This window comes from Motacilla alba, chromosome 2, assembly GCF_015832195.1.
Source record: "Motacilla alba alba isolate MOTALB_02 chromosome 2, Motacilla_alba_V1.0_pri, whole genome shotgun sequence".
In the NCBI taxonomy this organism is placed as follows: Eukaryota; Metazoa; Chordata; class Aves; order Passeriformes; family Motacillidae; genus Motacilla; species Motacilla alba.
The window spans coordinates 133,980,768-134,124,946 of NC_052017.1; the positions used below are offsets into that span (position 1 = coordinate 133,980,768).

Sequence of the window (144,179 nt, forward strand, 5' to 3'; positions counted from 1 at the left end):
TCTTGTGAATCTACCCAGTAACACAACAGTAAAAACTGGTCTTAGTTTTAAGGCTGAACATCACTAAACTGTTTCTCCTTTTTCAGGTAACATGTAATTCCAGACAATAAGCAGGAGTGTTAGCAAGTTGAAACAACTATACAAGCAGAGATGAATCCCAGAACTTAAAGAGTTAAGAGGACAACAGGCACACAGCTGAAAGAAGTCGAAGATGAGTCATTGGTGTTTCCCTCACCTTTCCAACATCTACACTCACCTCAGTGATCAGTCATTATACTTCACAGAACTCAGAAAAAGGATCTGTGATTTTTTTCTTAAAGATACTGACGCCTATTCTGCAGTGCAAAGGTGCTAAGGAAATCTAGGCAAGTGTGAAACAGTAGTTGAAAACCCCAGAAACTTACAAACTCCTTCCAAAATCCAACAGCTGAACTAGAGTTTTGCTGTCTTATACTTGCATCATTCATCATAAGAACTTCAAATTTCAGAATGAAAGTTTTAAACCATATGCAGCTCACTTGTCAGGCCAGGTAATCCTCCCTCCCAACCATAAATACTCCAGAAAGTTTACAACACAGGGAGAGATTAAAAATGTGATTTCAGACAGGAAAATTTCTGAAGCATGAACACAAGAAGTCTACTCAAATTATTCTACATGTAGACTATGTTAGGTTTCACAGAAGAAAACTGGCTGCAAGTGCCTTCACTCTTCCATACTTCTCCTGTAACAAACAATAATATGGAAGCACACAAGATGATTTTGGCTTGACCACATGTTTAAACATGGTCTATTTGTTTGTTCCACACACTTCTAATATTTTTTAACATACAACATTTGCAAAAGCTAATAAAAATCTATAAATCCCTGCTTCCAAACTCAGTGCCTCAGACAGCCCTGAGAGCAAAAGCATCCTTTGGTACAAACAGACCTAACACAACTGACATCCTAAATTTTGCAAAATGTGATCAAAAATGCTGTAGAATACTAGGATGTTAAGAAGTCCTTATAAAACATAATAATCTATTTAAATCAAACACACACAGACTGATAAAAGTAGCCAATTTTATTCAAATAACATAAGCTCTAACACATAATTACTTTTCTCAAAAAAGGTTACACACTTATGTGGTTTTTAGTCAAATAAACAGATTTGTCCCCACTGTAGAAGTGTTTCAATAGAATCCAGAGTCTTGAGTAGCCCAGTTGGGTGCCTAAAAAATGAAAAAAGATTAGAAGAAATTACTATGTTACCTAATACTTACTGAAATTTATAACACATTAATTTAAAGAGTGGGAATGTTGCTAATAATGAAGGATACCCTAAAAAGATTAAAGCCAAGTGTTCATATACCAGACACACATTCTGTAATTGAGTTGTACAGCTAGAGTCCTCCAAGCTAGTAGTTTCAAAAAGGAGAAGTTCTAGAAGATCCCAATATAAATATAGGAATAATTTTTCAGCTATATTATTAAAAGAAAGTAATGACACACAAGTTTCATACAACTTCCCATTAACAGAATAAAATAATGCACCACTGCCTGTCCAACTTCCACCAGAATTTCAGCCAAGAACCAAAGAAGCACAGTAAAATTTATCATGTTTAAGCTCTTTTACTGTGTGGTTTGTTCTGGTTTTTTGTTTGTTTTAAAGATGTATGGCTGGGCCTCAGAGCCATCCCCATTACAGGGCTGCTCTGCTACACAGAGCTTCTCATATTGTAATGTGGAGGGAAGCTAAACCAGATGATATAGCCAACTTTCTAATTTTCACTGGTTCTACTTAAACCTTTCAATGACTTAAAATACATTCTCTAGAATTTCACTTAACAGATTTAACAGGGTTTTGCAAAATTCTTCCTCCATATTCCAATCTTAAGCACCATTCATTCTCCTTTTAATACCACATATGCACCTACAATACTTTTGAGTACAACTCACTTGGAAAAGTATTATAGCTACTTTCGTAAGTGTCACACTTCATAATCTGCCCTTTCCTGGTGGTGAAGGAGACCATTTCAAAGAAGCAGAGCAGCAAATGACAGAAACAGTTATGCAACGGAATAAAATCTAATGATGAAGAGAAAGGCTAAAAGAAAGCAAGAACCACTATCTTTGCGGTCACTACATCTTTTCCAACATAATTCCTAGTATTAGAACTAGGAATAGGCACAACTGGTGAATTAAGGCATAGGTTAAGAATTATACTAAAATTTATCTCTCTTAAAAAAAGACAGCAAGAATTCAGAAAAACAAAACTTATACTGACCTCAGATCTACCACTCTGATTCAGTTTCTTCTCAATGTTCATAGCCAACATTTGACTACGAAAAGACAAGCTTTTGGTCTTTTCAATCACTTGTTGATAAGGTGAGACTGCATTGTTGCCCATGACTACATGGCCCTAAAACCCAGCAAAGACAGAACAAATTTAACAATTGCTCAGCATGCAAAGATCTTTGTTGTACTCTGCTTTCAGGACTTTCACAAATCTTACAGACAAGCACAAAACACAATAAATGAGATCCACTACAGTTTATCCAGGAACAGAAAATTTTGATTTCTACTGTTTTTCTTTGCTGATGAAGTAAAAGAAATTTAATGAAAAACTCAACAAATTCACTTGGATCCATCTGGCTTTAAAATGAAAGAGAGCAGGTTTAGATTCGATTACCATGAGGGTGGAACAGGTTGTCCAGAAAAACCGTAGGTGCTGCATCCCTGAAGTGCTCAAGGATGAGGCCCTGAGCAACCTGGTATTGTGGGAGGTGCCCCTGCCGGGGGGTTGTAACTAGACAGTCTTCAGGGTCCTTCAGCTTAGCTGAAGGATTCATAATTCTATGTACAGTCTTACCAGTTTTGAATCCAATTTGGCATCCAATCGCGCATTTCGGATCAGATTGACAATCCATCTTTCTGCTTCTTCAGGAGTCATATTCAGTTTATCTGCCAACATACTAAAAGATAAACAACTTATTAAATGGCAAAACAGAATCTCTGATGCTAGTAAACATAACAAGGGACTATGGAATACAAGTCAAACCAACACAAAATATGGCACAGTCCAAGATTCAATAAATACTGCATAGCTGGGAAGCTTACTTTAAATGGACTGAAATGACTTAAAAATTACATACATGCTCTCCTGCACAACTCCCACCCCCAATGCAAACAAGAAATTCGTATCTCGAAGTGTATACTTACTCATTCTGAACTACACCATACTGCTTTTAAATCTTAACCTGCACAATTTTCTTATTTTTCTATTAAGCCTTGTCTACACAAACATTCTTGGAAAAGCTGTCATTGAAGTAATTTCACTATTAACATAAAACCACCACCAGTATTATTGAAAAGAAAGACCAAACATCAACCAAACTGCTTTTATTCTTACTTCAATGCAATCAGCAGTCATGAAAGTATAGATTACCTAGTGAAAAAAATGTTTAACAAGAAAACTTCACTCCAAAGTTCAGGAACAAGACCCATGAGACAGAGCTTGGTATAGAAGATATGAGAGATACACTATGTTAAAACTTCTTGCAACTTCAAGGAATGAAGGTGGGGGAGAACAGAGAAAGGAAAATTCTTAATCAAACAAGCACTCTTGTCCAGGAATAATTCCTCCTAATAGTGCTTCCCGTGGCTTTCCAGCTAACTCCTTCAGCTTCCTGCTGGCAGTTGGCTCATACAGGGCATTAGTAACGCTCATTCTTCCATCAGCTTGCAGACTAAGGTAACAAACATGAGGTAAAGGCTACAGGCATGACTAAAAAGCCAGCTGGCTAGACTAAGTTGCACAAGAGGTCAATTTCTCACATTTTACAGAATCTTGCCTAAACATCTTTTTCTCCACCTGAAAAAGTGATTTTTTTTTTTCTTGATGATTATTTGCATCAAATCAATACTTTATAAACTATCAACTGTTAGCTCATCTACCTGACTGGACTTCTGCATAAACTTCTTATACAGTTGTCTCTCCTATATGGTCTTGATCTCTTACCTTTCTCCCAACTATAAAGGCAAATTCCATTTTTTCCACAGAAAAACATGAAGTGAATAGAAAAAAAAACCCAAAGTAACTTAAAATACTGGATTTACACTGAGTCACTTAAGCGAAATAAGACAACAAATGGGTAACAAGTGTTTGAACTTGGCAAAGTAAGGGGAAGCAAAACCCAACCCCAGTTGCTACTGTTCCAGTAGACCTTTTAATCTGAGTTTGAATGAGCAAATGTAAAAGCAGAAGAGAGCAGAAGACACCAGGGATGGACATTTTTGTGGAATTATCAGTCACCTGGACAGAACATGAGATACTTTAATACAAAAAAAGTACAATAATTTTATTACCCCAAATCAGTGATGTTAAGCATTTGACTTGAAACTAAAGAAACTTTAAACTGAAAGTACATGGGAGTGAGTATAATTCTCACATTTCTCTTTTAGAAACCTTAGTAAGATTTAGATAAAGTAAATTCCCTTCCAGATGACCACAAGAAAGGCTACTGCCACTACACTGGGGATTAAGCAACCCAGCTTTGGCATTACATTGGGGAACCTCTATTCATGGAGATAGGAGGATTTACTTGTGGATTCCTGACTAAGCAGCATAATGGAATACTGCTGTAGGACCTGCTCAGAGCTGCAACTGCGCTCACAGGATTAAACCAGATGACTTCCAATCTACAACACCTACACTTTCCTTCTTCCTTAAAAAAGTCCTCATGTAATTAGAGGGGAAGAGGGCACAGATTTCTAGAGAATCATTCCAAGCCAGAAACTATGAAGTACTTTGCATTTTTTACTAGCAAATAATTTTACCTTTTTCTATTATATCTACATTTTACTACTAGCTCAGCTGCTTCAGAAGTGGCTTTTTTCCCCCACTTTTTTCCAATTAAAAAGTGTTTTTTGAACAAGCATACAATATATATCTGGCAACACAAGAGAAGTAACACTACGCAAGTATTATTTTCCTGCACATGTGTCTGGAAAACTTAAAAATCAGAGAAGGAAAATGACAAGAGTAAAAAGGATGTAAAATCTGTTTTATCTCACCTTGTAGCTTTGAGACTTAAACAATTTTTAAATTTTAGTGTTAAACAACTGACATTATCAGGTAGCAAGTATCTTTTGGTGAATAAAGAATAAATATGTTAAAAAATCTAGAACTTTAACACATCTTTGACACAAGAGATGACCCTTCCTCCAGCAATTGTGGCAACTGGATTCCCTCTTAGAGTCTCCTTGCAGCCTACACTGAAGCAGCCAGGACCACCCAAAGTGCATGGATTTATAACATAGAGGTATTTTTCTGGTAAAGTAACACAAATGGCCAAAAAAGTATTCTCTATCCTTCCAGAGCAAATGCACAGAAGATCTACTCTGATTATAATTCTGCAACAAACAAACTATTCTCCTATCACAGTTAGAACATGTATTTAAAACTCTTGAGATATAAAATATAGCTTAGTCTCAATGAAGTTTGACAGCCAAAGTTACAGTGCCACGTTTAGATTTACAAATACATATTAACATTATTAATATTAGAGAAAGGATGCAACAGAATTTGTATTATAGGTTACCACTATTTATAAAGATTCTTGATATAATTCAATAAAAATTAAATAAATTATAATGAAATATAATTAAAATTTAAAGAATGGTCTATCATTTCAAGTTACAGTTAATTTCAAATGGCAGATTTTAAAATAACTTCTGTCCTCTAGTTTTATAAGGAAATTCACTTATTTGGGTCATGCTAGGGCTAGTGTTAATCAAGTTTTCATTTACTTAAAAGGCAAGCTAACTGAATTCCCCACACGGTCATATACGAACAAGCCCATCTTATATAGTTTTCTTGTATGTGCAGTACAAAAGAAGAATAAAGCATATTCAGCTCTCCAATTAAATAGAGGCACATCAAACTAACTAAAACAGAATTAGCTTCATCTATTACTTCCTATTAAACATGATATTTTAAACAGCAAACCAATCACAGGGTGATTTAGGATGTGCAAACTTTAAGTTACAACTGATAAAGCAAATATAAGGAAGTTTCCTACTGTTTTCAAATTCACTCTGAATAGCTATGCAGTACTCATCTAAGCACTGTGTTACAACCATCTAGTTTTTTTGCTCCAGGATTAGCAGCGGAAATCTCTTGTGAACAAAAAAATGCAAGAAGTATGTCTCAGCCAAACATTCATTTCAACTGGCTAATTTCTTCAAAAGCAACTCTGAAATACACTAAGAGATACTTACGTACCTAATTTAATCAGCTCAAATATAATGATTGTTACAGCTTGCAAAGAAATCAAAGGCTGATATCCATCATTAAAACCACAATGACCTACTGAGAACCACCTCACTACTGATGATTGACTCCATGTGCAATTAACTTAGGGATATGTGGTAGAAATATCAACGTCACTCTGAGATAAATGTCTCAACTCAAAATCTATCACACTATTGCCTCAGAACACACAATAATGCTTCTAAAGAAAGGACACCGCTACCTATATTTAGAAATTACTCACAGATAACAAGGACAGCCAACTACAATACTTTTTACCATATCTAAAGTTGAAGTATCACACACCGCACAAAAAATATGAACTATTACTGTAAGTAATAAAAACCAAATAAATGGCAATTGCCTACCACAGAATTTGACAGAGCTTGTACTTTTTGCCATAATGAATCATTGGTATGTTGCCCACAGTTTATCAATATCTTTTGACACAAGGCTGGAAAAATTCTTAACATACACATTGCGGAGTCTTTGCTCATTGACTGGAGTCAGGTAAGAGGAGACTTCTTAGAAAGATATCTAATCTCTATTTAAAAAAGCTTAAACATCTAGTTTCATTGAAAACTTGTGCTTGAATATGTGCAGTATTCACACCACAAAAAAGATTTCTAAGAAAGAACAAGATACTATTGGGCTTTATATTGCCCAGAAACTCATCTTTAAGAGCACTAAATGTAAGGGGTTTTTTCTTTCTTTCCAAATACTTGTTCAAACCTCCTTTATGCCTAAGCATGCAGTACTTCTGCTTGAAGTGATTTTAGACAAAGCATCAGCTCTCTTATAAAAACAAATATTAAAGTATGGAAAAGCTCTGCTCACAGAATGTAGTTCCATTTCCTATTAGGACTATATGCTTAAACCCAATACACCACAGCTGACTAAAATGCTCAAATTCACTGTTTCCCTTTTACATCAAAGCCACTGACTACTTTAAGCTGATACAAAGCATAAAACATTTTCCAAAGGCAAGGAAGACAAACGTCACCCAGTGACTAAAGATTAAAAGTAGTAAGAATCAGTCCTTTTTCCAACTATACCTATTCATAAAAAAAACAATCCTTCCAAGAAGTTTGCAATATTAAGACAATTTTCTCTCAAAGCCTTTCCTTTGAAATTGGGCAGTGTTAAATCCTTTCCTCAAAGGACTAGATGCCCTCATTTGCTCCAGATACAAGCAAGTAACATGACTCCATTGAACTTGATCGATTCAACAGTCTTCATTTCTCCTGTCTCAAGGATTCCTGCGCTGTTCTCCATCAGTGAGATTCAGAGTTTTTCACTTCTTTCTTTTTAATTTAAGGATGTGGAAATATGGGAAACATGGACAAAGGCCAAGTGGAAAGAGATCTTAAGCATACAATATCTTCCCATTTAGTTTTGGGTTTTTTTTAAATATATATACACAAGAGGCATCAGAGCTGATCCATTTGAAAAGCCTGCATTTATAAAATAAATCTGAATAATCAACAGACATATTTGCTAACAACAATTCTTACAGCTGAATCACTCTGTGTCACAAGGAATAAAATCCATTGTTTTCTATTTAATTAATGAAAAAGGCAATGTGATTCAATAAATTTCAAAGAACATACTTATAAGACAGACATGGGAATCTGTATCTACCAAATAAACATAAATTTAAGAAATTATTGTATTCACAGTTTGTATTTACTTAATATTAACACTCTACCTCAGCATGTGGAATTGAGGCCCAAATGAGGCCCAACTGAGGTACTGTCACCAGGACTTTGGTGACACTAGGTATGAAAGTTCCCATTAAATCCAGCAAAGATCTCACTTAAAACCACAGCAGTTTTAGTTTTTTGTCTGGGACGGCTAGAGGTGGTAGAGAAAGGTTGTTTTGAAGTTAAACAATAATTAAACTCTGAAATATAATTCAAGCACATCACATCAGAGTTATAAAACTAGAAAGAATATTATGCAATTGAGATTTCAGTTAGGATTTTACCCGACAACTGAATACTTCCTGAAGTTTGCATCATTTGTGAAACTGCCCTCCATGACTGATTTTCTGAACTGAGGAATGAAGACATTCTCTTACCCAATGCTGATGCACTGATGGATGCGACAGAAAGTCTCAAATATAAAGAGACGGGCATTCTCAATGAAGTCCTCAAGGCATGCCACTAAGAAGAAATCATTCACAAGCACCTGCAAGTGTCAGCAGAAAGGGAACATGAGAGCAAATGTGTGAGTAGAAATGTACTGGTAGACACTGCCAGTAAAAAATGCCAATAACTAAGAGCAGCCCACAGAATACCTAAAAACATTACTGCTATGTTCAAAGATGTGGTAAAAAAGATATAGATGAACAATATTTTTCCTTGTTTCATTTTTCAGCATCTTACTAAATTTAAATTACAAGCTAACATGATCACTGAGGTCTGACTCAAGAAGAGAGTATGGTTCTAATTCTACGGAAGGTCAAACTCTACTGCTGCCCTAACTATTGAAGATCCCTTTGACACAAAATTTGAGTCCCCACTCATCTTTCAGAATAAAAGGCAAATCTGAGCTTTTCTTCAAGCATTTCTCAGACTTTAATGGAACACCTGAAGCTCAGCCAAATGCATGATTACCTATTTGCTTCTTCTAGAACTTCTTAAACATAACATTATATATTCTTAACAGTAAGTCATGTGTTATTACAAAATGAGTTGTCATAAAACCCAACACCACCCAATCATGAATTTAAGTTTATCAGAAAACACTGGCAATGTAATCAAACACCACTTCAAACAAATTAGCAGTCCACTGTGAATTTTAGAGGTCTTTACTTAAAGGAAAAGGAGTCTTATAAATATTTTAAGTCTTACTGTTTCACACTCTCTCAGCTTCTTCTGGGCTCCATCAAAATCAAAGTTAACGTACAAGCATTCCACAAACTCTGTGATAGGGTCCCTGTATGTGTAAGACTCCTATAAAAAAGAAATCAAGGTCATGTGGTCACTCACGTATTCCTTCTAGTCTTAAAAAAAATTAATAGCGGAAACAAGCACACATGTCACCTTAAAAAGGTGAACTTCCAAATTCCTCTTATAAAAGCTACATAAATGTGCTTCCTCCCAATAGTCTGGTAAAACAATGAGAGGTGTAGTTTCACCTTCAGCATTTAATGCTGCAATCTTTGGGCTAGGAAACTGTCAAAGAGATTAGAGCTGTCTCTATATCAAACCTCCAAATTTAATAAAATAAGATAGACTAGTCTTCCTAAATTCTGATTTCAAAGATGACTCCAACACAAAATCCTTCACACTTGAAACTGAATGATTATTTGATTTTCATAGACAACATAGCTAACAAAAATGCTACTTTCTATACACTAACTACTTCAATTTATTTTGGCATTACAGAAGCTACTCAACATTCTCAATTACCAGGCAGAGACAACACTACATCTATATACAATTGTGTAAATTCAAGTATAACAAACATCCCCTTAAGTGTTTCTAATGGATATTATAAGACAGCTTGAATCAGTATGTATCAGTATCTGCTTTAGCATATGCAGTAAAATCAACAGATTAAGGCAATTCCTAAGAGATATTTTTCTTTATGGATCAGTTATTTTTTCTTCCCCAAAGAACTGTACTTACAATCTCATTATTTAGGTTTAAAATTCAGTTCTACACATGTTTTTTACATCAGAATTGCACTTGTTAACCATTATGTGCAAAATGGTCTTAGAAGAGCATCTCTCAATTTCAATAAACAGACTGCCTACCTATCAGTTCAATATTTGCAAAGATGTATCAAGTATAAACAAATCTTTTACTGCTACTAAAGCAGCACCACAAGTTATTTCAATTCTACAAAACCTCTACCACATCATCATTTAATATCATGAATCATACAGAGTTAGAAGAGTAGTAAGAAATCTGATAGGCGATTTCAAAACCAAAGCCCAACCTGGTATTTTCAAAAGGAATATCCTAAGGATATGCATGATTAAACAAAAGGAAGACGTTGTAACATGTTACTTACTTCAAGTATTAGAAATTCATATTATACTAGAAGCTCAACATTACAATCAGATTTCAGATAAAGATAAAAGCTGAGTCACAACTCTTACCACTGATTTATTGCTTATGCTACCTTTTGTGAACACTAATGCTTAAAAACAGATTAAGTTATAGCTAAAATGTGATCATTCCATTGACTGTGCTTTGCACAGTCTCCCAAATGCTTGAAGTGGTTATAACTGACTGCTAGCCTATAATAACTGTACTGTCCTATTTATATATATACACACAGAGATACAGTGTTTATTACTCACAACATTATAAAGTATTTCAAGTGCATTGGTTTGTATACAAGTTGTTTGGTGATTGCAGATAAAAACCTGGGCCTTAAACCCCTGTTGATCACCAAGAAACTCTTTTATTGCTCTTCTCTAAATCTCCATCCTCATGTCACTGTGACAACAGAACCATTCTCAAGAGAATGCATGTGAATTCAAATCAACACATACAATTCAGTGGTTTTGAAATGTAAGAAAGAACCCTTATTCATACAACAATTTACTGTACAGATAGTTGAAAAGGAAGAATCAGATCCAAAGCCATTTCATATCTCACTGAATTTTCAGCATTTAATAATACAGAAAGAACATGCACACTCCACTGCATGTATGTGTACATGCATTAGATATGTACATGAAAGCAGAAAAAAATTATCCCAACCTCCCACTGACTGATATGCATTTTACTTCAGAAAAACTTTCACTGACAAAAAACGAGAATCAAAATACCTCAAATCCTAACCCAGATATATTTATTACTCGAAGAAGGTTATAATGGAGACTTCTTAAAAAAAAGAGGCAAAAAATAGCAGATACTGCAGTCCTTACCTGCTGAATAACCTTGACTAGATCTTTCAGCACTTGTCTACGTTTACGAACATCCTTATTTGTTATGACTGCAGTAGTCAAATATCTGAGGATATGTGGGCACATTGTCTGAATTGCATTGAGATACCTAGAAAGAAAAAGACATAGGTAAGATTCAGAACTCAACGGTATGCTGAAATTTGCTGAGGACACTAAAATGGGAGGAGCTCTTAACTCCACAAAGGCAGAGAGGCCCTGCAGAGAGATCCTCACAAAAATCAGAGGGCTGGACAATCACAATACTAAGCATAACAAAGGCAAGTGTCAGATTCTGCATCTGGAACAGGGCAACACTGGATCTATGTACAGACAGGGGAATCAGAGGCTGGAGAGCAGAAAGGGATCTTGGGCTCCTGGTCAACAACAAGCTCAATGCGAGTCACAGTGTGTCCTGGCAGGCAGGACAGCCAACTGTGTCTTGGTGGACATCAGGCACAGAATCACCAGCTGGGCAAGGGAGGGGATTGTCCTGTTCTGCTCTGCACTGGGGCAGCCTCACCCTGGTATTGGGTGCAGTTTTGGGTGCTGCAACGTAAGAAAAGTATCAAGCTATCAGACAGCATTCAAAGGAGAGCAACAAAGACTGCTAGATCTACATATAAGTCACTCCTTCTCACAAATACACTGTTTCAATTTTCATTTTTAGTCTGGGATTTCCCAAGAAACTTTTGAAATAGCTTTCTACAATCAGAACAGAACAATACCTTCACCCTGCAGCCCTAAGCTCAGCAAGCTTGCATATTTATCATTTGCCTTCAATCAGATTTAAAGACCACACCCCCCCGAGATGGTACAACAGAACTTACTGTGGCTGATAGAGAAAAAGGTCAATGATGTTGTCTCTCCCTTTAGGATGATTAAAAAACACGAACAAAGACCAGTGGATGAGCCATGTTCTTTGCTGAAGAGATTGCAGTGGAGAGCTGACAGACTAGGAGAAAATGTAACATTGGTTCAAGTCAAACACAATACAAAGTTTGCTTGAATACTAAACCATGGAAACCTGGTTTTGCCCAAATTTTTTTGATTTTGCATCAGCTCTTTATAACTGTCATCACTGTCACGCTGAGTTTGACCTCCAGCTTTTTTGTCAGCTCAATGATAAATCTACTGAAAGTTACAAGCAAGATAAATTTTCCAATATTATATTCCAAACTGTTTCCTGAAATTTGCATTTTTTATGGTAAGAGCAGAGATTTTAGCTCTCCAAGACCATCATACCAACCTAAGTTACTTCCCTTCTTAATTCTGAATTCCTTGTATTCCCTCTTCACATGTGATCTGAGTAACTACTTGGCTTTTTCACCTTTTCTGTTTTACTTCCTTTCTAAATCCTCACAAGAACGTTTTTTTGCCATAGACCCTCAGACAATGATGAATGCTATAATCACTTTCAGCAAAAAAAAAAAAAAAAGTCATTATCTTTATTTAAACCTGCTGATAATGGACAAACAAGGGATCAGTCCCAAGTACCTGTATTAGCTCCAAATTTCAACAGCACTTCAAACAAACTGCGTAACAACACACTGAGGAGGGAGTGATATGGAAAGTAATCCTCCCTCTGAAGAGCATGACAACAAACTGCTCTGATTCAACCCTAAAAAATCTTGGGAGTTTAAGAAACAAGTCAAATAGTCTATTATAACCATACAGAATCACAAAGACAACTACAGAAGAAAATTTGTTAACACTAATTATCTGCCACATAGACAAAGAATGACTGGGGGACAGAAAAAAACCTTTTTTTCTCAAGACTCTGGTTCAGGAGAGTGAAACTTTCACATCTCTGACATGGCCAGTGAAGCTTCACAAGCAAAGAGGAAGACTGAGAGGTCCCTAATCTCATCAGGTGTTCTGAATTAGTACTGCAGCCCCACTCCTTAAGTTCTTGGTACTCATCTGAACTCAGGACAGTTTTGTCAAGAAAGCTGAATTAGCTGAAAACTGTTTTCAAATATAAGCTGATTGCAATTTCTGTCAAAAAGCACTGTCTTCATCAGATAATATGGTTTATTTACATGCATTTTCTTCTTTACAGAAAATGAACAGTACAAGTATCTGAAATTAAACAGCAGTTTCACACAATGATACCTTGCCCTCAAACACATCCTTAAGATTTTTTTTGTTTATTGGAAATATATTTGAAAATATAGATGAGAACATAAGGTGTTAAGAGGCAAACAATTTGAAAAAGAACGTTTCATCATTTCTTTCTAGCATCCTTTGACTTTCCCACTGCCAATAAGAAAGTATCTAGTGAAAAGGTGGTAATCTAGTCCTAAATAAGACTGCAAGTGATTTATAATAAAACTTGAGTACTAACACCTCTAACCCCTCACCTTGCTAAGATGCCCAAGATTTTACTTACATTATTATCTATTGTCTCCTTTAGTCTTGTGAGATCTTCCATGGCTGCATCCCAATTCTGCATCAGGATTTCAGATGCCAGTTTTCCCCAAAGAGAACTCAAAGCATTTCTGTCTGTTGCTGGAACCTATGTTCAACAATAGCAACAAAGTCGCACTCTTAGTATTTTGCTAAAATTTATTATTTACTTTTAAAATTACAAACGGTATTTTCTGGCCGTATTTTTGATTTACAAGATATCAATTTTGCATCGTCCTACCTCTCCAAATTAAGTGGAGATTTTTATTTTTTTTCAGAAAAACAGTTTAGACACAGAAAAAAAAAAGCAGTAAAATTTCTTAAACAGTAACTAGGAAATCCTGCCAAAGAAAGACTAAGATCCATGCTGCTGCAGTTTAAGTTAAAAAAAAAAAAAAAAAAAAAGGCTGAGCACCAAATGACACACCGGTTCCAAATTTATTTTGGGTTTTCTTCTTCTGCTCCACCATACAAAAAAATGCTTCTAAACTAGTAAAACAAGGTTACCACAAGGAGGGTTCCTAAAGAACTCACAATAGTAGGTAACCACCTTCAAACTACTAGCATTTCTAAGCCTTCCTGCTAATGCCTTGCCCAGAAGTGTACTTGCTACAGCAATGTCCAGCAGAACTGCAACCTGGCAGCACTGAACCTGCTCCCTGGAAGGGTAGTCCTGAGGTCAAGCTGTGTTAGTTTTACACAGGACTAAGTTGCACTATGCCACTCACAATGTCAAATTCTGTTCTCAGACTAGTTACAATAGTTCTTTCACAGACTATATTTCATTACACAGGGCTTTTAAACAAATCTTCTTCCATCAGAATTAATAACAAAAGTTTTATACTAAGCAATTACCAGCAAAAAATCAGTACTTAATTTTTTGAGGTTACTGGACATGCAAGAACAAAATGCTATGCTCAGAAAAAAGGCATGAAGAATTAAGGACAGTTACCCACAAACCTACATATGTAACCTTCACTTCCCCTGCTGGCACATATAAAGAACCTGTAACACTGAAGTCAGCTTTAGCATCAAAATTTAGACTAATAATTCAACTCATTCATACTTTAAGCCCTGTTCTTCTGATTAAAGATACATTTCCCAATTTTTATTCTTTAATAACAGCCAATTACAGAAATTTTTGTGGTTTACTCCAGCAGTATTTCAGAGAGTTAAGATTACTTTTAGATGGGAATACAAACTAGCAAGGAAAAAGCACCAAGATATGAACCACTACACGTTTTCAACAATCACTGCACAAATCTATGAGATACTGACTTATGAGCAGTGTATCTTCCAGGCAGCCCAGATGCCAGTTTAGTGGATACTGAGTTGAGAAGGTTCACATGCTCTGTGCTGGTTCCAAATCCCTTAATTAGAGGTAGCTGTTCACAATAACTGCTTTTAGGTACTGCAGCTGTTCCAGCTACATTATTTGGACTTTCAAGCAGTTACCTTAAATTTCCATTTGTCAGTAAAGCAGCACATTCACTGACCACCAGCAATAAATTTACTGTGCTGAGATTCTTACAAGACATCAAATCTTTATTCTCAAAATTCACTCCTACCAGTAACAAATGATATGAATTACAACAAGATGAAAAGAGTTGCTTCAGAGACGATGGATCTGATTCTACACTTATCATCTGAGCTTTCTACATTTCATAGGGAGATGACTTATACTCTTAAATCCATCGCAGAATTCAAGAGGACAGATCAGAGTTCAGATAAGAAGCTAGCAGTTCACCATTACCACTAATTACATTCAACCCACCAGCAAGCTTTTCACTGCTGTTGACTACATCTGTGCACAAAATCAAGTATTATTAAAAACAAGTATTCCCTTCATTGCAATGTAATTACAAGACATACAAATTCAAAGAACAATTCTGAGTTCTACTTGAAAATAATGGAATTGCTGAACCATAGTGATGATTATTCACCATTACTGTAAACTTTGGCATATAGTTAACTGCCTCAAAAAGCTATACAGCATTATATGCTAAGAATGAATATAGACAAGTATTTCACTGAAAATAACACCAAATAAACCAAAAAACTAAACCCCAAAGCAACAACCAACCAAAACTTACCAGAACCCTAAAGAAGTAGAGATATTCTGCAGCTCCTGAGTAGTTACCACATTCATACTGGAATTTTGCATACCTGTAGAGTGTATCTAGATACTCCTGCCTAAACTGAAAAGGAACACAATAAAAGCTTTTATTCCCTAGGGAAAAAAAAACATGCTGTCACAAGCTGATTTTAATGGTAGAGTAAGATTTGAAATCTGTAGCTTTTCAAAAGACATTGAACATAGGAAAAGACAATAGAAAACTATTGTATTTTCAATCCATGCCATGGAATGAAAGTTTATATCAACACCAGAAAAAGGTGAAATCTTGCATTACAAAGTAAAGCACACCTAAGTCACACAGGTGCAGCCAGCATTAATTTTCAGCTTTTTCTTTGTTATAAAAATTAGAAGTTCAAAGGCTTAAATATGTTAGTACTAGGAATTCTACCTATTAGCTACATTGACAGGAGACAGGACAAAATGCTAGGCCATACTTGGTCACATACTGTCAGCTGTGAGGGAGGTTGGGTGGACATACTTAGAACTGAATTCCAGCAGCTACACCACTTACCCCATGCTTCTCAGCTAAATAGTCAAACAGCATCCGACCATCTCTATAATAAAAGGATAGAAAGCACTGGTTTTACAAAATAAATTGGTAGCCACCATGCAACACTACACAATGAAACACAATTTTAAAGGTAAAACACAAAAAACTGAGCATGAATTTGAAGCAAAATTCTTCCACTTGTTCAAAAGCAGCTGCAGTCATCTATTACTGTGTCATGTAGTTTCAAAATCTTAAAATTACTCTAATTTTAAGTAATTAATGCGACCTGCAACAATAACTACAGTTAAGAAAGAGTGGAAAGTGGTTTTAAACTTGATAGCATCCTTAGCTTTCAGTATGAAAGTTAAATTCTGAATTAGAGCTCTTCCCACTCTCATGTTCCAATTTCAGAGCAGTTGCTCTAGACAACCTTGATTTTAACAGGAGATGGGAAAAAAATGGCAAAGACTAAAGCAAACAGAAGTAGAAAGGAAACTTATCCTACTCTTAGCACTGAGAGTGGGTCACAAGAATATCTCTACCTCAGCCAGAACACAGAACCACAAAACAATCATACTGCTAAGTTTTTAACTTCTATGATCATGCGATCACATATCTGAAGACTGTTTTTATTTAACCTTAATACTAAAAGAACAAGCATTATTACCGACATCAAAGAGAAGTTTAAGCCTCCAGGAGGCAAGCTGTAAATTCCCTGAGACAAAGATGCAGTAAAAATGGTATGAAAGAGAATATTTTCCCATTTACTCGGAAATGAACTGACTAGAAAGATATGAGGTTGTTTAATTAGAACTTATAGTACAAGATTCTACAGGGAAATGGCAAATTGCCAAGCAAGCCAAGAATGCCAATCCTCAGTCATACCTCTGAAAGCAATTAAATAATCTCATGGATTTGTTCCAGGAAAACATACTTTGAGGATGAGGAATACTGACCATCACTCTTTAATTTTAAAGTCAATGTCCTCCAACAGTTGCTTAGAGAAGTGAAATGTTTTGGTTTATTCTTGAAAGAAATTCTACCTGCAAAATCTCCTTTACTCATTATCTCCCAGAGCTGGATATTCCAAACAGTGCCATCATGGATCAAAAGTCATGATCTAAAGTCCCAATAATATGCAACTATCTGAATTTGATATAGATTTTATTTCGCCAGCAGAAATTCCCAAAAGAATCAAAACTTGTTTCTACTGTCTACAGCACACTACTCAGGTCCAGACAGACGGGACATATTTCAGCCCAATTCTACCTATTGCTGGCTAACACAAATAATCTGGATTAGAACTACTCCTGAGCCAACAACCAAAACCAGAACTTCTGAGCTGGGCAGTTTCCAGGTATTTTACAAACACAAATCACATACCAGTTCTAAACCAAAACCTGCTGCAGATGAGTAGTAGGGCTAATACTCTACAGCATTAGGCAAGTTATATTCCACGCATTTATTGAATGTATTGTTTCTCTTGCTCCCAAACAAGGCATTTCCAATTTGAAGTACATACTATTGGCCAACTTTTGTGAATCAAAAGTCAAGTAGCAGAGCATATTCCCCAAGAAATGCTGGTATTTTAGTAACATTTTTCTAGGCTAATAATTATTAAAAAAACTTGCTAAAGGCAAAGCAAGAATTGGACAAGACCTCTGTATGTTCAATTAGATTTGAATAGTTTTAAGAGAGGCTCAATTGCCATAGTAACTGAGACTTTCACTTTCAAAGCTATATCTATAAAAGCAAGTGACTCCTGGCTTTGCATAGTCACAGGTCATAAACAAATGCAATTCATTTTTCTTTATGTAATTATATGACATGAACGTCCATTCTTAAATCAGATGCAAAGGGAGTTTACTTAGTTAAAAATGGTTTTACAGCAGGAGCTTAAGTATATTCTAGCAGTATCAGGATAGAAAACAAACTTCTCCTGACGTGCTGTGAAGCTAACAGACTTCCATGATTCCTACTGACATCTTGTTTCATGTATGCATTGAGACACAATACACTGCAGCTCAATTTCTGCACAGACCAAGATCTAAATTGACCTACAACAAATTATGAAAACAATGCAAAGAGTGGAACAAAGAACAGAGGCAAGAAAAAAAGGATGATAATGCATATTTGAAACAGAGTAAATTTTAATCAAGTTCTTCTCCCTTGAAGAATATGGGTTCTTCAAGGAGTTTGGTCACAAAGAAAGGTATACAGAAGATTTCTGCAGACTAGAAAGAAGAGTCTGTACATTCAACACTTTTCTAAGAAATTCCAGAAGCAATGATACAACCTTCCTAATGTTACAGTATCAGTGGATGCACAAAGCTTGCCAACAACAAACCCAAGTACAGGCTTCACCTTAAATTCAAGTTAAGCCATAGGTTCTCTGTCTGATATAGTATGCTCTATTTAAAATTTTAGGGCAGCTAAGGCTGAAGAAGGGATCCAATTTTCATTCCAGTTTGCCACACACACTCACAACAGCAGTAACAGTGATTCCTATCTACAAGAAACAAGGAGTAATTTATGCCAAACAAATACCTGCTCACTTCTCTGCTGAAGGTGGAGTTACTCCTCAATGACTACAGCTGAACTCTTTCCTATAGAGCCCAATTCAAGCTTAACCATGGTAAAATTTTGATAGATCTTAGATACAATGTGCAGACAAACTCATTCTACTTTAAGTACTCCCATAAGAAAATTTAAAAGAAATTGGGTGCATGTTAAAAGACTATTACGAGCACAACCTTCCACCAACAAGCTGGAACAGTTTAGGGGGGGAAAGAGTAACTGGGAAAAGGACAGAATATCCTGAAGAAAAATATGTACTCTGAGGATGAAAGGACGCTCATCCACCAGGCCTCCCAGACTAATATGACACTCTGTAACCTTTTCTGGAAGGCAGAAAAAACATTAACTGTTTCAGCCTGTATTTTCCCTCAAAAAACCCTAAACCAAATCAAAGCCAAACAAAAACACGCCTGTGATTGGACTGCACTGGAACATGATTGTCACTTGTACCAAGTTGATTCACAAACATTAAAAACAACAGATGTCTTTTGCACAACAGGGAAAAGCACTGAAAGAGCAAACCGTGTCCAGCAATTTAAATTACCTGAACACAAGCACTACTTAAATACTGTATGAAAATAAAAACGTCTTTCTCGCAGTTACTACAGAGAAAGCATTCCCAGCACCAACACTTGAGAGGTACCAATAAGCCATCCTGACAAAGTATGTTAGAAATTACCTAGTGGACTGCATTTGCCTCGTAGTCTCTGGATCCTCAAACATCTTGACAATAGGTTCTGTTTCAGCTTGAAGCTGCTTCAGCTGGGCAACAACAGTTGTTCTTTTCTCACGCAAAGCTGAACACAAACAAAAATACTTTAATATAACACTTTAAGTTTTGACATGAACCAACCTGTAATTAAATGGTGCTGACACTTGCACATATCTTCTCAATTCCTACCTCACCTGTCCTCTCAGTCAAATCTCAAACCCAGCTGTGTATAACAATTCCATAACTTAATAAAAACTTCTAACATTTGGTTCTTTTCCTCCTGAGTGGAGGCCACCAGAGAGCAGGTACAGCTGGAGCAGAACCTGTATTAGACAAGTTATCTTCAAGCTTCCACTAAGGAAGAAACAACCTTCAACTAAGTTCACTTATACCAAATAAACTTGCAAAAAAGTAAACAATCCAATGATACCACAAAGATTGATTTTCTTCTGACTGATGATCAGGTTCTGAAAGAACATTTGGAGCATTCTTGACAGGAAAAACTTCAAGGAGCCCAAACTGCAAAATTACAATTTTGAACACTCTGTGCTTAATGGAAACATTGAGCCCTTTATGAAAAACTGTTAGGAAATTCAACTAAGAGTTTTAGGGTGATCATTTTACACAGACCCCAAATTTCTCACCAAGTGCTAGCAATGCAATAAAATGAAGACTTAAAAATTAGAAAAGTGTGTATGTTAAAAAAAGAAAAAAAAAAAAAAAAAGAAAAATCACCCTGACACTGGCTATGTGAAACACATGGGATCAGAGAAACCAAGACTAAATCCCAGGAGATAAATGCAGGAAACTGTGAAAGTGAGCCACACACCAGAACACTCAATGCCACAGTGAACAGAGTCGACACTTCTTTCATGATTTGACTACACAGATATTTGAACAGGACATCCAAGGTGGCTAACACCATAATGGTGACCCAACCTAAATATGAGAACAACTTGCCTGACAGGAAGTGTTCCAATAAGGAGAAATTATCTCCACCTTCAGTTGACTCTTGAGATTATAAAAGAGGAAGAAGAAGCAGATGAAAGAAAAAACATTCAGTTGACTTACTAAGAATACGAATATGTTTTCCTGCGACATCTCCTGGGTGTGTAATTGTAAGTTGATCTCATGGAAGACAAGACAAAAGCAACTATAAATTGTGCAGGGACATTTCTAATTATAACTGTGTAAGTGAACTTAGTTTTGAATACTTTAAACAGTGAAGTGTTAAAAAAGGATAGTGTAAACCTCTAACGATGCCAGTCACAAGCAAGAACCACCTGTCCATACACACATTCTGATAAGTGCTGATACAAGAGGATGACACGTACCAGAAAGATCTCAGAAGTTAAGGCCTTTGCATAGGAAGCTGTGCAAGCAAGCACCCTGAACAATGTGTCAAAGAACTAGCTCTGCTTATGTTAAATGAATAAAAAGCCACACAGCAAGCAGCACTAAGTCATTATCGAAAAAAAAAAACCCTGCCAAACTGATAATATAAAATCTTAAGAGATGTAGTGTTCTTTTTATACTATTTTTAAATAAATGTGGAAATTTCTGGTCTTTCATGAAGGCAGAGCTCTCCAAGGGAGAAAATTCATTCAACTTTCTTGCAGCTGTGACCTTATGAAGTTATACTCTGAGGCAATCTACTTAAGTAACTGGCTATAATCAGAATTCTGAAGACATTTGGAGTAGTTATGTTGTGGAAGTCTGCTGGAATTGCCATTTCTTGTCTTGCTTACTTCTTTAGTATTTTACTCCTTAATTACTAATGATAACAGTAATATTCAACAGTTTAAAAAGGCTGAAGCAAGGAAAGAAAGAGGAATACCTATTCAGCTTTGGGATTTTTTTAATAGCCTTGATACAGCCTGACTTTTCTAATCAGTAGAATTGTTAAATAACCTAAAGGTGAAGCAATTATTACAGCTGTTTCTTAGATTACAGAAGTGAAACCCCCTAGTTCTCATTACATGTTACCAGTCTCATGTGTCATGGTACACATGCCCACCTAATTCTAGCACAGACTTGGTCAGAACATTGACTCCCATGTCCACAAGCCTGTCAATTCTCTTCTTCCAAAGAGAAGAGTGCCCACCTCTGCAGCTTCAAGAGCCTGAAAAGAGCAAGACTCAGAGGAAGAATGCAACAACACACAAGTCTCTTCCTCCCAGGATGCAGCAAAATAGACTGTAGTCCCAATAGCTAAGAAAAAGGTGAGGAATTCACCAACACGAAAAAAAGATGGAAAAAGAGGAAGGCAGTGGATACTGAAAGGCTAGGTCAGGAAGAAACAAACAAAATGAAACACCCAACCCATAAAAAAAAAGAACTGGGAAAAAAAACCTTAAAATCTTAAAACCTTAAAAAAAAACCTTTCCATGAATGGAAATTAGACAAAGCTAGATAATCTATTTTCTTCCATTCCCAAATGGTCCTCAAGATGATAGAAATTTAAGCAGTAAACAGAGAAGTTATCAAAATCATGGATAAAACAGTAAAAGATCACATTCATTATAATCTTTAATTTATTTTCTCCTTGAGAAGCAGCAATTCTTATATTGCCAAAACTGAGGAAAATACATTAAAAAAAAATCATTCTCAAAGTCTAAACATCAGCCACAGTCAGACAAATTAATGGAATTACTTAGAATGCAACTCAATTCTTAACACACTGGATGCTTCAAAGAAAAAGTCACCAAATAACACCAAATTTTTGTGCAAGTGTTTCATTTGACAGATGAAAAGCTACTCCAACTCCAGTAGCTGCAGTGCAACACCTTTAAAGTGCTTGAAATTACCAAATCAGCATTGAAATACTTAAGACGTCACTCAAAGGTTAAGTTCCTGACAGACCAACAAACCCAAACTTCCCAGGATTAGGGCATTCTGTTTGTTTCAGTATTGCACATCCTTTTGGTAACACCGAAGTTAAACAGCACTCCAGTTTTTGAATGCAACAAGCAATCACCACTAGTTATTTATTATGTTAGACAGAAGGGTTGAAAAACAAGCTTCACATCTAAATGAGCAGCTTACCATGAGGAATTTCATCAGAATAAAGATTTTTGTACACATCCATAGCAAAATCCACCATGTTGGTATCACTAAGGAGATCCAGTTTTCCTTGGAGCAGCTCTTTTTCATTGTATATCTGAAACAGGAATTATTAACAGATTCATCTGAATAGTCTTAAGGAGTTTCAATTCATATTATGTATTACTTTTATGGCACAGTTTATGGACTTCTGTACAACTGAATTGTTTTAAATACCAAATCTCACTGCTATACATTAAAAGTACTTACTTATAAAGCCTCTCTGCATTTTTAGTCTTAGCAAAATATCAAATATTTCCTGCTATCTATGGAAGCAGGTACTTCAAAAGTTAATTAGAAGTCAAGTAACTACTACTAGTCTCTTAAATGGAATAGTAATTCCTATTGCAAAATTACATACACATTTAAAAACTAAAAAACAAACCTTAGCCATGCTTTTCTTTCAAAGTACTGAATACTTTCCACAAAATAAAATGCTGAACAGTGAGGACTAGTTAAATTATTTATATTACTATATAATATTTTATATTATTAAATATATTATACTTATTTAAATGTTTATTTGGATTTCAGAAGAGATGCACAAGATTAAACTCACAATTTAATTATAGGGCAGATTAATCTAAAATATGTTGCAAGGTCCATAGCATAAAAACAAATTTAGAGTAGCCATGTAATTGAATGGTGTACTTTAAAACTTTTTAGATTGTTTTTTAGAGTTCATAGTCCGTAATTTATCAGTGAGCTGCAAACTGCTGTTAGATGTTGAAGATGTAGGTGAGGGCCAAATCCAGCATATTCCTCAAAAACATATTTGCACAAGAGCTGTATTACAACTCACCACACCACATTTGTGGACATCTTAGATATAAAATCTGTAGAAGTTTCATTCAGCTCCTGAACATTGTGCTGTTCAAAACTAACACCACAAAATTAACTGTTTAATTAACTTCAGCTGACATAACAATGCTAAGGTACAAATGCCCCCAAGATGAGAGGCACTAAGCAAACTCCACATGCTAGACATGACAGCTGGCTAGGTCAAGTTGTCTCAATGCATGCATGGTTCATCAGTTCCTACCTAAAGGATAAAATAACACCTACTTTAAATTCAAAACTTACATTACTTTACTCATTTCGCTTCCGTTTTAAAATGGTTTGGACTGATGAGTTTAGTCTAAAGTATCTGAAGCACTCAGCTATCTCCAGCATTACTATGCTCTTTGTAGCAATATAACTGAGAAATATATATAAGAAGACCAACAAGGGCTAACTCCAGAAAGGACTTATATTTGTTTTCAACATAAATTCGTGATGACATGGGTTTTAAATTAAAATTAGTTAGTATCATTGGCGTAACCCCACAGACCGCCCAGAGCTCCGGCTGCGGGACGGCCCGAGCACCAAGAGCCACGGGACTACCGAGGGTGTCCCACGCCGTGGGAACGCGGCTGTAAGGGAGAGCTTTGACTCCTCCTTTCTGCAAATATAGGTGAGGAAAAGATACTACGCCAAATCCGAAGAAGGAGAAAGTGCAGGAAGTCCGTGCTGCCTCGCAAGCGAGGGGCCCAGGAGCTGCGCGGCGTGAACGAGGAGCGGCTCCCTCAGGCCTCCTCTCGGCTCTGCTCCCGTCCTGCCCGGGCAGCCCCACACGCTTCTCCCCTCGACTCACGCAGCACAGGAGCCTCGAGCTCCTCCCCACGGAGGCTCCGAATCCCCCACGGGCCGCGCCCGGCCCGCGCAGCGCCCAGGCCCACGGGAGGAAACCCCGGCCGCGGCGCACCCGGCCCACGGAAGCACCGGCAGCTGGCAGCAGCGCCTAACACTTTCCCGCTCCCAAAGCCGCCTTTCCCACCCTTAGGAGAGACACGCACCTCCTTGACAGAGAGGAATTCCAGCAGCGGGAAGACCAAGTGCCGGTCCAAGAAGTGCGCGATCCTGGTGGTCAGGTCGTACTCCGCCATCTTGGAGCCGGGAGAAAGGAAAGGCAGAGGCGCGACGCGGCTCTTGTCAGCGCTGCGCCTGCGCGGCCCGCCCCCCTGCGGCGGGGAGCCGGCGCCTGCGCACTGCGGGCCCCGGCCAGCTGCCAGGGGTGGGGAAATGGCTGAGCCCTCCCCTCCCTTCCCTTCCCCTCCCCTCCCTTCCCTTCCCCTTTCCTTCCCGTTCCCCTTCCCCGCCTTCCTGTGGGGCAGCTCCGAGTGCGGCTCCCGGGCCGCTGCGTGTGCGCCGTGCGGGGCTGCCTCACGGCCCTGCTCGCGCCTCGCGTGGGGTGAAGGCTCACGGTGGAGCGCGGGAGCAAATGCTCGGCGACACTTTGGGCAGCCTGGGGCAGAGTGCCATTTCTGGAGGGGGGAACATCTCCCGAAAGCAGCTGTGAGATGTGAGTCCAGCCTCCACACTTGGTGCGTCGTGTGTGAGCTTGACCCGATCTCGATCTAATGTGGCAGTGAGAATCTGAAAAGGGGCCTAAGCTGTCCTTGGCACTCAGGGAAAGGTTTGTTAAGGGTTGGTCCGTGTTGGCCATGTTTCCAAGCTCTCCGTGGTGAGGCGGTGCCAGATGAGATGGAAGAAGGCTGGGGAGCTGCTGGACAGTGGCTTACACAGGGAAGTCCAAGCAAGTGCAGAAATGTATTGCTGAGTTTAGCAACGGGAGAAATGGGAGAATCAGTAATACTGCTGATAACTTGCATATTCCTTGTAGCCATTGTAAAGAAGCATTGGTACTGGCTGCCCCATCCCTGTAGGTATTTAGAAAATGTCTGGATATGGCACTTAGGGACATGGTTTAATGGTGGACTAGATCTTAGAGGTCTTTTCCAACCTGAATGATTCTGTGATTCACTGTGTTAACTCACCAGAAAGATAAAAGGTTTCTTTTCCTGTTTCATTTAGTAAGTTTTCTAGTGATTTGTCAGGACGCACAGTTAAGTTCAGTAAGTCAAGCCTCATCTCTTTTCATAAAGCATGACTAAAACCTTTGTCATGAGGAAACTTTTCCTTTCATGAGCATAATAATTTGTTTAGTAACTCACATAACTACAGACTCTGTCTGCGGTAGCTACAATAGCTGTTCATGTGGAATAGCAAGTTAGTATAGTTGTAGTACAGGTTAATTTTAGACTTGGATGGTTTGTTTTAAATGTAAATGGGAGGTGAGGAATAAGAAGGTCATAACACTTATTAAGCCATTATTCAGGCAGCTAGTGATGTTCTCCCCACCTTAACAGAAAGATGTCAAAGCTATAGAATTAAGGATGGTTTTTAGAGGTAAGACTTCATTGTATCTTAATGATGCCATGTAAAGGGAAAAAGTATGCAGCATGAATGAAGTAATTCTTCACGTGACACTGAATTGTTAACACTTTCATATAAGTCTGTGATATGTGTAATTTTCTATTAGTAATACTCCTCTCGGAACACCATCTGTGAGAAAGAATCCCTATAGGCAAGGCAGCCTAGTGTTTTTCATAGTAGTTGTAGATACTGTTTACTTTGATACCTACAAATCACTGATGGCATAGATAATCTCTAATGGTGAAAACTATCCTCCTGTATTATTTTTCCCATAGTAACAGTGTGGGCTTCACCAAGGCCTGCTCAAACTTGCCACTGGTTTCTCCTCATGACAGTCAGATTACAGAGCTGCCAGTGGAAGACCCTCAGCACTAAAAATTGCTAAAGCATCCCAAGGCCCTGTCCAGTGCTTGGTTTTAGCTGATGAATTACTGTCTGCAAGAAACAGGTACAGTAATGAGTGAAAAGGTGTAAAGAACTAGCTGGGGAGAGCCTTGTAGAGAAAGACCATAAGACTTAATACTGTGCCAAGGCAAAATATCAGGAAAACTGTTTTAAATTCCCTGAGTGCAACAAACACTGTGCTGAGGATTACTGTTTTAAGAAGACGGTGTTTAACTGCTTTGGCTGTATCTTCTAGTGAGATATTCACCCTCTTGGTAAATTTTTTCTAAAATTCATTTAAGCTTTCATGGCAAAACACTCTTAGCCAGTCTTAACTGAATAACAGGAAATGTGAGTTTATTTTGAACTCTTGCACAGACACCTGACTGAGGAATTATACAAAGCTTAGTACCTCTAGGCCAAATTTCACTTTTGACATAGAACAGGCTTGAGGCTGAAGTCCTCTAACCTAGTGAAGTTTTTCCCTTCTGGAAATTCTGTACTTCAGATTCTTAGCACCAATGTACTTAAGATTGCTGGTTTGGTTAATGAAATAAAAGCCATTTGGCTAGAATTATCCAGAAGATTATCCTAAATAAATCAACAGGAATGTATCTTGCTTGGGCTAAGTCTTTTGATTTCATAATTCCTAAATAGTGAGGAAATTTTATCTGAAGGATTTTGTTTACATAATTGGTTGTCATTTATCTTATTGTTAACATGACAGTGGAATCCAACATTCTTTGAATTTTCAGAAGTAAATAATCACTAGGAAATCATAATAAAGTATTTTTCTGTCTCACATTATCAAAGGGAAATTGAATCTATTAACTTCTTCCACATCCTTTGATATGATTCAAACCTTATGTAACTTGTCTTGGTTTTTTTTGTTTGTATTTGTAATTCAGAAATTATATTTCTATCTTTTTTCTTTTGACTTTGTATCTGAAAACAATTTTTAAATCCTGCATTCCATAAGTATTTTTACACTGCTTAAAACAGAAATATTTCTAAAATCAAGAATGTATCATCTAGAGGAATTCAGTGCTGTCAGCTATTTCTGGATAGCATTCAAATTGACAAAAAGGGTATCTCATAATTCAGCTGAATCATCATAAAAACCATGATTATGTTGATGTGCTATTTAAACTATCTGGGAAAAAAAAAAAAAAAAAGAGGAAACACAAGAGTCCAAAATGCAAGTAGATGTGGTCCAGTGGAAAAGGACCTGGGGGTGCTGGTCAACAACAGCTGAACATGAGCCAGTGTGTGCCCAGGTGTCCAGGAAGGCCAATGACACGTGGCCTGTATCAGCAGTAGTGTGGCCAGCAGGACCAGGGCAGGGATTGTCCTCCTGTTCTCAGCACTGGTGAGGCCTCACCTTGGTGCTGTGTCCAGTTCTGGGCCCCTCAGTTCAGGAAGGACATTGAGGTGCTGGAGTGGGTCCAGAGAAGGGCTATGGGGATGAGGAAGGGCCTGGAATACAAGTGCTATGAGGAGAGGCCAAGAGAGCTGGGGGGATCTAATCACTCTTTACAGCTCCCTGAAAGGAGGGTGTGGCCAGGTGGGGTCTGGGCTCTTCTCCCAGGTAACAAAGGACAGGACAAGAGGACACGGTCTAAAGTTGTGCCTGGGGAGGTTTAGGTTAAATATTATAATATCTGAATAATTGAATTATAATATCTGAAGAATTTCTTCACAGAAAGGGTGATCATTGTCTCTGGAAGTGTTTAAGGAAAGACTGGCTTTGACACTCAGTGCCATGGCCCAGTTGACATGGTGGTGTTCAGTCATAGGTTGGACTCAGTGATCTTGGAGGTCTTTTCAAAGCTGATTCTTTCTGTGATTCTATACCACATTATAACTTTATAATTATTTGATACATTTTTTTTATGGTTTAAGAATATTGAAGAACTTGTCTAATGTAATTATAATAACTTAATGGAGTTATTCTGCATTTTTCTAGTGGAAAAATGCAGAATAGGATAAGCAGGTTTTCGTCACCTGAAACTGTGAACATATTAAAAAGGGCAGAAGCCAAGGGCAGAAATGCTTCCCTGATGGAACTTTACCAATGGGCTCTAGACTGTGTTAGGCTCTACCCTCAACTTTCAGTGTGATGTTTTCTGTCTTTTTTGAACTATTTCTCTTATAATACACCCCAAATAATTTATGAAGCTGTTGTGTTGCAAGGTTCACTGATGATTTGAATCCAGTGAAGTCAGTCAATCAGTTCTAATATATTCTCTGTCAAGGTTCCAACCAAATTTAGGTTTTTGTAAAACAGGTAAATAAAATACTTTCCCTTTCCGTAAAGGGGATTGGGAAGAGCAAGACAAAGTGAAAAGATAGTTATTTCATAGGGAAAGGGGGTTTATGTTTACACTCCACTTGTAAGGAAAAATAATCCCTTTCTCATGGCTTATACTTCCAAGATGCCTGTTGGAATAAAAGTTTTCAGAGGTGAATCTCCTACAATGCAGATGTCTCTGCTGACTAATATCCTATTAAAGGTTACATCAGGTATAATATACTGACACATGACAGGGTTAAAATGATAATTGTTAAAAAACCTATAATATGGGCTTGCTCTTGGTCTATTACCTTGATTTTTTTTTTTTAGAGAATATAGTCATATGAAAGGAATGAAGAGGGGAACCTTTTACACAGGAATAGTCCTTTCCTTTCCACCCTATGATACAATTTTCATTATGTTCATCATGGTAACAAGGAAAGATAGAAAGAAGTATAATTTTATTTTAAAATAACACATGCATCTCAAGTGTTACCAGCTTGTCTAATTCTCTGCTTTCAAGAGAGACTTTAAATGCTTGTTGTAAGGCAGAACTATGCCTGGGAATTACAGAATACTTCAGTGAGCTTTGCTGGATTGCTAAGGAATAAATGAATTTGGCTCTGTAAGTATGACATAGTGTACTTTAAATATACAAAACAAGGCAAAGGAAATTGTAAGTAAAGCTTTTTATCCCAGAGTATTGGAATCAATGAGGAAGGGCATAATTTAATCTCAGATCTTTATTATTGGTGATGATGGAAGAGCATGAAATAAACCAGTTTTGCTTTCCAATCCTAAGTTTTTCACAGGAGAGAGATTTGAAGAAAAACCATTGCAGTTCAAGTATACTTGAGCTGGAGATCAGAGAAAAAAAATGAGGCTTTTCAAAATAAGCATGCTCTAAAGTTGTTTTTCAAAATAACTTTATACATTAAGAGGTACAATAAGTCATGCATTAAGTAACTGGAAATTGTTCCCTCTTTTGATTTATTAAAAAAAAAAGAAGAAAAGGGAAATAAAAAGGAGGGCGAAAAGTGAAATCTCCCAGTAAGAAATATCTTTAAATGTTGTATCCCCAGGATATTGTGGAAAAATAATAGGCTATTATGAGAAAGCTTCAATATCATGAATGTGCAACAACTTGAAATGAATATTATTTTCACAGAATCACAGAATAAGCTGAGTTGGAGGGGACCTGAAGGATCAAGTTCCCTCCTGGCCCTGCACAGGACCATACCCAAGAGTCACACCAGGTGCCCAAGAGTATTGTCCAAATATTGCTTGAACTCTGTCAGGCTGGTGCTGTGACCACTTCCCTGGGGAGCCTGTTCCAGTGCCCCATCACACTCCGGTGAAGAACCTTTCTCTAATATCCAGGCTAAACCTCTCTTGACACTACTTCAGGCCATTCCCTTGGATCCTGATAACTTCACATCTGGAAAGGACTCTACACGCCAGTGAACTTACTTACTGTATATTCTTTTTCTATCCTTGACTGTTGGATCAGTTTAGGTTCAATTATGAAATATTAAGTGGTTATAAAATGATTGTACATGAAAATCTGAGTTGAAGGCAATATCACTAGACTTTTTGAAACTATAATTTGAAAATTATCTGAAGTTGATATAAATCTGGTTATAGGCATGAGTTTCATGACCTCTGTTTCAGATACAGTTTCTGCCTTTGGATTTAAATATTTGCTTATCTTTTCATTGTTCAGGAAATGAAGCTTGAAGCTATCTTAGCTTAAGACATTTACGTCCAAGTTTCAATATTTTAAAATCTTTTAAAAACTTTTTTAATTCATAGAAAATTGAGAGGATTTTTTTTCATGAGGACTTTAGTGAAAGGGTTCTAAACTCTAAGCTTTATGTAGCAAGTGGGTACATTTCTTGAAATGTAAGATATTGATATTCTCTGAGCTTTTTCTGAGTAAGGGAGGGTAAAATAATTTTTTGTCACATTCATGTATGTGAGGTAGGACCTGCAGAAGTTTACCAGTTTCTGTGGAATTAATTTTCATTATGTTTTCACCTTTTATTATATTGTAAGCTTTTTATTGCTGCTTTATTTACTACTGCATTTTTTTTATTTTATTACTGTGCTGTTGGTCGTCTTCCTTTCAGTAATTATGATACTTTATGGATACTATATTGCTCTAATAAGGGCTGCAAATGTGTAACATTCACAACCCTAAATTTGACTCCTAAGTACAGGAATCTAAGGTAACTAAGCAAAAGTAATACCCAAATTTAACCACTGTATGCCCTGCTTGCCCTCTAGGTTCATTAGGATCTGATCAGCTCTGACCCAGAAGCCCTCAGCTCTTAACACAAGCACAGCACAACCTTCTTAGAAGCCCTGCTAACTGGAACACAAATAGATAGATCAATCCCACCGTAAATTAATGCTCAAGTAAGCTGTCTAAAGAGCTTACGGGGAGAAACAGGGAGGAACAGGGAAAGAGAGATGTGTAATGCTTCATACATATTCTGTCTTTTTTAGGTTCAAAATCCATAGATCTGTTATCAGGTGGTGGATCTGGCTAAAAACTTCACATAAGAAAACAGTTCGGAGTCAGAAAAAGGTGGAAGGGAGCTGTATTTTTTCTACTTATTATTTTTCTTTGTACAATTTTTTTTTAAAAAAAGCAGCCCACCCTACACCCTGTCTTAGGTGTCCAAATGCGTAATTTCATCTGCAGGGGTACCGTTCGCATGCAGCAGGGCTGAATTTTAAGAGAAGAGAGACTTAGGGTTGTTCTTCAGGAAAGTGGACAGGGCAGATGAGGTATTGTGAGCATATGGACTAGACATTCATTTCAGGTAACTTAGAAAGAGCTTACAATTAAAACCAGAGATAGTCTTTATGTTTCCTGGCAGCTGCATATTTACCTGCATTTACTGAAGGAATAATTTGTCATTTCAGGATTGTTGTCTGCTGTCAGCCTTCTCAATTTATTGGAGTCTAGGCTGGCCCTGGTAGCATGGAGGATGGGGTATCATCTCCATTCTCCAGTGCTGATGTAGGGCAAGATGGGGGCTGCCAGGCCGTGTCCTGCCTACCTGTTGCAGTTTTACAGAAATGAGTAGCTTGGAAGGGGGTGGTGCTGAATATTTGCAGGTAGCACTGGGAGTCTGTATAAAATGGGTTACAGGGCAATCTGGAGATGTCAGCTGAGCATGCTGTGTAAATATGGGCAGTATATTTCACATGTCGGTGAGGGTTGTACCTTACTGTACCTGTCTTCATAAGGTCATTATAATGGTCACAGTCACCATGGCAAATCCTACAAAAAAGCTGTATTCACAACGGTCTAATACATCCACAGCCTTGTGCATGAGTGTCAGACAGCATTTCTTCAGAAAGGATAGGACTCTGCTACAGGATACATTACAGAATGCTACCCTCTTACGTTCATGGGCAAGGCAGGAACCAACAGCCATAGTGGATCTGGTTACTTGGGTTTGTTCAAGAACCAACAAGATTAGTGGTTTCACTCTATTAGATTATCTCACATGGACTTGCTCACCCCCAGCATTATATTTAGTAGGTCTTGGCTTCCCTTCCCAGCAGGGAGGTCACAGCTGGTCCAGGAGTGCTGGAGCCAAAGCCATGTTGTTTCTTTGTGTGCCACTGCTCATGGCTACTGGCCTCAGTCATTACAGACCAAGGACCCTGAGCACCCCCTGGCAGTTGTTTCCACACGTACCCCCCTGACCTCTGAGATCTTTATCCAGCTGAGATTTTCACTGCCTTCTTTCCAGGTCTCCTTTTTTTGAGGCCCCTAGTCTCCTATTTTCTCAAGTAGTCTGTGTAGAAACACAATGCATGATCAGCCTCCTAATTGGGGACTCTGTCTCTGTATTAATTGGAGGAGTTGGGATATGCTGCTGTTCAGTCACAATGTTTTCAAAATTTATATCCAGACTGTTCTGGTTGCCAGTGGAAACTAGCAGTCTTCCTGAGGGTATAAAGTTCAGTTTCAGATATTCACACTGGTATAGACACATTTATCACCTGCTTGTTATTGCTTTTTTTTCTTTTTTCCCTGCAACAGCAACACACCAAAGAAAAGAAACCCTGCCTGTTCTCGGGCTTTGTCCATGGGAAGAGGACTGCGTCACCATGCTAACCACAAGAAAAACATTCCAATCTTACAGTGTTCCCTGTACTCATCTCAAATTAACTTCTCCAGGAGGGATAACATTTTAGGCGCATTTGTTGAGGAGGAAAATTGAAGCAGGGAGATGATAAAGACTTACTGAGAGCTAGCACAATAGCTTGGTGGCAGGACCAGGAAAAGAGGAAGAGATCTGACCTCACTCTGGTCTCTTGGAGTACTTAATTGTTGTAGGGGCCTCCAGTCGGTAATGAGTCTAAGACAGTGGAAAGCACAATTTCTCACGGGGGCGGGGGTTGTGGTGAAGATGTTCATTTCTCTCCTTTTGTTTGAGAGCTGTCTTTGAAGGCATTGTTCTTCCACAGCTGCAGTAGCCTACATTCATTGTGATAATTGTGGGACAATACATAGAATGGATGATTGATACATGAGATAAAGTTGTGTAAGAATATTACTAGACGATCATATGGAGATAATAAATTACACAAAGACAGCTCAAAGAAATAAGCTAAGGACAATTTTAGTGGGGTACAATGTGGGAGATGGTACAGCAGATCCAAATACGGATAAAAATGAGTAAGAGAAACAGCAACTAAAATATTTGCTGGAACTAGTCATATAACAGGACATGAATTGAAGCATTAAAGATAGGTGAGTAGCTCATGGGCAGAAAAGGAAAGAAATTCTCTGTGCTCATGAAGAGCTCTGTACTGCCTATGCACCCTATCATTTTTTTTTTCCATATAAGAAGGAGCTGTAAGTGCTCTTCTTTCTTTTGGTAGGAAATCCAGATTTACTTATGGGGTCTGGATTTTTAGGAGGTTGAATCTGAGAGTTACCACAAAGCTTGCAGACCAGTCTGGACATACTCAAAGAGTCAGTAAGGTGCCATAGTGAAGGGATTGCTGCCTTACAAAATGTGAGGTGAGCTCAATGCTTTTGAAGCAAAACATATTGGTGTTCCTATCTGACAGGTGTAAGATATAGAAAACAAAGAGCAGACAAAGTTTGGTTTGGATTTTATTTTAATTTTAAATTATTTTTTGAGGCACCCTTTTGCAAATTTGTCACTAGTTCCATGTTAAGATGTTTGAGAGACAGGCTTTCTTACATTTTCCAACTCTTCTAAATTCTCACTATTTATCAATCATACTGTATGGCCTTGACAGTTTGAACTCTCAGTAAATACAGTTTTAAGAACACTTTGAAAATTTTTATAATGAAAGAGTAGATTAAAAAGAGAACAGGCAATTGTTACTACTAAAGGAGTACATGAAATAAATATACTCGCTTATTATTAACATTCCTCTATTGAGTCCACCACTTAAGTTTTTTAGAAGATATGTAATAAACATGGCTGCTTCAGGAAAATGCAGTGGAAGGAGAAATGGTTGAGGCACATCTGTCAACTGATCACCCTGTGGCTGTGGGCTTCTCTTCCATCTGAGAACAATAGCTACTCCATAATGCGGTGATTGCCTCTGTGAGCTTGCTCAGAATCCCTGCTCTGAATGCAGCCTCAGCCAGGAAGGTGAAGGGGAAGCTGACTTTCCTTTCTCACTGTTGAACTTCTAATACAAATGGTGATCTCTACAATATGTATTACTGCTTTCAGTCAACAGACTATGATGTCTTAGATCTCAATAATTACGCCCTCCTTGCCTAACAAGACTGGTATTTCTAAATGTCTGGTATATCCCATAGACGGGTTGTCTGTGGCATAATATAATCTTAAGGATTTTGATCCAAACTTGTTGAAGGCAGTGGGATTTTTCTGTTGACTTCAGTGGTTTTTAAGGGGTCAAAACAGATAGAGGATTTGGACCAGAGCCTAAGTTTAACAGCTAATACTGCCTGCAGCAGCACAGCATTTTCACCACTATGTTAAATCACCTTAAGACATTTAAACAGCTCAAATTTTTCTTCCCCTCTCAAAATACTGAAAACATTTCAGTTGCCTATGCTAATCTTTTGCAATATTCTTATTTCTGAAGGCATGAAATATCAGGAGCATCATGAGCTGCATACAAGCACAGAATGTTGTGAAACTTATATGTTTTAAATTTTGAAGCAAGGTTCATTCATGACGTCATGTGTTAAGTTTCATCCCCCAGGGAAGGTGCATGTGTGGTTTTTGTTTTGCTTCTTTTGATTGGTTATTTTTTTCAAACTGAGTTATTAGGCCCTGAAAAATGGAAGTGCTGATATAATCTGAAACAGTATTTCCTGAAGGGCCCTCTTAGAGCAATATTCTAAAAGTCTAATAAGTCCCATTGTGAGAGTCATTTGTCATTTTATCCCTACAGGCAAATTTTTAAAGGTTAGTGAGGGCTATTTGTCAAAGTTAAATGCTGCTTTAGATTTTGTTTCCAAAAATCAGGCATTTTGTAAATATTCCTAGTTGTCCTCTTCAGATTATCTTGGTAAAAAAGTTTGGAATAGGATAGATGGGGAAGAAAGTGTCTAAAGGAAATTTTTTATACACTTACTCAATTCTGAAGAATTAAGAATAAATTGAAGAACAAATTTGCTGTATAAAAAGTTGCAACTGAGCCTGCACAGTTTTGGTCTCTGTGTAAAAACTCCCTGTGCCAGTAGGCAATAGTTGGAAAAATTGGTATTTTAAATAGGATTGGTTTAAAAGGGGAAACTACTGCATTAGTGGCTAGAAGTATAGGAATCTTGCTGTTCTTTTCTAGATGTGAATACTATCTTGAAATTCCAAAATGTTGTCAGGATAGTTTCAAGTGTTTATATTTGTTGATAGAAATTAGGCTTCCAGTCTAGTAAATTCCTTCTACTTAACTCTGATAGAAATTAACAAAGTTTTAACAAAGTATTTACTATAGTAGGAAAAAGGATACAAGAGTGCTGCCATTAAAGTAGCCAAATGATTCGTAGTTATTGCTTTTTAACATGTTCTTTAAAGCATAATGGTATGAAAATGCTTACGAATGAAAATTGTATTCCACTTAACTATAGCATTGGCATTTTTCAGGGAGTTGAGTAAGAACCTTTCTCCTTTTAATTAGGGCAGTCTAATGGGGATTTTGTATTTTTCATCAAGTTACTAGTTATTTTTTTCTGACAGTGCAAAACTGGAGAGTTGAGATAGCTGAATTTATAGTAAACATGTTGTAGGCTTATAGGATATGATTTAAAGTAGCCCGTAGAGAAGTGATAGTCCTTCTGTGTACCTTGATAACCAGACACCCCAATTGATAAAACAAATACTGAAACAAAAAAGGCACTACTTATTTTCCTGATTTTTTAATCAGCAAACTCTTCCCTAAAGATGGATCAAATCCTCTTATTTAATTTATTCAGCATAAATGAATTAAATTGAAACCTGATTAGCCCACAGTCGGGAGAATCTCTCTGCAATGACTTGGAACACTTGCCAGGGATTAACCCCAAATCCCAATTCTTCACTGCCTGTTCTGGTAGCATCATTTGTTCATGGTGAGATAGAGTCCTTCTTTCAGAGGTTACTGAAATACTTACATGCCTTTAACCTTTCACCATATAAGCATTTCTAAATGCTTATGATTAGACTAAATTCATCAGCTAGAATTTTCTGAGAATCAGACTGTGATTCAGTATTTACAAAGTTGAGTGCATGAATTGCACTGAAGTATTATTTAACTCTAAGCAGTAGAAGAATTGCTGTGATTGTAAAATAGTAATTCCATTAGCTTGCTGTCAAAGCTATGGATGTGTCTTTTCTGCTAAAGACAAAAGCCCTTGTGAAAGTACTTGCTCATTATCCTGAAATAATAGGATAATACTATGCAGTTCAGTATGAAAAGTTTTATCCTTACATCAACAATATGTTAATGATAAGCATAACATTCGCCTGTTGACAGACTGATTTACTCAGAACAATCATTACATATCTAATGTTTTTAGAAATTTTACAAAGCTGCATTTTTAAGGCCAGATCATAGCCAAAAGGTGGCAGTATTCTATTCAATATTCATTTACAAAACAGTATGAAAATGCATGTATTTATTGACACTTTGCTTCTAATATCTGATCAAACTGGATAATTGTATCCTAAAAATAGTGTCCATTTATAAAAAGGACTTATTTAGACTGAATGTAGATCCTGCTTATACCTTAAAGTTTGCAAAAAAGAATCTAGTTTGTAAATTTAATTATTAGGTGTTTAGTGTTTCACATGAGACCTACATTGTCACCAAAAGAGAACTTTGTGGCATGGGGTTTTTATGGAGTGCATAAGAGCATTAGAAATTTTTCTGTAAGTGTTGGCAGAGTTAACTCATTTTACCTTCAAAAAGAAATAAATTAATCTCCACATGCTTTTAATATGAGCCAAAACTGCTGCATTAAAACCAATTTGTTTTATACACCCTAGAGATTGGTAATATTTTTCATTAAGTAAGTATGGGCTTTTTTGTGCTGAGACAACAATAACTTGAAGAATTGTTGAAATATTGCCTCTCCTGCCTGCCAAGTTGTTTAGCTGTACATCAGTGGTTTGTGTCAGAATAGATTGAGATTCAAGTTTGAGTATTAGTAGGAGAGAATGCTTGCAAGTACAATTATGTTCAAACAAAAATTTCCATGTAAATTTTGATCCATAATTACATCAGATGTAATTATGAATTTACTGTAGTTATAGAGTAAGTCTAAGTCAAATAAAGTAAATAAATATTCTATTTTAATGTATGAAATACTTTTAAAAATCACTTCTTGTCACAGTCTTTTAGAAATGTTTAAGAATGATGGATCTATTCTCCAAATGTTGTCCACTCCAGTTTCCTGTTAATATTTTTCATTGGTTTTTTTCAGTGTTGAAAAGTTTTGATAAATGTTATATGTGAAATGGAAGAAAACTTGATTCAGTGGGCAGGACATGGGAAATCCAATTGAAATGGTACTGCTTTTTAATACGCTTTGGTATTCACCTCTAGTAGAGAATAATTCACACCTATCAATCTTTTGTAATGTCAAACAAAACATGGTACAATTCCCAAGGAAACTGGAATTAATAAGTCTTTTGATACATCACTGACTTCTCTGTTTTGCCACTTAATTTTCTCCAATAGCGCACTCATTGAATCTCTGAGGGCAGTTTCTTTTTCCAGAAAAAAAGGATGTGGCACATTTTTATTCAAGAATCATTTCGGTGTTCTCATATGGACAGGAAGGTGAAGTGAAATTTAATTCTTTATATAATCTAATAAGGCAGAGCATTGTATCAGTAGCACAAACTTGGGAAATATCATGAAGGTAAGAATGAAGGTGTTGGAACAACATAGTTGAATACCACAGGTATAACTAAGACAGTGCTCAGAAGACCAAAATGGATGATGTTATTTTTTTTACCAACAAATCATCAGTTTTAAACAAAAAGTCCTAAGGAAGAGCAAGTGTGCAAATGCTGACTTTGCTAATAATCTGTTTCTTGCTGGGCTCCAGTGTTTGTGATCCATCTGCTTCTAGAATTTATTTCCAAAGAGTATTTTAGAAAAACTTACTTGTATAGAATGACCTAGAAATTACCTGAAATTATTCTGGGAAAAAATCCAGATAGTGAAAACTGTGGGATATATTCTTGTATATGGATATTGAAATAAACTATTGCTTATGGCAGTGTGTTCCCATGATACTGAATATATATCCCGGGAGAAGTGGAGGGAAATCTTGTCAGTGATGAGTCACAGTTTGAGCAAATTTGGTCAGGAAGCACAGCACAGCTACAGCAATATTTTTTTTTACATTGTCCTTCAAATGATATGAGCATATCTCCATCTAAAACAACAGCGTATGCTTTCAGTGAAGTGTAATTGTCCTAGCAGTCCTCATGTAGGAGAATATGCTTTATGCATGTGTAGTTATGTAAGAGAGCAAATGATGCTCACTGTTTTCTTTTTGTAATTACACTGGGGGCGGGCGGGATTATGCATTAAGGTATTCATCTTAAGGGTAAACTTCTTTGTGATAGTATGTAAGTAGAGCTCTAGGTTTATGTTTTTCTGCTAAGAGAAGGATGAGCACCCTGAACAAAACAGAATAAGTAGTGGAAGGATTTGGAAGGTTTTTGTGTTCATGCACAGGAACAGGTTTTGCATCTGCTGAATGCAGGTGCTCTGTACCATATATTTGCTGCTGTGGATGACCAGTACCTGTACACTTGTTTCTAGGGGCTGCTTGTTCTGTACTCTAGAGAGGCCATGGTTTCCTGTTGAACTTCTGCCTTGCCAACACCCTGTTTTGTCCTGATGCCAAATGCAGCAGTAGGTGGAGTGGAAGACACTGCACATGGATGGCCATTCCTGAAGTGCATGTGTTGCATCACGTATTGCTCATCGGGTAAGGGTTATCCCTAAGGCTTGCTGACATTTGAGTAAAAATATTACTGACTTGAAAATTTTTGTCCTCTGTGTTCCTCCAAGAAAAGCTTGTGATGTGCAATAAATTAGCAGTTATTACAAAACGATGCTGGTGTTTCTGTACTAGACCTTTTAGGAGATAGATTCCCAGCAATGTTTCCAAGCTTCAGTTCTGATCAAACAGACTTGTTTAACTTTAATAGATTTAATTGGTGAGCAAAACTTGCCAGAATCTAGTTTATTACAGTTGTATGCCTCTACTCAGGATTGCTTTTGGGGAATGAAGGCAGGGCAGGACATAGGTTCTAGGAAATTTTGTGCCTCTTAGGAGATTTGATATTATTTAACTTGGGCAATAAACTGCAAATCAGTCTGCAAGGGAAATATAATTCATATGAAATAGTGCCCAGCTCTCTTGGAAGTTATAGGGAGACTTCTCAGGGACTGAAATGGAGTTGGATATGCTGCACCTCCTCTGAAGATACTATTAACAATGTCTTTGCTAAAGAACATAAAGGCTGTGGCACAGATCCTGTGCTGTTTGTGTGCTCTGAAGGTGCTGTGAAATAGTAAAAACTCCAATTTTTTCTTAACATTTTTCTCAGATCACACATTTTGGAGAAATACATTTGGTGAATGTCATCATGCACTAAATATATATTTTTCTTTAGAGGATTTGGGCCTTTGTTTTGAGGGCTGCTTTTAATTATGCTGTATGCTTAATTACAGTATTTTAAATTTTCATTTTTCTACCTAAAATTTAGAATGTTTTCAGGACATTTTTCTATTTTTGGAGAAATTCCCAGTTTTCCAATTTCAATTGTGTTGTACAAAGGATAAGTGTCTTGTTTAATTCATCACATTTTTCCTTCAGGAGAGACTTGGAGAGGACTTGAAAGAGGACTATTTCTTGCTGGAGCTTTAAACTGGCAGCCTATTATGGAATCTTTTAAGGTGGGCTTTGCTGGCTTTAGAGAACTTAAAACAGTAGAAATAGTAAGATACTAAGATAGGATTGTTTAAACTTAGAGCTATCTCTTTTGCTTCCATGAGCATAATTTTTAGTGAAAATGCATTTTCACTAAAAACTTTAGTGAAAATGCCCAGATGGACAGCTTTTCTTGCATGCAACAGCCTTTATATCATATGTAGTAATGTCTAAGATAATGTGTGAGGCAGTTTTTAAGCTTGCTCACTAAAGAAGCAAGGCTTCTGCTGTCATGCCACAGGCACCCCTGTTCGTCCGTTTGTAACCTGCAGATCAAATCAGTTTAAAAGTGGGGTAGAGAGACCAGAAGGGAAAATCTTCTGCAGTAATTCCAGGGACTGAAGACAACCCCTGAACTTATTTGTGCATATGTCAGAGAATGAGAGAATTGATTTTCAGCAGGATTTCCTGGCAGCCAAGTAGAGCTATGCTTACATCAGATCATCAGGCATTTAACGAGTGGCAAAAATGTAGAGCAATACAAGAGTCTCTTACCCAACAGAAAACAAAGACAAGTAGATAGGGAGGACTTGAGGATATGATTTCAAAATGTGTGTGTGTGTGTGTGTTAAGGGGCAGGAGGGACTGTTGATGTTCAACCCTGAGACACAAAGACAAAATCAGCTTTTCCTGTACAAGAAATATTTGATTGCAGCTAATTGAGTACCACAAACCTTAAACACTCCTTATTAATTGTTATCTAATGTTGATAACAGTTGAAAATGTGCCCCTCTACTCAGCCTTAGTGAGGCTGCATCTGGAGTATTGTGTCCAGTTCTGGGCTCCTCATTACAGGCGAGACTTGGAGGTCCTGGAGCTGGTCCAGCTGAGGGCTACAAAGATGATTAAGAATCTGGAGCTCTTATTAGGAAAGGCTTATATACAGGGGCCTATTCAACCTTGAGAAGAGGTGACTGAGAGAGGACATCATAAATGTCTACAAGTATGTGAAGGGAAGATGTCCAAGGATAGATCCAGGCTCTTCTCAATGGAGCCAAGCAATAGGGCAAGAGGCAATGGGCAGAAAATGATGCACAGAAAGTTCCACCTGAACTTGAGGAAGAACTTCCTTACCGTGCAGGTGACCACATACTGAAACAGATTTGCCCTCTCTCCAACAGAGAGATTGTGGAGTCTCCCTCAAGAACCATCTGGACATAATCCTGTGCCATGGGCTCTTAGATGACCCTGCTTGAGCTGGGAGGTTGTACCAGACGACCCACTGGGTTCCCTTCCAACCTTACCCATTCTATGAATATATAGCCACACAAGGTAAAGAAGTTTAACATCCAAGAACATAGCACTGTTGTAAAATTACTGTCAGTTTTGTGGACTTCTGTGCTGAGTCTCAGTCATCCTAAATTTATCCGAAATTATTAAAAAATCTAAATAGTAGAACTTAAAAATGTTCAAAATCCTCAGGGAAAAATACATCTTCTGAAAAGACAAGGCCCATCCATATGGTTGATGAAGCTTAAAATACCTTACTTGATCTTTCTGGCAACCAGCCTATAATCAGTCTGCAGCAAGACCTTTCTCTGTATCAGACTTTAGGAACTGCTGAACTCATGAGAAATATGAAAGTAGAAGTGAACTTGTTCATACTTCTTTTCCCATAGTGGTGAAGTAATGATCTAATACATGACTGAGAGGAAAGGTATGGGCAGTGCTGCTTGAAATCATGACCCCAAGGGCCTTGCTCTTTTGGGTTTAGGTCAAAGCTATAGCAAAGGTGGTGTTTTCTATTCCCTTAAAAGGATGTCTGTGTTGCTAATGCAGGCCCTTGGAGGCATGATTAGTTACTCAGAAGAAAATGCTTGTTCTCCGATTGGCAAAATGTGTGTAGAAATCACAGCTGTTACTACAAATAAAATGAACATGCACTCAATAGCTGTAAACTCTGAGCTTGGACAAAAACTGTCTGGCTCTAGCTATTGCTGTTCTGGAAATTAATTTTTTTTTTCATCTATGTGTTGCTTTGTCCTGCCTAAGGATAAAAGGGTATTGAAATGTTGGACTGTTTATATAGGTACGAGATTTAATGATATCCCTTAATGAAAATGTTTGAGCTGATTGACTTAAGTGTTGACATAAGTGGAAGCAATATCTGATTTTTTTAGAAAAGACAGTAGACTGGCTGCCTGCTTGGGAACAGTGTGAACAAGACAGATGAACATTTGAATCCATGGGCTCAAGTGTAACAGTTTTCATTGATACAGAAAATTATACAAAGGAAAGTCCTGTTCCTGCAGATCTTTGTATCTGTTGCAAACAAGGAATAGCATATCCAATAACTTCAGGATATGTTAATTAAGGATTAAAATTATCTGACATATTTCAAGTCATGTAGAAAAAAGGAATTGTCTCTCAAGTTGAGAGAAGGGAGTACAAAATGAAATTACTACGGGAAATACCTTTTGGCCCTGATCATGCTAGAGATGTAATTCTGTGGCCATATTTTTTCATCATTTGATTGATTGATCAACTTTTCCTTAAATGTTCCTTACATTTGATTTTACCACTGAAAGCAAACATAATAAATAGAAATGCAGTGTGACAAATACAGATCAGTTATAACAAGCCAAAATGTTGATTTAGAAATTCACAGTTCTTGTAGAACAACAGAAATATTTTGTATAGGAAGCACTCACCAGTAGTGCAGAAAACCTTTCAGAGCTCAGAGGTAATGCACTAGATCTAGATTGTAGGAGCATCAGGGAGATGAGAATCTTGTCTTCCAGAGAATTTCAGCTGTTTAGCACAAGACTTAGAGCAGATATCTTACAGAACCATCCTGAAGCATAATAGTAGAAAAAAGCATCTTTGAGATTTATTTTTCCTCTAATTTTAAAAGCCCTTTGTCTTTGCTTGGCACACATGTTCAGGGGTGCCATATTTCTTCTTTTCAGGTCAGTATATATCCTGGAATAGGCTAATCTTTTCCAAAGCCAAATCCAAACCTGCCCTCTCCTCAGGGATTGTAGGAATGTGACTTTGAACTTAGGGCAAATTGCAAAATATCTCTTGTGTGCTTCAAGTACAATGTAGGTACAACATACTGTGGAAGTATGGAAGATCAGTCAGATCAGGTTTCATTCATTCCTTCTGAGTTTTAAGTGGTCTAATCACCTTGGTGATTAATAAGATCGTTGGCACAATCATCATGGTGGGCTTTAGCAACAAAAGAATGCCAAATGACTGAATTTCAATGAAACCTCAGTACCTCAGCTTGGGAAGTAGTGGCCATCTCTGAAAGCCTGTTTAATGTGTCACAGCATTCTGAGTTTGACATCATTAGTGTAACTTCTCACAAAAAGAGGTTTTTAGACATGTGTTTTCTGATAATACCATTGAGCAAGGAGAAGAAAAATTTCACTGCAGGTGCATTCATGTTAAACCAACTTTAGCTGTAACTTTGGGAATTTTTTCAGTAGGACAGAGTCAAGTGACTGATTAGCTGCCCCCATTGACTAGTCTGTCAGATCTTCCTGCATGCCAATCAGAATTTTGCCTTTAAAGTGGAGGAAGTAGTTCTTAGGAGCTTAGTTTAAGAATTTTTCATGTCACAGAATGGTAACCAAATAATTAGTAGGTTGAGTAATTTCATTCACTGATGTGCAGAGAATGCATGTAAAAATTGTTTTAATCATAACTGGGTTACTAAAGACGTAGACTATGTGGCTGAAATGGCAGCTTTTAATACTGTTTGCAAGTAAAATAATTTCATTTTCCCATGGCTTTAATCTAGATTTCATTTTACATTGTATTGTTCAAAGGAGGTATCAATAATGCAGTTTTTCTGCTATCATACGTGTGTCCTCTGTGGCTTGGTACTGCAGATCTTGATTATTGAATGTTCCGCATGTCAGTGCATCCATGCAGGACTGTAATTGGAAAGAGGAAAATCTGTGATGCTGCTGTGAGTTGTTCCTAAAGGAAGAGTTGCAAAACCAAGCAGTTCTCCGGGGTCTTAGACTGCAAGTCTCATAATGCAGTGTGCCAAATGTGCATAGCAAAATTGCAAACTTTGGTGAATTTTCATCATCTCCACTGAAAAAAATAAATCTTTTTAGTGGTCCTGTGGGCAGTATGAATGGGAAGATTCATTAACACGTACTGCAACTAAGTCCCCCTATTCCCTAAACTTTTCTTTGAGTGGGTAGTTAAACACTGTTGTCAGAAGTCTGGCACAGTTCACGAGCAGGACTGTCATCCATTGATCAGTTGATAGCTCTTAGAGGGGCTGCCAGGAGAGAAGGAAATCACTTGCTGTCTGTACAAAAGCATGTTGGCCGTGGTGGCTGGCCCATGCAGACAGACATGGGAAAAGTCAACCTGTACTGGGGCCTGGGGTGGAGCCTTTCTGTCACCTTCTCAGTGACAAGTTCTGTGTTTGCACACAGCTTTCTGTCAAGCTTTAAAATCAAACCCAACTTTTTGGAATTCAGAGCTTGCTCTGAATTCCAAAAAGTTGGCTTGATTTTAAAGCTTGACAGAAAGATACGGCTCCAATAACTCATGAAGCCTCTTTTAAACTGCTGGTGAAACCTTGACCATGTTCCCATCAGTGGGAAGGTTTGAAGGCTGGAGGTTACAACTGACTTGGCCAGGATTAGACTTTTGCCTTGTGGATCTGTACGTGGCTTATAATTAAATTTCCAATTACTTTTAAAAAAGCTGAAAATTTGTGTTGCCCATTGACTTTCTGTAGGATTTCAACAGGATGTTAACATTTCAAAAGACAAACTTTTTTGTCTACTAACTTCCGATAAAAATTTAAGATCAATTTTAGACTTTTAATTTGATCTTTTAGCTACTCCATTAATTTAAGGAAAGCAATAGTACCTGTCCTACTTGTAGCTACTACTAAGGTGAGCACATAGAAACCCCACAACCTTGCACTGCAATCTAGCCATTTGCTGAAAGTGCAACTGTTCTTACTTGCTTACCAGTGAGCTGTCAGCTGGGATTTCCTTTATTCTGCTATGTTATTGCCTGCTTTCTCTTTTTGCTCTTGATGTTGATAAAAAGCTCAATATAAAAATAAAATTGTGAAAATCAGAACTGATGTGTGAATATGACATTCAAGAGCTTTTTTTGCCTTTCTTTTTAAAGAGAGGCAATATTTGCTGAATGTAAGCAGTATGTATGGCTCTGTGGGTGTGCATACCAGTGCATGTTTCTGAGTCTTTTTGCAATAAACTGCATGATCATACTTTAGCTTTTTTGATCCCAGAATCTTAACACCACCTTCCAGCCAGTGACCCTGTAATGAATGTTGCATTTACATTACCAAATCTCATCACCATATGTCCGTGAGTGCTGTGGGGCTCAGATCAGTTGAAGACTGCTGAAGTTAGGTCTGTGAAATAAAATACAACTCCTGTTCTTAGGTGAGGTATTTCTGCGAAGATTATGTTTAACAATATGGATGCCAAGGAGAAACTAATTTGAACTGGGTTTTTCATGAGGAGAATAGTTTGTTAAATACTGACAGAGAGACCAAGTAAACTGCCTGAGGTTTAGTTTGTAAATGTACATACAACAAACACAGGAAGATAGCTGTACTGGTTAAGAGATTGTTACTAACTGCCAGGGTGCATTTTTTTCAATAAAGTTATCCATGTGCTTTGAGGAGATAGTTCAGATTGTTTTTCCTTAGAATGATTGATGACAAAGGGCATAGAACCAGACACCCAGGCTGAATTTGAGGGTGAGTCATTCAGACACAAATACCAAGTAAATCCAATTATTTTCATTGTACTTCTCTGAAATGATGGTTTAGTATATAGCCCAGCTGGGACAGATTTTTGGACTAGCATACATAGTGTCATTTTTAATGCCTTATGGGTTTCCTTTCTGATTTAGTGATATTTTTTTATATCATAAGAAGACTTAGTGAAGATTTAAATTTAAGGATAGTTTCATACCTTTATAAATTTCTGCATGTTACATATGCATATATATTTGCTTACCTGAAGAAAGGTATGACAAAGAACCATTTTTGTATATAGTTTATCAATTCTACTGAAAATACTAAATTATTCATTGTAAAAAAAGCTTTTTCTACAGGATAATTAATTATTTATTCGCAAAAATTTTGAAAAATTAAGTTTGAAAGGTTTCAGAGGATGACATTTCTACTATCATCTTTGGAAGACTCTTGATAATCAAAGAGGAACATCAGCATGAACTTTTTCCTTGATTCACAGCCTACCTTCAATGGGCCTCTTTTATTTCAAACTCTGTGAGGAAAGAAATTACTTGATTCTAGTGCTCTTTTGTTCCTCTATCCATTCATGTGCTTGTCTAACAGTCCTCTAATAATTTTTGAACTGGCAGCCAATTTTTACCAAATTTGACTGAGGATTAAAGGTCCCAAAACTATTAAGCTCTTATACACTTCATGAAAATTGATACTAAAGGAGAGAGACTCAAGTCAGTGCCCCACTGAGCAAAGCTCACTCGCAGCTTGCCACAGGGAATCTGCTTAACTGATTGCAAGTTCATGCTGGTAAAGTTAAACAAATGGACATATACCGGCTACATCAAGCCTTAATTTTGTAGTGAACAACAGAATTGCATTTTAAAGATTTTGTTACAAGTTTTTCTTGTTCTTTTTGCATTTGGCCCTCCCTTGGCTTTTCCTCCTGGCAACTAATTTTTTGCTTCTTCAGCAGGAAGCTGCAAACGGCTTTTTAAAATCGCACTTGAATCAATGTCTACTGAATTTCAGATGCTTTCAAAGTAGCAGCCTGTATGTCAAGCTCACAGCTCACGAGTTACTAGCAGCTTGTATTCTGTAGAGTCATTACAAGGAATCCTGAGAAGTTATGGCTTGGTTCACTTCCATCTTAGATTGACCATTAAAACTCTTTTGGATAACTGATACAATTTGTTTCAGAGAGATTAATTTAAACCCTTCTGGTAATGTGCTAGAGTAATTAAGGTTTGTTATTAGGATAAAATGTATTGCTTTAGATATTTTCAACATAGTTTAATTTCCTTTCTTGCCAAAAAGTACTCTTATTTTCACAGCATCTTTCACTTTTAATCTGTAAAAGTGCATGATAGTGTAGCTTGGAGTACGTCCTTACTCAGGCTGAAGTTCCACTCATTTAGGATTAAAATTTTATTCTTCATTATAATGGATTTAATCTAGATTAGTCCTCAGTGGAAATGCAGACATAGGCATTTGATTTAATCTCTTTACTAGAGCATTCATTCCGTCAAAGTTGAAATATCTAAAAGACCACACAAAAGGCACCAGTTAAACATGATGGGTGCAAGCTTCCTGAGTGCCATGGGAATGCAGTATTTCTCACAATGTTCTCACAGGCCTCCAGGCTGGTACCCTGGTATCACAGGTGAAAATTTACAGCCACCTGGCACTGGAATCACTGTCCTGCCATCTTGCTTGGCTTGCTAGACTTTGACATATCACCTCTCCATAGGAGACCTATATAGGAGTTCCTCTTCATAGTCTTCCAGGTCAAGGGGCTACAGAAATGGTCCAGTGACAATTATCTCTCTTGCTTCTCTGGGAAGCTATGCTACCATTTCTGGAATTGACTCCGCTGTCTGTTCTTTGCACTGGTGCACTTGGTGATACTACCACCAAACACTTTTCACTTCTCTCCACTGACATCCCAGATCCAAGAAGGGTGTAGTCTATCAAGCTCTCCTCACTTAACTTCTATCCACGGGTTTCCCGTAAAGAGACTAAAATTCACCCAGTACATTCATGCTGTAAAATGTGTCTGCTGAAGACTGTGATGCCTGGCCCACAGACCATCTGGTGCAAGATGGTAGCATCCAGGTTTTACAGGGCTACTGTCCTCTGAAACAGACTGGTCATGTTGAAAGTGTATGAGTTTTCTAAGCTTCACAGGGTGGCCATGCAAGTTGCTATTTTTTTGTGTTTTTCTGATCAAAGTGTAACATGTGTGTTGTATTTCAGTCTTCTAGAGTGGAGATTTCATTATACGAATCTTAAGGTATATGCTGCAGGCTGTGGGGTGTGACAGAAAGGAATGTGGGTTTATTTGCAGTGGTGTTGGAGGACTACACTAAGCAGGACCCACAAGTGTAGGCTGGTCCGTGCTGTCTTTTGGGAAGAGTTGCTAGTGAGCTATCCACAGAGCTGCCCTCCTGCTTTGATGTGAGCAGAGCTAGCTAATTTCCTTCAAAGGAAAACTGGAGAGTAAGGTAGACAAGTGACCTCTGCCTGGGAGATTGTCAAGAAGCTAAGCACAATGTGGACATGTCCACTGAGGTGCTGGTGGGATGCAGTTCATCTGCTAAAAGATATGGTGTCATACTGGGGTATTGCAGGATACAAACCAGAATACCCAGCTCCTACAGGAGTTTCGTGGAGTTGTTACTGATTCCAGTGTAAATCACCAGGTTTCACCAGGTCTGGAATGTATAACTTTTGCTGTTTTCATGGCCTTGATCATGAACCTACCCACAAGGAAAATAAGGCTTAGGGCAGCACAAGAAACTTAAAGAACATTTTCCTTAGTTTGATATAAATTTTTAATAAAGTTACTTTTCTTTAAAATCATCACTTTGGGTCATTTCACACTTCTTCCAATTTTTCGATTTGTAATATTGTACTGAACGGCCTTCACTATTGATTTGAAACAAAACTCAGTTTATGTTTCTCACCATTGTTGAATGAAACTATTGTTTTGGGTGGTAAAAATAGGATTCATTTGGTATTTGGATGCTTCTGGATACTAAAATGTTTTCGGTCATCTCCAAGCACATGACTAAGCTTCATACCAGGCTCTGAGTCATAAAGGACTATAAGTAATGTCTGAATTCATATGCACTTTCTTGGAAGGATTTCTTAAATTTTTTCGTGAAGCTTTCTCAGCTATAGGTGCATTAATCTGTCCTCACTGTGGAAGTAGTGAGAACTGGGTGCTTTTTCTAGGGCTTATTCTTTTACTTTGAGAAAACAGAAGGTGTAGTTTGCGAGCTTAAGTTATCTTCCCTCTCCTTTACAGTGTGTGCTAATGTTGATATTTCAGTGCAAATAAGGATTGCACTTGAAAATGACGCACCCAATTGTCCTTACTGACTGTTCTTTGCTTCTCTTTATGGGATGGTTTTGGCACACATGTGCTAGATGCCTTTGGGTGAAACTAAATTGGAGTACAGACTCCCAGAGCTCATCTAATGGACTCCAGCCACAATAGGGCATTTAGTCTATGGGACCAATCTAGAGTTAGTCTAGAAGTCTCTAAAACAACCCCCGAGGAAAAAAAAAAAGCAAGAAAGAAATCCTTTAAATGTGAGTACTGTGGGTTTCAAGTATTTCACACTGAGTGTTCTGCTCTACCAATGCTGTCCTCTTGGTCTTCTGTCGATGTGGAAACTATGACACACAAAGCAGATGTTATGTGCTTTTGAAGGAGAGAATGTTTTGGAGTTATAAGAGCTTCCTGATTCTTACAGAACAAGAATGTATGGGCACTATTCTGTCTGGTGTTTAGTATCTGGTTAACCACTACAGCACTGAACCTTGTCTAGACACATAGTTGCATGTTGCCCTTCATAACTAATTAAAGTCCTCCTAATTTAAAACCTCTTTGTGTAGGGGGAGGATGGGAAAAGCAGAGCAGTCTTCAGATGTATATTAAGTTTGGTTTTACATTGATTTTACCTTCTTTTCAGAGGAGTTATTCTAGAATTGCACTGTTATAACAATGGAAAAATTAAGGGCTATGGCTTGCTGTCCCTATTTTATTTATGTGCCCAAAAATACCTTGGAGGTTATTCAAATAAATGCACTCCATTCCATTTACTTGACTGTCTGATGGCTTAATCATGCAAATAAATGTGAGGATGATATTTATTTGACTGTCTGTCATGGTGTTTCTTTGACTGTACAGTAAAGCATACTTTCTTTTTCCCCAAAGAAAAAAATTAAATTAAATGCGCAAAAACCCACCCCATGTTGTAATGCAACAGTTCAGATTTTAAACACACATAAGTCAGGACATTCAGAGTTATGACTCCCTAGAGCTTGTAGCTCAGCCATGTTGTACATGTGGTGTAGATTAAAACAGTGATTTCCTCTCCTTTCTGTACTCCTTTCTCTTCTGTGTCTTTTTTTCTTTTAGCTTTTTTATGGTGTCTGTGCTGGAGCTCCTCCATGGGATGGGTGATCCAGCAAAGGCCCTGGATGACAGGCATGAGAGCAAATCCCATGCATGCAAGACTGGTACTGCTCGCAGCAGTAGAGGAGCACAACGAGGAAAAGAGAGAGCCCAAGGACCACTTCTGGGGAGGCCAGCACTTCCCTTCATGGGGATGGTCCTGCCTTCATTTCATACTCACCTCACACATGCTATTCAGTGCTGTCCATATTGCAACATTTTCCAAATATTTTTCTCTTCTCCCAGGCAACTTGCAACAAGGCAAGAGGAAACAGCTTCAAACAGTGCCAGGGAAGATTCAGGTTGGACATCAGGAAGGATTTTTTCACAGAAAAGGCAGTCAAGCATTGAAACAGGCTGCACAAGGATGCGTTGGAGTCACTATCCCTGGAGGTGTTCAAGAAACAACTGGTCATGGCCTTGAGTGCTATGGTCTAGTTGACAAAGTGGTGATTGGTCAAAGGTTGGAATCACAGAATAAGCTGAGGTGGAAGGCAGCCACAAGGATCATCAAATCTGACTCCCTGCGCAGCACAATCCGCAAGAGTCACACCATGTGCCCAAGAGTATTGTCCAAACTTTCCTTGAACTTTGTCAGCCTTGTTGCTGTGACCCTTACCCTGGGGAGCCTGTTCTAGTGCCCAGCCACCCTCTGGGTGAAGAACCTTTTTCTAATATCCAACCTAAACCTCCCCTGACACAATTTTATGCCATTTCCTCGGGTCCTGTCTTGGATCACCACAGAGAAGAGATCAGTGTCTGCCCCTCCTCTTGTCCTCACAAGGAAGTTGTAACTGCAATGAGGTCTCCCCTCTTCTCTAGGCTGAACAGACCAAGTGACCTTACATGCTCCCCATACAGCTTCTCAAGGCCCTTCACCACCTTTGTTGCCCTCCTTTGGACACTCTGATAGTTTTCTACCTGTCTTTTATTGTGGCACTCAAAACTGCCCCCAGCACTTGAGGTGAGGCTGCCCCAGAGCAGAGCAGAGCAGGACAATCCCCTCCCTTGCCTGGCTGGTGATGCTGTGCCTGATGTCCCCAGGACACTCTTGGCCCTCCTGGCTGCCAGGGCACTGCTGGCTCATGTTCAACTTGCCATGGACCAGGACTCCCAGCTGCCTTCATGTGGCACTGCTTTTCAGTCTCATTCCTCAGACTGTACATACACACTTGAATGCCTTGTTCAGCCTAAATGATTCTATGAAATAATACTTTTGTTTTGCAACAAATGTGCACTTGTCTTGAATCTCTACTTCAATGTGTTTTATTCATGCTGGTCTGTGTTATAGGAGGTGGCAGGGAGGGGGAGGTAGTAACTAAAGAACAAACCTTTAGGTCCTCATTCTGTGCATGTCACAGATATTCTGTTAATAAAAGAACCACACAATGTGATAGCATTTCTCCAGAGCCATATGTAGTCTATCTTGACAGACAATGAAGGATGGATGCTTCTCAGCATTCATATTGTTAAAAATTATCTGACAAGAGACTGTGAGTTCCCACAATACTTATTTTCGGGATCTTGCTCTTTTTCTGTGTTACCTTTTATATTCTGTATTCATACATAACTGAATAAAAATTATATACTCTTTTATGTGGTTATTTTTTCTTTGCTGGTCTCATAAATAACTTGTGGTGTTTTCTGACTTGGCATAGTAAAACTCCTAAATTTCCTCAACAGTATAAATTTCTGGAGACCAATAGGTGTAAATTGCCCTGAAGAGAATGCTCATTTGTTTGCTCTTCTCTAGGCCAAATCCTATAATGAAAGAGCTTATCTGTCCAACTGCTTTCTTTTCTACAGTGCATATCATTATATCAGTCTCTGGATTTTCCAAAGAAAAAATACAAGTATTTGAGACTGTCATTATTAGTAGTTCCTGCTTTTTCAATTCTATAAACATTGAGATAATTAAAAAATTATTCTAAATCCTTTTGAAATAATAGTTTTGGTTTAGTTATTGTGTGTTAAGCACTTACTGTAGTAAAAATAAACACATTTCTATTTCAATTTATACAAGCAGGATATTATTTCCAAGGTCCTCAGGGCAGGGATTGTACTTTTCCTTGTATCTGCAAATTATTTATTGGAAGAGGGGCCCTATCCTCCTTACGGCTTCAGCATTAATACTAAGTGATGATCTTCATATGGAAAATATTGAATCTGAATACATAGAATTTTGTAAATACCAGCAACCTATTGTACAATCATGACAGCACTTTTCTTTTTCAGCTGCTCGTATTTCTCTCCCTGGTTTTTCTACATCTCTTTGTTTAACTGACTGGAGGAGAACAAAGCAGAAAAACAAGGGCCTAAAGTTGATATCTGAAATGCAGTTGCTTGGAGAGATCTTTTTCTGGTTTTCTACGAGGTGGCTAAAGGATTTATGTCCTGGTATGTTGAGCGTGATGAGTACATGCACTGCTGACTTTAGGAGGAATTCTGTCTCAGGTCTAAATCTTCCCTCTGCTCCACGGACTAGACTCCACAGTGTGCCTGCTGTGATCACCCATCTTCCCTTGGGAACAATGTCCCGGTGTTCTGGGACTGCCGTGCGTGTGGCAGAGCTGGTTCTGGCTGCCCCTTTTCAGCCAGCCACGTGCACAGGGGCCAGTCATGGTTAGCTCTGGAGATGGTACACCTCCTTCTCGTGGCTTCAGGTTACTGGGTTCAGTTTTACCTCCTTCCCAAAGATGGCTCTTTCCTCAGACACGTAAGGAATGCTCACCCAGACACAAAGTCTAAGATGCTGCTTCTCACTGTGTTCGTGTGACAGTATCAGGAATAGGCTGGCTACTAGTTAGGGATACCAGTCAATAACTGTGGAGGTAAATTGTGATTTGTGTGCTGGAGCTGTTTGTACACAGGGACTTTGTGTCGGTGCTGTGCTAGGAACATTCCTGATGAACTCTGCCTGTTCCTGCAGGTTGATAGCTTCATCCTTCGCAAAATTCTTGCTTACTTGGTACATGGAGCTGAAATCTGAGGAAGGTTGAAGAAGTCCAAGAAATAAAAGCAGATGCAAAGGAATTGGTTTGGATATGTGGTTTGAGTGAGTGTTGCCAGCTTAGTTTCTATTTTACAACAAGCTTTAACATTGGATATATGTTGTATTTTTAGAAAAAGAAAAGACGTGCTAGTACAAAAGAAAGTATTCCAAGATTCAGTAGGAATTATACTACCTTTTCTTCTTTAGTCTGAAGAAAGAAATAAACTAAAGTGATTCAGGCCTGGTTTTGATAATATAAGAGAAGAAATTCAGGGCAATCACAAGATGGGAGAAAGTAACAGACATTATGAAAAAGTATTGGAAGGAGCAGCAGTCATTGCCAGCACTACACTATAATTGAGTGTACTAGGTTATTTGGTTTGTTTTTAATGAAATGCTGTAAAAACCAGTACCTTTTGTCCCTGGTCAAATATTTACAGATTATATTTGGAAGCTGCCATCAGAGTTAAATTAAAAGATCCTACTATTTTGTATCTCGTATGTTTGCATAGACCATATCAGTCCACATTTAATAAGATTTGCTATCAAGAGAACCACAAACTGTTTAAATTCTTAACATCTGCAGCTTTGTCAGGTTTTCAGGGGTTACATGTCTGAGTAGACTTGTTTAACTCAAACAAGGAATTATGGAAACAATTAAATTTCTTCCATATTTTCATTTCAGTGACAGGCTTCCAGTCCAGCTTTACAATATGGTATTTCTTTGCATACAGCCAAAACAAGACATTCCATGGGAACAGAAAACTTGCCGTTTTTCTTATCACCACAAGCATATGATATCTGCCATCAGCCATTGGGAAAGTTTCCATTAAAATAAATGTCAGAGAAATAAATATTTCAAAACACTTTTAAACTAAGTCCCAGTAGGTGTATATTGCATGAGCACACACCAGTGTAACTTGGGATTTTACTGATTTTCATTCTTTTTCATTCATTGTGGCAAGCCTGCATTAGATTGTTTGTTTAAATATGTTCACATATTTGCACGAAACTGCTGCACTTACGCACAACACGCCTGCCATTAAAAGTTAAATGTTGGATTCATATTGGCTCATGAAAGATAAAATAAAAGCAACACGTTTCAACCTGCAAATTGTTGTCAATGATGCATTTTTAAAGGGTTCCCATGCACTGTTTCTTTATTGAAAGACGATTATATTCTCTGAACTATTATAAAATGTGAGGTTATTATAAATGTGAGGTTGCTGTCCCACAGCAAGGATCTAGCTGGCAACCTAGGCTATTTTCAAAAGCAGTAAAAGACATGCATGATAAAAAAAATACTTAATAGTTCACCATGTCCTTCCAGCTTCTAATGAAAAATTGTCTAACACAGTGAATTTTCTGTTACTTTGCCCTGTCCACTTTGTAATAACCCATGGGATATGGTCCTCTATAGTTTCCTGATGAAGTCTAGTCTTATGCACATCTAGTTACTACAGTCTTTTGTAAGTCTGTAAATCCTCCTATGAGAATCCCTCTTTTCTCTGCTTTGTGCTCTTGTTGTGCCCTTCAAAACTTTTCCCAGTGGTAGAGATTCTGAGCACTTGCCACTGTCATGACATGAGAAGAATTTACGCTGCTCTAATTTGCTTAAGAGGAACTAGGCCTTTGTAGGCTGCATAGAACCCAGCTGGAACCAGTTAAATTTTTTTAGAGCTTCATTTTTACACACAGATCAGACCAACTAGAAAAAGGGGAATGTTTGTCCTCTTTTTCATCTCATTAGCACAGGGCAGCATATGTGAAATGTATCAGACAAAGCAAGAGCATTAAAACTCTTTTGTCTATTGTAGCTTTATCCTACTCATCGTCCTTCTATCTGCCAGCCTCTGTGGAAAAAAATGCACTATCCATTGTCTTGATCTTGAGAGAACTGCACTGCCTGAGCAGTGAAGAGAAAAACTGGAAAAGAAAACTAGATTTGATCTGGGGCAGTTGTCAATATTTTTAATACTGGCATATTGTTACTATGTGTTGCAAAAAATGCACATTTCCAGAGCCAGTCGGCTTTTGGATATGAGATTTACAGCAATGTGTGGAATGACAGAAATGTATTTCTGTGCACACCTGTCTTGCACATTGAAAGGCTGACTTGGACATCCATTATAAAATTAATTCCTTTCAGTACATTTCTCCAGCTGTCCTTGTCCTTCAGAATTAGTCTAAAAGAACATAGGACTATTGGTTATGAAGTAACACCTATGACTAATCTGTAAGATAACGTAACTCAGAGGTTGTAAGTGATTTCCAGACTACCTCAGCAGCTACCATGCTTGGTCAGACTACAAACCTGTCCAATCTACTTACTCTTTAACTTCAACACCACTGTCTTAGAATTAATGTGAATGTCCATCTCAGCCTTTACAGACTCATGGAATCACCTGGGTTGGAAGGGATCTCAAAGACCATGTAGTTACACTGCCTTCTGTGGGCATGGACATCTTTCATTAGACCAGGTTTCTCAGAGCTTCATCCAGCCTCATCTTGAATGATTCCAGGGATGGGCCATCCACAGCTTCTTTGAGCAACCTGTTCCAGTGCCTCATCACCATCGCAGTGGAGACTTTTTTCCTCATATCTAATCTAAACATACCCTCTTCAATTTGAAGCCATTCCCCTTGTCCTGACACTACATGCTCTTGTAAAAACTAACTCTCCAACTTTCTTGTAGGCTCCCTTCAGGTACTGGAAGGCTGCAAGTAGGTCACCCCAAAGCCTTCTCTTTTCCAGGCTGAACAAGCACAATACTCTCAGCCTTTCCTCACAGGAGAGATGCTCCATCCCTCTAATCAACTTGGTGGCCTCCTCTGGACTTGCTCTGACAGGTCCATGTTGTTGAGGTACCAGAAATGGATTCAGGTTCTACAGGTGGGTTCTCCATGTGGGACGACAGAGCAGAGGAGCAGATTTCCCTCCCTTGCCCAGCTGGCCAAACTGCTTTTGTTGCAGCCCAGCAGCAGATGATATGTTTGGCTTTCTTGGCTGCAAGTGCAGGGTCATGTCCAGCCTCTCATCCACCAGCACCCCCAGATCCTTCTCAGCAGGGCTGCTCTCTGTCTGTTCATCCCTCAGCCTGGATTGACACCAGGGGTTGCCCCAACCCAGGTGCAGCACCAGCACCTGCTCTTGTTAAACCTCATGACATTTCCATGGGCCACTTCTCAAACTTATCCAGGTCCCTCTGGGATGGATCCCATCCTTCAGGTGTGTCACCCACACCACTCAGAATGACTTGGTGTCATCTGCAAATCTGCTGAGGGTACACTCGATCCTTTATGTCATTAATGAAGATATTTAATAACACTCATTCTAATACTGAACCCTGAAGAGCACCATTTGTCACTTGAGTCCATTGGGACTTGAAGACATTGACCACTGCCCTCCAGATGTGACTGTCCAACAACTTATTCATCAAACAGTTCACTCATCTGTGAACTCTTATCCATCTCTCTCCAATTTAGAGAGGATGTCGAGGGGCTCTGTATCAAAGGCTTCGCAGAAGTCCAGATAAATGCCTTGTGGGTGGCATGAAAATTTAAGAACCATCAAAATACAAGGGCAGCTGTCTATCCAGTTTTTCACTGGCTTGAAAACTACTGATAATCCTAAAATAAGTTAAAGTCTGCTCAGTAACCTCAGACAGTGGGAGGTTATTATTATGTAGGCTTGAGAACATGCCAGTTTGAGCATTTTTAGAAGGTGGAGAAACTCAAAGGGTCTCATCCCCTTGTCCCCCCTGCTCTTGAACCTGACATGCGTGATCCAGCACTAGGAAACAGCTGGAGGACTGTAGGGTTGGGTCACTCCTCTGCTTTGGCCTGGACACACTCAGAGGCACATGTCCTCCTTCAAGCTGTCAAGTGAGAGTTTTGCTCCAGAGGGAAATATTTCTGAATTAAAACATATTTGTTCCCACCTGAACAAAATAATTTTTTTTTCCAAGTGGAACTTATTCTATCCCCCTAGGTAATTCTCTGTCAATCCTTCTTTGTGCCAAGTGGAGGGCAGAGATGAAGTACAGTCTGCTGCTAGCAGCAGAGCTGAAGCATATTGCCTGTGTAGCTGAAACAAGGAGCTGTGTCAGCTCTGGAGACACTGGTTCAAAACTGGTATAATAACAATGACTATCACATACCCTTGATGTGAAGGACTTTGCCATCATCAAGAAAGGCTGTGGAGGAGCTGCTGCAGCCAATTGAAGGGACCCTCTGTGCAGCCTCTGCAGCAGAAGGGCAACACATTGTCAGGGCATTAGGACTTCTCCCAGTCCTCAGCAGCAAGTGAGAACAGGTTAAAAGAGCTTTATTTCCCATTTTTAGCCTAAAATATTTTTCTGCTTGTTTTTCTCAGAGTTTCTACTGGAATTCAGCAGTTTTGGGTCTCTCCACGGTGCCTCCTGTCAGCCACGAAGCTGCCTTGTGAGTGGAGCTGCACCTCAGGCTCCTTTTTCTACCTCAGCAATTGAGAGCTGTTGCTTTGCTTCAGCATGATGGAGTGGGGTTTTGTAATGAAACCAGCCCTGGTGAGTCAGAGGAACATTTGGCACATATTCCCTATTTCTAAGTTCTCCATTCCTTTTGTCCACAATTAAGTGGTGATCAAAATCAAAGCTAATTTATTAATGTTTAAGATAAGTTGCCCCAAGCCCAATTACAATTAAGGGGAGTTTTCTATTGATTTTGTTAATTTATATTGTTCTGGAGGACTACAGCTCAGATCAAAGTGGCAGATAGGAGAATATATATCGGCTATTTTTTCTGAAGTCCTGGTGAAGGAGGAGGCCAGTATGTCTGTGCAAAGTATTTCAGCCTCTCACAGTACACAGTCCCTCCCTGTCCCTTCAAATTAAATTTGCTTCCTGCCAGTCTTGCCTTAGGTTTCCAGGTGTAGGTGGGCTTGGGACTCAAAGCAACAGCAGAGGGGCCAAACCTTAACATGATTGCTATTTTCTCCACTAACAAAAAGCAGACTTCCTAACCTTTTTAAAAAGCTCTTTATCAGGCCAAAATTCAGAGGAGACATTTATCAATATGCATAATGATTAATTTAGAGGAATAGAGTTCATCTGTGGTCCTTAATCAGATTATCTCTTTTAGCAATATGTTTCCCAGACTAATTACCAGATGTGGGAAGGAGACATTCTCTTTCTACATGCAAATTTAACTCATAAAAACTTCATGGATCTGAGAAGAAAGGTGCAGAAAGTTCATCATTCTGCAGTAACATTAGGAGTCAGAGAAATTTGTAGTGGTCTTTAAACTATTTAGCTTCAGGAGGAATTAAATTTCCAGGAAGTTGGGTTTGGGGCCGGGGCAGGGGTGGTGGAACAGAAGTTTTAAATGAGGAAAATATCATAAGTAATAGGCTATATATAAAAAAACTTTTATTATATAATAATGAATAATAGATGGAAATTTTTTTAGCACATGTAGTACTATTATAGGTTTATACTTGTAAGGCAAATTTCCTTTTTTTTTTTTCAATTGAAAAATCTGCCTTTACTTGGTTGTGTTTTAACCTTTCTTCTCCTTCATCTATGTTCCTGTCTGGCATACCTTTTGCCTACAGAATTTCCACTTCTATTCAGGGTTCCGCTATTATCAGGAGTTGATATTAGAAACAAGTTATTATTATATTGGCAACATTTATGTGATTTTTTAGAAGACATAAAGAAATTAGAAAGAACTCCTAATAAAATTGTTATGTTTTTTTGTTGTTGTTGTTTGTTTGTTTCCCCAACAAATATGACCCAAAGAAACAGAAGTGATGTATTTCTGTAAATGAGGATTTTGGATATGATAGACCTAGAAATGAGGTGAGGCTTTCCACTTGCCAACTGCTTTGAGTTATTCCTGTCAATCCACCTACCTAATCCATTACAATCTTTTCCTTGAATTTAAAACGCTGGAAATTGAATTTAAGTTGCTGTGGCCAGACGCTTCTCATTACAAAAGAAATGGTCTTGAAGCAGAACCTTACCTCTGTATATGACTGTCCAGGATCCAGATCAGGACAGCATGGCTCATCTCGCCTCACGAGGGATTCAGAACTATCTTTTTGATTTTCCTGCTAAGCAGTGAAGTGGGGACTAAAGTCAGAGGTGAGCCTTTAGTGCAGCCCTGGATGCCAGCACGCACCCACTGTGGTCTTGTTTTGATGGTTTGTTCTCAAGGCTTAATTGAGAGATGGCAGCACAGAATCTGTATTTCTCTTAAGAGAGCTTTAATTGTACTACTATCAGGAAGGAACTGGGTGTTCTCTGAAATATCTCCCAACCCTGAAAAAGTTACGTTTTTCTTTCTTAGTCTTTTTTTTTTTTTTAAAGGGGATATTTCCCCCGTGATATCTGAAGAAAAAGTGATGATTACAATAAGAGAAATTTAAGAGGTTTCCCCTATCTAGGGTCAGTGGTGACATCCCCATAAATCATGGATAACTCTAACAGTCTTAAAGAGGCTTAGTTGTCATACATAGGTACAACTGTTCCCATCATATTTATCTTTCACTCCACAGCTTATAGAAACCAAATATCTGTCATCAACAATTATTAATCATCCATTTACCCTGCTGAGATATCTAATAAAGCATGAAACACAGAGTTTGAACACTAGAGAGAAGGAGAGAAAATGTAATCCAAATTTTCAAAAGTAAAGGGAAGAAAAATCTCATGTAACATCTGTGCACCACATGTTCATAAATTACAGCAGGCCTGTGAACACTTTTTCTCTCATCTATATGTCATACAGATTTAATAGCTCATCATTTCACAAAAACAACATTATTATGTGCCATGTTTAAAAGAAGGTGTGATCATCTCTGCAGCAGCTCTGCTGCTAGCTGCTCTCCACTGAGGATGAGCTGCTGTGCTTCAGCACCTCATGGCGCCTCAGTCTTTGCATGCTAAGCCCCTTCTTCCTGGCAAGGCTGAGGGGAAGCACGTGAACTGCACCTCAGGAGGCTGGGCCCAAGTGTGATAACCTGGGACTCTCCAAGGAAATTAATCTTTTTTGCTTAGACCACCAAAAAATGCTGCCGGAATGTGGGAGCTTGCCCAGAAACATGTCTCACCCAGAAGACACCTTTCCACCAGCAGTGCATTATAGAAGAGGACTTTTTTTGCTTAAATGAAAAAAAAATGAAGAAAATGTTACACTTTTCTCGAGGTATTCTACAAGTTTTTACCCAATGCTGCATTGCAGGTGGTAATCTAAGTATGTGTGCTTCCATCTACTGAACTGAGGCAGGCCAGTGGTGTACAAAGGATTATGCAGATAACCAGGTTTGCTCCTGCCTTTTGTTTCTGGTGAAATGTATCCATCTCTGCATTAAATCTATGTGCATCATTAAATCCTAGCTTTTGGGCTGACTCTGCACATCCACAAGAAAAATCCAAGAATTGTATCTTGTAAACATTTATTCCAAGTTATGGAGGCTTAGATGCAGAGCTAGAAACAAAAGAGTGTGAGAGAGAAACAAGTCTGATCAAAGGAAATTGTGCTTTTATATTATCTCCCGTTCTTAAAATAACCTTCTTCCCCACCAAAAACTTTGAACATCTTAAAGAAGAGGTAGAACCTAAAATATTTGGAGACTACAAGCATTCCAGGAGTAGTGTGCTAAGCACACTGGTATGTTTGACTCCTTACAGCCTAAAATATCTAAACCTAATTTAGTTGTAATATACAACTTTAGAATCATGTTCAAGAACCAGTATTTAAATACTTTTTAGCTTAAAAAATTTCTATATTTCCTCTTTTTTTTTTTTTTTCCCTGCAAATGATTGTTCTGATTTAGGAAACTATATAAAAGATGTAAGAGGTGCAAACCCAATTTAAAGTGATTGTTATCCCAAAGAGAGCACAAAGGCACTGTCTTCCTCTGCTTAAGTCTTCATTTAACAAAGTGCTTAAGCACAAGCTTATAGGATAATTTAAGCAGAAGTTGTGTCAAATTTGGTAGGCATTTTTGTTGCAGTTATCCAGTCCTAGCAGAGGATTGATTTCTATGTAATCAAATTACTTTATTAAATCAAAGCCTCATATTTCTCTCCTGAACTCTTGAGACAGCTACCGAATTTAACAAAAGGCCATTAGCTGCAGCGCAGGGCAGGCAGTGCCTTGCTGGCACAAAGATGACTTTCCTGCCTGACTTCTCCAAAGGTTCTGAACCTGCCAGGGAATTGAACTGGATATTGCATGCAATGAACTGTCAAAGCAAGCAAAACCTGTGATCTGCACCGGGGCAACCAGCCAATGGACTGACTCCCTCAAACCAGGTTAAAACAGGAGGCAGATGTTGGAGCCAGCCTGTTGGAAATTGGGTTTATCTGCAGCTGCACAGTGGAATACTTCCAGTTGCTCCAAATGCATTTTTGGAATAGGAATTTAAAAGAAACTGTGAGGCCAGAAATCCTTAGCAGGCCAAATTTCAGGTTTAAAGGTCACTGTAATTGTCAGAACAAATAACAATATTTTTGATTTGTATTTTTGTTTTTCAAAGATGGAAAAGACAGTGGCCGTGTTTCCATAACGAGCAAAGTGAGATTGTACCATTTCTGTTTTCCCAGCAGGAGCCATCTTCCGGTCTCTTTTTCCACTGTACAGTTGACAGGTGAGCTGGGATGCTGCAGTCTCCTCACCCTCCAAATGCTCAATTCTTGGACATGTCCTGTGAGTCTGCAAAAATAAACCAATGGTGATTTTATCCTGGGAAAATGCAGATTAGAAATCAGCTCTGTGGTGAACATGAAGAACTTCTGACTCATGCCTAATTTGATCTTATCAAAGCCTTACTGAGTTTAGGAGAATCCTGGGCACGTGGTGCCAGGAGATCTACAGGATAGGAACTGTGTGTTCAGGAAACTGATTTCAAATGGGAAACAGAAGCTCATTGATACAACTGCACTGGAAATAAAACAGGTGGGAAAATATACACATTCCTGGATGTGGCTTTGTTCCCAGTTTAACTCCAGAGGAATAAGGAGTTTTGTAGTTGGTGAGTGACCGCAGCCCAGACAATTCCTGCTGTTGGTGGACAGCCCAGCCCTCCTGTCAGCATGAGAAGGATGTGGCCAGAACAGATTTGCTATGCAGGAGATGAGTATGAGTAAAACCCAGAGCAATTCAGCTGTTCTGATTTTGTTGGTGGAGGACTACAACAATGCATTTTGCATGGATAAGGTACTTTACATGGAAAATCCTGAGCAGAGCTTGTGTGGAGCATGGACTCACTGAAATGATGAGAGCTGCCTGTAAAAAGGAGCTCTGAATGTCCTTTCAAGTATTGCCCACAGTGTAACTCCAGAGAAGTTCATGCCTCTTCCTGCTGCTGTGTCACGAGGTGGCATTGACTCAAAGCCAGTTTGAAGTGCTTTGTGTCCTGCAGCTGCCAGTCCAGCCAGAAGAACATGCTGCCTCCTGGGATGTGCTATGCTGGAAGGCTTAATGTGAGACTGAAAGATTGCAGACGTAAGCACAAGTGGCCAGATCAAAAAGTAGGGTGAGAGAAGCCTTTAGTCCCCTCCTTAAAATGATAAAATGTTCTCTGCAGCCATGGAAAAGAGAAGAGGATCAGATTAATACCTGAACACTTGTATACTAAGCTAAAATGCATAAAAAAATCAATGTTTCATCACACGTCTCTGTAAGATGAGACATGGAGATGAGTGAGCGGCACTGAGATCTCTCCAGCTCAGTGGGGTGGAATCCAAAATTTTATCAAATGAGAGTTAGAATTTTAACTTTGGACCAGTGCAAAATTTTCCAGCATTTTGGAATCTCAGAATGGAATTTTGAGCTGTCATTGCACTCCAAACGCGTTTAAAGATTTTCCCGGGGGAAAAAATAAATTAAAAATCACCTGTGTTTCTGTATGTCTCTCAAGCCCCAGAAATTCTAGATTTTATAATTTAGGAAAAAAGTTGTATGAAGTTGAAATATCTCCTTCAGTTTTATGCTACAACATTTTTAATTTTTATGTATTTTATCATTTTATACAATTTTGCAGAAAGTAAAAGTGAATTATGTCAATTTATGGGAATTAATGTTTCCAGATAAATAATAAAGGAGAAGTAGATACTTCTGTATCTTAATTCTGTGACTAATAGCTAAGCTTATTTCATGGTTACTGCCTATGCAAGCGAGTAGAAATTTTCCACAAAACTATTTTTTATTAAAATGTTGCTCTGAAAATACTTCTTTTGAATTTTGTAGCAATAAAAAGGATATTGAAGGTATTGTAAAATTTAATGTAAATTATGAAAATAATTCTTGTATTGTATGACATTATTTTAATTTTTCTAAAATGTTTACTTTTGCTTTATTCACATACAGTAGTTATAATATGCATTATGCAAATGCAATATCCATATGTCCAGCTGTTTCATTATCAAGCACAAGGTCTTTTGGCTTAAGAAGCAAGTAAAAGATGTTTCGGTGAAAACTTTGTGAACTTGATGATGATATCTTTAAGGATTCTGAAAATGTAAACTTGCTATTCTGCTTTTAATAAGGCTTAATAAAATAATGTAAAATAAAAAGCCAAACAAAATATCACAAAATACTATCTTGAAATCCTCTAAATGACAGATTTATTGCAGGAAAGCAACTGATTTGTAATTGCAAGTTTTGTGGATTTTCTTCCAGTTGAGTTTTCCAGGATATGTTGGTGCAAGCAAAACGGTGTTTACTTTTGTGTGAGTGTTAATACATAAATTCATTTTTGAAATTCTAAATAGAGATTGGGGAAAAAAAGTGCTTTTTCCTCAGTCTTGTTAGGCAGTTTAGAAAAGGTTAACTTACCTCTGTCTCTTGTGAATGAACTTCTTGGTCTTCCCATCAAAGTAACTGCAGCACTACCAACTTTGACATTGCTGCATGTTGAGTGATGATTTGGGGTTTGGGAGAATCACTAGAAGGGCCTGTGGTGCTGGGAGAAATGTGTTTTCCCAGAATGCAAAACTTCTACTTGAGAAAGATAAAGCACCTAAAAAAATAAAACTTGAGAAATTGAAGATATCTGAGACTCCACCTGAATTTACTGTTCATCTTGCATTTTTTTGTTTACTTTTATTTAGATCTCCATGGGCACACACATCAGAAGAGTGAAAGGAATCCCATGGAGAAGACAGGATAGCAAGAGGTTCTCTTGAGGCCCTGGATGTTTGGCAGAAAAATTGCCAAACAGGCCAGGATTTCTCCAGGAGAACATTTTCCTCCATTAATATTTGCAGCAAACAAGGGAGTTGAAGAACACGGAAATACTTGGTGGAAGACACATGGCTATGGTGCTAGGTACAGAAAGCAATCTGTAACTTTGTTATGACTTTTTCCTTAGTTTTTAGGCTTGTCCAGAGAATTAATTAACAAAGGAGCAGCAATAGGTGTGAGAGAAAGAAAAGCAGGAAGAGGCAACACCTAACATCACAGAGTAAGACATTTGCTTGCTGATATTTCAAGATGGATCCTCAAATCCTTGTTCCAGACAGTCATTTTGTGGCAAATAACCCTATCAGAGTACAAAGATATGTGTGACTATAATGTGCATGCAAAACTGTGCATGGCTGGGGCATAAAAATAGTCTGGATTTTGAGGTCTACCAAATCAGTTGAGTTTTATTACAATATGTTTTTTTGGTTTATTTGTTCAAGAGGAGAACATATATTAAATGTGAAGATCATATATACATATATAAATGAAAAGAATGTTTTTTTTAGTTAAGAAAGCAACATTAATACTTAATGTCCTAGTATTCCTTTAATCTGCTTATCCAGTGCTAGTGTAATATATCTTCTTTCTTTAAGCAGGCTTCTAAATGGATGAAAGTCCCTGTAAATTAGTGAGGCCCATCCACCCACTTTATAAAGATTATATCATGCCACAAAGATTAAAAATAATATGTAGTTCAGGACAATGAAATTCTGAATTTAAAGGAATTAAATGACTAACCTCACTCATGTAAATTGTACCATAAATTTACTTACTACTCCTAAGACAAAAATTTATTCAAAAGAATTTTATAGCACTTTCTATGTAGAAAATTGCTGTCAGGGAAAAGGGCTGAGTTAACTGAATAAATACAATACCCATAATCCTTAAAATAAAATACATTAACTAAAGATATCTTCAAATTTTTCTGCTGCCAGTCATGCTGACTTACTTATTTTTGTCTGAAGTATAGGTTTTAAAGCCATCAACTGACATTATTTTTCTTTATTGTAGGTTTGGGTTGGACTGTGCTGACTCACTATAAGTGAACATTAAATATTGAGTTTAAATACACTGAAAAGAATTGTAAAAGCCTTCCAGATTACCCAGCTTTCAAAAATTCTCATTTCTCATTATGGATGGGGCAAAGCACTGTTTTAATTAATAGCCGTGAGTAATTTTTTTGGCATCTCATGATTTTAATAGAAAAATTAATTAGTAGAAATTTTGAATAAATCTTTCAGTAATTTAATTTTTTACATTTAATGTTTAATACAAATGTGATGTTGAACAACAGTTCTGTCCCATACTGTCTGTGTGCCTGCTTCCCATTGCTGCAGCACAGCTACCAGTCACCAAACTGTGGAGCTACCAGATGCTGTCTAACCTGCTCAGGAGAGGTGAGCTGATTCCCATGGTTTCACAAGTCCCTCAAAAAGATATTTGCAAAGGCTTTCCATCCCTGGCACAAACAGAGACAGGAGTCACAGGGTCTTTCTCATGGCTCGAGAAATGATCCAGAGATTTTCCCTTGCAGGAATTCATGGCAGGGGCAGAGATTTGAGAGTTGTGTGGCAAGAAGTTGCCAGCCTGGCTGCTGAGCTTGGGTCCCCTGCAAGGGGCAGGTGGGGCACAGACCCTTCCTCCCGTGCCGTGTGGCAGCACATCCATGAGCCTGGTGTGGAGGAAGACTGTGGGAGGAAACACCTGCTCACCCCTTGGAGCCCTGGCTCAGGCCAAGACACATGGAGCTGTCAGTGGCTTTGCAATGCATTTGGTTGATGCTGCGTACTCACAAATATTGCTGCTGTCTGGGCTGGATTTAATTTGGGGAGGATTGAAAGAAAGTACCTTGGGAAGGATTGTATGAAGAGAAGACACATAAACCTTTCTTCCTGACTCAACTTTGTTATTTTCACAAATGTGGAACACATTTGGTCTGGCATCCCATTGATTTGTTTACTGCTTTTGTGTCCCACATTTGCTGAGGCTTTCCAAACATAGATATCTCTGTCATCTGGCCTGGCTCTGACTACTGCACTGAGAACCCAGCATAGGAGGTGGAGTACATGTCCAGGGCATTTGGGTGGGCATGGAAATGAACACAGTGAACTTTTGAAATAACCTGGGATGTACTTTCAGGTTTGCCCATGGCTCAGGTGTAAAAATTATTTGTTTTTTTAAAGAAATTATGTTCAAGTATCAGCTATAAGCCCTTACCTTGGGTGCACACAGCTCTCTGTTTATGCTCTGCCCCTGGATGTGGAATGTTACAGCACTGTTACGAATTATTCTGTCTTTGTGCTTTGGAAACTATGCAGCATGGCTTGCTTTCAAACATTACTTTTGTTATAAAAATCAGTGGCTCCTACAGTGACCTGAAACTAGTCAGGTAGGATTGAACGGAGCAAAGAATTTCACAGATGGCTGACTTGTTACTCCATTGTGGCATGTGTATATAGTTCTGTGTTTCAAAAAATATTTCTCTCTGTTGTTTTAGATGAGACTATTAATAGTTTTTAATACAACAATAGGGATTTTTTTTTTCACGGAAAAACTGCGATTCCTAGTTTAGGTAGGATGTACTTCAGTCAAGTAAAACTGAAAGAAGGAAGAAAGCCATCTTCTCATCTGAGCCATTTTGCAGAGAGAGCCCTCTCCCCTGACTCTTCCTTCTAACCACCACCTCATCTGTACTAAAGAGGGCAAGAGATCCTCTTCAAACATGCTGAGGAGTTAAGAATGCATTAGCTCCACTGCCCTGGAGCTAGTATCACCTGACATGATCTGCCAGACCAGCTGGGAGATCTAAAGAGGGTTTCTTTTCTGCAGATACTTTGAGGCCTGTAGTGTGTAGACCCTGTTACACTGCAGTCTTTCAGAAATGCACTGACTTCTTTGAAATGCCTCTGCACAGCCCAGAAGAAGACACTTTTCCCAGAAGCAGTCTCCTAGCATGCATCATTTTTGGCAGTATCCGCAAATAAACTTCTTGTAATTGATTTAATAATTTTCAAATAAAAAAATTATGATAGCTGTGGACAGCTATAAATAACAGAAATGAAACACATTATTTGCACTGCGCCTTCACATGCACTTGTTTAGCTCTTTTTGCTGTTAAGTTAAAACATCTGTTTCTATGGAAGTGGAGCATTCCATGCAACAAACACAGCACTGGAAGTGACCCACATATTAAATGACAACATTTGACAAATTCTAGCAGTTGATTACTGGGGAGGAGTAGACTGTGGTTATAATCAGAGTAAACCAAAAAAATGTGTACCTTTATAAAGCTAGAGTTTAAATGAAACATCTGTACTAAATCATGTTTGTAGAACTGCACTGTAGCCAACTACCAGACCATATGATAATGGGGTGTTTTTAACGATCCCTATTTCCATCGCCGTCCTCCAAATCAGATCCAGACTGTGCCCACTGGCACAAATTCTGCTGGAAACCAATTGGGATAGTGTCAGGCTACAGTGAATGTTGTAAGTTTAGATACAGATACCCATAAAATGTAGTGATTCCAATGCCTTATGGAGATTATAAGCACAGGTAGACACTCAGGTGAATATTAGCTGTAGCTTTGTAGGCTACAGACTTTTCCAGTCATGTCTTGACCCCTGGCAAAGAGGGATATGTTAAAATGACTGCAGAATCTTATTCATAAGGAAATATGTGTGTAGAGCAAGAAAGTGGGTATTAGAATTGCAGCAGCAGGTCAGCTGGTGATAAACTGGGAGTGCTCAGGCTGGCACCAAACCAGGTTTGGCAGCTCACTTAAGCATAGTTCTTTGGGTCTGTGAAATTGGTATACAACAGTCAAGTAAATACAATTGTCTCCAACTGTTTCCTGTTGCTGTTAAGAGAAGACAAAGCAAAAGAAAAGTAGTTTAGTCCATGTCTCTATGTAGATTCTTAAACTGGTATTCATTAGTAACATCTGAACATACACCTTTCCTTATTACTGCAGAATATTCCCTGAATTAGTTAAAAAACACAAATGCCCAAACTTTGTATTAGCTCTACATAGTCCCCACAATTTTTCAAAAACAGAAAAAAAGGCATACCTAGCCTGCAACTACATTGTTAGTTTTAGGTGACCTATAATAAAAGGTTGCTGTTTGTTAGGAAGACTTATTCATAATTCCTTGACCAACATGAGTAATGCTTAATAAAATTGAAATATTGAAAGAGTGAAATATTACTGACGTGATGGCAAGAAATAGTAGTTAGTTGGGACATGTAAGAGCCTCCTCATTTGGATCAAGTAGATGAGTGTTGTGTGGCAGGAATAAAAGTATAGGCTACATTAACATGGAACAAAGAATATAATGAGTTACTGGTAGTGTCTAAATTTACTGTTAGCAGGACGCACCTAAAATACTGCAATAATCAAATTATCTCATTGCTTAGAGATAACCTGACAGGACATTATATCCATCAGGAGTTGTGATTTTATTTCAAAGAATCATAGAATTGTAGGTTGGTTTGGGTTGGAAGGGATATTAAAGATCATCTAGTTCCACCCCCTTTCCATAGGCAAAGACAAGTTTGACCTGGTTGCTCAGAGCCCATCCAGGTTGACCTTGAGTGATTCCAGGGACAGGACAACCAAAACTTCTCTGGCCAATCTGTTCCAGTGCCTTGCAGTGCCTCACAGTAAGGAATTTCTTCTTCCTACATAATCTAAATCTACTCTCATTCACCTTAAAGCTATTCCCCCCTGTCTTGTCACTACATGTCCTTGCAAAAAGTCCCTCTCTAGCTGTCTTGTATGCTCCCATCAGGTACTGGAAGGTGCTATAAGGACATGAGAGAAGTTTTTAAGATAACATGCATGTTCTATAATGAAGGGGTAGAGAAAAATCTATACAGTATTCATTTGAAATATAAACTTGAGGACTTTGATTGTCTGATACTTTATTGTAAGCATTCTGTTTAATTGTTCAAAGAACAATTGAAGCTTAAATACTTAGACCACTGCCACCGGTGTGCTTAAACATACAAGAAGATCTGAAATAAAACCTTGATTGCTTTGAGATAAACACAAAAGGTGAGGGGGTGTGGTGGTGGGGAGGAGAGAGATAGGTGGAGGAGGAGAGGTTAAGCTTGAAGACTTAGAAATACCACACCATCTTTGGGTTTATAATTTAAATTATAATTTTGCGTTTAAAAATTTCCTAGATTTATAGATGTTATTGTCACAATGGATTATTAGATCATCTTGCCTGACTTGATCTTATGTAAAAGTAATGTCTAGAGAGTCCTCTAAGAGGGCTCTTCTTCATTTAATACTCTAAAACTAATAACATACAGTGACTTTACACAAAATAAAATGCTTTGCCATATAGATATTCAATTAAATAATTCTCACCATTTATGTCTTGCCTACCCGTTTTTTTGATGATGTTTACTTCAAAATCCAATGTGGAAGTATTTACCTGAATTTCAGTCCAACAGGTTTGCTTCTGGTGACACAGCATTCAACAAATAGGAATGCTTGATCAGGATCATCTAAATTTTCCTCATTCTTTGGCCTCTTTCAGTGACAGGCCATCAGTATGTATTTCAGTGTATTACTTTCTCAGTCATTTATAACAGCACAGATGAACTGTTGTCTGAAGTTGAAAAACTGTCTTTGAACCTGCCAACACCAGTGTCTTGTTTCTTAAGCCTAACCTTCTGGTTTGGAAGATGTTTACAATGGTTGTATGTCTGACTAATAAAAGTTGTCAGCTTGATCTGCCTTGTCAAATATGCTACTAACCAAAATCTACTTATACTGAGGAAGAGTACTAGTAATTGATGAAATCATTCCAAATTCTATATAAAGGCAGTTTCAGAGGGTTTTTTCTACACCACAGTGTGGAGATTGCAAGTTACATACTATAGTTCATCACTCCTGAACAAAAGACCTTTATATGCACAGTAAATAACAGCTAAATTAAATGGAAGGGGTATTTGTTCCAGATAAATTTTGGGACACCTTTCTTAAAAATACTTTTAGCAGGTAGACTTACTCCTCTCAACAAATGCAGCTACATCTTGACCTCATGATTTTTAGAACTGTCTGGTATTAAATTCACTCCAGCAGAGAAATTTTGAATTTTGCAAAGACAGCGAGCATGACCACTACCATTTTGTAACTTGTGTTTTTCTTTTTGTATTATGTACCATTATTTAATTCTATTTTGCCATTTGTATGTTGTGTGGGATCCTGACAGTATGGCATGACAGTTGAAAGTCTGGTGCACACTCTTGACAGCTGTTTTGAAGTGAAGGCTGTGATGCGTGCTACATCTGGAGGTGCTGAGGTTTGACTGCAGACAGTGAAAAAGTCCAATTTCTTTTTAGGGATGACTGGGATAGATTTACAATATCTAAGCTCTCATTCAGGAAGGGGACTCCATAAGGATCTACTCAGGCAGTTGCTGTTGCAAAATCAAAGCCAAAGACTCCATGGCATATTTTGTGATCCTACAAAATAAGTTAAATAAAAACAAATTAAATATTGAGTCAGGGAACTCATGGCATTGCCTATACTATACTGAAGTGGCAGCCAAAAGGTATAGGTTTTCTGTCTCGTTTTCTTCTAGTTTTTTTAGATATGCTTTTGTTTACTTTTACTTGTAAAGTTGAATCTGGACTTCATAGGAAGCTCTACGGATGACTGGAGAATTGCTAACATGGTAATACTATCAATACCAAGAAATTCAAGTCTAATTAATTAAGATGCAGTGTGTCTTAAAGAAGTGGAGTGGAGGTAAGAGGCTTAGCAGGTTGTTTTTCTGAACTTGATCTGTTGCCATTTTTGTTCTGGGAAAAGGATAATCCTTTATGAAAGATTTCATGTCCTGTCCAGTCAAAACCTCTTAATTCACAAATTTGTGTCACATAAAACAGTATATTCTTATGGTTACATGAAATCTTCAATTTTTAATGTCATTATAAAACCACAATCAATAATGCTTAGCTCCAGAGCAAAGTAGAAATTCACTTTGTACACTTGCTTATTTAAAAAACTAAAGGGGCCCAAGTTCTTCTACACAGGTAGCATTCAAGGAGTGATGCATTTTGGTAAATTCAGGCCTTCCACCTGCAACACTTAATCCTGGGAGTAGTACTTTCCAAATATTTCTGGCTTCTATTTATTAATCCAGAATGTTCCTCCTAAAATGAAAGTATCCTGGATATTTTATGATGCACAAGGAGGTGACAGGATTGGCTGGGAGGGTGATTGCTCTAGTTATTGGCATTTCCTTGGTTTTTTTCCAAAATGTTTTCATCCTTCTGGCTTTTGGAGACACAGTGCTTCCAATTAACCAAGTGCCAGCCTTGAGTACTGGACATGTGTCTGGAGCAGAAGTGGGCTCAGCCGGGAGCTGAGGATCATTCATGTTCACACTGTGTCTTTCTGCAAGGCTGTATTGTGCCACACAACAACAGTTTGACCTCACTGCAGCACATTACTCAAGTCCCAGATGGACTGTCCCCCAACTCTGCCCAGTTCCACAGATCCTCCTTTCAGCAGAGGAGCTGGCAAGGCACTGAGATGGCTCTTTCTTCTCCAGCACTGGTGCATCAGTGCCCAGGAGAGTGAAGCTTTACCGGGCCTGGAAGGAAGAACAGAACAATTGATAAAGGCAGTTAGGGATGCACTTAGGGATGTGCTTAGAACCTTTGCTGATGTTTTTTTACTGAAAATACAGACTCGTTTTCACGACTGTTAATAAAGTGGTGATTCCTACTAAATGCTTAATTCTGTGGCTGCGCCAAGCATAGCATCTTGTTCAAGCATAGCATTGTGCTTTACTTCCAGTTTCAAGGCTGTATTTTCATTTGAAGCCAGGGGAGTTGTATCAGAAATGCAGAAATCCTTGCCAGAATCAGCCAACTAAGAACAAGGGGTCATCAAAATAAGCTTCCACTCATGTTATATTTTAAAAAATTCAGCAGAACCTAGGACAGCCTGAGAGCACCACAAGTCATGTCGAAGGTCCTATAGCCCATAGTAGTACAAAACGTAATTGTTCTGATTATGGGGGTGAAATCCTACCCAAATTGATGCAGTACACAGAAATGTGCAACCTTGATAGAAAGACTTTCTCCCTCTGAAATAAAATATTAGTGTTGCTGTTGATATACTCATTTTCCCCAAGCAAGCTCCATCATGAGCTGGTCTTGACTGAGTTCTACACTCTGTCTAATCAGTCTGTATTGAGGAAATAAAAAAACTTGACCTTAGCTTTGGGAAAATTGCATATTGAAAGGATTTGAATATCAGCCACAAAGTGATTTTAGATAAAGTGAAAGCTACTGTTAGGAAAAGAAAATCGAGAAAATATCAAAGCTGCTCAGTCAACTCCACTTCTCTTGAAAGAGGACACTTGGTAGCATCTAAAACATTAGACTGACACCAGCAAATCCCTTGATTATTCATTGCAGCTTCCAGGAGGCCAGCTGCCACTTCTGCCACTGAGTCATAGGTATGAGACTTCATTACACTTGAGTACACATGATGCCTTGCTTGGCATAGTCATAGCCACGTCATGAAAATAAATAAAAAAATATTCTTAGATCATTTATTGATTCACTGATATAACTTACTCATTTAAGCTCATTAACTCATCTCTTTAATGTTCTGTGTCAATTTTCCTAGTTAGAATGAACATACCAGCTTTGCAGAAATATTCAAATGAATCTTTGGTTCTGATTATAAAAGACTATCTCTGTGGGTAGGTCATTTAAGAGTTGCTTTACTGAATAAAGGACTTAGATATTGTAAACCCTTCCTAGCAGCTCTAAAAGAGGAACTGTGCTTTTCCACCGTATTTTTCCACTCCAACCTCACCAGATGTAGCACACATCATAGTTGTAGTTTCAAAACAGCTGTCAACAATGTGTGCCAAAATCTCAGCTGCCCTGGCATTCATATGGTATTTCACAAGACATACAAGTGGCAATACCAAATTAAAGGAACAAACAGTACTGCAGAAACATTAAATGGATTGAAGAATAAAGAGTAAGAGTAAACCAGATCAGTGGCACTCTTTTCTGTTTACCAATTCAACTAAAGTGCTCACATCAAGGACTGTCTTTCCCAAAAATATCTTCCTCCTCTTTTTATAATTTTGGCATCATTGAATACTCCTTTTCTCTTTGTTTTGGTATCAGATTATGTTTATTTCTTCAATTCCTATTTCAAAAATTATATCCTAGGTAGGATTATTTCTTCAGTCATCTACTAAAATCAGCTTCTTCCTGCCTTCCCAGAAACTTACCACATTGATCAAAACATGAACATTGTGATGGCCTAGCTTGTTTGTTAGGTATCTGAAGGAAGACATTTATCATTAACCATGTCAAGTTCTGAAACAGCCTCTCAGCAGAAGTGGAAGCAAACAAGGGAATCTACTCTAATGTAGCTTTTGCTACTGAGCAGGAGTTACTTCCAAGACAAAGAGTCAGGAGGCTTCTCTGAAAGGTGTTTGTTATGTTCCTGTGTTTTTCCTACATGTATAGGAGCAAAATCAATCTGCATGGAAGAGTTTATCTCTATTTTACATCTATTTGGCATCTGGGTATGGCCTAGCTCCTCCAATGCACTTGAAGAGCATTGAAGAGCTCTTGAAGTTGAAGAGCTGCACTTATGTAATCTTTAGACAGATATTGCAGGATGAGTCCTGCTGAATACTCTGCAAATGCTGTATTATGTTAATTAAAAATTGCTTGTTAGCTTGAGGTCATGGAAACATAAACCAAAAATCTGATGGTGATCACACCAGTATATAAAGTCCTCCAGAGAGCAGGCAGTCACACAGCTCTCTCTCGTCCTCCTGCTTGATCTTTCTTATGTGTTGTGTGTAGTCTGCATTCAGTCTGCTGTCCGTCTCCCCCTCATTGCTCTACTGGTGCCAACCAGAAGCCAGCTGGCTGGTGTTCTCAAAGTTACTTTGGTGAGCACCAGAATAAGACAGAACTCCCTCCAAGAGGCCCAGTGGCTGCCTTTCTCCAGTCAGGCATATAGGACCTGCCAAAGAATCCAAATTATATCTTGTTTTATAACCACAGAATGAAATACAAATGCCAGAGTTGATCTGTTGATAGTTTTTATTGACAGAGTCTCTAAGACATGGCACAGCCATCTCCCCTTTTCCTTCACCTGTTGTCTCTTTGCTGTGTGCATACCATGCAGCAGGAAGATTGTGCAATACATCTTAAGGTACTTGAGCTCACCCAAATGCTTCATAAGGCAGAAACTGAGGACAGGAATGAAGATTTGGCAAAGCAAGCTTTGGAATCACCATTTGTGGAGCCAGACCCTAAGATGGAGGTGCACAAGCTGCCCATGGACTTGAGCAGCTCATGTGGGCAGCAGTGGGTCGAGTGAAGGCTTCCTAGTGAAACTCACAGATACAAGGAAAATGCTGCTCTCAATGGGAAGACCAATCATCGACTTACCAGGCAGTTCATATCAAGTCTAAGAACAGATGAAAAAGCATATTCATAGAAGAGGAATGAAGATGTCTTATATCACGGGTTCCAGCTCTTCTGCTAGACGTTCCTTTCTCCAGCAATACTCTGGTGACTGCCGCAGCAGCAGGCTCAGAATAACTCACTGACCAGTTTCCAATACTGCTTAATATGAACTTTGGCTGGTTTATGGCTCAGTACAGCCTAATGTGGCCGCAGTGCCCAGGAAGGGCTGGTTCTTTCCCACCAAATACTTAGTTCCAGGATCCAATGTTCAATTACAGCTTTAAATGGGGGTTGTTACTTTATGATTGCTGGTTGCATTTACTTTGGAAAAAAGTGTTGGAAGAAGACAAGTGTCTAAGATAGTTGTGCTGCAGTTGATGGTCTTAGGATGCGGTTTGTGAGAAGAGAGAGAGAGAAGGCTGTTCTTAGCCAAGATCCATGGCCAGAAAACTCCTTATTCCAAAAATTCAGGACAGGGATGAACAACAGCAGCACATGAAATTAACATGCACTTTGAAAAGTGCTTTAAAACATCTTGTTGTAATGAATTGTTTTCTCAGTTAGGCCTACTGTGAAAAATCTAGACTTTCACCTTTTTCTCCCCTGACAAAAGCTTTACATGGGTTTTAAGCAGTGATAAATACTACAGTTGCCATAATCCCTTAGTCTTGACTTATTGCTATGGGGTACATTATATGCTGGCTTTCTGACACTGGTTTCCTGTCATTAGTCAAAAGTCATTTCATCTGGAGGAATGGCTGAACTTCCAGATGAAAGGTAAAGACTCATAAAAAGGACAGGCCAATAATAGTCTCACACTGGTGAAAATCAGGAGGAAATTCAATTCAGTATGATTGCTCTACATTTACATCGGTGTCAGTTAAAGCAGAATGTCAAGCTAAATGCAAATGCACTGCTGTACAGTGGTAATTCCGCACACTAATAAGAAAAAGTGAAAAAATAAAAAGTCCTGTGTTACACGGGGATGCTTCTTAATCAGTATTTCTGGTTTTGTATCAGCTATAAAATAAATTGTCTTTCATGTTCTACATGGTTTAGCAGAGAAAATGGTAAAAGATGACACCTGGGATGTCTCCTACTTTCTTGATGTTAAGAATTTGGAAAAACCTTTGGACAGGAAGTCATGAAAGATGCTGTCAGAAAAGTTTAGAATTATGGAAAAAAATGCAGGGTAGAATATTTGTCTGAACACATTCATAAATCTAATACCTTTAGCCCTTTAATATAATGGTAAGAGTCAAGGGTCTAGTTAGAAATATTTGCTTAAATACATTTTTTCTTGCCAGATACAGTGATTGTCAAATAGACAGAAATGTGAGTGCTTTCTGGGAGGACACGAGGGTGATCTGAAAGACTCATTTTACTTTCCCATCTGGCACAGGGCTCAAGGGGGTTAAATGCATAGCCCTGCTGAGCCCAGATCTACCCTGTCCATGACAGTAACAACTTCGGTCCGATCAGCCTGTCAGTGGTTGTGGTGTCACAGTCACATTCCAACCCTGTTATCCTGCACTGAAGAGCAAACTGTTGACAGAAGTCATAGGAGAAAAGGAGTATGAGAGGATTACATCTGATTTGACTGCAGGGACTTTTTATTTTGTTGATTTTCATACCACTTTAAAACTTCGTGTGTTAGAGAAAAGATGTTGAAAGGCAAACAAGTAAATCAGATTCTGTGCATGAACTATTTAGTGGAGAGACTCAAATCACTCCTGCTGGGGTTCCCTATTACAACAGATACTGACACTGATACTGCAACAAGCCCTTCCAAAGATTTCCCTGGCATAGGCATTCCAGGGAGCATGCCAGTATCTCTGCTTAGGAAGGGTTAATATAGCCTGGCACACTTAGGAGGGTAACTGAAAAAGAAGATATTGCAGGCTATGGCAATAGCTGGTGAGAAACTCCTTTCCTGGAGTGTGCTAGAAGTCATGAGACCAAAGGCCAAGTGACTTCATTCTTCTCAGAAGAGGCCATGACACACATCCTGGAATGGTGCATGGAAATCTCAAAAACATGGACAGAGGCCTCCTACAAACACCAGGGTGAGCTCCAGAACATTTTTCACTTATGACTGTCATTTTAATAACCTGACACATCTCTATGAACAATTAGTGGTTAGATATTCAGCTAAGACTTGTAGGTTGCCCCAATACAACCACATAGTTTCATGCCTCTTTCTACACCCTATTTAGATCATCCAAACAAGCTTTTTTACCCATTTAGTGAATTCTAAACATCAACCTGTAGAATCTCAAGTCTGCTTCTTGATAACCTTGATAAACATGCACATCTTACACAAAAGAGGATCCTTTCTTAGAACTGATGTTTAGGGTTAAGTTACACTGAAACTGCACTCCATATGGGCAACACAAAATAAAACCAAAAACAGCTCAAAGTGCAATAATGTCAGAAGAGAAATAATTTGAATGAGGTGGCTTGTTACAAACTGCAGTCTATTTGGAACAGAAGTCCAGTCCAACTTCTTTCTCCCAAGTGCTGGAAGGTTTAAAGGCTCAATTAGTTATGCTCTGCACAACGCTGTGAGATCCTCACGTAGTGCTCTGTAAAACAGCAACTATTTCATCTTCTACCACAAAATCATGTATTTATGCTTGTCTGGAGCACAGAAATGATGAGCCACTGGAAAAGGTGAGAGGGACAACTAGGATCTTTGGCATTGGCTAAGGTCAACAAGTAATGAGTCTATTATTCAGTTATTCCTTTCATAACATACCTCTACATTTAATGAAAACAGGGTGGGGTAGCAAATCACTTTCTTCAGTGGAGTTATGCCATTTTGTACTAAGAGAAGTTGATGGACCTTCTACCTTCTTAACAAAAAGGCATATTTTCTTGTGAATTCATAATCTGATGATTTCTAGGAACAATAAATGCATTTGTTTTTTCAAAGTCTGTCAGTATGACAATTGCAGTAAACCAAAACAATTATCTAAACATTAGGCTGTTAGAATGTAATTTATATACATCTACATAAGCATTTAAAAAATAAAGAAAAAAAGAAAGTACAAGACTCCATCATGTCCATGAAGAACTTCAGTATAATAACTGATTAGCTTTAGAAAGTACAGCAGTCCATACAAAGGAAAAAGTCTTTGTTGGCTAAATTCCTAGGGTTTTTTACAAAACTTTATAACAAAGAAACGACCTAAATTTTTCTATGTTTAATAGTCATCTAATGACTAGTCCATATAAATCCATTTTCTGTTCTGTCAGTGCTAAGTATGATCATTTGCTGGTGAGAGCCCTGAAGCTGTAGTCCACAGTGTTTGAGGAGGCTCTCTTTTTGCAAGACAGACAGGTGGAAGACAGCTCTGTAAGGTTCACTGCAAATTCTAGAGCCCCTCTGAGTCTTTTATCTGGGAACAGTTTTGTCTGGAAACTTGGTATCTGGGTGTACCACAGCAGAGAGCCTGGCACCAGCCATGTGGGACTGGGGACTCATTTCTCTGGCTCAAAGGCATAAGGAAATCAAACTCCCACTGGAAAAGTATTTCTTAGCTCTCAAGAGCCTGGGGTTTTGGGGTTTTTTGGGGTTTTCTGGGGTTTTGGTGGTGGGTTTTTTGTTTTGGCTTTTTTTTTTTTGTTGTTGTTGGTTGGCTTTGGGTTTATTAATTTATCTGTATATTATGTTACATTTTTCAGCAATGCAATTACATCTAAGGAGAATAAGCACGGTGTCTTCCTGTTTGAAGCTGTGTGAGATTTGTAATAAGGTCAGATAACAGTGTGAGAAAATTACCTGCAAGTACTTGCTCACCTAGAAGAAAAGTACTGTCAAGTCTGGCATAAAGCAGTGTTGCAGTGTTTCTAGAAATACAAAAGCATTTGTTTTGCGTTGCTAGTGGAGCAGGAGCCTCGGAGTGAAAAGCTAAGGGGAACCCTCAACTACTGACAGCTGTTACACTTTGATGACTTCAGTAAGAATTTAAGGCAGCTGAGGGTTTCCCTCATGGGTCCTTGCTCCTTCCTCTGCTACTGACTTGCTGTATTGACAGTCCCAATTTACTAATTTGCGAAGAAATGGCTGCAGTAGGGTTTTTTCATGATTAATCAGCAGTTCCCAAAATATTTGAATATCATAGTGGAATAAAGCACAAATAGTTTAGTTCAGTTTTTGATGTGGTATGAAAATCAGGATGTTAATACTTCTGCTTCAGATCAGTCTTATAGTTAAAATCAAAAGAATGTGCACTACCATCCTTCCTCTTAAGACAGTCAAATGTATTCACCTCTACTTAGAGAAAAAAAACCCATGAAATAACCATAAATTGCTTCAGCAAATTACAGTCTAGACTTGCTGATTTGTTTTAACAACACAAGATATCAAACCCATATGCAAGAATTATTGTAAACTGCTGTTCCTAAATGCCTGTAAACGCATTGTCCTGTGGACTAAGTATCACTGCAGCCAAATAATTACTTAGATTTAATGTGGAATTTGTAACAGGAAAGGAGTATTCACTATGTCATTTGTAGTAGTCTGGTTTTTCTCTTCCCCTGACATCTTTAGACAGTGTGGCTGGGTCATCACTGTTGTTTGACAGCAATGCAGCTTGCAGAAGATGAGAAGGCAATTTGTGGTTACGTAACACTGACACAGACAGTGAGCTGTGTACCTTCAAAAGGGAAAACGAAACAGGAGTCAGGCTGCCTTTCATTATTAATGCTTTTTTGTGGTTGTCCAAGTTTATCTTTATAACTCGTAGTACCCACAAGATGTACTCATTTCCTGCAGAACTACAGCTGTGGAATGCATGGAGGATTTACCTTTGTGGTTTCCCAGTAATTGAGCTTTGCCTCCATCTAGAAGATGGTGAATGTTACCCTGACTACAGTGGTCTTTTTTCCTTTGATAGGCTGCTGTGTTTAGCTAAGCACATGCACATCAAGCACAGGGCAGTCACAAGCTCATAGTAATTTCCAATGAAAATAACATAAAATAGAAGTGAAAACAAGATATAAAACCTTTGCATTTCATGGGCCAAAGATTTTTTAGAAACTTTTCATTATAAAATAGATTGGTACAGCTCTACAAGATTTTCAAAGCTCTGGGTAAAGTCTTCCAGCTGTATTGTACCTGTGACAGTGTCTTCTTTGGCTGGCTACTGCTTGCATCACTGGCTAGTTAATTTTGGGAACTGGAACTATTACATGCACAGAGTAATTGGGATACTGAATTTTTGTGGTAAATTAGTGGCCTTTAGAGTTCAAAATTAAATGAAAAAATGTCACACACACACAAAATCAAGTAAATTTGTTCCCTATGAGTGAAATATTGCAAAAGCGCATTGCAAATATGGAGCAATTGCACCTGCAAACAAGACATGCCCATTCCCTGCCCTCTGCAGTGCAGAATTTGTGGGATGTGTTTATTTCCCTGTGTTCTGCAAACACTGCTTTCCCAGAGTGCACAGGCAGAATGAGGCCAAGGAGATATTCTAACCAGACTGCTTCTTCTGCATACTGACCTTTTAAATGCACACTGAGTAGTCTCACATCTGACTAACTTCACTTAGCTCATACAGGAGTTTCCTCTCCCAGCCTTGGGATAAGGCAACCGTTTTGGGGAGAACTTTGTTCTGAACACAGCAACAAGGCACTTGCAGTCTTCTTTATACAATCCCTTTTTCAAACTCACTTGGCTTTATCAAACTCAGCAGATAAATAATGTATGTCCTTCCCATTTCCTATATGAGATTATGAGTGAGGAGCTGCTTCTTGACAGATGTCCAGTGAGTATTTTCAAAAGTGTTTTTTCAGTCAAATGTAACCATTATAGCCGTCTACTCAATTTAGCAGTGGCATCTCAGTTTTCAAACTTCAGCCAAGTTTTCTCATAGCTATGACTAAAGAGGTTCAGTTAGAACTTCCTAATAGAACAAAAGGGCTCTTTTTCTCTGCTTAAAATTACTTCAACACAATATTTTTTCACCTACAGAAAAGTAAAATGTGATGCCTCTCAACCAGGGAAGGAAAAAAGAAGAGAACATTTTAATAGTCCGAAGAGAGGAAAGTAAAATGAAAGTATGTATGGCACAAATCCTAAGAACTTTGCTTAGAATTATTACAGACATTTAGGTACAACTTCTTTTGGCATCCATGGAACATCAGGATTTAGAGCAGATCCTTTCCTGCAGAAACAAAAGGCATTTGTGTTATTGAATAAAGATGGAAAATGAGAACAGTAAGAAGGCACTGGTAGAATATCTATGCATATTACGTTTGACCTAGATTATAAATTTCAGTTATGTTTGCTAAGAACTCACATCATTAACTATATGTAAAGCTACAAGTAGGAAATACACACAAATTACAAACCAAGAGTTACAAACCACCTGTAGTACCATAAGCTGTAATTTCTAAGGAACTCAGACATTCCTTAATTTTTGCAATTATGAAAACATTAATTGTCTTGCTTAGTAGCAGGAAGAATCGAGACATTAAAACACACATTCTATTTAAGCATTGCCCACCTTTAATATAGGTTTGAACACTTCTCTTGAACTTCCTGCAAACGCCTAAATACAACATTCAATCATTTTAGTATTACACAATCTGTGCTCTATGTGTAATAATCACAGCAGAACACAGTGTGACCCACAGGATCACCTAGGAAACTGTTTGTGTTGGTAGTAGACCATGTTCTCTCTTCATAACAAAAGTATGGAATGCAAATTGTCTGAGACATAAAATGTGCACACTCTATTGATCCATATGACTTAATATACACTTGGACAGTATTAGCATATTAACTCTGGCTTCTAATTTACAGGGAAAATATACTGCAGTGTGTTGCAAACTCTAGCAATTTATAGAAATAAAAATTAAATTGGATTGAGTAGCATCAAGTCCAATAATTGCAGGACCAAATAAATCCCATACATTACCTTTGGATCTCTTCAATACACTGGTGAACATCAACTACTTTGTGAGATCTTACTTACCAGTTTGTCATGAGATCACAAAACATTTTATCTAAATTGTCAATAAATGTAAAGCTAGGTAAATACTGAGTAAAATGAAAGATGATACTAAATCTAATGATAAATTTCCTTTAATTAGGACTTTCTATCTCACTCTGATTTTCAGAAGTAAAATATATTTTGAGCAATAACCTGAACTCCTTGTCTCAAAGTGATCCAGTGACAACACTTAATATATGGTGAGATTCACAGTAGCTACTTTTTGTCAACATTTGCAGATTTTTAGCTCTGAAATTGCCTGTAGTCCATGTAGGGGAGTAAGTTCTTGCTCCTTTCCACTTAATGTCCCTGGGGTTTCAAGCAGTGATACCTTTGAGAAGAATGTTGTGGCCGAATCTTTTGATTGCTCTACTAATGCATCCCTGGTACTCACTGTAGAATTACTGTGCAGAGGGAAAGACAGTAACAACTATTATTTTTAGCAGACATTTATTTGACAAGAAAAGTGCTGCTGACTAAATAATTTGTTGCACATGCGCTGGTCCAGATTCTGCTTGTCTTTTGTAATCAAAGCTCTCCTTGATGTGTCTAGGAAAACTGAGAGTGCAAGCACAGGAAATTCACTCCTCTAAACATTGAAGGACACATTTTCCTACTTTTCTTCCCATTAAGCATGAGCATACTTTGGAAATAATACTTGTAGGATCAGTCATGTAGTGAAAAAAACATTTAATGAAAGTGAAAAATTTTCCTTCAGATTTATAATAGGCTCATGCAGGTAGAAAAAAAATGAATATTCAAAAAACACAATGCAGTGAAAATCCACATTATAATCTAAAAGCAAGGATGCCATAAATCCTCTGCCATTTATGGGTCAGTATCTGAGTTCTATTCCTTTGATCTCTGCCAAATCCTTCAATTCACACTTGTTGGCATTCTTATTGACTCTTCTAAAGGATATTCAGTGACTGCATCTAGGTTAGTAAATCAAATGTTTCCCAGGAAATTAACTGCCTCCACCATTAAATTGCCAGGAGACTCCCTGTGATGGCTGTGCCAAGGCTAGGTAGCAATTTCCCAAGTAATTCCTGGATGTAAATCAGGAGGCGGCATAGGCCAGAGACATCACTCTTTGGATGTGGCCAGCATGTCTGACCCCATCAGACCACAGCCTCTGAGACCCAACCCAGGGGTAATGCAGCTCTTTCACCCACTAAGAATTTCAGCATATGACAGTCTGAATAGCATCACCCACCACCATGGGCTTTTTTGTACTACTAGAGAAGTACATGAAGTTTCAATAACCCTCTTAATTCTCACTACAACGGATATTTCACCAGAAAGCTCTCATTTTGGCATTTGGGTCCTGGGATTCATTCACTAGAGGCAGCTCCATTGTAGGAGTATCATGGAGACTTACCTCATAACATCCAGATGGATGTTACTATAGTCAAAGGTGATCTAGCCATTAGCTCTCACTTCGATTTCTATGATGCTAGTTCTTCAAGAGATGTTATCAATGTAAATGACAGAGTATTATTTCTTACACAAGAGAGAGGCAGTTAAAATGTATATATTCACCATTTTTTCCCTCTTGTCTGCAAAACTAGTCTAAAGATATATGCACAATTTCTTTGGGTTTCCACAGAAAGTTATTTCAGCACATAAGCTGTCTTCCTTCCTAATCAAAGCTTCCCTCTGTAACTTGCTTTCAGAATCTCTAAGATAAGCAAGTTACTGCAAGAAAGGGGTGCTGATGTCAAGCTGTGTTTGAGGGAGGTCTGGAGCGCATCTTGAGATTACAACTTCACTTATTCTTTGGTCCTTTTTAGAAAAGTTACCATTGAGACAACAGACAGTTGATTATTTTAGAGAAGTTTTTGGATTCCCTGACAAGTCTGCATGCAAAGCCACTCACAATCATCTGAAGAGATTAAAATTTAAGACCTAATGACTGTAGCAGAAATTTAAAAAATTACCATCTACATTTCTTTTTGTGGCCTTCAAAGGTGTTAATTTTTACAGATCCTACACCAGTGTTCTGTTTACTAACCTTGAAGGGCATATTATGCATTTTTATATTCACTGCTGCCTTTTCCAAAAATAGAGGTTCCACAGAATTGCAAATGAGTAATAATAAAAGAAATGCTGAGGAAATACTCAGTTAAAAATAGATAACATAATTATTCCTTGGCTTTAAAGGAAATATAATGCATTTAACACTCATACTTCCAGCACAATCCCATTAAAACTTAGTTAGGTCTTGGTCATATATTTGCTTGATCTTCTCACAATGATATTAATGCAATTATTTTTATTACTTAGGACACAAACCAAAAGTAGTGGTTGTGTGAAAATATCTGATTAGACTATGCTCTTGAATTTCCAAGAAGTTGGATGTATGCTTATGTGGTTTTGGAAAGGCATATTATTCACTTTAACAATGTGCTACTGGCCTTTACCAAAAACTAGTGAAGTGTGAAAAAAGACCAAAGAAGTGCTTGCAGATATATTTCAGCAAAGAAAGTGGCTTGTTACAGAATTTAGGAAAAACTTTCTCATGCTTACCAGCCTCTACAGAAAATGTAATAATATACATACTTTTAAAAGTAGCTTCCAAAGAAGTACACACTAAAATGCATTATATCAGCACCTCATACAATTTACTATTATTGAAACTTGGCTGTTATAAAGTTGGGCTACTTAGAGCATAGTGTGAAGAATAAAGAAGGCAGATTTGATTCCTGGCTGTGCACACATGATAAGCAATGAAGAAGCTAGTCAGGCCACATTTGGGATGCTTATAGGACCACCTCCATAGGGACATAGGGGATTCATTAACTGCCCTCAGGATTTAATGCAGGAAAACTCTCTGTTGGAAACTTCAGTGGACCTAGATAGATGAAAGTCTTTTCCTTTTAATAACAGGGTCTCATCATAGAACAGGCATGAAATTCAGGTTATCAGTTGTCCAGTTTCATCCTCAGCCACTGTTAATGATTTTGTGGAGGCAAAACTCTGCAACTTTTAGATTTGCATTGTCAAAAATTTTATTTTCTTAGTGAAGCATTTATTTTGAAGCAAGGAAACTTCAAATTTGTCAATACCTGAGTTCTTTAACTAAGGACAACAACAGGCCAACAACAGAAAGATGGAGAGGTTGCAGTAGGTCCAGTAGGTCAGGTTTTTGTGGTTGCTGTGGTGAGTTTTTTACTTTTAAGACAGAGAAGACAGTAGCTGCTAGAGAAGTGGAAGAGATCTAGAAAATTGCAGACGAAAAAGATTATCTGCACAATACGGTTGTGGGTCGAATGTAACCACTGAGCATTCAACAGAAGTTTGTTCCATATTCAGTCATCTGATAGGCCCCAAGGAAGAGAATATCCAGAAATATGTATGGAGTCCATAATGAAGTCAAGAGAAGCATGCAATGGAAGAGGAGAGGAAAAATCAGGTTTACAGATATGAGCTTATGAGAAGATCCAAAAGATTGATCTGTGACTGTGTAAGCCATCACATGACCAAATGAAAGAAAAGGTGGGAGAAAAAGGAGATTCTGTATCAAGAAGTAGAGAAGAAATATAGTGGGGATAGTGAATGGTCACATCTTGAGTGGAAATCATCAGGATATTAGGAAATCATCAGAAAGAACAAAAGGCACAGTGATACTCAGAAAGCTGGAAAGGGAAAAAGTGGAACTTCAGATCCAGGCCAAGAGAAGGCAGGTCTGCCTACAGAGGAGTCCTTGTTAAAGATGAATAAATGTGCAATGGCAGATGACTAGAACTCAAAGAGGAGTACAGTGTGAGTTTCAAGCCTCAGAAGAGTAGGCCAGCAGGCAAAAGGATCCCTGTGGTACCACAAAATGTCCCCAACCCATTCATCACTTTTGGAGTGCCATGACAAATGTTCCTGTTCCAATAGATGTGAAATGATGATACAGACTTAAAGAAAATATTCACAGAAATGCTGTAGATAATAATAAAAAAGCCTAGTCATGTAGCATGAAGCAACCACCACATGTGGACCAAATGTTTGTTGGGCAGACAGATGATCAGAGAGCTGTATGACTTTGGTGAATTTTCCAAGATGTTCAGGCCAGAAGATTTGCAGCACAGTGACAAAATGGGAGACATTTGGAAAATCCACTGTCCAAGATGATCTCCTATCCCTTAGTCAACCTGAAAAGCCTACCCATCACTCTGTTATTGAAGCACACAAATTAGAGAGTTCATGCCAATAAAAAGATCATGATCTAACCGCCAATAAAGACTATCATGTGTTCTTGAAAATCCCTTGCATGTTTTAGTACGGATTTGTGATGCTTGTTTAGAAGTTTTCAACCTCTGTGTGGTAAGTACTAGAGTCTGGCTTACAGAGAATGGGGCTTACAAACTGCAGTAAGGCAACAGATGGCACAAATATACTCATTATTTACCCCGTCACCAAGAAAGTCAGTGTGTAAGTGAGCCATAAGAGGTTCCTTAACAGCCCTGAGGACCAGGGAGAAAGCTAATGAGCATCAGCCTGGGAGGCATTGGCAAAATATGCAACATCTGTGTTTGGAGCAGATAAGACACACAGACCCTTGAACCAGCTGAGATCTTTATTCTCTCCCACTAATAACATTCTCAATAGGGTGCAGGTGCCTCCTGTTATTTTGAGGAATTCCATCCAGCTTCTCCTGCCAGAACTTAAGAAGCCAAATATGCACAAAGTGCATCCACCCAGTGCACACCATTACATCTTGTAACAGTTGCAGAACGGTGGTGGATAATTCACTAGGAAAGCTGGAGGCAAGAAGGCATGGTTTCCAGAGTCACTCAAATGCCAATATTATAAATACTATACATATGATGATGATGATGATGATGATCTGCTTTACCTATTTACAACATATGAGAAACTGGAGGTAATTTTGTTTATTTTCACAATAATACCTGAATACTGAAGAACTCATTAGCTAATCTGAAAATCTGGAAAGGACTCCCAAAGGCAGTGGAGGTCCCAGTTCAAGAGACTAGGGGAGTTAGGGAAGTCACACTGGAACTTTAGTGTAAAATAATTACAAGTATTTTTACCCCTTCACGGTCAATAGCATTTTTATAGCACCTTTTGTTATTGAAATTCTTCACATTTTTTTGCTGCTTACTTTTTCTGCCTTCACAGAAAAGCAGGAGAAGGACAAGAAGTGTTTTACAAAAAGAAACACCACCTGTTGTATTATATGAAATGCAGCACATATACTTCTTTCTCCTCTGCATATATACACCAAATAAATATAGCCCATATGGCACTCAGAGTATGTATGTGCTCACATTCATGCCACACGTAGTTATCCTTTCAAGAAGTCACCTGCTAACTCGTGCTATTATGCAAACTGGAAGTGCTCCTACTGCTGCAATACTGCACTGAAGAAGATGCTGATCTGTAGGACAGATGCTGATCTGTAGGACAGATGAAAAAATTCAAAATCTGGTAGTGTATAAAACATTGATTTTTCTGCTGAATTAAGTATTGATTTAATTGGAGCTTTTTCTGCCTCCAATTTTAAGATCATGGAACACTTTTTCTAAGGCTTGTATATATTGCTTGGTGGTTTGCAATATTTCAGTGATGCCTTGAGGCTTTCTGTTTCATTGCAATTGCATTTACAGCAATAAACTGTTCAACAAACACTAGTTTTATTAAACTGGCAATATATGTGATAAAGAAAGCTAAACAAGCCCACAGTCAGCTGTGCCAAAAATAAACAAATGCTTTCTTTTAAATGCGAAAATGACAACAAACGAGGTTCAACAAAACTAAAATGCAGAATAATTCCAAAAGTGAAGTGTGTATAAAATTAAATTCCATGAGAAGAACAGTCACACTATCCAGCTGCAGTTCCATTACAGCAGAAATTCATTATTCCATGCGTAAGGAAATCCTTAGCCATTTTCTCCCATCCATGGTCACAGTGTATTGCTCATTCAACTTAACTGAGAGACTGGAGCACCATTCCTGAGCTGGAGGAAATGATCCTCCTTTTTAAAAGGTTTCTTAGAGTTAATTTTCACCTGTCTGTATTAACTGGTTGAGAATCACAGAACCAGTTGTACCAGCACAACTGGGGATACCTGTGTTCTCAGGATGACAGCCGGACAAGGGAGGCAACACTTCACACCCACCTTGCTGCCTACTCTTACATGTGGCATAAGTATGGTCCCCTTAGGAATGATGCACTCTACAGTCTTTTCCCTTTGCTTTCTACTTTCCCTTCCATCTTTGCTCCCATGAACAAGTGTGTAAGCAGAAGAGGAAGCCATGGCCTTGCAGCTGCTGAGCTTCCTCAGCACCCATGAAATGACCCTCAGGGTTCATCCTCCAGTCATCTGCAGCAGCACTGCCATATTCCTATTGAGCAGCAGCCAACTCACCCCACAAACCCCCATGTGCTTTCACTGTGATATAAAATAGTTTGTTCAGTGTTTTGTTTTCAATTGACTACATACACTAACTCCTCATTTCCTCTTGTATCCTGGCTTGAGTATTATAAAGCTACAGTTTGAATTTTATGGTTGTATCAAGACTACAAATATCCAAGATGGGTAATGCAGAGGTGAACAGTTAAAGGCAAAGCAACTGTTGTCATATTAGAAGGTAAGTTATTGTCTTTTCAATCAAGTAATATAGGCACTCATAGAAACATGAGATCCATCCCCTGACGCAATCACTCCTATTTTGTCTGTTCTTAATACCCTTCACTGACAAAGAATCCATAATTTGCCCAAGCAGTCTCTTACAACACCTAATTACCTTCACCATCTTTTTTAAACAGGGTGAGTTGCAATTTTTCTGCAAATGGAACATGGTTATGACTGATACAAAAGATCTCTTTCACTGGTCAGGGCTCCATAGCTTTCTTTTGAGCTGATCATCTTGTTCAGAACATATATATTCCAAAGGTTTCTGACAGAAAAAGCACGGTGAGTCTTCATGCCAGTGAAAAACTTTCTTCAAGGACACTCTTTTACAAGTCTGGTGACTGCAGAAGATACACATAAACTAAGGGACATGATAATTTCTTTAACTCAACACTTAATAAAAACTGGCAAATGTCACTTCTTTATAATAGCTTGAGAAAAGCAGAACATCACCCGTGTGAAGAAAGAAGATGCTCAGGAGCTTTGTGTTGAGAACTTCAATAGCCTATTCCCTAAGAGAGAGAGAGACCTCCTAAAAGCAGTTTCTTCTGTCTCATTGGTAGTGACTGTAGCAAGGCTTAAGAAAGGACAGGACATACCCCTCTAGAGATACTTAATCTAACTAAACACAGACATTGTCAATGAAGACATCTGCAGATGAGTTATTCTTCTCAATTCCCTTAACAATTAATGGAAAGATAGAGTTGCATTTGGCTGTGATTCAGCTTATGCCTTGGACACCTTCTATAGGATGAGACGTACCCCACAAATGCATAATTTGCTCCTCTGAGTATAAACTGTACCTGAGATAAATAGCTTGAATATAGACATCTAGACTGTATGGGTTTAAAGCAAAGTGAGAGGAACCCTTCTACTGCTGACTTTTAACAGGAACAGTTTCCATGGATGGAGTAATTGTATTTGCAGGCAAAATCACAGCCTTGTTTTGACTAACTTTTTTCTGGAGCTGCAGTCCATTAACACTCACTCATGCAGATTGTAATGATGTATTGTATATTCTTTTTAAATCTTATATAATAGTTCTGGTGTGTAACAATGTCGTGGTTATTAGAATCACAGTTTTGACTATTACGAAGCATTTTCTGCTTGTGGTTCTAAAATATAATTTCTGTCACTTGGCAGCTACACTGCCAAGAATGTAGTAAGGTGGGGGAGATGTGTAAACAATTTACTCAAGTTTCTATTCCAAATCAAAGCCAATGACACCCCAGAAGAGTCAAAATCATCTGTTTCCATTATCAATCCATGGGAAAGCTGCCTCCCCTCCAAAATTTTTCTTCCAAGATCAAGCAAAGAGGGCAAAGTTAAGCCTCCTTAGCAGGAGAGGATGCAACTTAGGCTGCACTACAAAAAGCATCTGTGGAGAAACTCCCCAGGCCATCTCATGGAGCCAGCTCAGAGCACAGAGGTTTGCACTTGCTGAGGGACACCTGCTATTGCAGTGTCCATGTTCTACTACTGCTCTTCTCGTCTGTTTCTGCCTCAAGCAGAAACAAAGAAGCCCCAAGCTGAAGAACTGAATGAAGCAAAGAGTAGATTAGCATTGGGAGAACCAGCAAGTGTCCAAATTCAGGATTTTGTAGCAGAGTAAAGAGCGAAGACATTCTTGGCCCTTTAATGAATTTCACTTCATTCGCAGCTGAGCCGTTTTATATGTGTGTTGTGCTCAGGGCTCTGGTATAGTAAAAAAACAGCTGAGGCGGCTGCTATTAATACTGATGTGCTTTACTACTGCAATGATTGTGCTCACTGCAGCTCCCCCAAACATGCCCCACTCTTTGGACACCGACTCTACTTCTCTAACCTGCGACTTGAGTATGAGAGCAACTGGTTGGACTGGTAAAACAGCAGCTAGCTGGCAGTGTGGAAGCTTGTAAAGGTTAGCCAAGCAGCCTCCAACAGTTTATAAGGAAAATGAGGGATTAAATGACAAATAATGAGATCTATATTGCCACTAAGTTTCTAAGAAGTCAAGGCAGGAGAAGGGCTGGAATACCTAGAAAAAAATCAGTGTTGAAGTTAGACACCTCATAAATTTATCCAAACTGTAGCAGGACCTGGCAGTGCACGATGTGACCAGCATGTTAAAGAAACATGTGTGAATACTAAATAGTAATATGGCTGAAACCAGGAATAAGGACTTTCAATTTGGACAGTTAGATTACGCATAAATTGGGAGTAAGTCTTTTGTTTTGCTTTAGGAGTTTAGATAAGTTACATGAGCTCCCCGTATTTTAATTTTCTCATCTCTAATACTGAGATGAGAAACGTGTATATAGAATCTGGTTATTTTCCTCAGTATGAGGTGATGCCTTGCTCAAGAAACATCATGGAAGTAATTTCTGCCTCTGCTGAAGCAAGAACGGATTATCTAACAGTGACAAACCGTCACCATCATTTTGCCTTGGCGAGTAGAATAACTGATTCCTCTTTCTTTTTAGGGATAAAAACAACAAATCACTTTATCCATGAATAAAACATGCTACCCTACAAAGAGATCATTTCCTCTCCAAATCCAGCGGTTGCCCAGACAAAATCATCTCAGAAACACCACAAAAATAATGAGATGTAGCTGAACACAAGGGGAGAACTGAAGAAAGGGAACAAAGTTAATAAATAAGGATGGGGAAAAGCACAGGAGAATTCTTTGTGAGACAGATACAGGGTTCAGAAATGAGAAGATTTTTAAATGGTCAGGATGTCAGGAGGGCGTTAAAAGAAACATTCAGAGAACAGACTTCAGTCCAGAGAGAATACTGTAATTCTCTTAACTTCAGTACAATTTATTTCAAGTCAGTCAAAAAAGATCCCAAATGTACATGACACACTACTGCAGCTATGAGGGGATGAGTGACTGGGTTGGGAGCTACAGAGGTGAATGCAGGACGGAACATCAGACCCTCCTTGACAGCTGCCTGCTGTGTCCCCGCCATCCCTGAAGGAAATCCATGGGACGTGCTGAGCTGCAGACCCCCAGATCCGAGCCCCTCCTCTGTCCCTTCCCGGCTGGCGGCTCGGGAGCTGGCACGTCTGCTGTCCCGGGAGCGAGGCGTTCTCAGCTCCCACCGCTGCTCGTCCTCTTTTCTTGTGCAGGAGAGGAGCCCTCGTCCCTGCCGCCACACAGGCAGGACATTTCTTCTGCTCTGCCCTCTCTCAGCGGGGCATTGCCGCTTGCAAGCACGGACTGCGAGCCCTTGTAAGGAGCACGGCCCGGGCGGCGGGAGACAACTAGGCGGAGGGCGGCGGCAGCAGGGCCTGCAGCGTGCCCGGACCGCTCCGTCCCGCACCGGGCACGGCTGCGGGGAGCGCTGCGTGCCCAGGCCACGCTCCGTGCCACGACCGGGCTCCGTGCCAGGGTTAGCAGCGTGCCCGGACTGCTCCGTCCCGCACCCGGCACGGCTGCGGGGAGCGCTCCGTGCCAGGGCCGCGCTCCGTGCCGGGCCCCGCTCCGTGCCGGGGCCCCGCTCCGTGCCAAGTTCCCGCTCCGTGCCGGGCCCCGCTCCGTGCCGGGCCCCGCTCCGTGCCGGGGCCCCGCTCCGTGCCAAGTTCCCGCTCCGTGCCGGGGCCCCGCTCCGTGCCAAGTTCCCGCTCCGTGCCGGGCCCCGCTCCGTGCCGGGCCCCGCTCCGTGCCGGGCCCGCGCTCCGGCCGCCTCTCGGCAGAGCTGGCCCTATTCCTGACGTTCACCGCCAGGGAAAGGGGGCTGCCCTGGCCTGATGTCCCCTCCTCAGCTCCCGCCTGACCCCGGCAAAGGCTTCTCCTAACTACAAATTGGCTCACTTTAGATATAAGGAAAAACAGCTTCCAGCACCAAATTTAAGCCTCGGCAACATATTACCATTCAAGAATTCGCACACTTCTTTAATGCCCACAGGCATAGTTAAGACTTCGCAAAAAATCTTAGGTATGCAGAGAGGTGTCTTTAGGAGAGCAATTTCAAGCTTTTGTACACTCAGCTAGTAAACACGAACTTACACTACTTTAGTCTGTGGAATCAGAAACTTGAATCTGCAGTGTTTGTTAACCTCACTGCTCTCTTAGAATCAGTCTCAGAAGGCTCTCAGGGTACGGTTTAGAGTATCAAGCCATAGAGGAAGTGTTGTTTGACTTGCTTAAGGATCACTAACATTGTCAATTCATCAAATTGATTTATATTTCTTTTCCCTAGCTTTCCAAAATTGTATCCTCTTTGCCTTTTCTCATGGCACACTGAATGATGTGATTCTGACATGTTCTCCATTTATGATTGTCAATAGCCAGGAAGATTTATAGCCTAAGGTTAAAAATATTCCTCTGGCTATGCTCTCCACTCGTTCTTTAGCTTAGGAATCCAAAACAGGGAGTTAGTTTTTAATTGACTGTAAATACTAATGCTGGATTAAAAATTCCAAATTATACCACTTTGCTATGTATGTTTCAATATATAATATTTTGTGTTCGTCAAAATGTTATGAAAAAGCCTCAGATTTTTTAGGATGACTGAAAAAGTTTTACTTGCCACTTTTTACTGTGCTGATGCTGTGATAAAACCTAAAAGTATGTTAAAATGTTCTGCATGTATTAACCATCATACTAATTATTTTAAAGCAAATGTATTAATATATTTTTTATCTATTTTTTCATTTTGTTAAGTTTTAAATTTGGTGTAAGAAAATATCTGAAGCTCTACCATTAATAAATGAATGCTGACTAGGATCAGACTCAAAGTCACCTACATTAAAGCACAAAGTCCTTCAATTGCATTATTCACATTTTTTTAATTCCCTATATTTTTCATCCATTTATTTAACTTCTGGGACTGATCTTTAGCATCACTAAACAAGACAGTAATATCTTTAAAAGCTCCTCACATAAAATGAAGACTGTCCATATCTTGCATCTTAACAAGCAAATGAATCATAGATCCACACAGAGGATAAATTCTCACTTTATTCATTCACAACATACATGGATCCTACATGTGTAAACTCTTCCTTGTGTCATGGCTGTCCTGGAGTTATTTTCTCTCATGTCCTGCTTTCTTGAAGGATTGTTACATTACTAAACGAATCCCCCAACAATACTGAACTAAAATGGGTCCTAGATGCTATTTATTAGGTGGTGAGCCCAAATGTCTCTACATGCCCCATATCTCATGCACAGGACGCAGACTTCCATATTTGCTTCCATTGGTAAGCTGCAAATTAAACTATTCTGGTTTTCTTCCTTAGCAAGTATCACTTGTCTGAACAGCAATTCTGACTGGATTATTATTGAACTGACAGACTGGTTTCACAATAAAGAGAAAGGTTTTTTAATAGCACACTGGGGAAAAAAAAACAACAAAAAATTACTCTTTTTTTCATTTTCAATTGGTAAAATGTAGAACTAGCTGTGGTACCTACAAAAAGTAGGTGGTGAGTTTTCTGTGCTTTAAAATAATGCCCTCAAACAAACTTTGCATTTACAACTTATTATGTGAAATTGGGGTCCCTACCTTCCTACTTGGTTCCTGTAGAAGTAGCAGAAAATAACAGAAGAGCAGAAAATTACAGATCCAGAAAAGAGATTTCATACACTGTTCCCTTTTTAGAACATTTTAAGCTTTATTAACAAAACAGTTTAAACTTTGAATTAAGTGATGAAGCTCCTTGGCATCAGAAAACAGCTTCGAAAACCACTGTTTCAGTTTCCAAGAAGAAAAAGCTTAATACCAAAACCATTTCTGTTTCCAACTATAACAGTATCTGGCATAATGTGATATTGTAACAGTAATTGCCGTCTCTTGGTGAGTGTGGATGGCTTTCTGTTCCACAGTAAGAGCAGAGGTATGCAGTGGAAGGGTCAGCTTCGAGCTTGGCAGAACACAGCATATGTAATTTTAGGCAAGTCGTTTGAGACCACGTCCAAGAAAGGCAGCAGGCAACACTTACAGTGCGTAACTTCAGGGCCTGGTCTCCTCTTACAGCTCAGGTGAAGGACTGCATAACTGGGGAATTGTCTAAATCTAGCTAGGAGAGAGGTCACTGAGAACAGCAACTGGACTGAGTGCCTGTGGTGTACCATTGCCTGTCTCTTGCCAAGACAAAGTTGTGGGCAGGTGCACAAGCACAGAGCACAAGCACAGAACCAAATGTCCAAACCCCTCCCAAACGCTTCAAACACACATTTCTGAAATTTCAGCTCCTTCAGCGTTAGATGATAGCTGATGGAGCTTTTAGAAGGATAAAAATATTGGATTTATATGCCTAAAAGTTCTGTCTGTCCCACATTAGGCACTCCAGCAGCACTGAACTCTCCAAGTTAATTTTTCTTTTTGCCTCAGCTATTTCAGTGTTACCCATAATGTGCGGAGCAGGTGTGTGCTAAATTCTTTTTGCATCTGGATCATAATCATTCTGTATTCGCTCCTTTACATGTGGAACAAGAATATCAGCTGCCTACTCATATACTGTGAGAACAAATATATAAATATTTTTGTAAAGTGTTCAGGTAATACAGACACTGGCATTTTAAAATTAGATGGAAGTACAGCTATGCTATTTTTAGATCTAAACAATGTAGTCACTTAGAAGATCAAAAACGACTTTAGAGGGAAAAAAAATCAGGCACCCCCCTCTTTCTAGACCACCATTTAAATTCTAGATAACGCCTTTTAGCTGTCCAGGTTGTGATATGTAATTACACTGTCGATAATATTAAGAATTAGTAGTTTATTTGAGTCAGAGGAGGAACATAAATACAGAAAGCATTCTTGATACTAAGGTTCATTTGTTGATAGAGCTAGGGGATTGATTTTGATTTTGACTGAGAGATTTCCTGTGAAAAATCTTGTCAGAATAAATGTCAGACAACTAAGTTTCTGGTGATATTTTCTAAACCCCAGTTTCTTTAGTATACAGGAAGTTAAAAATCCATCACCTTTTTTTTTTTTTTTTTCTCAGTATATTCAGTAGAGCTACATGTATTTCTTACTAACTATACAGTTTTGAAATTGAGAGCCTTATTTACTAAGAAACACTTCATCTCCACAGCAGAAGCTGTGATGCCAGAAGGGAAATAGTGGAGAGGACACAGAGGTGGGCACGGCTGGCCCCATTCCTGTCTGTAGATACCCTCAGAGCTTCTCTGACCCATGGTCAGAAATTATCACTGTGGTGGCTCACTGCCCACAGTGTCTGGGGCACACGAAGAGTGTATTGGTTTTGCATGGCCTGGTTTTTGATAGCAGGGGGGCCACAGAGGAAGGGAAGCTGCTGGAAGCTTGCTGGCCAAAACTGGGCCAAATGAGAGAGGCTGGTAACAGCTCTGTGATGACATATTTAAGAAGGAAATCTCAACAAAGTCAGGTTTTTCTCCAAGTCAGAGAAGAAGAGAGCCCTTGCTCCCAGCCTGGAGCAGCCTGTCCCTGGAGGACTGCAGCCCATGGAAGAGTGACCCACGCTGCAGCAGCTCTGGGAGGATTGTCTGCCTGTGGGAGAGACTCACCTATGCAGCAGCTGTGGCATGGGAGTGGACCCACACAGGAGAAGTTCACGGAGAACTGTCTCCCGTGGGAGGGACCCCATGGCCTCACAGGGGAAGGAAACCTCTCCCGGGGCAGCTGAAGAAAATCTCGGCGATGAACTAACCAAACCCCCACGCTCTGTCTCCCTGCACTGTCGGCGGGAAGGAGGGAGAGGTTGAGGGGAAAAAGTCGCTTTAAGGGCTTATTTTGCTTCTCATTATCCTCCTCTGATTCTGTTAGTAATAAACTTCATTTTGCAACCTTAAATTGAGCCTGTTTTCCCCTTGAAGTGTTTCTCTCTGTCCTTAGTCACTCATGAGCCTTGTGTTAATTTTGTTCCCCTCTCCGCTGCCCAGCTGTGGCCGGGGAGGGTGAGCGAGCGACTCTCGGGGGTGCCAGGCGACGGGCCAGCGTCAAACCACGCACAGAGAAACCGATGGCTCACCCTTGACGATTCATGTCCCTCAGCAGGATGCCAGGGGCAGGAAAAACACAGGCAGTTCTCATGCTGAACCCAAACCGCACCGGGCACCTCTGCGCCCGGCGTGTGTTTAAGGTGTAAAACCTCATGCCATGCGAACTGGTCCTGGACAGTTTATAAGGACTGTAACACAGGAAATTAATCTGCAGCCCTTAGTGCCACCTGCAGTTTGCCATCTGCAGCCCTTAGTGCCACCTGGGCTCTGAGGTTTTAACCCTGGTGCCCGCGGGCGGGATAGGAACGGAGCGCCGCGGACTGGGGGGTCACGCGTGGCCCCGTCACCGCGCCCCCAACGCGAGCAAGGACTAACAGAGCCCGAAGAAAGGCCCGGCGAGACAGGCGCCGGCTGAAGCTCCGGTCCTTCGGGGGCTCCTCTCCAGCGGGACGAGGCTCTCTCTGGCCGCCGCGACGGTGACGGAGGGGACGTAGGGAGGCCCGCGCGGCCCCGGCCGAGCGGCGCGGGCGCGGCAGGCATCGGGCGGGCACGCTCCATTGCCGGGCTCCGCTCCGCCGGGCCGGCCCCGCTCCCGCCCTCCCGCCAATGACGGCCGGGGCCGTCACTGCGCTGCGTCACGGCGCGGCCGCCAAGATGGCGAAGGTGTCGGAGATGTACGACGTGACTTGGGAAGGTAACGCCGCGCAGCCGGCGGTCCCCGCCCGGGGCAGGGGCTGTGCCCGGCCCGACCGGCCCCTGGCTGCGGGGAGGGGGCGGCGCTCCTGGAGCGCGGCGGGCTCGGGCCGGCGCCGGGCGGCCGTACCCAGGCCTGGGGATCAGCAGCGAGGGGCGGCGGTTCTGGCGGCCTCCCGGCTCCTTTGGCTGTGAGCAGCTCGGCCCTTCGGTGCCCGCAGGTCCCCGGACGGTGACACGCACCTGGCCCGGAGTGTCCCGCGCTGCCCGGTGCGCGGCGGGCCAGCATCCCCTCGCCTGTCCTCGCCTCCGCTCCGCGGGCACCGACCCCGCGTCTCCCGGGCACGGCGGCGGCCGCTGCGTCGCCGCTGGCCGGCCTTCTTCCCCTGGGTACAGCGCTTACCAGCAAAAATGGTCTCTCGGCAGGGTCAGCAGTTTGCGTCTTAGTTCATCTTTTGGTGAACTGAAAATTTCCTGATACTCTCGTAAAGCTCGATGATAAGCATTTATGGGGAAGCTTCAAGAAGGTCTGAAGTGACAAAAGTTTTTGAGAATCCCGCCCTCCAGGTCTTTGCAGCTCTCACGTCTGTTCTATCATAATGCTGATTTATTTTTCATATAGCAATGCTGTCTGAGCTTTACTTGACATTCTCAGTGGTTATTTTTCCATAGCCAGTATTAGCATGGGAGCTCAAGACAGCACTCAAGCCCTTTCCAGTCTCCTATCAAGAATAAATGAATGGTTTATAGTAACAATTTTGGCCATAAAGGGGGAACTTTTAGCTAGGTACCATGCCCTGCAAACATTATAGTGTAGAGAAGATAATGCAGAGAGAAGTAATGTGATCTTGGGTTTTCATTTACGTACTGCCAATCTGTGAAGAAGTCATTGAGTAGTAGAATAATTCCCCAGTCATGAATTAATGCTTAGTTTGATTTTGTAGCTAACAGGAGGAACATGGGGAAACCTTGATTAACCATTCTTTTATATCTCTTGAAGATACTTGTGAAGGTATTTGTGAAGCTCAGCTTGGGTGGAGATCACATAGATCATTACTGGTGTTACTGTTATATTTTCACAGAAGTTGCCCTAAACCACCTTGTGTTGAAAAATTTTCCAGTTTTTATTATTCGTGAGCAGATGTTGTTACAAAATACAGGGACTTAGTTGATTGGGGGGTTTTTGTGGGTTTTTTTTTTGTGTTTTTTTTCCTGTTGTTCTTGGATAACAGTGATGGAAAAGAGCAATGAGCTTTTTCACAGATGGGTAACATGCATGTGGACATGTCTCTGTACATTTAGCCCTAGATTGTTTTGGCCTAAGGTATTGCAGAGTGTATGCTTATACTCTTAACGTTGAAGCTTACTGCTTCTGGACTTGGCTCATTCATGCTGAAGTGAGCTTCCTACTCTTCGAAGTAACCTCCGCATTTTGTTTCCATGAATTCTGATTGACAGTTGTGGCATTGTGCTAGGTGTAGAGTTTTGCATGTGGGTGGGGTTAAATGAGAAATTTCAGAGGACCAGCTTATGAGTTTTACCATATCAACTTCTCAGTCTCTTCAAGTGTTCATCCAAATGAAAGGCTGGTGTGTGTTTGTACAAGGGACTGTCTCCACTTTGGAAGCATGCATTTGAAAAATTCTGTTGTTTTTTTTTTTTTTTTTTCTCTATTGGAAGAGATGAAAAGTAAAGTGAAAAAGGAGTCCTGCAACACACCATGAAAGGACTCTTCTTAAAAAAAGATAGCTTTTCTCTTTTCTCTGTGTGAGCTTTAACAGCTCCTGGTGCAACATAGCTTTTCATGAGTGAGGTGATCCCAGCAGTGTTGTGACCTAGTTCCTAGCAAAGAACTTGAACACAGCTCTAGGAATTTTATGTAGCTCATTTCGAATATCTCTAAAATGCCTAATTTATGTGAAAGTAGGTGTATGGTTCATATGTCCTTTATATACCCAGGCCTTTCTAAACAAGACATTTTATACTTATATATTTCTTTAAGACCAATCTGCGATTCAAGGTTAGGAAAGAGTAACATTACAAATGAAATAGTTGCTTTGCTTTTCACTCAGGTTCTTTGAGACAGAGGTAGGAGTTAAATTTTTTAGGTACATGCTTGGTACAGGTGGTTAGGAAAGATAACTGAAAACGGTTTTCCAGTGTGGGAGCTGTGGTTTTTATTTTTTATTTCTTTACTTTGTTGCTCTATCTCAAGCTTTAAAGTGTATTTGGAAATCTGTGTAGCAGGAACACATCTTGTTTAACTTTATGGTCTTGATCAGTTGGATCATCAATGGATGATCCAATATCACAGAGTACTGTGGTATTGAAAGAGAAGCTTATATGTTGTTATGTAACATGTATTTTACAGTAAAGCTTATTTACTTGAGACAAAGGTGATGTGTTGCTCCTTTTTTTTTTAAATGCTAGTTCTAATTATTGTAGAGAAAATGGCATATTTCCTGGTTCCTTCATAAACAAAAGAATTGGAAACTATATGGAGTGACAGGAAGCCAAAAACTGTGAGTGTAGTCGAGGAGTGTGATGTAGTACGCTTGCACGTCACTTGGTACTTGGTGATGTTAGTCTCTTACTAGGACTTTCTTAAGCTATGTAGAACTTTGTAGAATAATTATTTATCATATTTTCAGTGATACATTAAAAATTAATTTGTCCCATGAGTGGAAATATTTAAAAAAAGCAAACACCTGTGTAACTTCATTTTAGGAGCAGGTTTTGGAGTACACAAGTGTAAAATTAGCACAATCTGCAAACAGGCAGCAGTTCAAAATAACAATTGACTTTCACAGAAAATGCATCTGATATAGTATCAGAATTGGACAGAATGAACCAGATTTTCTTTTCTTAACCTTGCACAGCAGCATAATGGTGTTAAACACATCACATCCCTGCTAAAGGGAAGCAGTGCCTTTCAGCTGTCACTGCTGAGCTTTTTGGGGATCTTTGGCTGCTGTCACAGCAACTCTTGTTTCAGTCAATAATTCTGTTAAGTGGTTATCAAAATGAAAAAGAGAAAGGAATGGCATATTTTAAAATAGCTTTCTTTTGACATAAATTGAAAAAGTGAAGAAGTATTTTTTAGATTTTTATTAGCTCTGAGTGCTTCTTGCTTAAGTTCTCTGTAACATTAAATTAGTACTGCTATTTTCTGTATTAAAAATTGCACTTCTTCAATAGTGGCACTTTAAAAGTTTTCATTACCATGTTCATGTGAGACTTTTTTTCAAGGAACTCTGTCATTTTTGAAAATATCATAAAATGCTTTATAAGATGAAGTTTATCAGTGTGTGTATTTCTTGCAAATATGTGTATCTGGGAACACGTTTTATACAAAAAGAGAAAATTCCAAATGAATTTAAAAACCAAGCACTTGTGTCTTTAATGTTAGGTGGCAAACTCCCTTTCTCTGATTTAGAAATTGAATTCATATTCACTTTGTATGGCAAGTCTCTAGGAAATAGGAAACAGTCTAGCATTTAATCTCTGTAATAATCTATGTGCAATTATCTGTGTCTGAGGTGGTTTTGTTGTGTTCTGTGCTGTCTTTGCTTTCTTTTAGCTATTCCTAATTTTCAGTTGTAATCAAAGGGTCAGATCAGTTTACTCTTGAGTTTTATGTATGGATTTTTGGGATTACAGCAGGCAAAGGTGAGATGCTGATTTTTTTATTTTTTTTTTTTAACTGGAGCCCTTTTGACAGCAGAGTTGCCAGGGTCAGAGGCTGCATCTGCAGCACCCAGCGTGATGCCTGTGCCTCTGCCTGCACCTGCCAGATGAGAGTGCGCAGAGGTGGGCTCTGGGTGAAGATTTGGTGTCTGTAACAGAGATATCAATATACAAATGAGCTCTGGAAATATAATGGCTGCGGGGTCCCTGAGTTGCTGCTGTGGTAGCAGCAATATACCAAGGTGACATTCTGGAGTTTGCAGTTTCTGTCAGCCCCAAAGTGGTGATTTCCTTCATTTCATCAGGTGCTTTTAGATATCAAGGACTTGAAAACTATGATCCAGTTCATCAGTGGAAGTGCAGGTAGTTATAGGAGGATTATTTCATATCTGGTTGCTCAGGCGGTGTGAACTGACAGACACCTTGCTGGACGCAGAAATGAAACACAGGTTGTGTCTCTTGGCTTGCGTGGTTTTGGGCAAAAGCAAACCAAGTGCCTCCGGTCCTTAGACCTTGTAACATTTTGATTTACACATGCTAGGGATGCCAATTTAGAAAAACCCAAATCTAAAACAAATGTATCAATTGCTCTGCACCAGACTATAGGTGACAGGAGAAGTTTTAATTAAAACTTAGCCATTTCTTTACCTTGTTCTTTTAATTCTAAAATCTGCAATTGTGTCTCCCCTACCTTGTATTATGTCTCTAAGACTCAAGTTATTATTGTCTGACTCTTTTGATAGATTTCTTAGTAAAAAATTCATTGTTTGACAACATTGTAAAAAGACTTGTATAATTTTACTGCACTTCTTAGTGTTTTCTTTCTTCTACCTTTTACATAAAATTCAGTATTTCTAAAATCAATAAATGTTTCATTCATCAGCTGATGCTCTACTCTTCGTCCTAGAAGTTTTTTTCCATTGCTGTAAATGTTGGACTTGTGTGATGAATGGTAAAGGTACCTTCTGTTAATACATAATTCAGACACTATTCCATTTGGAATCACACTGGAATGAGGGCATTGATAATTTCCAAGTAAATGAGTGGGTGGAAATCAGACAGTTTATTTATTTTTAGGCGTTTAGCTTGTCAGCTTTTGTGAATGTTTGTGTTCACTCACATTCTTGCCGTCTAACGTTGAATTTCCAGGGACCATCATATGTCTAGAACCATTTAACTTTGCCCATGCATATGAAATGTAACCCTGTGGTGGTTTTGGTTGAATTTCAAAACGCAAAATGTAGCACAAAAACAGTCTTATGAGTGATCCGAGATCACTTCAGGTAGATGGAACAACTTTTAGTGCTTAATTTTTAACTGTCATTTACATTAACTCTGTGTTTCGAAGTGCAAGAAAAACTGACACTGTTTAGATCTATCACTGTATTTGTTTTTCCAGATGTGGTAAAGTTTTAAAAAAATACTAGCAACAGTTATGCTGGTACCTTCTTATTAGTAAAGCCACTATCTAGTAATGAAAACTATTTTCCTTAAGTTTTCTCAAAATTTTTTCTTGTGTATAGAACAGCTATACTTACATAAATGCATGTGCATATAAAATCACATTCTTAGCAATTTCCTGGTCTAGAGGCTAAATAAAGCTCAGGCAAGGTAGCGTTCTCTACTTGACTTAATAAGTATGTCTGCTCTCTTGGAGATCTTAAATGTACTCTTGAAACAAAAATCTTAATAATAAAATAAACTGTTGTTTCTACCTTACCTAGGTAAACTGATATTTTTTATACCTTTGGATACTTCCTGGTGTAGAAAGCCTTCACATCCATGTGTACTTTTATTGAAGCTCTTTTCTCTAGGAGTGTGTAGATTCTTTTCAGAGTGGAAGTTCTAATGTTTTTTCTAAAATTTCAAGTGAAAATTTATCCACCTGTAGCAGAAATGCAATTTTAGTGTTGTTTGTAAATGTGTGAAACTAGTCAGGAGAAATCTCTTGTAGCCTATTTTACCTCACAATGGATAAATTTTATTCTTTACTGGATAACTAGGTATACATTTTTTTTACTTCATGTGTTATTGTCCTGGGAGACTGCTAACTTAGAAGTTGAATTGATAATGTTAGAGCATGAGCACAGTTTGGGTAATAAGGTTTCAGAGATCTGTTCTCTAGTAATTTTTTAATTTTAGTAGAAGTCACTTTCATAGCTCTGTTGCTCTCTCATCCCATTCTTCAGATGTGTGTCTTATCTATCATATGCACATTCAAATGCCATTACTATCTGAAAATCTCAATTTTTTTTTTGCCCCTTTGCCCACAGATATGCGTGATAAAATGCGGAAATGGAGGGAAGAAAACTACCGAAACAGTGAACAGATAGTGGATGTTGGAGAAGAGTTAATTAATGAATATGCATCTAAACTTGGAGATGACAGTAAGTAAACAATTATTATTTTAAAAGTTTCCTTGTCTGATTGGTTTTCTTTTTTCAGTCTGTATTTTAGTTAACAGGCTTTATATGGTCTTCCAGTATGTGCTGATGTTGATGAAGTATATATTGCTTTCTTAGTCTAATAGGCTTCCAGAATTCCAAGAGCTTATTTCTTTCCCTAATGTGGGCTGCAGTGAAAACAGCCCTAACAATTACATGATAGAGCTGTTAGCTTGCTATAGTAGTATTTAGACTCTAAGGTGAAAACTTCATTTGAAACTGTTACTAAGATATTATTTTGCATGATTTTCTGTTCTTCAACTCTGTGACAGAAATTGAAGCAAGCCCTCACAGGGATCTGTCTAGAACATGGCAGTTATGATGTTGGGAAGATAGAGAATTAGAGCTTTTTTGCCTCTCAAGATGTCAGAAAGTACTTTGGCACTAAAAGCACTAAATTGTTTAAATAAGTTGTTGATTAATTCCAGCAGTTTCTTAATTTGTTCGTGTTTCAGCCATGATTTGTGGGAGTAGAAGGGGAAAAATGTACAGACAGAATTAATTAATCCTGTTTACATGATAGGTGCTTCCTATTATCTTAAACAAACCCCAAACCAATTATCTGCATTTTGTCTCTTTGTGTCCAGTTTGGATAATTTATGAGCAGGTGATGATTGCTGCCCTGGACTGCAGTCGAGATGATTTGGCCTTGGTAAGTTTTCAAGCTGACTTTTCTTTCACCCTGTATGTATTCATCCTGGGTGTCTCTTCCAGATAGTTTTCTGGAAGTTATAGCATATTCTGAACTCCATAGCTTGGACTGGTAGAAAGAATATCTATCAAGAAATACACAGCTATGAAGAAACTGCCACCACCTACCTCCTCTAAGGCATAACTTTTATTTAGACAGATCACATCTCTTCCAATAGCCATGAAAATATTTACAGCTATTCTGGTATGGGCTAAAGGTCAAGAATAATATTGAAGTTGCCATATTGTACAGAGAGTGTTTGTTTATTGAAAACCTCTCAAATTATATTGGTTTTCTGAATGTTTTGAGGTAAAATGACCCGTCTTACATATATTATATGTCATGTTGGCTACCCTGAAAGAAAGTCACATATTGGAGCAGGTCTTCAAGATTAATGAGGAGCTGGACTGCATAGTGTGTAAGGAAAGGCTGGGAGATCTGTGTTAAATCTTAGGAAAGCCAAGAAGGGATTTTTGAATACTGATGGGAAGGAAGGTGTAAAGAAGGTGGGCACATATTTTCATAGGTGTGCAACAGAGGACAAGTGTGGGACATAAGCTGTAACAAAGGCAAGTATATTTACATATTATGAAAAATTTAGTGAATGCTTTATGACAATGGCACCTTGAAGCTGTGGAATCTCCTTTGGAAATGCTTAAAATAGACTGGGATATGGCTCTGCTCTCCCTTGGAAACTGGCTCTGTTTTGAGTGGAGATTTGGAGCAGGTGACCTCCAAAAGTCCATTGCAATCCAAGTTATTTGGTGGTTGTTGATAAAAATATTGTTAATGGATATTTCAGTCAATTTGTCTGCAAATTTAATTAAATGATAGAAATAACAATTGAGATAGAACTAATTTATTTTTAACTGTAACCTGTTTGTTAAATTAAAAACAAAAAAAAGCCACTTGAAACAAACGAACAAAACAACCCAGTCAACTTAGCTGAGCTTTTAAAGGCAAAATCAGGAAGAGGCAAAAGTTTGTCTTACAGGAAAATGTTAATAATCTTTTCACTGCTCTTTCAAAAAACAGTCAGAAGACAACAGAGGCTTATCTTGTGCCCTGAAAGCCATCAAGCTTATTCTAAGTAAAAAGCCATTTTCAGGGCTGCAGGTCTTTCACTGCAACTACTCCTCCAGTGCCTTGTTCTCCGTCAGATGACAAAATACCTCATAAAATCTTTGAGGTTTGTGTGATGTCATTTGGGTAAAACTTAATGCAAGGGGGTTGAAGGTAGGCAGAACTAGACAGGGTTATCTGGCCATATATATATATATATATATATATATATACGTTGTAATGGAATATACTGGAAAATGTAGTGCGAGACTTTGAACTTGTGAACCCACTGAACTTCCCTCTCTTTTGTCCCTCAGAAGAAAATACTGTTGTAGTATAGAAGTTTGTTTAAAGAAAAACAAATGGTCTTACTGTTTAAATAAATAAATTTCTGTGTCCTGATTTATATGTAAGACAGATTTGGTCTTTATTTTCAGGGTCTTTTAAAGAAGACTTTCACAAAATTGTTGACGGAGCCAGTGTTGAAAGATCAGTTGTGAAACGTTCTTTGTTTTTGCTAACCCTGGCAGGGAGTTTAAATTTCAGTGTCTGTGCCCTTTAAGGGATATTGCTTGAGATGAGAGAATGCAACATCTTGTATGTGGCTTGGAAATGAGATTAAAAGCATAGGTGGAAACGTATAGGGTTTTTGGTGGGTTTTTTAAATTGGATTGATTTATAATAAATAAGTAGTTAATTCAAACAAGTTAACATCATCTGTGGTATTTTACTAGAGCTGTAGCTCCAAAGTGGACAAACAGCTTTGACTCCTCTGTTTTTTTAGCGGTGAGATTTTGACAGCTGGGATGCATTTTGCTTGGGGGGATAGGTATCATCATCTACTCCAAAAGAGAAGCTGAGGTAGTTTTCAGAGTAATTTCTCTGATTTTCATCTTTTGTTTTTCTTTCCTTAATTATTACTTTGTCCTTTCTGTCCTGCACCAAAAACCCATGTGTAATGCATGCCCCTGCTGCAGCCAGCCAGTTGGTTCGCACAGGAGGTTTAGTGCTATCACCTATTGTTGTCAGCACTTGCATTACCAGTGTTTTACCTGCTGAAGTCCCGGTTTACATTTCTCTGCCTTTGTCTGATGTTTAAAAAGTCAGAAAGCAAATGAAATGCAAGTTGAAATTTCACATGCAAATTGTGTTTGCCATTGTAACTGAGAGAATTCTAAGAGAATATCCCAAGTAGATTACTGACATGGTGCAAAACCAGTCCTCAATAAAATAAATTATTATGGAGATTACAAGTCCCAGTTTAAAAAGAAGGGACTCAATGCTGCTGAGTCCAGAACATTTTGAAGATACAGGTTGTGTAGTTTATTCATGTGCTTTTGGTTTTATCAGTGTTACAGTGAGTTGTTCATGACTTTCCTACAACTTTTCCTGTCACTTTATTGCGTCTGATAGCTTAATCTACAGTTTATTTTGGCCCCTGGACTCCTGTGTTCAGTTGAGTAATTGTTGTGTAGTGAGATCTAATGTGAACAATTCTTATCTTGTGTTACTCCTGCACTTGAGCACTACTTTCATATTGTCAGTGAAGATTTTTTAGATGTAAAAGTCTGTCTACAGTTTGTGGACTTTAGTATTGTAAATCTTGTAATTTTTTCTATTTGTTAATTTTTTGAGATAAATAGTTCATGTGTTTATAAAAATCACTATCCTTCAGGGTTCACTGATCACTAGACCACAGGATGGATTTATTGTATGCAAAAGTTCTTTTTAAAGTCTACAAGGTTGTCAGGGTTTTAAAAGCTGGAGTGAATCTACTTTTCTGGAGTTTTATGTAAATTTTTCTGTCCCTTAAGAATGGTCAGAGATTAGTTCTGTCATCTTGTAACATGCTACTAAGTACATGTAGTTTTTTCTGACTAGGGCATCAGCAGTTCACCTAGGCATCACTCAAAGTGCCAGTAAGCAATTTCTGTGCTAAACCTGAGCCTTTCTATGTGAAATTGCATTGTAAGGATCTTGGTTCTTTGCAAATTAGGTTGATTGTGATGAAAGTAGTCTGTTCTTGCTTTAGGCTAAGCATCACAACTTTAGTCGCTGTTGCTTTTCTCTCTTCTATTTCTTAGCATCTGGGAGAGATGAGAATATTCCTCTAGGATGTGCTTTAGCAACCTGTTTATCTACAAAAACAAAGAGGGATCCTATTGATTGTTACTGATTTGTACTTTGTCCTTTGACCAGTGGATTTGATTAGATGGAGCAGATTATGCAGATTATGCTGCTAGAACCTTATGTCTGAAGAACAAGTTTCTAAGTTGAGTTGCATAAATAAGTGCCTGGAAGAGGATTCAGTGTGAAGCTTTTAACATGATGCACACCACTGGTCTGTTTTGAGACCCTGTGGGCTGTCCTGCCTCCCTCTGTCATGAGTCAGCTAGGAACTTCACAATGCTATTTAGCCACATCCATGATAGGTTATGAGTTAGCTCGCTGTGGGGAAGTTGTGACTCGGTCCCTCTACCAAACATCCTCTACTAATCCAGAAAAATCTGCCTGTGATGAATTCTTTTTATCCAGCCCAGGTGTCTCGTTGATTTCAGGAGTTAAAAATTATGCTTCGTCTGCCAGCAGGCTGTACCCAAGCCAGTGGCAAACATTTTCTTTGGATTTCAAAGTTTTATTTTAAAAATAAACACAGAGCATTGTGTTAGCATAGTTTGTTCCATTGTGAAATATCCATTTATTAAAGAGGTATCACTTAAGCTCTCACTGTCTTTGTTTTTTTTACTGTCTTGTGTTACTGTGAGGCAACTAAATAGAATTTAAGTTTTAATAGTGTCAGAGCTGTTTTAGTAGGTGTGTGTAATTTTCTGGGCAAAGAACTATTTCCAAGGGGGCCTGACAATCTAATGCCCTGTATGAGAGATGCTTCTTATTAGCAGTCATCTAACAGACAGAATTTCAGTTTCCAACCTTCTGTTTGTCAATGCATTTTATTGCTTGTTTCAAAAATAGGTATTTACTTTTACTCAGAACTGGCAGGCAGGTAGTTGAATTATGAGTGAAGGCCTTTCTTTTCCAGTTTTTTTTTTTTTTTTTTTTTTTCTTCTAGCTTCTGTGAAGATAATTATATTCACAATAGTATTTATGGTTCTTTGTGTAGTTTTGTCTTCAGGAACTGAGGCGGCAGTTTCCTGGGAGCCACAGAGTTAAACGATTAACTGGAATGAGATTTGAAGCCATGGAAAGGTAAAACCTGAATTTTAAAAAATGTGCTTTCTGTCTGAAAAAAATGTTTGCTCTTTCTTAAAAAAGCATTCAGCCATTGCAAAGTCGCAAAATAATGCTAGCAGTTTCTTTATAGGAAATAACAGTGTCCATGATCATATTAAGATTTTTCGACATCTGTGTTGTATTTTTGCAGGTACTGTGCAGTGTTTCATTTTTGCAATCTTCCCATCAGAGATCATAGAGCAGAAGGATCTCATACTTCACAGCATAAGCCATTATACAGTAGAACACTGCACAGTTTTTTGGCAAATTCTGTGAGGCCTAGGTTTCATCAGAGAGCCAGGGCAGCCTATGGAAACTAGTGCCAGCGTTTTTTTGCTTTAATTGTTCTGCTGTACTCCTTATTACTGCAGGATGCAGCTCTTTACCCTTGTTTCCTGAGTGTGGGTGAATGAACTTAAAAATGCTTAAATCTATAGAGTCTGTTATAGAAACAAATCAAAAAACAAATGGAATAGAATGGCTGAACATAAAAATCAGACTGACCTTTTTGAAATATCATGTAGAAGGGTTGTAACATACTAAGTTCAACAGAAATTACTAAAATGAACAGATCAAAACTTTGCAACTTTCCGAATGAATGACCTCTGGACTTGAGGATTAACTTTATTGTACACATTTCTCCTTGGATACGTCTTCGTTGTCAACATTCTGTTCTATAGCACTTGTCTTGGGTGTTAAGAATGACTTCCAGTGCATTTGAATGACAGGAAATCTGTTCCATGCCACATTTTGCACAAAGTTGGCGAGTTTGGAGCCTTTGGACCATCTTGATAAAAAGGAATTGGAAGTACAGCCTAAATGTTTTTTTAAAAGATACTTATTAACATATGTTCTTCATCCATTACATTTTTGCAATTAGCTTTGAAATGGTATTTGCAATTAGCTTTGAAAATGGTATTTGATATTAAACACTGGTAAATGTCCATTGCTTGGATCAACAAGAATGAATAAATGGACTCCATTCACAGGAGCTGCCTCAGGGCAGCCAGATTTTCTGTTTCACACTCACTTTATATAAGGTGTGTATTTTTGAAAAAATTCCATTAAACTTAGCTCTCTTGTCTTCATTTTATTTAGGGTAGGAAGACAGAGAATTACAACAGTTTTTTCCGCTTCCTGAAACCTATTCAGAAGTACAATGGATCATAATTCCATTCAGGCTTATGTGTCTGCATTAAAGATGTTACTGCATGGGACCTGATCTTTGTGGGAGATAAATGCTGCACAAACATCATGTGTGGTTTCACCAATGAAGCACTATTGAGATCAGAGTATGAAGGAGCAGAGGAAGTAACAAAATCCGAAGTTTCATGTTCACAGGTTTTCTCTAGAAGTCAGAGCAGAAAGAGACTTCAGCTCGGGGTTGTTTTGAACAGGAACCCATCTGCAGGTGCTCTAAGCCTTGCCCCAAGGTGCATGTCTGTCTCCCCTGACTGAAAAAGAAATCCAGAAAGATTTAGGATGCAGGCATCATGTTTCCCTTCAATTGAAGGGAACTTCTTATTAATTAAATTCTAAGTGACTTGTAGGATCTAGGGAGGATCCTGCTTTCCCCAACAGGAAAAGGAAGCAGTGAAGAACATCCCCGTAGACTGGGACATCCCTGTAGACACTTGCTAATAAAAAGAATAACGTTCTGGAACTTCACTGTGTAAAGCTGGGGTTATGGCCATCAGATTCAGTCTTCTAAAATGCGTTTGACAAAGCAGCAACTAGCAGAGAACACAAATACAGCATTTTACAGCATGTCTCCTCAAGTCTGTAGCAGTCGCCTTCTGCTGATTTCAGCTTTTGTGCTTCCTTTCACAGTAGTTCCTATACCTTAGGGTAGCTGGAGTGGACAACTGAGCTGTGAGAGTGTCAGCAGTGCTTAGGGAACCGTGCAAGTATGAAAATGCATGTCTAAGGTGATGTCTAAGGAATGTGGAGCATCAGAAGTCAATCAGTAGTATCTCTGACAAACTGCTTGTCAAACTACACATGAAGACACAATGTATGCTCTAGTTCTGTGGCGATAGCACCACAGCTGTGTAGTGAAAGGTGGTTTGAATTGAATTATTTTGTTTGTTGGGACTGTGTACGCAGCTGACTGAACACGCAGAGCTGTTTCCCAGAAGGTGTGAAGGTTTGAAGTGCTTATAGCACCTGAAGTAACCTGTTTCAAGCAGACTTCAGATAGCAGAATTAATTGATAAACAAATTATAGAAGTGGGAAATGGTGGAAGACATTTTCTGTTAAGATTTATGTTATAATCTGTGGTAGACTCCTATAGGAATATTTCCGGTTTCCTATATGCAGCTACTTATACTTTTTAAAATCACAACAGAAGGAACTTTGTGTGAAGTTTTAAGTTACAACAATGAAGTGGAATGTCATTATTTTGGATGGCTTTTCAAGTTTTGGAGTTTCTATTTCTTGGGAGATGTGAAAGGGGGAGTAGGGATGTGATGGTTCAACCTGTTCGGTAGACATCAAGAGAACAGGCAAGAGAGTGAGATACTGGCTGCAAAATATCCAAGTTGCTGCTGAAACGGTATTTCATGAAGCAATTTCCATGCGTTTTTCTTAATTGGTGACAAAAAATACTGCTGTTTATACTAAGCACTCTCAAAATAATTTTATATAAATATAGTTTGCTTAGTATTGTAGCCACATTTCTCCTCACGGAGAAAAGCAAGGCATAATTTTTCCCAAGAATATTTCTGGGATTCATTCTCTGAACATCAGAGAAAGAAAACACAATTCTTACCTTGCTTGCTGTGCCTGTGTTGTGCCAGAGTAGAATGCAGTGTGGAGATTGTTTACCCAAAGTGAGGATGTTTTGTTCCCTTGGCCTGTCAGGGCCAGGAGTGTGTCTGTGTTGGGACTGTCTGCTGACAGTCACAAGACAGTCGGAAGACGAGTGCAGGGTGAGCAGTTGTGAGCAAGAGTAAGTGCATGGCAGATTCAGTTTTAGATGTATAGAATAATATAGTGTAATAAAGTACTTAATTAGCCTGATAAGCTCGAGTCAGATGCATCATTTTATCTCCCCTCGTCAGAGTTGCCCTTTCTTTGCAATAATGTATATTATATTTCAGTACAAAAAATGCAGGAGGGTTATTAGCTATTGCAGGGAGAGTCAAAAAGTCAGAAGTTCTGTCTTAGCAGAAATAAATGTGAATGATTTCTTTGTACAGGTATGATGATGCTATCCAGTTATATGACAGAATTTTACAAGAAGATTCAACTAATACTGTAAGTTTAAAATATAATTCTAAACTGCACTGATGCGTTGTTTGAAATTGTGACTATGTTTTCTGTTTCAGTGTGGGAAAATGTATGTCTGTATTGCTGTATTTGTTTCCTTTAGTTTTCTGTTATAATAACCAATGTTGTTACCATTTCATGATGGGAAGATGTGATTTAATACCTTCTTAAATACTGATTTTAGGAGACAGATTATAACTAGTGATCTTTCCAGAAGTCTTAGTAGTGTTTAGAGCTGGGCGTTTCAACTCTTTCATTTCCCAGAATGTAGAGTATTTAAAAGACTAATATAGTCTGTCACATGTCTTCTATGCTCCTAATGTGTAATATTACTTAAGGATTAACTATTAATACACTCAGGTAGTGCTTGAATAGCAGTTATTTTGATTCATGTCTGGGACATTCTACTAGCTCTTGAATCAAAATGCATAAAGCATGCCAGTTGTATAAACCAAAATGTGAGACAGACTGTATTGTTCTTCTAAACATTTTTTAAAATACTGTTTGTAAAAGCCACTGTGAGCTATTAGCTCCCAAATAGAATTCTAGAGAAACTTGTAGCAATATATTTTCATTGATATTTTTTCCCTCAAGGATAAAACTTGAAATATGATGAAATTGTAGAGTTCCAGATTTTGTATAACATAGATATTTACTGGAAAATAAAAAAATTATTATTAATTGTTGAGGGTGTGTTACTTGGTTTTGAGGAGCTGTCTATTGGATAAACTTCAGTGTAAATGTAATACTTGGGCTATTTCAGATTTTTTGGCAGTCTCACATAAATCTTCCTAGGTGTGTGTTGAACCTTTGCCTTTCCTTGGTCAGCCTATTAGATATGGTCTGCTATTCAGGAGGGGAAAATCCACAGAAATGTGTTAAGCACTTGGACAACAGTGATTGGTTGAAGTCTGTCTGTTAGCAGTGCTAGAACTCACAGATTTTGTGCAAGGGTAAAAGGAACTATCTCAGTTCTTCACTGTTATTTTTCACTCTCCCTGAAACAGTAGAAGCTTGAGCTCAATAAGTTTTGAGCACAAGATGTATAGGTGTCCATAGTAAATGGTGGATTTTATCACTGCATGGCCTAAGGAGTTTGACACAAAATCTTTGGAGTCATGTTGGACCAATATAGAACCCATTTGCAATGAAATCACAGAATGGGTCGCCTTGGTACATGTTTTGTGACCTTTTGCTGACACCAGTGGAAAATGGAGCACCATATTACAGTGATTTTTATGGGCCACAGATCTTTGAAGTATACATTTTGGGCAGTTTTACTTTTTGCTCATCTTAACATAGCTAACATAATCTGAGTGCTTTGTTGGATGGCATTACAAAACAAAATTATATATTTAAATAAGTAAAATGCATGATTGTTTCTTTATTTGAATTTTCTCCATAACCAAATCCATAAACTTGTAATATTTAGAAGCATAAGTTGTAAATATTAGAACAGTTGTGTGTTTGAAGTTCTTAATTCTAATAATAGAATTGGAGAATAATAAATGCAAAGGAAAGTTCCTTGCTATGTAACTAGAATTGGTTGGGTAAGGCTTGCATGTCAAGAGTGAAAGTTAAGTAAAAATTTTGGTAAGTTGTCATGTGTAGATTTCTTTGTGTCACTTACGTGTTAATTATTTCCATACACACATGTGACTGCTATAGGAAAATAAATATTTCAAGATTTTAGAAAAGCAACTGTTGCTGAGTTTGTCTTGGCATTCACCTAACTTTATAGAAATTTCTTCTGGTCTATTGACACATGGAGTTGCTTATATGCATTAAATGATTGGCAAGTGCTTTAAGTGAAACACAGACATTTGTTCACACAAATCATGTAAAAATCATAGCTTGCATTGACTGATCAAAAAGTAGCATGGAAAAAGATTTTTCAAAAAAATTATTTCTTTTAGACAGCAGATTTTTCCATTATAAAAAGTAAAGTTTGAACTCAAATTATGTAACGGACATTTACTTTCATGTGAAGTTTTGTTGCTGAAATTACGTTCACAGTAATTACTTAGGATAGAATTCAAAATAGTCTTTCTTTTTTAAAATTGGATCATCTCTAAGTTTTATCTCACTCTACACTTTCTGAAAAAGATGACTCAGTCAACAATGGAACAGTGTTAATGTCACCTCAGAGATTTTGTTTCATTTTTCAAAGCATGTAGATGTTGAGTCATAGTCTCTTTTCTAAAGACTTTAATGAATGAAATGTGACTCTTATGAAATGCATAGCTTGCATACATTTCAATAGGGAAAGAATTAGAATATTTTCCATTCTTGTCTGTTTTGGTTGAAATGATGGCGTGTTAGAGGTCAAACTGACAGATTCCTCTTATTAAGGCTGCATATTATTTTCTATCATAGGGCTCTTCTATTAATAAAAATTTCATGTAGTGTCCAATTGAAAATGTTTATAATGCTGACATAGTGTTATAGATGCTGAACAGTGACTGATTTGTTTGTATATCTTCAGATAAAATGCTTATTCTGTTTCTCATAACAAAATAAAAGAGAGTTATTGGGTTTTTTAGTAGTGTTGGTAAAAAGGGGTTTTTTGTTTGTTTTTGCTCTTTATGTTATTTCATTGAGAAATCCTTATCCTGCTCTGCTTTGAAGGAAAACCATTTAGTTAGACAGCTAGATATTTTTCATCAGTCGGTCTCTTCTTGAGGTGGTCTGTTCAGCAGAGCAGAGAAGCTTGTTGATGAGAAAGGCAATTGAGTTCATGTATTCCAAGACTTAGATTGGTGTCTAACCTGCTCCACTGTCATACGGGTGCACCTGCAGTTTCTCTTGATTACTCAGCTCAACCATCGAGAAGATTGCAGAGCACTTCGTCAACACCAGGGAAAAATTAGATAAGGCACAAAGTTCTGCCTTAATTCTAATCCATAGAATCTGGAGTCTTTATTAGGATAATTCTTCAGCTGTTTTTCTTGCCAAGAAAACCTTTTTCAACCAAGCTTTTCATGCAAGACACTCTGTCTGCATCCTTAGCTTAGAACATGTGGATTGTCTCATTACCATCATAGGTTTAGTAATATAATTGTGTGAATGAAGAATTTAAAATTCTTGTAGTAAGACAGTGTTCTCATCAACTCTGTTGTTTATAGGAGTGGGCAGGAACAAGTGTATGCATATGGTCACATGAAGTTACCCTTCTCTTACTATTTTCAGATTCTTTTTGTAGATGAGCTGGACATATTTCAGAAGAGGCAAAGGAGGTGGTTGAAGACCTCTGGGAATCCAGAATACAGGAAGGATTCAGAGCAATATCTTAGTATCATGTAACTAGGTAGCAGTTATATACCATGAATATCTGAGTTCATCTCTTTCTGAGACTGTGCATTACTGCCATCTAGAATGTATAGGTGACCTTTCTTTCCCTACCTCCTTGTCTCCACTAAATAAGATGAGAATAATGAGCATTGAATTTGAGCACTGGATATCTGTTCATCATCTTAACTGTGATAATTCCTTGAAACTGCTTCAGAAGCTGTGAATTCATTTTTAACAGGGACCTCCTGTGGGGGTCTTGAAGCTTTGTACATTTATCTACAGGATGCTCTGAGTTGCAAAAGGGAAAATTGCTCACCAAATGAAGCATCTCCTAATGGGGAGAATTTTCTGAGGTGACATGCGTGTTTCCCTAAATATTTTGGCCACATTGCCAGGAAAGACAGAACTAGACCTAAACATGGGTGTGTACAGTGATAATTTTAAAGGGAGTTGAAAAAGATAGCTTAGCACTGACTGGCACAGGATGGAGTTGTTGGTGAGGGTTGTGAAGAACGGCTGCTGCTACTTCAGTTAGTTCCCAGTGAGAACTGATGGGGAAGCTGGGAATGCACTATGTGGTCCTAAAAAATGGTTTTTGCTTTTGACAGAGCATTGTTTACCATTGCAGGGTTTTTTTTCCTTCTTGTTCAGTCATGATCGGTGAAGTGAGAGAGCAGAGTGCATTCCACTATTTGTCCCATGTTTTGTGTGCGTAGCACTTTTAAATGTTGATGGAGATTTTGTCTCTTGAAATTAAGTATTTGAAAACAGAAGAGCAGCTGTACTGCAGTTGTGGCAAAAGTCCATTTTACTTGTCCTGTGTCTGGCTTTGACTTATTGCAGATACCAGAAGTGTCTAAGAGCAGCTCAATGACAGCATGCTGTGGTCTGTTCTGCCAGTTTCTATTCATCTTTGTGTTGCGGTTTTTCTGTGCCAGAAGTGTTAACTCTGTTTTTAATAGCTTTTCTTGAAATTTCTGCATAGATGTATTTTTAAACTTGCTTACGTTTGCCATGCCTACATCTACAACATAATTGAGAAATTAAATGTGGTAAATTTTTAATGGGTTGTGCAAATCTCCCGTTTGTGGTTTTTATTCCGTTCCTACACCTACAATTTAACAGTTTTATTTAATGCCTCTGAATTTGTCTGTTACTGTCGGCACTTGTTTTCACCTTATTAATACTCATGACTGTAGGGATCTTTTGCACTTTTCTTCTCTCTAAGCTAAGCAGTCCTAATGTGCAGCTGTTCTTGTTGCCATTCTGTGCCTTAAAACTCTGCTGCTGTTCTCCCTGTCATCTCTGTGTTTTTTCCTATATTTGGGTGAGAAATGAGCAGACTGAACAGCAGTATTAAACATGCAGGAGCATTATGGACTTAAAAATCACAAAGTGATGCCATGGATGTGTGTCTTCTGTATTCTTTTCTGATGACTCCAGTATCACAGTATTTTCAGTTTGGGGTTTTGGGGCAGGGTTTTTGGGTTTTTTAAGACGGTTTCTGAACACAGAATTGATGTTTTATAGAACTGTTAATTGCAAGTACAGTATCTCCCTCCTAACCAGACAAATTCAGACAGGTTTTTTGTGTGCATTAAATTAGTATTGTTTGACCTTATATGTAGCCATTTATGTAGATTAAATTTCACAAGTTGTTTTATTGTGCTGGTAAAAGTATTCATTATGATTCATTATTGTGAATGCTATTCTTTGAAGTTGTCTTTTGTTCTTTATACTTGAATAAGTCCGTATCAACGTTTAACTTCACATCACTATTAATTCCCTTTTTAGATCTCTTATCAAGAGTGATGAGCAGTAGTCTTTAATAGAGGTAGTTCTGGGTTTCTCAGTACAGAGAACTCTTTTCTCTATTTTATATGTTTTGACTTACTTACTTCTTTATCCATGGGAAAACCTTCCCTTGTTAGGCTGTGGTAACTCCAGTTTCTTTCAGAGCTTTCAGCTTCAAGATGAGGCATCTTGTTGAAATTATATTTTAAGTCAAAGATGACTTTTGCATGGATCTTTATTCATCTACACTTAAGGACTCCTTGAAGAACTCCAGTAGATAAGGGAAGACTTACTTTCCTCTGTGTAAACTGTTCTTACTTTTTGTTGGTATATAATATTTTTCATGTTTGCCAATTCCAGGCTTTAGCTTTTCAGCCTGTACAGTTCCTACCAATTTGCTCTATGCTGGTGTTATACTTCATAGGTTGTTTATTGGATACAAAAAGTTATGTTGTGCTTTGAGGTTATCCCTAAAAGGGCAGCTTCAACCCAGTAGTTCTGTGCCTGCATAGGTTTGCAAGATTTAACTGTCTTGCATGACTAACTTTGAAAAAAGTCTGGATTCTGGTAGGAATAAATTTGTTATTATGGCTGGTTTTGATTATGTGCTGGTTTTGATAATGTGCTTTTTTGACATCTGTGTAATTTTCCCCTGTATCTCAGTTGTAGCTGTTTACACTTCTGTTTTGATTTGCATATTACAGTTTGAAGGAAAATGTTTCAATGGATCAAATTCTTAGACCAAATACACATTTTCTAAAATGTTAAAAGGAAAGAAAAAATTATTTTTAAGATGAAAAGTATCATGTGTTAAATGCTGTAGTAGTTATACAGAAGAAATTCTTTCTTTCCTAGAGGTCTCAATCACTGAAAATTCTCCTACTTTCTTTCAAGCCATGAAATTAAGAACAATGTTAGACACTCTCTTGGTATGTTTTACTAAGAAAATGTAGAAGTTGATAAATGTTCAAGTCCTCACTTCATTTTGAGTCTACTTAATGCTAATTAAAAAGAATCATGACGAATGGAGGATTTGTTCTTATGCCAGATTGGAGATTACTAGTCTTTAAAAGAAATACCTTAGAAAGGTTTACTCCTTAATAAACTTGTACATACTTAGTACAAGTAGCTTACTCCATATGATACTGATTCTTTAAGTATTTCTTTAAGATGCAAATATCTTTCCATAAAGAATTATGGATTTACAGAACTAACCAATAGCCATCCTAGTGTTTTGCTTTAATCTCTGGAAAATTGTGGGGGGAATCTGTGTCATAGTATCTGCATGGTCAGATTCTGCATATCTTGTTACAGCACTGGAGGTTTTGCCTTTTCCTTTTTAACTTAAGGTGGAAGGAGAAAGAAGATGGAGTTAATTTTTGTTGAGGCTTCTTCTAGGAAGTCTTACTGTTGTGATGTGAAGAACTGAAATGGACCCTTGAATGCTATTTTTTAAATCTCTATCAATGTAATTGTTGTGACTATTCTAGTAGGCCTCTTAGACTTCAAAATAATTTCAAGTCCCTGTATTTAAAAAATAATTTCTCAAAAATATTCTTGGTGGACTTGAAATTAATAATTGAACAAATTTGTATTCTCCATTTTGCATTTCTTTAGTATCTTCCAATAGGTCCCCTAAAAATAAGTTTGTGTTTTGAGATGTGAGGTTTTTGGTAAAGAGGGCCCTTAACACAATGGAAGATGAAATTGCCTGGTTTTCTTTTATCAGCTGGTTGTAAGGCAGGTAATAAATAGGAAATATGTAAATGCTAGGTAAACCTTCTGAAGAATTGGTGTGAGTCTGGCTTTACTTAACAAATAACTATTTTTGTATGCTAAAGTGGTTATTAGTGTTGGCAGTGGTTCTGTGCAGTAAGGCATTTTGTTTAATTTGTAGGGAAATAAAGAAAAATTGATGCTATGAGTGTAAATTGCCATTAGTTATGCAGCTGTCCTCAGGATGCTCAGGAAATTGTGAGCTCCAGCTCACAGAGCAGCACTTAAGCTGACTCACACAGTGAGCTCAGGAGCAATATAAATGAGTACAAGAATTAGAGGTTTACAGCACACAAACTGTGGTCCATGTTTTGTTTGTAATGCAGGTCTTTCTGTATATATTTTTCTTAATGTACTGACTGCTGGAATTCTTGAATTTTATTTTTATTTAAAAACTGATAGACTTCATGTTTGAAAGAAAAACTAGGAATAGGAACTCTGATAGAAGAGTAGTTTGTGAATACCATTAAAAGCAACAGTAGTTTGTTTTCATGTCTTCATTTTTTCACCTGCCATATCAATCCTGTGAATCACAGATCTGCTGAAAACCTCTGTGCATATCTCTTGGCTTTATGACTTTATGCATGTGATGGAAAAAGTTAGAATCTGCATTAAAAAAAAACCTCTGCATCCTCACTGAATTCTTTCCAGTGCTTTTAAAAAGACTTTCAGAAATCCTGTGCTACTAGACAACGTTTTGTTCTTCCTCAGGATGTTAGCACTGTTTTGAGTGACTGAGCCTCTCTTTTTGTAAACTTGGAGTTTTCGGTAAATAAACTTATCTCCCAGCATTTTGAGGGTGAAGAGAGAGCAGATTCCAAGCACAGATGCTACTGTATTTTTGGTGATGAGGAATGTAGACTAAAAATGAAGTTTTAAAAGTTTTAGAAATGTAATTTTGAAGAAATTTATTGGGATTTGGTGCAGCAGAGAGATTGTGTCAAATGTAAACGTAACTCATTCCATTCCTAAGTACTACCACCAGAATATGTTAATTGTGTCTGATGCTTTTGTTCTTGTTATTTGATTGCATTAGATTACATGCTCGCTATAGGTAAACATCGGCTTATATTTTTGACTAGAAATACTTGTAGCTTTTCATAAATTAATGTCTTGTGGCTCCTGTGATTTATGTTACTTATGAGTGCTGTGGTTAAGAAATAAAGCAGCTATGGAAAAAAATCTGTTTCCAGACTCTCTTGGAGGACTGACTTGGATGCAATTGAAGGAGTTGCATTAGAAACAGAGAGTGACTTATGTAGACTGTTCCCGTTTGCCATTGCAAATTAAGTTTTCATATGCATTGATTGATTTTATATATTTAATAGATTGTTTTAGTTCTCAAGGGTTTACTTTAATCAGGCTCTTGATTTCTTTAAATTTTGAAAATAACTGAGTTGTTAATCCAAGAGCTACATTTAAAAAGCTGCACTTATAAACTCAATAGTCTGTTACCTGCAAAAACCCTTCTGTCTTCCTAGGCTGTAATTGCTTGATGCATTCCTTTGGCTGTGCACGTTGTTATCCCCACTTTTCCTCTTTTCATGTTTCAGGCTCAGTGGGCAGGTCACTGGTCTGTGTATAATGTCAGCTTTGGGTAGTGGGTTAACACTGCCCTGGTGTTCCCACCATAGAACAGGGTGACCTGCTTTACAAATGCTTTGAGAACTCCATAAATTGTGACAGCAAACAATGGTTTGGTTGAGATTTTTTTGGTTGTTATTTTGTTTTGTTTGTTATAGCAGCATGATAAGCATGTGGGATTATTCTTTTTGAATTTAAAGAAAATAAGTTTGATTATGCTGTTATTTTAAGAAAAGCAAAAAATAAGTACAGAGTATGTTATTGTTACAGTAATAAATGTGTCAGCATTTAAAATTTCCTGTTATGACTTTTAGACAGATGTCTCCCAGTAAAAGTAGAATGATGCATGTAACTTCACAGGTTGCAGTTTGACAAAGAATCAGTGGAAACCACACTCGTGTTCTAATTTGGCCTCTGATTAGTCTTCTCTCTGTCTGTGTCTTACATTTATTCAGAAGGGTGAAATATTTTTTTCCCCACTTGAGTTGTTTTCACTAAATTTCCATTGAATACTTGTTTGTGAGGAAGATAAAGGAGATGAATTAAAAGGAAATTAATTAAATGTCAAAAGCATTTTTAGCTTTTGTCTTTTGGTGCTTGAACTAATTTACCACTCTCTTGTTTTGGAAGCAATTGATTTGTTCAAATGAATTAAAGGATAAAAAATTATTTAGGAGAATAGTTATGTTTAAAATGCTGTAAATATACAAGAACTCTTGTAGGGTATATGTGATTGTGAACTTTGGGCACATCATGAAGAAAGTGATTTCAGACCTATCTAAAATTCAAAGATTAAAATTGTTCAGTGTTTTGTTGAAGAGTTGTCCTGTCAAGGCTTCTGAAAGATGATATCCAACTATATAAACTCTTTAGAAAATATGAAATGGAATGAGTGCTATGAGGGGATAAACAGTGGGGCTTAATTACCTGAGAAGTGTGCTTTATATTTTTTGACATTAATATTATCTCACGGAGAAGTGACAAACAAGAGGGTGCGTGTGCATGTTGACATCACGGACACCAGACTGTGTTGTCTCATGTCTTACCACAGTGGTTGTAGTCACCCAAGAGCACAGGGATTAGAGGCAAGGAAGGAGGCTGATGGCATTCCTTTTTTGAGTTGCATTCTGCTGGAATTGTGTTTTCCTTCCATTCGGTCAGATTTCTGATCTGATGACTTTCAGGCTGGCTGAGGCGTGCTGTTTGCTCCCAGCTGGGAATATACCTTTGTTTTGAATCACACCTCAGGTGTGTGTTGATATTCACTTGGTTTGAGCATGGTGCTGGTAACATCAAGGTCACAGGTTTGATCTCTGTAAGGACCATTCTTTTAAGAGCTGGACTCAGTAAGATCCTTGTGAGTCGTGAAAACTGTAACCTGCATCATTCAGAAGCTGGAATGTTGGATTAAAGTACAGAATAATCAGCTATTACAATCCTTTATATCTTTTCTCCTTCTGGTCGCTGACACCTTTTATGGACTTCAATAATTAAATACATTATAATTCTTATTTTTATGCTGTTTAAGTTGAATTGCATTTTCTAACCACATATCAAAGTACAGCTCAGTTTTTGGCATTGAAATAGAGATTTTGTATTCCCTTTACATTGCAGTGCCTACTTTGTGCTCCAGGAATGATGAGAGACTTGTTTAGGGAATTGGTGTGTATTTAGCATTAGTTAAAGGTGTCATTCAGCACTTCAACAGGAATATTTTATAGTGGCTGAAAGCCATACTTGCACAGAGACAACCAAGATGCATCTGTGGGATTCTCTAGGACTCAGTTACCATTTCTCCTCTACAGTCAGAGATCTTGTGAATGACAAGGTGGGGGTAGTTGGAATGGCTGAAGATTAGCATCCCCTGCTGTTTTGTAATTATCAGAATCTGGACTGTCATTTATTTGAATGAAATAATGCATACAGTTTGTGCCTCCAAAGAAAAGCATTCATAATGTGATTGTAAGAAGAGGTTTTCAGTCTCTCAGTGGGATGTGATAGGGTATGTTTATAAACTTCAACCTAGCAGTGTCTCTGCAGTGGAATTCCACTGGTATTGAGATAATAATTTGCACAGTCAAATTGCTTTCCTTACAAAAACCCAGGGAATTATGAGGCCTAATCCTTTATTAATGTCAACCCATAGGCAGCAAGAAAGCGTAAGATTGCCATTCGAAAAGCCCAGGGGAAAAATCTCGAGGCCATCCGAGAGCTGAATGAGTATCTGGAACAGTGAGTGTCTTACAAGAATACGGATTGTGTTTTGCTATTCTGATAAATCTTTTTAATTAAAGTGGAATTTGCATTTAATTTACGCTTTTGCTTCAGTGCTAGTCATTTACAGAATCCCTTGCACATTCTTTCTTTTTTTCCTTTTTCTCTCTCTTGTGTTCTCTATACAGATTTGTTGGTGACCAAGAAGCTTGGCATGAACTTGCAGAACTTTACATCAATGAACATGAGTAAGTTGTTTGCTAAGTCTGCATAAAAAAATGTTAATTTGAAACCCACTCTGTGTAAGTCAAAAACCACAGTGATTTTTTCTAAGGACTAGTGTTACAAAGTATGCTGCCTCATTTCCAATATACTGGGCCTCAACTGGAAATAATTACCAAGCTTATTTGGCTACCAAATACTTTAAGAAGGCATTTGTTTTTCAAACAAAAGGAGTTTACTTAATTGCCTGTATGTTTCTGTAGTTTTTAAAAATCTGATGTTTAAAAGAAGTGATTTGAGTGCAGCAGAGAACAGCACTTAACTTCCCATCATTTTTTGTTCAAGTTATGTATTTTACTTGTTAGAGATGTTAAATTTTCTGCTTCTAAAATCAATTGATCACAGCAACTGATATTCCAGTTTTCTTTTAGCCTACCTCTCCCAGAACTTTTGGTAACCTTTTAAAAAAACCCACAAAGCGAAACATGGATCCAGAGTTGGAGGCATCTGGTCGCCTGGGTACAAAACCCAATGTGATCAAGAATGCTGAATGTTGTAGTCACTTGCTTATTGGATATTTAATGTTTTTGTTAGCTTTTTTTATTGCTGTAGTGACAGGAGGAAATCCCAGTGTGAGAGGATTAGCTCCAAAGCCTTAGTGCAAGTTTTCTAATATCACAGCATTAATTCAAACCTCCACCAAAAGACGTATCTTTTTTTCCCTCTTTCTTTGGTTCTTCAGGCCAGCCTGAGTTATATCACATTGTTTCCTTCTTTCCTTTTCAGAGGGTGGTAAAAGAATCAAATTGTCAAGGAAGAAATAGCCATTCTCAATGTGAGGAAAAAATTGTTCCCCAATCATCTCTCCTTGCACCCCATTCTCAAAGAAAATAGTTATTAAACTCTTTTAAATGGTGACTTCAGAAATAAACTAGAATTTTGATACTCAGACTTCCATTTGTTTGGGGAAATCTACTAGCCACTTTTCCAAGAAAATAGCTACTAAAAAAAAAAAAAAATTGGCTGGAAAGATATTTAAGCTTGTCAAATATGTCGGTACAAAAGTGAATGATAGAGTGGTTCAAACATACATATTCCATTATTGGGTTGGGGTTTTTTGCTATAATCTTTATTATGAAATTGTGCAATAAAACCAGAGAAAGAAATTGCTTTTGCTTGTATTTGTTTTGGTCTGTAATTCCAATAAAAAGCAATATTAGAACTTCAGTTCATGGAAAGAATACACTGTCCTCACTATACTTCCATAAGCATCATTATTATTATTTTGATAATAGGGAAAAATCGGGCTCTTGGCTAAAACCAACTAAAAGTTAAGTTTTAAAAGAGAAGGCAGTTCATCAGTTTATATGTTTTATCAGGGTCACAATTCACAGGGCTTGTGAAATCACCATGCTCTCATTTTTATTCATAAACACACAGAGATGTACAAGGTTTACACAGTCCTCAGTTCTACCCTGTTCTGCAATGAGGACTCTGGCTCCTGCTTTTGGAGAATGAGGCGGCTGCCCTTGTACCTCCAGATTAATAAATGATACAGATACATGACAGTCATAACATGCACTGGAGAAAACCACATCATATTTATTTTAGGATACAAGATTTTACAAATAATGTGGTTTAATATGGTCTCATAATTGCTAAATTGCTTTTACTGCAATATTAAATATCAACCCACACTGTCATTATAAACCTTGTATCTCTGAATTTTGGAATCCTATGACATAAACTGTGCAATAGTGCTATCACATATCGCTAAATGATGCAAATTCTGCAGACAGTTCTATTATTTGAAAGATTACAAAGCTAAGACTCTTTCAATAAACCTACATTTTGAGCTTGACTTCTTAATTCTTTCTGAAAGTTCTCACTAAGAAACTCAAGGACTAGCCTTCTCAAATGACAAGGATTTGCCCATTTGGAGAGGTCTGATGCTATTTTCATACATAGATTTGGACTGTTTGAATTCTAGAACTGTTCTTAGTATGTTGTTTTTTTGTCTCAATTCTGTGGTTGACTGTTGGCAGGTAAAGTTAATTGACAGTGTAAATGCTGTGATCAGTAGCTGCTTTTATGAATCCTCAGGTAGTTGAATTTTCTTAGGGAAAAAAGGAATTTTGTAGTTTCAGTTCAGTGTCTTACAGTACCTAATACCTGTTTCTACTCATCACTCCTGCTGATAAGAAACAGCACCTATTAATAAGAGATTATTATATTAAATGCTTTTCATGAGCTGTTCCAGTTGTACCTAGACCATTAGATTTTTTTGTATTTTTCCCCTGTCTAGGATATAAAAAAAAGTAACTTGGTTCCAAACTTTATTTTAAAATGAAGCCTTTTACTTAATTGTGAATCATGTGATTTTATGGGGGAAAAGTAAGGCTTGTATTGTGCTGTAAAGAAACTGAAGCAATGAGCTGTGTACTTGTGTTTCATTTTATCACTGTTTTTTGTGTTCCTCAGCTATGCAAAGGCAGCCTTCTGCTTAGAGGAGCTTATGATGACTAATCCACACAACCACTTATATTGTCAACAATATGCTGAAGTAGGTATTTCAGAAAAATCCATTACGTTTGATTACATTTTCTGTTTTTATGTTAGAGAAGTGGTGAAAATGGTTTCTTTAATTTTTCCCTAGGAGATTTTAAGAATTCACGGAGAATGCTAACATCTCATAGAACTGAACATATTCTGAAAACTGTGTTTTCATACTCAGTGACTCAGTCACAGTGTGACTAAGCTAAATATAAGAGTTAGGGGAGGAATTATTCCAGAAAAAAAGCTAATTTTAAATAAACTCTTCTTGTTGAAGTTTTTATGCACTTTTCAAATTAAGTGCATGAGAAGCTAAGCTTTTCTACAACAATGCTGCCTAGGAGGTTATGATAGATTTCCTATTACTGTGGACTCAGATCTTGGAATCCACATACTAAATTCTGCCTGAAGGAGCACTGGTGGAAGACAGGTAAAAGCTAGAGGTAAAGTTAGAAGTTTTAGCTCAAGGTTTTAGCCATTTGAATTTGTCTTTTTTTTTTTTTTCCCAGATTATTTTTTTACCTAAATTATACTGTTAACTGCTTAGAGTGAGTTTAATAGGTTACTTAACATGGGTAAAATTGGGTTGACATTAAAACTTGAAAGCCTAAGTAGTTTTCTCATAGAAAGACTTTGAAGCATATCTTCTAGTATTTATCCCTCTTTTTGTTGATCTAATATCTGGAAAAATGAATAGAAAAATAGTGGAGTAATCCTCTGAACTTTGTGTGCAATTTTGAATACATAATGAAAGGCATTGTGTTGTTTTGTGAACTGTTTTCATGCATGCTGTGGGAACATAGTGTCAGTATGGATTTCTAGTAGTCAGAATTTGGATTTAAAGTTTGTGCTACTTTTAATAAGAGACAATCCCAAGGTTTCAAGTATTTATAGATGAAAAATAATCACTTTTTAATCTTGTAGCAATGCATTAATGAAATTAATGCTGGGGGTTTTTTTTCTCCTATAGTTAAATATTTTTAAATGTATATATTGCAAAGAGCTTGGATTTCTCCCAGCCCAGTATTTGGCCTTTGCTTTTCAAAGGCCAAATCACCTTCAAATCATCTGATTTGAAATGTCATGTGAAACAAAGTGGAGTGAAATTCATTGGAGTGAATTTTTGCAATATCATTGCTTCCAAGTGACTGCCTGAGGTATGAATGACATGCAAGTTTCAGGCATTTACCATTTTTACAGGTAAAATACACTCAGGGGGGGCTTGAAAACCTTGAGCTGTCAAGAAAGTATTTTGCACAAGCACTGAAGCTTAACAACAGAAATATGAGAGCTCTATTTGGACTTTACATGGTAAGCATGATTATGTATTTTCCATGTTATCATTCTGAATATGTTTATTCATGTATATTATCCTTTGCCATTTGCTGTTTTGTTTTTCCCCTGATTTTTAACCTAATAGCTCAGATTATTTAACACTGTTTTAAAATATGGGGTATTTTTCATACATTTGGAGTATGGATAATTTTATGCCAGTAACTGCTCCTTACTGAAGAACTCTTAACCTTTAAGTCTTGCCTGTATTTTCAAAAGAATTATCGTTATTGGCATGGGAAGGTAACTTCTTGAAAAAGGATTTAAAGTCATGCATTCTCTGTAGAAGATGATGAATTGCTGAAAAACACCAGCACAGTAGCAGTGATTTCTTGCACAGTGGATTTATTTATATAAGTCAAAAACTTTGCTTGGTTCTTAAGTAATATTTTTTATTCTTTCAGATGAGGGTGAGCATATTTTATGTAGAGTCTTATCTCCTTTTAAAATTTGTTTTCTGATGCTACAGGGGAAAATGTAATGTTTTTAATGGCAGCTTGCACACACAAGTGGTGTATTTTATATTGTCTCTGGTAAAAAACTGAATGTGGAAAACTATTTCATAACTCTCACTTTAGGAGAAGCAACTTGGATTAGCTGATCATGTCCAAGTTTGGTTCTTAACTCAGTACAGAACTGAACTGAAGTCTAATGTAGCTTCAAATAGAACAAACAATGGTTTAAAAAGTCTAGCTGATTCTTACCTGGATGCTGTTTGCTGGTAACTTTTAAATTTTTATTGCCTTTTTCCACTATCACTGTGCATGGGGCTTGGACTGTAAGGATGCTCAATGTTCTCAGCTTATTTCATGCTCATAATTTGTATCATTACATTTGATATAATTTTATAATTTTATAATTAAATTTTATAGTTGGTTTTTTTCTTTTGGTTTTTTTGTATTCCTAGTCTGCCAGTCATATCGCTTCCAACCCAAAAGCAAGTGCAAAAATGAAAAAAGATAATATGAAATATGCCAGCTGGGCAGCAAACCAAATAAACAGAGCATACCAGGTTAGTGCTTCATTGCTTTATGATACTCTTAACATGCTCTATAGTTATTTTCTGCACTTCTATCAGCTGCTGTTCAAGAGGTTAAATATGACATGTAAATCAGCATAATCTGCTTGGATTTTTTAAATTTTGCTTCTGTTTGATTCCTGGAAACCTTAATTAATAAAAGGTTAGGGTTTCCTGAAAACATTAATCAATAATTTTACAGTTACTAATTGCTATAATTTTCTTAATAGCTTTAAACCTGTTTTTCCTACTAACATTAACTGAATGCAATATGTTACTGTAATATTGACCTTCAAGACTTGGTTCTACAGCTATTTTGGTAAAACTTGGTATGTCTTAATTCTTAGAGTGAATTTGTTATCCACTTCTATTTTACTAGAAAACAAATAAAAATTCTAGAATTTTTGTTTTCCTTGAGTTTACTCTAACCTTTCAAAATCATATTTAATTGCCTTAATATTTTGACTGAAGTTGGTTTTGTGTAGTTTTGTAGAGAAATGCTCATTGAGTTGTGGAAACGTAGACATTGTAGGCCATAATCAAAGCTTGCTGAAGTCATTTGGAGTCGTTCCAACTTTTTGAAAAGTTATGTGTAATTTTTTATATTTCCTGTTGTATGATAAGCCTCTATTTCTTTCTATAACTATGAGTGAAAACATGTTTTAGCTCATAGGCTCTGCTGTCTGTGTATCCTAAATATATTATGTCTATTTGACACCCTTACAGCTATTCTTAATGATCTGCCAATCAAAGTTTGTACATAAGTAATCCTGGACATCAGCATCATACTGTCCCCACAACTTTTTTGTTGAGCAAATGTATTGATGTTAAATGCAAAGACTTTGTATACATGTGGCTCTTTTTTCTCCCTGCAATATTTCCATATTGGAACCCAATATTTAATTTTTCTCTTCTTGCTACTGTTTCTCAGTTAATACTACCAAATGGCCTTTTTACAAGCAGCATCTATTAGGGAATTAAATTAGATTTTCCTATTACAGACAGTGCAGTTTTCTGAATACTTAACTACATTTCAGTTCCTTGCCAAGCGTGCAGCTTCTTGTGGCTGATGTGTTTTTGATATATTCCAACTTAGAGGCATTTTCCATTCCTTCTAATTGGCCCTGTAGCTTCTGACTGTACAGTGAAGAGCATTGTATCCCTGGGGACATAATGAAGTATTTTTTAATATGTGCCTAAAATTTATTTCTCTTCTGCTCTTTAAATCGCTCTGCTTTTCAGTAATAAACCATCTACCTGCTCCTGATGGTAAGGTGTGTATGAATGAGCTACTTTGTCTGATGTTTCATAAATAACCAGGGCTTCTTTTGACTCAAAGTATGCCTGTCGTTCCTGTAAGCACAGCGCAGATGGAAAACTCAAGTATTGCAGGATTAAAACCAAACAAAACCCAAAAAACCCCAAAAAACAACAACAAAAAACCCCACAAAAACAACAACAACAACAAAACAACCCAAAGAAATAAAAAAATACCCCTAACAAAAATCCAGCCAAAACAACCCACCACTTACCAAAACCGTTTAAGAATGAAATACACCACAGATTCATAACTGACAGAACAAAACAGGTTTTAAAAGATGTGTGAATTTTTAGTGAAAAGCAGTATTCCATGTTTTCCATTTTAGTAAAATCAACTGCTTAGATTAGAGTGGATTTGCATATGTTTTTAGTAAATATTGTGACTGGAGTTCAAAGTACTGGTAGAGGCTTGTTAGCACTTCTGGGAAACGGTCCCTTTCAGGGTGCATCAGGGTGGAAGTTTAAAACCAGTGCGGACTGTGGAATGGCCTAGAGGACCTGGAAATGGGCATCCCCTGGTTCTAAATGTAATTGATGTTTAATTATGACAGTTTATAGTTAACTGAGTGCCATCCACATAAGCACACCTGTTTGGTTTTTTTTTTAAATTTTCCTTCTTTTCTTTCCTCATGGCTTTCTGTTAACATCATAATGTCTCTAATAAAGCATGAATTTTATTGAGAGTAGTGTGGTGCTGGGGGCATTTCTAAGTGCAGGGGGTCTAGGGGTTTTGGGGGGGATTGTTGGTTTGTTTTCTTTTTTCTTTTAGTTTGAAATTTCTGTTACTGTTTTTGTGGAGTTCTTTTGGATCCTACATTAAGCATTTTTGGTTGATGCTTACCAGAGCAGGCAGTGTTAACACAACTAATGTACATACAGACATATATATATATATATATACACACACACACATACATATATAGCCTCCTTTTTTGTTAGCTGTTTGGGGTGTAAAGTGAAGAACACTGTGTGATGAGAACCTTAGGGAAAATTCAGCTCTTCAGAAAATGAAAGTGCTGAAGCTCAAGCCAGGACCTGGCAAAAAAATGGGGTGAATACCTCCATTCCCCTTCCCAGAAGAACCACAAGAAGCTCCAGTGAGCACAGCTGGGCAGGACATCCCCAGCCCAACCCCCCAGGTTGTTACAGCACTGCAGAAGTGTTTGGCTACTCCAGTCTCTGTGTCAGAGACTCAGAACGTCCAGCAGCTCCAGCCAGAGGTGTTAGGTGATGCAGTAGGTGGCGGTCACCCCATGAGTCAGTGCTGATTTGTTGCTCCCTTGGTGAGCTGAGCAGTTGGAAATTGTCACCATTTGGACCTGTGGATGAAAACTTGGTCACTTGTGCAAGGGGAAGCTCTTACAGTGTTCCTGCCATAGTGGGAGGGTATGTCTAGACAGATTTTAAGCTGGATATTTCTATGGTCTCTGTAAATCCTCCCCACTTTCCATGCATTATCCACCTCTAAAGTGCAGTAAAAGCCTTAACAGCTTGTTGGGTTTGACACTGACTTGTTTTATTGGTTGGACGTTCTCATACTGCTAAATGACATTTTTCTGGTGGCCATATTCTAGAGAGCAGGATGAATTTGGAATCCTGATTTGGATGTCTATACAAATTATATGAATTTGTGACTTTAAATTCCAAATTATTAGTACAAAAAGTTAGTTTTGAGCAGTTGTCTTGCAGTGAGATCTTTCTTCATTTCCGGTTTGGATTTGAACTTGAATTACCAGCAGTTTGCTCAGTAATTTTGGAAAACTGCCTTTATTTTTTCAAATGACTGGCTATAGTTGATTTTAAATTATTTAATTATTTAATATTTATTTTGTATGCAATTTACTTGAAATATTTTTACTGGTCCCCTTCTTTCTATTTATTCTGTCATTCAAGCAGTGTGCTTGGGCACTTGATTTTTGCTTTTCCTGTGCATTTCTCTATGAAATCAGAGGAACTTCTTCGTTTGTTGTCATTTAAAGAGAGCAGTGTTTGGGTATAGAAAGAAAACCTTACTTCACCAATATTGGTTAGACTGTGCAGCACTGTCTTTAAAGGAAAACATGGTGATAAAAAATAGTTTAAAAAATTTGAAATGCACAGATATTTGCCACTCCAGCTAGTTAATATACTTATCTTGATGTTAAATATGTAACCATCTGTGCTGATTAGTACTTCTCATCTGTGTCTAATCTAGGAGAAATGTAAACTTCATCAGGAAGACTTCATCAGAGAGGTTTTGTAACTAGGGCTGCTGTACGGAGCTGGAATTCCTAGCTGCTAACACATCCTCTGAAAAAAAAAAAAAAGTCATTATGCTCCAGGCTTCTTAAATTTAATTGACTGGGTGGAAAAAAGACCCAAATAAAATTTAATTTTAATCTTTTATTTCAGAAGCTAGTGAAGTACTCCTTATTCAAAGAATTAGTTTTAAGGTTATTATTATTATAAGCTTACTTTTTGCCTTATGACTGGGAAACTGGATCATTCCATGTGTGCAGACCCTAAGAACCTCTGTCTGTTCTAACTGAGGACATGAGTCCCAGTTACTTTAACACCAAAACAAAATAAGGCTACCTGGTGCTCTTCAATTAGGTAATTGGTTTAGCATGTCCTCTGGTAGAAGCATTTCAGCAGAGGCAGGCGAGTTTGATTAATGCTCACAAAAATCTTTAATGTGATCCTACTCACAGTAATTTTCCAGGTACATGCTTCTTGGGTACATTGCTAAACTCTTCTGTGTTAGCAATCTACATGTTATTTATGGCTGGAGAGAGGTGATTTTGTTACTAACCATTTGGGAAACAGAAAATTAAGTCATGATTTAAGAAATGGATTCCAGCTCAATCAGTCAAATTGCTGTGTAATGGCTGAATAGACAAAATAATTGTTCGTCAGGGCAAATTTGAAGTGATTACATTTCCAAGTGTGCTTCTGGTTGTTATGACATAGAGTTTGGTTTTATTTGTTCAGTTCAAACTGCATGTCAGTATCATGAAGGCAACTGGTCTTGAAATTAGCAAGTGGCATTTTTTTAAACCAATGTCATATGTAATTTTTGCTTCCAGTGTCCATGTTGAGAATAAATAAAATATTTCTTTATTTTGAAGCTTCTCTCTGCATGCTTTCTGCATGTCTTGCCAAGTGCTTTTTGGCCACAGTATATTTAGGCTTCTGTGCTTTTTATTGAAATTTCTGAATGCTTTGAATTTGAAACTATTTTTCACTTTAAACTTTTGACTTGTGTTTTTTAAACTTGCTTATTGTTGTGAAAGGATTTGTAATTTCCAAGTGTCTGTTTAATGTGGACAAAAAGAGGATATTTTATTCAATCAGATAAAAGCATAAGTTGCTGCTTTCACCTTGGAGAATCTTAAGAAATCTTGGGTTTTCCTCTGAAGTTGACTATTGTATGTCAGTTTGGAAACTGCACACCCTGAAGAATGGGTTGATATATACTACTAGAATCAAGACCTGATACACCAGTTAATGACCTGGAAATATAAAACATGAAAATACAGTGTTTTCAGTAGATCTCTAAGCTGTAAAGTGTTGTTACAGTAACAAAATTTCTCCTAACTTTGATTTGAGATAGCTTATTATTTACTGTGCCAAAACTATTTTTTATAAAACCTCAATGCTGATTGGGAATTGCAATGCTAGATTGTAGCCTAGGGGTCAAAAGCAGGTTAACAGGTCCTGCAGCTTGTTGCTGGTGTGATATTACCTGAGTTTGATGACTTAATCTTTCTTAACAGGTCATGAAGAGTTTGCTAAATTAAGTTAATTATAAGAAAGAAGGGACACATTATAAATCAAGGACTAACTATGCAAGACACCAGTGGTATTTGAAATAAAAAACTTCCAATTGAAAATTTATTGAGTGTTTAGATGTTAACATTTAAGTAGAGGATAGGCTGTTTTACTAAAAGCAAGTTTTAGTTACTGCTTCTGTAATTTCTTTACCACCCCTCCCAACCTGACATGCAAAACTTTTTAGTGCAGGTGTATTAAAAATTGTTAGGAGTTTCATTTGACTAAGGACCAACCTGGTCAATGATTCCCCTCTGTTAGATATGACTTATGAGTGATGGCAGTTGTCAGTATCATTAGAAAAACCCTTTTGAGTTCAACATGGGGTGGTCAATATTGCCTGTCCTTCTACCCCTTCCTTTTTAAAGCCACTAGTAGTATTTGTTAAGCTGTATCTTTCTTTCTTACCAAGACAGACTTTGTTTCAAATGTTCTCTGAAACGGGTGTTTTAATAGTAGGCTACAGTCAAGTACAATGTCATCTCACATGGTTACTTTGAACCTTAAAATATAATTATATGTTGTCTGGATTATTTTATAGTGAATGTTGATAAGTAGAATTTTTTCTGTCTTACTTTAACAGAAGGTATTTTTTCTTTACTTCATAGAAGAAGGGCATATACCTTGTATTCTGCTAAAAATTCTGAGGCTTAGTTTTGTGCTTTTAAGGTTTTAGTAAATAGAGTTAATTATTGGCATTTGGTGTGTAGAACTGTTATTTTCACAGGATTTAGACATAGAATTTCAGATATATGACAAATAACAATTCTTTCTTTCCTCTTTAGTTTGCAGGTCGCAGTAAGAAAGAAACTAAATACTCTTTGAAGGCAGTGGAAGACATGTTGGAGACCCTGCAAATCACTCAGTCTTAGCTTGGCACAGAGATCTAATATGAAATTTTCCAATACCACACTCAACCTGTAATGACCTGTGGGTTATGTTACTCTAGTGCTGTTAAAAGTTAATTTTGTATTGATTACGTGCTATATAAAATAACATTTTATGAAAAGTAAAATGCCTATTTATTGCTGCTATAAGAAATGTAATGAATACCCACTGAAATGAATAACTTATCCACATAAACAACATGAAAAAATGACGTGCTGCACATCAGTATCCTCAGATTTTTGTATGTACAGTACCTGCTTCTAAGCCATAATTTGTAGAAATAAACTTGTTAAATGATTAAGAAAATACAGTGACTTAAATTTATATATATAGATGAATAACATATGCTAAATATTTTTCTTATTTGCACATTTAAGAGTAAAAACATGCTACAGACGTACTCTTTCTGGAAAATACATCAAGGAGTGATTATGAGTACACTTCATTAGAGAAGAAAGTTTGTTAAGGGTTTGCTTAATGAGTTCTAATCTAGTACTGTAGAAATGGAGAAAACTTACTTGTGGACTTTGCTTCAGAGGTGCTGTTGTACTGGCTTAAGGCCTTGTGGGAAAATGCTTCCATGTCCACGTAATTCTCTGATCAGTGTATGCATATTCCCTTTTTTTTTCTTTATTCTCTCTGTCCTTTCTTGTACATGTGTTCCACATGGTGAGTTTCATCTGGGGCTCTGTGCTGGTCTCTGCTGTTCTGTGTCGCTGGTGTGGGCACCCCTGCTGTGGTGCTTTGGCTTCTCCACATGGAGCAAGGGGTACTGCACTGAAGGGGTGGGTGACATGAGAGCTTGTTCAGCTGCCTTGCACTTAATGAGAGATAGTCTTTGTTACACCATCAGCATGAGGCGTCTAGCACACTGTAAAACTCTGTCCTGTTTGTCTTCAGGCACGTCTTTATTTACTCAGACAATGAGTCAAACACCCTCATTCAAGCATTTTGCACCTCTGATCGCTCTGGATGTTGTTCAGATGTGCACTGTGGCAATTCAGTTGCACAGCTATCATTTCATTTACTACAGCTTCAGTAAGATTGCATAAAGCATCAACAGACCCTTGGCAAATTCTAATACCAGTGTTGCAATGTTGTTTTCATGGCTGCTACAACCATCCAAGATGATTAGACTTTCAGATTTTATACTGCCTAATCTATATAGATGGATAGGTTAAAGGCTGTGTATTAAACCCTATGATCCTGGACTTGATGTAATAAAACACAGCTGAGTTCCTTCTTAAAAACAAACCAGCAGCAAAAACTTCCTTCAAAGCTTGTAAATTTGTATAACTGAGCTGTTTTTTGCATGAGACTGGGCCTTCAAGAAACATGTAGGATCTGACTCTTATTCATAAAGTAGGTTGGAGTGTGACAGAATGGATACCATGCCACGAGAATTAATTGTATGTGGAATCATAAAATAGCTTAATTCACTGCTGTTGAAATACAAAACTGCAGATACTGCACAGTGTTATATTAAATAATCCCATTCTAACTTGGGAAATAGTGCACATCCTTTTATAATAATAATAATAATAATTCACAAACTGGCCTCGCAACAGTATGTGTGGCTAGATTATATATGCTTTGGGTGGAAAGCATCATAGTCGAAACATATCATACTTGGTCCTGTGTATTTCTCTTGTAGTCTTTGATTGTAGGAGTGTGCCATCTAGAGTTTTAAGCCCTCATTAGTATTTTTTTCTGTTGTGCCCACGCCGCGTGTTACTTGGTTGCATTTTAAAATTAAAAATGGAGGGAAGTTGTACTGAAGGTTAAAATTACTTAGTGTATAACATTTTACCTCCAAGCTATTAAATACCAGCAGTGCAGTATTTTTGTGGAGCAGGCACCTCCTGCTGAAATACGCTGTATATAAAGCTTTGTTCAGAGGCAGCTTTTAATATAGCAGTATCAGACTTGGGTATTTAGTATATCAGTTTCTCTGTAAGGAAATTTGTTCTGTTTCTTGTTTTCAGTTATTTGATGACAATTTTCATGTCATTTGGCTGCTTAGCACCTTCTCATTTTCATTACTGTTTAGCATCTCTTTGAAGTTACCATTTAGCACTCTGATTTGTGCTTGTATTTTGGCAAGATTTCCACATGGCAGAGCTTACAAGTCAACCTTGCAAATATTTCTGACAAATTTGTGTTTACTTCAAAGGTTAAATAAATTACTCCAATGAAAATGCATGGGCAGTCTGACAGAACTATTGAATTGCAGCAATGAAAATTGAGAGTATTTTTCATATTGAAATTTTAAAATAAAGTTTAAAAATCCTCTGCAGGGGAAGTAACTGCCTGAAATGAATGCCCTGCACTCTCAGCAAGAGAGGGCTTGCTGAGAAGAGAAGCTGTCATATAATATGATTTTTGTAAAAGTAATTTTCCAGATCTAGTAAATGATTTTGTAATGTTACAGATGCTGTCTTGCATTAAAGAATAGGTTTTCAGAGAATGGGTTACTTAATTAACAAATGAACTTCATTAAGTTCTGTATTGTGCTCTGACAGTGACAAATGCTACACAAAAATATTATCAAGCATTCAGTCTCCTCTTTCCAAAATAAAAGGCCATGTTTTCATATTGTTTCAGTTGACAGCAAAAGCTTGGGACCTTTGCAATGCCAGGCTGTGTAGCAATGACTGTGTCTTTATTTTCTCAAACAAACTTCAGTAATAGGCTTGACAGGGAGAGCTCAGTGTTACCTGATGAAGTAAAAGTCATTGAAGAGCCACCAAAACCTCCAGTTCTGCCTTTTTGATACAAGTTATTGATAACTTCTTCAAAACCTTTTGTCCAAATGTTACACAATTCATATTATGTAGCTGTGAAAAGCACATCTTGTTTAGAATATATCCCTAAATCTCTTCAATTCAGTGCCCAGAATATCTTGCAGTTGCTATTGGAAACTCTGTTATTAGTCAACGGAGGACTTCCTCTTGGCAGTGCTGTATTTGTAATGGCACCCATGTTTGCTAGTCCCTGCATTTACAGTGGAACTTGTATTTCAGCCAGCTTTAGAAGGGAGGGGGAAAGGAAAGCAAATTAAACTTGACTTACTGGCATGAATTTGTTAGCTTCTTGTTACTTGCACTCTCATCTTCCAAGAACACCAACTGTAGCTGCAGTCAGGTTTGCAATAATAATTTGTGTAATTTAAGAGCTTCTATATATTCAGCTCTAAACTCAAAACTCCATTATAATCTAAACCATAGAGATTCCAGTGCAACAGTGCTATGTGATGTGCACATACCTCTATGCAGGAAAGGACTACACCCACCCTCCTTCAAGTTGGTGTCAGAGTAGAGGAGCATTAGTACAGTTTTTGACTGTGGTTTTGTCCATAGAATTAATGTGGTATAGTATTTCTCAGAATATTGCTTAGTACTTGTTTAGTGTATGAATAGAATGTCAGGACTGTTGCTTAACTACAGCAAGTAGTTTACTGTACTACTGTCCTACTGTCTGCAGTAGTACAACACACTACTTGAGTCTACCCAGAGAGTAGTTACCAGGAATAAATGGGTCTGGCTCTTAAAAATAAACTGAAAAAAAACCCAACCAAACCCAAACAACAAAACCCAACCCCTGCCCCCAAAAAATACAGAAAAAAACCCCAAACCCCCACCATAACAACTAAAACCCAACCAACCAAAAAAAACCCCAAAAATCCAAACCAAACAAACAACAACAAAAAACCCACAAAAAACCAAAAACAAACAAACAAAAAACCCCCCCAAAACAAACACAACCAATCTACCACACAAAAACACACAGAAAAAAACCCCCAAAGACAGAAAGAGATCAACCCACCATCATCACCTGGTAAAGTTATTTTTCAGCTGCTGGATGTGAAATGAAAAACATTTTGCAGTCTATTTCATAGGTGAATTTATTTTGCCTTGTGATGAAGAATTCCCCTGTACAAAGCAGTGCAATCCTTTCAATGCTTATCAGGAAGGAAGGAAGGTTGGAGAAGCACACAGGCCTGTTCAACCCAATGCCACAGTAGGGTTTCCACTGGCATGTTGCAAAGAACATGCCATTCATCTGCGCTCAGGATCCCAGAGCTGAGCAGTCATGGTGAAAAGGACTAAATCAGCCTGCCGGCACAGCCCAGAGCCCGCAGAGTTGGTGCTCAGGGCCACGTGCTCACTGACCCAGCACAGCGCCTGAGCTCTGCCCAGCTGACACTAGGGCTGCACTTTGCCGTGAGTCCCTGACTCTCCCCACAGGCTCTTGCTTCTATTAAGGACTGTTCTGTCCTCTGCTTTACTGCCGGGTCTCCTGCCCACCCAGGGATACCAGATGCGGGGTTTCACTCCCAGATTGGGGTGACCCCAAAAGATGGAAAAGTCTCTCCTCCAACCTGTGCCTTCAAAGAAAGACTCAGTAGTCTTCTGTTGTCTCTTCTCAAGGTTGTTTATTGTTGGTTATCTACAAGATTCTTCTCCTGAACTGCTGTGGCCCGTTCAGCAGCTCAGACAAAGGCACACTGCCCTCCCAGGGGGCTGGTGCTATCTTTTATATCATACATTACGTACTACATGTTTATGCTTTTTCCCCAATGCCTATCATCTATATTGAATAGTGACTTTCTACTCTAAACCAATCTGTGAGCACCAACATCACCAAAGACATGGAGGCTAGGAAGGAGAAAGAAAGAGGACAGGGCACACCCAAATCCCTCCATCTTAGATCTCCTGACCCCCATGTACAAAACTTGGACCCCTGCGTACAAGGCTTAAAACCCCCCTGTACAGCACTCAAAAATCCTTCCTTTCACTTCGTGACTACTTCTACTATGCTATCTAAACTTGTGTGTGTGTGGCTTGTAATTCTTCATACAGAGTTAGTAATTTGCTCCACAGGCTAAGATCAAAACCCCACGTGTGTCTTTGGCTGCATGCCAGGGTCTCAGAGCCCCCTGCCAGCGGCTCTGGCCATCCAGGGCACCCAGAGGGATGTTCTGCATTCCGACGCTTTACTTTTCTCCCACTGGCATCTCCACGGCTGGAGAATCTTGCAGAAGATCTGTTTTTGCTTTGGGACTGGTGTGGATGTGAGGGTACAGAAGGATCAGTTACTGAAATGATTCTGGCTCTGTGAAGGTTTTGCACATCATTGGCTTCAGTGCACTGAGTGACCAGTGCACCCCTAAAGGTCAGTGTGTAAGCTTTTGCCTTGGACTGAGTCTGCTCAAACCCTTTGCGGGTGCTTGACAAAGAGTGCCCGAGGTTGGATGTGGTCCATGCTGAATGACCTGGAAGTGGAAAGATCTGTTACGGTGACGTGGCAACTGCAGTTTGGGTCTCACAGTTGGGCCTTTTTGTGTGTGTGTGTGTGAAACAGCATGGGGTGAATCACTTCAGGAAAACAGTTCCAGCTGGGAGGCTCTTTCTTTATCCAAGTCAAAGGGATGGCTGGAGGGAGGGCAAGCCACCTTTTCAGCTTGAGTGAATGAGCAGAGGTCCACTAGCTGTCGCCCTGTAGAAGGTGACAACATCTGCTGCACTTTTGCATTGCCAAAATAATGATAGGTGCTAGGTTGTGTTTAAAATTTAAAAAAAAATGTTGTGCAAAAATGTTTCTCTCATCATCCCTGTGTATTTTAACTGCTTTCAATGTGAACTTCATGTTACGATTCCTCATGACATTTGGGTGGCAATGTAGGCATCTACCTCAAGGCAGTGGAGAAAGACATTTACAGTGACTGCTCACTTGGGAAATTTCTGGTGGGCTTCCATCATGGCAGGCCACAACCTGTTTGCACTTCTTGTTTCATAGATGAGGCTTGCTTAAATAACATTCCTCTTAAGATCCAGGCTAATTTTCCCCAGAGAAGGAAGGCTCTTTTCCCAAATTTATACTTTTTTTTTTTTCTGTAGCAAGCTTTTAGGTTTTGGACATGATGTTTGGAAGTGAAACTTTAAACCAGGCAGATGTAATCCTCCCAGGAAGAGACTGCAAAAATCAACAGTGAAGCAGTTTCAAAAAAGTGAGCAGCAAGTAAAATTAACCATTGCCTCTGTTTATTTAGGTAATTGAGCTTGACACCATGGTGTGTCTGACAAGTTGGTTTGTGTTTTTTATTCCATTAAATACAGATATGACACTCATAGCTGTCACTGCCCATCTGAGAATGTTTGTTTCAGTTTAAACATTGAAAACCATGTAAATGTGGATAGATCACAAGGTGGGCAGCAGTATAAAAAAACTACCCAATAGAACTGTATCTCTTTCTCTGGACAGCTGTTGCAGTTTATTCTGTTTAAGTTAGAATCAAGAATGAAAACCATAAAAATTTATTATAAATCTATTAAAAGTCAATAGCTGCTGTCTGTTCAATTCTGATGAAATCAGTGGTGTTACTCCTTTTTTAAATTAAATGATTGTTCTATGGTCTGCTTGGCCATTATTAGGCTTTATTGTAAGCTTGAATGTTTGAAAGATTCAAGGAGAGGATGAAAACTCTGATAAATCTATAAATACCTGGTATTTATGCAATTGAGATAAATTGTATATAAAATGAACACACAATTTCTGTTTTAAACATATCAATACCATTTAGTGCCTTGTAACAATATTGTAATTGTAGTCATGCCAAGCTTTTTGCTCAAAACTTCCCAGAAATGTGATGTCTATATGGAGCCAAAAGCACTAATAAGCTTTTAAGTAAAATTTGATTTAGTTAAGTGTAGGCACCACCCAGACTTAGAAAGGAGCCTTTGCTAATACGGATAATTTGCTCCTCTTGGGAAGCTCCCATATTCAGGTAATTCTGAGCCTGATAGCCATATGAAAGAAACAGCTACAACTATTAGAGTAGTTTCAAAGAAAATCAAGGCTTTTTCACATACAAACCATCTTAGTGGAGAGGCAGATGTGGTCATTTGAGAACATCTTTGAGAGCAAATCAATACATGATACCATCATTGGAATTGGATGGAGAAGCCTAGCAAGAGACTTACATCTGATTTTCTTTAGACCCTTTTTTTAGTGTGAAGTTTGCTGAAGAAAAAGGAAGTTTGGTGCTTCAGCTAACTACATAACAGTGAATTTTGGGAGTATGAGCCTGACAGGCTGGTGGGTGGCTGGAGTCAGTGCAAGGAGCAGTGTCTTACACTGGTTGATGACACCTTGACCTTCTATGCCAAGGCAGTAGGGCCTGGTACCCTGCTCCAACATCTGTGTTGAGGTGAGAACAGACTTTCTTGTGTCTTTTCAATGCCCAAACATCATATTCAATCTTCTGAATGTCCGCATAACATGAGCAGTGCTTTTAAAAAAAAATTCTAGTGATTTCCCAGTTCAGAGGAGATCAGTGATCCAATTTATTCTTTCCAGCTCTAGGCAGCCTACATACAAATATTTTGTTCAAAATGAGATCCTGGGCCCTATTCCTGTATTCCTATTTAGACAACAAAATTAGGGATGGAATTCTCCAAGTCATCACCTCCCAGTTCGCCTTGCTGGCACTTTCTTGGTTCCAATTTTTTTTTTTTTTTAATCAGACCACATATTTAAGTGCTTAAGTGCTTAGACATGGATTTTATTCTTAAATTTAGGCACCATTTAAAAAAAAAGATTTTATTTTGTGTCCTTCATTTGCCAGACTCTTAAGTGGAAGCAGAACAGATAGTTGTGTGAATCACCCTGGCTCTGTGTTTGTAAGCATGTGAAGAGTAACTTTTCATAGACAGCCATGTGCACCTAAAGTGGAGAAAGAAAGCAATGAAAGTGATTGCTGACTAAACCAGTAAGATCAATATTTTAAACAAAACTATTGGAAAAAAGCTACAGATAAGGGAAATTGTAGGAGTTAGTGAGGTTAGAGGTCTGCTTGAAGTATGAAAGGTGTAACAAAGTCTGTGCACTGCTGGGTTCTGGAGAAGCCCTATTCCTTTGTCTTCACGTCTCCATGTCTATTCCCACAGTCTCTCGCCTGTTGCCTCCCACCAATTACATCTTTTGTGGTGGTTCTTTGGGTCAGGTTCCTGTGCATGTGCTGTGGCCAACTGTGACACATACGAGGATGGAGGGATGACGTCTGGGTGGTTTGTCTGTTGTTTTGCCCTGATTCCTTTTCAGTGGTGGGTGAGATCTGAGAGTGTGCTCTGTGGCAGTGAACAAGAAACACTAGAAGACTGCTGTATATTGGCTGTGTTCACTTACCTCTGGTCATTTCAGGTGTTTGAGCCAGAGAAATCAGAAATGTCAGAAGGATGTCTGTCTGCTGTTGCAACCCCAGTGATCAGAAGAAATCTGTGGGACCAGCGTTTCAGTGCCACCATGGGACTAGGAGGAAGATGAGCACAAACACCCTGAATAAAGAGACTAAATAGATGGGAAATTATGCTACTGAGGAATGGCTAGCATGCAAGAATTTAATTTTACAAAAAAAATTGAGGTTTGACTGCTGCTTTTGTTCCATAACAGACAAAAAGAAAAAGCCAAAAGAAACCTTTTCACCACTGAAAAAGCCATACCCACAAGGTTTACTCCACACTGGATTACCAGTAACCTAACAACTGAGTCATTTCCTTGTGTGGCAGGAGGTGAGGGTTTATATTGTCTACCTGATTACAAGAGACTTTGAACTTGTGTTTCTTGTATTCCCAGCAAGTGACCTATCCATCATGTGTGGAGTCAAGTCTCTGGCCCAGAGAGGGTTGGAAAAAAGGGAGTGCTCAGTATGAGACAGCTTCTCTTGGCAGCTTAAAAAGACAAACTTTGCCTTGCTTTCATGGTGTACTTCATGTATCAGCAAACTACTGAAAGGTTAACTGAGCTTGAATAAGGTAAATTATCTTTCAGACATACAGATGCACCTTCAAATCTTTAATTTTAACTTAGCACATTTCTTGGCTCAGACCTCAAGTGATGTCACTGGTGCTGGCAAGGAAGGTGCATACCATTGCAAAGACATCTTAAAACAGAACTTCATTTTTTCTTACCTGCTTAAGTATGGTGGGTTTTCATTTTTTATATGATTTTATCTGGGTTATATAGATAAATTTCCTTGTTATACTGGTCTTTTATAAAAGACACCTGTAAATGCTGTTCTTTGTTACATTAGTAATGTCTTTTTTCTCCAGTCATTCAGTCTGTGGGATTATTCCTTTTTCCCCTCCCTAAGTAGTTAAAAATATCTCTGATGAAGTCTGTATGCAGAAAATAAGTAACTTCACTGGAAATGATCTTTGATTAGTTATTATTCCCTTGTGCAGTGGGAGTTAATATTTTTTAATGACAAAAATCTTGTGGGTAGAATTCTGTAACCAGCTTGAAGCAACCTCCCACTTCCCGAGTTTTGTTACTCACTGGGCTCTGCAACATGGTTCAATTCAGTAATTTAGGGTTTTTCTCTTTCAGATTTCTCAAATGCAAAATATAATCACTGAAATCTTTTGCTCCCCCAAAAAAATTACTGTTCATAGGTGTTGCTATGAAATTACTACTGTGCTTATCAGTTTTATCCTGCTTTACTTCATAAATGTTGTATTACTATTTGGCTGATCAACAAGCTAAATCTGTCTGGGGAAAGAAGTAATTTCTCACAGGTAACAAGAAATTTATGTCATGTGGGTCATTCCAGTCAGTGCTTCGAGTGACAGGAGAGTGTGGGGTAAATTTGGCAGAATTCATGTACATTTTATACTGGCTCCAGATGTTTTCAGCATTCTATGCATTCATTTTAAAAATGGTCTTTTAATAGTGGAGGTGGTTAGTAGTTTTTCTGCTCAAACTGAACTATGATGTGAGTAGTTGAGGGATATAAATTAGCATGTCTTGCTAACCTAAAAGTTTTATTATTTATTCATGGTTTATTTTCTATAGTTGTCAAGAGCTTCTGATCCTGTAGTCTTCATTGGCTATATAAAAGATAATCTGCCATTTAGATTAACAAGATAAATATATTTGAAATACGTTGTATTCAGAATTTTTATATGATCAAGTGCAAAATGATAGATCACACAGTAAAGGGATGTGGAATAAAGTATGACAAGGTCTTAAGAAGAAAAAAAAGAGAAGTGGTTCTGAATGTTAGTGGGGTCACAGCTAATCCTGAAATTAATTATTCTGTATACTGAGAGTTTGATCAGCTCTGATTTAACTAAGCGGGAGTTTTTATTTTGATCTGAATGTGAAATTGATGTTCAGAGTTTCAGGTCAAATATTATATTCCATTAAAATACTAAATTATATTTTGTAAATAATTTTTAGACCATTTTCATTTATAATCATAGGTTTCTCTATATTGAAGGTGCTGCATTGCCAAATACATTGTAATGAATGGGACACATGACAAATCAAGTGTTTAAAGTACATGATAAAATAAGGAACTGATCAAAAATTTTCTCTTATTTTAAAACTATTTTTTCATCACAAGTCTGAAAAATGAGTGACTGGTTTGGGTTTTTTTTTTTATTGTCATTAGGCAGCTCTGGTAAAATTTATGTTAAGAAGTTTTGGCCTGTTTATGTGTGCTGAAATTTGCCAAAATTGGTAATGTGATATTCCATCTTTAGTAAGACTATAGGGCAATAAATAATGACACATGACTGTATGTGAGTGTTGTTAGTTAATTTTTTTTGTGGTGTTCATGAAATGCAACAATCTTCCAACCTAAATTCTGCAGCATTAGGCAGCAAGTTGTACTCTGAACTAAACCAGATGCTGATCAGCTCTGCTCCTATTATCGACTTGGGGCAGAGATGGTAACCAGACCTTATTTGCAATGTTAACATTTGGAACAGATTAACAGCAGTTAGACTGAAATGAGAAACCTCCACTTCACTGAAAAGG

General features: G+C 38.2%; 2 protein-coding genes and 1 long non-coding RNA gene across 12 annotated transcripts; 2 read left to right on the top strand and 1 right to left on the bottom strand.

The window, feature by feature from the left end:
• Positions 1–1,043: 1,043 nt before the first annotated feature.
• EIF3E (eukaryotic translation initiation factor 3 subunit E) lies at positions 1,044–24,616 on the bottom strand. The gene is made up of 13 exons (XM_038128020.1): positions 24,459–24,616; positions 22,567–22,681; positions 19,489–19,606; positions 16,254–16,296; positions 15,699–15,803; positions 13,589–13,714; positions 12,027–12,151; positions 11,182–11,308; positions 9,149–9,250; positions 8,374–8,483; positions 2,853–2,955; positions 2,268–2,402; positions 1,044–1,212 (listed from the first exon to the last, which is right to left on the bottom strand). The coding sequence occupies exons 1-13, from the start codon at positions 24,546–24,548 to the stop codon at positions 1,174–1,176; spliced, it is 1,338 nt and encodes a 445-aa protein (XP_037983948.1). The 5' UTR covers positions 24,549–24,616; the 3' UTR covers positions 1,044–1,173.
• A 125-nt stretch (positions 24,617–24,741) lies between these two features.
• LOC119697618 lies at positions 24,742–70,372 on the top strand. Of its 10 annotated transcripts, XR_005255898.1 has the most exons (9): positions 24,742–24,964; positions 38,852–39,020; positions 39,915–39,994; positions 41,150–41,300; positions 57,564–57,735; positions 61,780–61,882; positions 64,288–65,587; positions 65,758–65,817; positions 65,955–70,372. It is a non-coding gene; the product is annotated as an uncharacterized LOC119697618 (long non-coding RNA). The 10 variants fall into 10 exon arrangements; XR_005255893.1 differs by having other exon boundaries at positions 64,288–65,817; XR_005255897.1 differs by having other exon boundaries at positions 65,715–70,372.
• Positions 70,373–97,036: 26,664 nt separating this feature from the next.
• On the top strand, positions 97,037–133,664 carry EMC2 (ER membrane protein complex subunit 2). Its single transcript, XM_038128187.1, has 11 exons — positions 97,037–97,171; positions 103,131–103,244; positions 103,889–103,953; positions 108,176–108,261; positions 111,487–111,544; positions 122,148–122,233; positions 122,404–122,463; positions 124,919–125,000; positions 126,191–126,301; positions 127,230–127,334; positions 133,256–133,664. Exons 1-11 carry the CDS (start codon positions 97,084–97,086, stop codon positions 133,340–133,342), a joined length of 942 nt encoding a protein of 313 aa, XP_037984115.1. The 5' UTR covers positions 97,037–97,083; the 3' UTR covers positions 133,343–133,664.
• Positions 133,665–144,179: the final 10,515 nt, after the last annotated feature.

Excerpts from the sequence above, each read along its gene's own strand:
- EIF3E (XM_038128020.1), bottom strand. The coding sequence starts at position 24,548 with ATGGCGGAGTACGACCTGACCACCAGGATCGCGCACTTCTTGGACCGG. Across the intron at positions 12,152-13,588 it reads AGGAGACAATAGATAATAAT|TCTGTCAGCTCTCCACTGCA; the intron begins GTAAGTAAAATC and ends ATTTTCTCCTAG. Across the intron at positions 2,956-8,373 it reads CATCAGTGCATCAGCATTGG|TATGTTGGCAGATAAACTGA; the intron begins GTAAGAGAATGT and ends TTTATCTTTTAG.
- EMC2 (XM_038128187.1), top strand. The coding sequence starts at position 97,084 with ATGACGGCCGGGGCCGTCACTGCGCTGCGTCACGGCGCGGCCGCCAAG. Across the intron at positions 126,302-127,229 it reads CTCTATTTGGACTTTACATG|TCTGCCAGTCATATCGCTTC; the intron begins GTAAGCATGATT and ends TTGTATTCCTAG. Across the intron at positions 127,335-133,255 it reads AAATAAACAGAGCATACCAG|TTTGCAGGTCGCAGTAAGAA; the intron begins GTTAGTGCTTCA and ends TTTCCTCTTTAG.